We start from the raw sequence: 144,179 nt of genomic DNA on the forward strand, positions 1-144,179 counted from the left end.
GTCAACACTTCAATAAGAGTGAAAAACTGAGTCCGTCTGTCTGACTTTGACGTCACTGAGCAGTCTTTCTTGAATCCCTTTGGGCTTTACAGCCTACACTAATGTAGGGTGTTCTACTTTTGGTGTGGGCTGGTGCTGATGACATCCACAGGCTTTATAGCACCATAAACAACTTCCTCTTCTTACATTTGCTCCACAAAGGATGACAAGGTGTTAATCAGAGAGCTTGAAATGGCATCCAATTAAGTCAACAAGACGTCACAATCTTGAGAACTCACAAGCTATTTCCAGTGAACCTGCTAAAAGTGGTGATAATCAGGAAACTCAAATGCAAAAGTCGTGAAAGCGATCACTTTAATGTGTTTAAAGTATGTTTTTATTTTAATGTCAATCGGCTGAACTGATCTCATTGGAGGATGATGTCGGATGCGTGTTGGTGGATCACAAAGTCACCTAGCTTTTTCCATTGGCCTAGTGATGATAATCTCAGGAAAATATGAATTAGTGATTGTTTTTGTCATGCCAATTATTACAGTAGCATCGCCGAACAAAGAAAGCCTGTTTTGCAGGGTTAGGGTTAGAAAGCAAGGTTTCCATGTCTTTTCATTGTAAAGCAGGTCTAGGTATGTATGTATAAATACTGTGAAAGTATCAAAATGCTCAATTCAAGGAGAAATGCGCACAGCTATATATCAGAAACTGTGTCTTCAAACGAGCCCACAGGACTTCCATAAGTTTGTGATGTCATGACTATACAGTCACCGGCCTCAGTGATGCCCTCGGCATCGTTTTTTGAAGATTAAGGAAGGTACATTTTCTAGTAGACACCAAAAATAATAATAAGTCCAATTTGAAACGGAATACCTGCTTTGTGGTTTTGTTTTATCCTTGATGAAAGCTTGATCATGTATTTATCCTGTCTCTATAGCCAATTTCATGCAGGCTTAACCATTTTTGGAGTGAGGTGCTGTGCATGGGTGGATTTGTTTATGTGAGTGGGTTCATGTGGAGAAATAAGTGGAGAAGGGCCAACTATTTTTGAAAATGATTAAAACACTATATCCTGCCTCTTATCACGATTTAACAGTGCCTGTTGTTTATTACGGCGCAAAACTCTGTTGAAACCTTTTTAAGTTGTCATTTAATTGAATTTCATTTTACTGCGTGTCTTGGCAGAGAGCAGAATTTATTCTCAAGTGGCTCTATATTTGACCATAATACACTTCTTAGATGAGGGCTCTGTACTCAGGAATGGATGGATGGTCAGAGCAGAAGCCAAATGGACACAGAGCCAAATTGTCTCTGGTGCTTTGGAGAGAGAAAGGCGCCATTGTTGTTCATCTCGCCTCCTCCAGTGTTAGGCTCTGGGTCTGTTCCACGGATGGATGCTGTGCTTTTCTCTTCACACCCAGCCATGACTGAGAGCTTAAATAAAGAAATACGAGCAGGAGGTTTGCAGGATAAAAAACAAATCTTTGTTTCTGTGTACATTTTCAACCATGTGCACTCGAAAAAATAAACCATTCAAATGGATTTCGAAAGCCATCCGCCTGTTTAGTAATTTGACAAACATAAATGAGCCTCATCTCTTGTTATGCAGCAAAGACGACCATTTTTTCAGCCCAGTCGCCAGACTAAAATGTGGCCATTGTGCTATTCTGCAAACCACGGATATGCTGAATTTGTACATTTCACACACATCATATCAATACTTGTCATATCACGGCCAGTATACATGTCCGGGGGCCGACGGTATGTGGCGGCGTTACAGCCAGGCGCGACAGCTGCCAGGCTCGAGACTGTTTGAGGACAGTGTTTATAAGTAGGACGGTGCTTATAAGTGTTTCAACATTTATAAGCAAGAAACAACTGGATATTTTAAACAAGATGTCACGACAATTTTCGTCAAATTTTTGTTAGTGGCAACAGAACCGGGGAAGCCAAAACATGGTCTTTTCCGAGCCCTAACCAAGTGCTTTTTGTGCCTAAATCTAACCAGACCAGGCACAGCACTGACCCAAAATGAAATTGAAAATTCAACAAAAAATCAAACACTAAGTTGCAAAGTAATGAAAGAAAGTTTCGACATATCTGGTTTGCAGAAACCTACATTGCCATCACTTATTCTAGCATTTGGGACGGCTTTTGAAAGGGTTGTGTTGAAGCATTCTATCATGCTGCACTTTACTGCCAGCATACAGTTTTGTAAACTCATGACCTTGCGCTGAAATTTCTTTGCAATCTGTGTCTTTTTTGAAACTTAAATAAATGGAAGGGCAATTTTGGCATTCAAAAACAGAGCAAACATAACATTTAAAATACTTTACATAAGGGAAAGAAATGCATTAGAACGGGATATGGAAGAACTTTATATGCATGATAATTAAAGCCAGAAAGCCATCAACTACCATCACACTTATCTACACTTATCTACTCAAAGGCGTTCTTTCTTCTTTCTTTTGTTAACTAGCAGCCCACTACAGCAGCAGATGAATCATTCCCTTAATTGCAGCAACAGTTCAGCTGCAACTGACTGGACGCTAAGGTGATTGCTCCATTTGACTGAAGGGCAGAAAAGGCTAACAGACAAAGAATGAACCATGTGGCGAAACTGCTGTTTCCAAGGTGAAGAATGATTGGGCAACCTCAAGCCAACGTGGACAAGAAATCACGTGTTCAGAAAAGCAGTGGAGATTTGAAAATCTACAATTACATGACAATAAGGGAAATTCCAGCTACTGAGTAGACATGTGGTGAGATTGTTTTGTAAACTGTTCTAGGGCAAAGAATAAACTCTGAGTTTTAACATGTGACATATGGCGTGATGAGAGATGCAAACTGTTTTTACTCATTCTCAATAGAAGAAAAACTGCCTGTATACATTGATTGTTGAAATATGAGTAATTTGTTTTTTATTAAATCCTCAATCATGATTCAGAATCAATTAGAAACTAGTGCTAAGTGGTCATAAAATCAGTCACTGGGCCAAGTGGGTCTACTTGCTGACCACATCGGGTCAGCAGTTGAACACCCTGGGAAAAACTTAAAGGTGCAATATGTAAGAATTTTCCACCTGTCGAATTCATGCTCAAAACAATTAGAGGGCAGCATATCACCAGAGAAACCTCTTACTGCTGCTAACTGTAGCTGCCATTAGCGAGTTAGCATGCTAATGTTTGCTAATCGGCACCAAACACACAGTACAGCTGAGGCTTATGGGAGTATCATTCATTTTGAAGGTAATAGGTCATAAACCAGTGTTTTGGATTAATTAAAATTTGACCTGATGATTGGTTCAACAAAGTTCATCCAGAGGGGACCACGAATGTGGGTAAAAGGTTTCATTGCAATCCATCGAAAGGTTGTTGAGACATTTCACTCAAAACCACAAATATGAACCTCATGGTGGCACCAGAAGAAAGTTAAGGAATCACCTAATAAATTATGATTCATCCCCTGGGGACCTTGAATGCGTGTTCAAAATGTCACTGCAATCCATCGAGTAGTAGTAAAAACTCCTCACCCTGGATCAAGCTGATGGTACGCCAACATTAAGATTATTTGTGTCATCAAGGACCGCTCAGATTATATTTGTGACCATGAGAAACTCCCACTCAACAACGATCGTAAAGGCAGACTCACTCATACAGAAATCGTTCTGTATAATCATGCAAAGAAGCTCTGATAACATCTTGCATAAGGCGTTCTGTGTAAGGTGACAGTTCTTTAAGCTGTGATCCGTGATAGTGATCTAACGGTCTGCGGGTCGGGAGGGAGGGGGCGGGACCTTCTGGGCGCTTTGTGACCTGAACATGTCTCCCTGATAAACTGTCAAGGGGGTCCTGCTGAACTATCTACATTCAGCAGAGGTGAGGGATGCTGGCGGGACGGCCTCGCTATCATCATTCATCACCGACATGCCGGTCTGCAATCCATATTTGTTTATCGCCAAATGCATTTATTCTCGGTGGATTAAATCATATTTTAATCTATTCTGTAGACGCTGTCATCTTAATTTTGGATGATGAAAATAACATATTGGTCACCGCTTAAATATAGCCGACCCAGAAAATAGAGATACAAACAGAATTTGCAGCAGTTTATAAATGCTGTTTTTCGTCCGTTTTGAAAAATTCCCATTAAACATGTTTGTCTCCTGCACAGAGAATAGATCAGTTTAGCAGTACAATTACCTGTTCTCATCTATTTTTCCACCACCATGTTATTTCTAAAGTAGTCCTGACCTTCAGACGTGTACTGCACAAAAAACAGGCATTTCCTTGTCCAAAAGAACATCCCCATACATGAAAGTTGGCATTTGCGTTAACAGAAGTAACAGGGGAACTCACTCTACACTGAATGTTGACATAACGTGACTTAACGTGACTTTAGTGTAAAAAGGAATGGAAAGGCAAGAGAAGTTAATGTGATCCAAAAACGTTCCTTGTGAAGTCACTTAAAAGTGACAAGGAGTCGTTTTCGCTTCATATTTTCTCACCAGCCACCGATGCTCTTTTGCATAAATTTTCATAACAATGTCTAATTTATTTCGACTTGATGTTAAAACAAAGACTTGATAGAAAGGATCACAAAGGAACAAAGTTAAATGTGCCTGAGAAGTAAGAAAGTGGAGAAAAGAACCCAAGTAGATTTTAAGAAAAATAGGTAACATTTTGTTTTACAGGTCCACACATTTCACACTAAGTGGTCGGAAATGTCTTTTAAATCAAATTACCACAATAATTACCTCAAAATGTATTGAATAATAATCTTCTGCTATTTTACAATAAGCATTAATAAATAGCTGGTAATTCTTGGAATACATTTTCAGGAAAATTTCAGTTTTTGCTCAACTTCTGCTGATCATTTCCACATTTGTACTACACTACTTAAAATGTAGTTAGGGAAATTGGAATATGGGTATATATATGCATGTGCATGGATTTGCATTATTTCATTTTTATTTGGATTATTTATTTATTTATTTATTTATTTATTTATTTATTTTAAATAATCCATTTAGGTAACTATTGTGGTCATTTAAGGATCATTTCAAAGAAATTTCTAATATGTTACCTGGTAATTACCATCTAATTACCATGAAAGTTGAGGAACTGTAAAATGAAGTGTTACCGGAAAAATACACTTTATGTTACTCCATTACAATTCAGATGGAAATGTACTCTTTATTTCACTTCATTTATTGGAGAGAGTTATTTTACAAATTAGGATTTTATATAAGACTACTATACTACCTGTATGCGAAGCATTTTAGCATCTTTTAGCTCGTTGTTTTGGATTTGCCTCAACTTTACCGTCTCGATTTACTCCCGTTACTCTCATCCACGGTGCTTTCGGCTGCAGAAGGCAGTTGTTTCCAGCAAACAACTTGAAATAAGCCCTCAGTCTACTATCTGCTTGCACCAGCAAACTGCAGACAGACAAAGTTGGCAACTAGCTGGTGAACACAGTGGAGCATTTGGCTGATAAAAAGTCAGATATTTCTCTGAGGAGTTGCTGGAGACCAAAAACAAACAAAAAAAAAAAACGGAAAGTGAATAATGGATTTACATTCATCGGGTCACCGGAGACGCGACTCAAAATGAATGCTAATGGTGCCCTGCGTGTGCAGGGTGTGTTAAATATGCAACTGTTTGCTAACATGTTGGCCATAACATTGTCATTGATGGTTGAAACAACATTCAGTGGGTGCTTTTACATGTGTTAAAAATCTTGACACTTCCTCGACGGATCCACGTACGTACAGTAATAAAACATTTAAACCCTTTGGTTTCATTTTTAATATACTATATTTTTTTCCTTTGTTGTATTATTTGTTCTTCCTCTCAGTGTTTTCATCTTGTCCACCTGATTTGAACTCACATTAAAGTTTAAGTGTTTACCCTCGATGGCCTTCTCCGCTCTCATTTCACTCCCAGGAAAAATCACCAGCGGTGCCTCCACGGCAAACAGACAGTAAATATACAGATAATAAGACCATGAAATCTAGATGTTTGGTGCCGATCTCTCGGGAGCTGATTACTGGATCTATACGGCTCCACACTGGCACACTCCAGCGTGTGATTGTGTGAAGTAAGAATTTATGCGAATAAGTCGACTGTTTATCTCATACACCTGAAAGCCGCAGGAATCCAGTGGAAACCTGCTGTGAGAGCAGAGGGCGAGTCAACATCAAGCTTACTCACTTTTCAGTTACTTCCATTTATCACACACTGAGTTCCCTTTGCTGTTTATCCTCTGTGTTGAAACAGCAAATGAGTTATAGAACGCTGAAATCACCGAGGGCAGACCCCGAGCGCTGGAGTCTTTTAGGACTAAATAAGCCTGGACAAGGCACTGTTCCAATAATGATGTCCTTGTTTTGTAATTTGTTGTCTCCCTGCACATGGACACAGAACCAGCAGTTTCAAAGGGCTGTTAGCCAGAAGAAAATGATGAATATTGCATGGCAATGTTTTGAGAGGCCTTTTAGAAGGTAATTGTTCCGGCAAAACAACTAATACATCTGCTTAAAACGGAGACATCCTTTTAAGGTATTCAGAGCATGCAAAAGCCCATCACTAATGCATTAATAATTATCTCACTTCACACGGCGCTACTGTCTCAATTTGCTGCGCAACAATGCAGAATTTTCCGACCTCGCTATCTTCTTCGACAAAGCAAACATTCATTTGTATTTTTCTCACTGACGCGGTGGATATGTATGCGGCAGCCGATAAGAAAGCATTAATAAATTATTGGCCTTTTTGAAGTAACTGTTTGAGCAAAATAGCGCTTAAACGTCCAAAACTGTGCTCATTTTTTTCCCACTGAAAATCAATATGTCACTAACTCCGGCAATTATTCACTAATTTATGAACTCGCCATCAATGCGAGTCAGGCTCAGTGAACACGAAGAAACCCAATAATCAAATAACGTCGAAAAGTTCAGCAGATAACGCCGAACTTTTACCGCAACATTTTTCCACCCAGAAGAAACATCGGATCTGTTGATACCGTAATAAACCTGACAGCTCTGCAGCACTGTTACAAAGATGCACGGTATCTCTATGAAGGGCTCTCTTGGTGTCGAGCATAAAAACAAACTGAAGTGGATGTGAGTCACCTATGTTAAGTACAGCACAAATTCCTCCGAAAATGACCCACATGGGTATAAATCAGCGTGACTGTCGCTCTGCATCGGCCTACTCTCGCTTCTCCTCCAGAGCTCCCACTCACCATCACTGCACTGCGGGGGGTCGTTACAGCAGGGTCTTGGTGGGCAATCATCCGCTGCATTACAGTCAAGGGAACCTGCCGCAACGGTGCTCACGTCGAGCTGGTGAACAGCTTGTAACGTATGTATCAACAAAACATTCTGGATCATGATTTAAAAGCACGTACCTGTACAGAAGGTTTTCATATACTTATGAATACTGTTATTACTGAAACAGGATAAATGTAGGTACAAGGGTAGGCAGCAAAAGGTTAGAGATAAGTACAAACTTTGTGTTTAAGTATATTTAGCTATACAGTATAAACGATATATTATAATACATCTAGTTACTAGCTACCTTTATGAATTACAGGACATAATAATAGACTCAAAGGGTAACAAGTTAATGTTAGTCTATAAACAGATGTCAGCAACACTAAGCATCTTTCTACACGATTACCACACACGTTTTCTATAAACTGATCTGTGGCCTGTGAAGACGGACTGGTGAGTAGACGAGCCTCCGCGTTCGGCTTGATGACGTTAAATGTCCCCAGCATCTTCTGAAGTCTCATCTAGCCACTTGTTAGCAACCGCCGTTTTTAAGACACGTAAGCATTTCAATTGTGGGACATAATAATTTTAATTTAATGTCGTAGAACAAAACAAGTAAATAACTTTTGGCATTTAACCGAAAAAACATTCAAAAAACACCACTGGTTTCCAGGTTTTAGGACTCATTACTTACTAGCTTAAGTAGTGATTCGGGCGAACATGTATTTAGAGTTTTTTTTAAATGTATTTATTTATAAATAAATATACATGGACTTGACTTGACATTATTTTTGCTAAAGGGGTTTGTTGTTAATTTGAACAAAATATTGGGGAAATGTAAAAATGTAATGTGGGACATCCTCTTTGTCACTGTAGAAAAAGGGGGGGGTAAATATTATTAGATATTATTATTATTATTAGAGTTATTCACGCTGTAGCAGCAAGCGTAAGAACTAATGTCACTTTTGGCAGTTAAAAAATCTGTATCTGTAACCTTGTAAGAATATTTTGTCAAATTCAAGGTAATGAATGAATGTTAAGTCTGCTAAGGTTTTGCTTTTAATCTAAAATATGTTTTTTAATAACACAAAGAAATCTGGCTTTTTCTCTTGTTTGATTAACATAGATAATATGCATTTTCTGATTTTCTTGCTTTGAGTACATTTTTGTACAAATAAAACTGATAACTGAACTTTTTCTTGTTGGTATTGTTGTTGGTATTGTTGTTGGTATCCTGTTATGCCTCTTTCTGAAGTGGCCCTCGACTGACGAGCAGAGAAACTGAATTTTCGGTCTGTTTTGCTTGAGGAAGTTGACATAAATATGGTAAAACTCTTTGGATTCTCGTAACCCCTCAACAGCAAATGCAGCCAAAAAAGCCCTCTTTGTACAGTCACCTCCAGGTTAATTAACACATGGAAAAGGAGCCATCTCCCCTGACTGCCACTCTCAGAGCCGTCTCCTGCCAAAAGCAGCTGCAGGTGGGCCAACCAATGAGCACAAACAAATCCTGCCTTTGTAGGTCACATTAATTGCATCCCACTCGAACAGAACATATCAACACCAGGTGCTGCAACCGGGAGGGTGTGTGAAAGCATCACACACACATTCGCCCCCAGTCATTATTGTTTGTCACTGTCTTTGTATCAAGAGAAATTTTCGCACGACAGGGTGCCAGGAGAACTTCTGAGGTGAGGCTGCTCAGACAAAAGCGGTTATTCAGGGTTGTGGAATGCATTTGCACTTATTTAACTTCATGAATTCGATGAAAAAGGAACAAAACAGGTTCAATTTGAAATGTTTGAAATGTCCGTATTAGCTTATCCAACAATCCACTGAACCTTCACCGTCTCCTGCGCATTTGACCTCAAGGTCGTGTCTCATTTTTGATGCGGTACCATGAAAGATAGCCCCTCTCCATCGCATACTCCCATGATGACCATCGATGCAGTAAATCTCATGCTCGGGGAGTCCCCATAACAGAGCCGGCCAGTCTGCGGGCGGTGAGGAGGAGGAGGAGGAGGAGCGAACGAAGAGGACTCGCCATGGAAGGTTTCTATCACTACACAGTCAGTTCTTATCGCTTCACCCTTTGATGATAGGAGAGTGGGGGAAGATAATGTCTGAAGGTCAACTCTCAGCACCAAGCAGGAACCTGATAAGGACTGAGCTCACTGAGTGAGAGAAACCTTCCAGTCCAGTCTAGACCGACACTCAGAATGACAGAGAATTGTTTTTTAAAACACAGTTTACACTGTTTCTAACGTTAAGATAAGCGGCTAGTCTATTGTGTGGATAAAGCTATTATGAGCCAGGTGGTTAGCATGCGCTAGCAGCGGTTGAATGACATTTTAGACCTGCTGTTGTGGTGTGCTAGCCTGTGCTAGCACGTTATAGCCCTGTACCCTACAGATGTTGATACAGAGTGTGATGTTTCAGAGTGCACACAACATTAGCTATGTATTCAATTCAATTAACAATTAAAGGACTCACGGTGCTGTTAAGTTTGCGTTCCACTCGAAAAATGCCAGCAAGCTAGGCTAACTAGCTTCCAATCAGACCCCAAAAGCTAGTTAGCCTAGCTTGTTATTTCGTGAATCCCAGTAGCTGTTAGCCTACTTTATACTTCCCAACCCTCCCAACGTCCTGGGAGACTCAAGTTCTTCATTTCCCTGTTTTCTCCTGTACTTCTCCTGATTTCTGACACATTTTCACACCTTTTTCCTCTTTTCGTTATCGCAACCTGTTTCTGCTACTGTACAGCATGTGGTCTACTGTACTTGCGTGTGGTGATGGCAAATATCCAGACTGACAGTGGTCACAAAGTAACGTGGGGCGCTCACATCACGTTAAACCGTGGCTATCAACACATACAGTAGCATTCAGATGATTTTTATCTGTCTTCAGTCCCAAAGAAAACATGTTGTTGCTTCTTACTACTACACCAGCACTACTTATCACACAACACACAATCGAAATGCCTCTCGGGCTCTCCCCTGCAGGTGTTCGCCGCTGCTTAAGCGAGAGTAAACCTGTGGAAACAGCAGACACCACCGCCTTCTGACCAGGAACAGTGACCCCGATCACACAGTAATATTTGGGCAGCTGTTCAGAGTTCCCACAGTCAGGCTGAACTGTGCAAACCTTTGTAATGACACAGTCTATTTTCTTAATCTGTCCGTATATTCATTTGTTAAATTTCCCATTTAAACATTTCTTTATTGCCTTAATGCCTTTGCCATTGTCAATAGTTATGACGGACAAGGCCTATAGAGTTACAGGTACAGCAGTGTATTGTCAGATATGTAATTAAATTCCCCTTTTCTTTAAAACATGCTCAGCCTACGCACAATAGCAAATCCACCAGAACCAATCAGTTGTTATAAAGAAAATAAGCCAGTTATTCGGTACTTATTGTATCCATATTCAAAGATGTGGGCTGTTCTCCAGTGATAACAGATAGCGCTGGAATAATATTATCTCCCCCTTTTGTATTTGAATTTAAATGTATTTGAATCACAATGGAATGTGCGATATGCCATCCCTAAAAGATATAAAGAACATTTCAAAACATTCGGATTTGTGTTTGTTAGCTGCGTCTAATTTATGCGCACGTCTCAATGAATGACTGAACTACTTTCTAAATGGCCGACGCTTCAATCCGTCCGTCACTCACTCTTGTATTTGCAATAACACATTTCTATCAATCACGTCACTTTTCCCTCTCTCTCTCTCTCTCTCTTTAAAGTGCCTCAAATGCTTTCAGGCCAAACAATTGTGAATTTAATTAAGCTCATGTTATCATATTTCTTTTAATGTTGTCTTTTAATCCTCACGCTGTTTCCCTTGCAGCGGCAGCTCTCCGCTGTGGAGACTAATGATCAGTTCCCACAGAGAAAAAAAACTTACAACCCAAGGATTTCTCGCCAGTGTTGATATTAAATTACCAGCAACAATAATAATTATCAGGAGCTGATTTCTAAAAGGTGCTCCAAATGCTACAGTGCAGTTAACAGATTACAGGCTAAATTTGACACCAATTACTGAACACCAACATGGCAACAAGTGGATGGATCATTCTCTTTGGGCTGAGGACGTAAGGGTCACTGGCCCTGTAGCGCCTACAGCAACCGTGCACAGTGTGTGTTTTTATAGAGAGCTTCAAAACACACACTGTACGTCACTCATCACCACCCCCGTGCAGGGCTACGACGAGAAAACAACAGCAGTCCAAAGTCAGCTGCGTGGTCAACACACTCTCACTCTCAACTCGTCAAACACAGAAACATGGTCAGCAGCCTTAAAGGTGCTCTGTGTAACAATTTGAAGCAATTTGCATGTTTTAATCCCTTTTTTTATCTGCCATTTAAAATGTTTGCATTGCCCGGACAAGCCTGTGGATGATTTAAGTTGTTTTTTGTGAAGGACGTGGGTCCATTTTCCGGCACGGTCCACAGGATGTGACTTTGTGTACGTTCCCGAGAGCCTCGCCTCAGTGCCTCTCTCCGCTGCGCTAACAGAGAGCAAGAGTAGCTAACGTTAGAGTTCAGGAAGTCCCACAGAGCCCTTTAAGCTTCACAAACTGAGACGCATTTTCCATTTTCCCAACAACACTAAAACAAGACTACATAAGCAGCTCCAGCTATTGCAATACAGTGTCATTTACTTATTCATATATTTTTGAATTTGACAATGTTTTACGAGAAAGGAAAAGCTTGACATGTCTTTAAGAGCTCAAGGGTATCCACAATCCATGATGGTGAGTAACACTGAATAATAAAAGCTCCACAGGGCCCCTTTAAGACACATTTGATGGTTGTTACCTTGAGCGTTTCTGCAGCTTTGTTGTTTAGTTTTTTTTCTTGCTCCCAAAACAAGATTTCTAACATGACTAAGCAACCGTTCCTCAATACTGATGTGCTTTAAGCTCGGTCTTTGAAGGATCATTATTCAACTAAACATTGCCACAGTATCCACCTGTTAAACACAATCAGTCCGAGGGAAGGACGATTTTAGAGGATGGATTTTGTTTTTTTGTTACATTGAGCCGACCATACAGTCACGATGCAAGTGAGAAGCATCTTCCAACAAATGAGAAGTGTGAAAAAGTAAAAACCTTCAGGTCAGCATCGCAGCAAAGAAAGGCAGTTTTTATTCCATCCAAATAACCGCAAATAAAACCCCTATTGATCGTGTCACACGTGTTCCAAATGTGCACAACGGCGGTCGTAAAAATGTGGAGAAAAAAAAATTAGTTGCGGAGTCGACATTTAACCGACAGTAAAACTTCACAAATAAAATTCTGGGCAGGAAACAGCCGGCTATCTGTGAGGGAGTGAAGACAGCGTCTGCTTTCCAACCAGGTAGCCAGTTTTTTTATGAGCTCAATGCCTGAGTGAAAAATAGGAGAGGAAGGGAGGAGATAGAAAATACCAATACTTGGACGGACTGAAGGAATAAAATGAGAAAGAAGAGCAAAGAGAGGAGGTACAGTGAACAAGAGAGACAGATAATGCCTTATCTCACGGCGGTCAAGGGTACTTGCACCACAAAGTCTGACACTGCAAATAATCCCAGCTGGTAACTCTTTAAAGTTTCAGCTCTTCGCCCCGAAACTGTATTATTCCCCTTCGATCTATTTTCCTTTATTTAAATAGACATTCTTAAAACTGACCTTGCAGTTTTTCGCTGCATGCTGTGTGATGAAATTGGAATTGATTTTATTGATCTGAGGTCCATATGCATCTGACTTTCACTCAGCTGCTGTAACCAAAGACCGAGCTGCAGTTTCTCATTTAAACTGCAGAAGTTTTTGTGGGCAATGATGATAGTATAGATCTACTGATGAGGATGAGGCGTCCGATAATTGGAAAGTCCAACTTTACCATCGCACCAGCCTGATACGTATCACTTTGGTCTCGCCAGAAATCGGTAGCGTCATGTGGGCTGTGCGGTAACTAATGTTGGTGGGATGGAGCATTTAACAACCTGTTCAGACTTTTCACTTTTGTGTATTGTTTTTTTTAAGTTATTGCATCAGTGCGGGAAATTTATCAGAGGAAGAAGAGAGTTGATGGAGTATCTTTACATACATGTTTAGCCCATCCACCACTGACCTGTGACGTCCACAACCTTACTTTCTGCCGTGCTACATTCAGGGCACACAACTTTTTGTTTGCCTCCCAAGGAAATTGACAGCATCAATTGTTTGAACAACTGGCTCCAAACAACATGTTTACGCTCAAATGAAAAAGCCCACTAGTGGCTCCAGTAATTATGGCTCCTATGGCAAAGGAGGAAGGTGGTGTTGTTACCAAGTGACCAAGTCTTCGAAGGGAGGTAGCGGTGGACAGATGGGTCAGCAAAACATCAGACTTTAGCACAGAAGACAGCTGTTGGTGTGACCTCGACTGTCCCCTAACCTTAACCACAAGTTTATTATTGTAACTGTGCAGGAGAAGCATTTACGTTGGCGGACAATGGCATTGAAGGTAAATCTCGAGATTGCTGAATTGTCCAATATGCAAGTAATTGCATATTTAATAGGCAGCACCACTGCCAACAACCCCAGTTTGGCACAGAAAATTAATTGGCAACTCTTTTGATAATTGATTCATTTGTCAGATTAATTAAAAGGCATAATCACAGTATTGTGACAAGGTTGCAACGTAAAGAAACGTTTAACTAAACCGTGGTTTTGGAGAAACATACTTAATTAACATTTATTCTTCTGATTCAGTCGCGCCTAACATACTGTATGACACCAGACATGGATCTCACATTTGAAGGAAGTTTTACACATAAAGACATTAAATGAGGTTCACGTTTGCAATGTTCTATGCACGATGATTTATCCATCTGTAATGGGTCTAAAATTAATCAGGAGTGATGATAATCCCACTTAACCGAGGACTCATTCCTTATCTACTGCAGCACTTGCAGCGTCTTCAGTTCAAATGAATTTGCAGCCCGTGTTCTGCCCAGCTGTTCTTCTACATTATTAAGGAAAACTGAAGGAAAAAGAAAAAAATACTGAATGAAGAACAACTGAGTTTTAGGTCTGTAATTAAACTGCCTTCTGCTCTGAAACCAGGGAGCAGCATGCCACTGATGTTCATAAGATCTGTAGGCACCACGTTTCCCACCGAGGATTCTCTGAGATGACAACCCCTCAGCTCAATCAAGCAAGTGTGTGCTTTGTGTGTGGGTACTGTACCACAGAAGTGATGTAATGTTCTAAAATTAGAAATCCATTTTTTTTTTCTTCTATTAAAGTCAATATTCAAATTGTTATCATGGCCTTCACGCCTCACTACACCTTTGCTTTGCTGTCATCAGGAGTGTTTCACAAATCAATCTGTCTGTTCATCCGCCTGCATGCCCCTTCCCAAATAATTTGCATGTGCTCACACCCACACACTCACTTTTTTTTTCCCATCAGCAATGAGATGCGAAGATCACTCGTAAGAGGCTCTCCGCGCCCCCTCATCCCTAATATCAGCCTGCTCTGTCTCCACTTGATACGAGTAGTTGGTGGCTGGCAGCGAGGAAATTCTCTCGGAGGCTGGGGTGATGCCAGAGAAGCTTCGCGGCGGTTCAATTTTCAAGTTTTACCACATCTGCCCATTAGGTCATACATTTATTGCTCATGACAGGCCAGGGAGGTGAGGAGAGATAAGAAGAGATCAGATTGCCAGAAGTTTGAATTTCTTCTGAGGGTAAAATAGACAGAATATTCCGTAGTAAGGAAAGGAAAACACCAGCATGCTTTCCCTCCTGCCTGATACACTTTCCATGTCTCCCTCTTGGGCTGAGCTGTGTGTGGTTCTAGTAAATCAAAGTCATCAGCCTCATAATCCCATGTTAAACCATTTGGACACGACACAAAAAGGGATGTGGTTCAGGTAAAGGGTAACAACTTAAACAGATAAGCCAGTAGAAGGATTGCGGTCGTGACAAAATCACTGAGGCCTGAGGCTATTTTTTTCAGATTTCTTTGTTCGCCTGACCTTTTTGTGTAGTAACGCTTGTATAACATAAAACCCTGTAAATGCACAATCAAGTTATATACATCATTTTTTCAGGACAGTCTGGGCTATCAGAATAAATGCTGCAATGATGTCACAATAAGCGGATCCAATAAATAGTGCCAAAGTTTGTGAAACATTTCTTAATGATGCAAATTATAGTCATATGCGACTATGTAGCCATCAGAGAGTTTTATAACATACATTCATTGATTTGTTTTGGCCACTTGGGGGCAGTGCAGCAAGCTGTAAACACAAGTCTGACATAAAATCACCTTATAAATGCAATATGGTGAATTTGTTAGCAAGCAGTTACGGAGCAACATCAGCTTTCATTTGGAGTCATGTATCTGTCCATTCACTCTGTTGTTAGCTCTCATTTAAGTAGCTGGTGAAGTGTTAGTTCAAAACATGTTTTTGCTGTTTGCTGTTCTTTCAAAATGTATCAACATGAAATGTGTTGTTTGTCCGAATTGCACTAAATTCGACACTGCACTTGTTTGGGTTCTCAGCAACAAACCTGTCAAGTGTGAAGCAGATCAGACGAACATTTTTCCGGATATGAGAATAACAGACAGACAGATAGAGCTTCCTTGTTTTGTAGTTCATCTTTAATCTTCTACTACGTTCACCTTCTGACCCCTTAGACATTGAAAAATAGTTATATGATCTATTGTTAATTTAGAAATACTGATTAGAGCCGCTTTAAGTTGTTGTTAAGATGTAGTTCTGATGCGTGGCGTTGGTATCTTGCGAGGCTGCAATGAAGGTGATGCACAGAGCTCATTATTTTTAATTAGCCCTAACTTTTACGTCCATCACAACTATCCTGTACCAAATACGCGTGTCAACAACTGTTTGATGCCACGAACACTTCCAGAGTTCAAATAGAAGCCTCTGTGTTTTGATGTAACAGACCATGTGCTCACTGTTCAGTGGAAGATATAATAAATCAAGATGATCAAACTGCAAAGGACCATTAAGAGAGTTCACTTTTGTGCGCAACTGAATTAATAATTCTGGTTTGTCGCTTTTAAATGAACAATGAAGGTGAAAAATCTAGGGTTTGTTCATTTATAATGTCATTATAAAGTAAATCTAACGTCTACGCTGCTGGTTCGACAGTGCAACCTCTGTAAGGAGGACTCTGCTGTTGAATTCAAGCACCATTTTTTTAAAAAGATGATACGGAGTGATTCCCATAGGTTTTTTTCTCCCCCCCTCGCAGCAGAGATGCGCTGAGGCTCGCAGGTCGACTGTGATAAATGTTCAGCATTAGAGATTATAGAGCAGTCACGTTAATGATAAGTTGTGTTGCACCAAAAATTACTTTGGTCTATTTCCTGAGGCTCACCTTATTTATTAGCAAGTACACGGGCAGCGTTAAAAACAGCCAGCTGGTTTCACATCACTGCTTTTGTCCATCGAGTGACCTGTATCACACACACACACTACTGGTACCCTGATCTCAAGGTGGATCATCCTCACGGGTTGCTGGGTCAGGGCAGCAACATCCCATTTATGGCCGGCTCTTGTCTTGACGCGGGTCAAGGACTCAGTTGAAAAGGAACGATTACCACAGAGAGTAGCCTGCGGGAGTATATACAGAAGAGGCTCACATCGATCCGCCTGCAAAGAACCACTGAAGTCCACTTTTTCCTCTTCGTTATATGGAAATTAAGGCTGAGTTTTGTACACCTGACATCAGGATGAATCCAGTTTGGATTTGTGGTTTGACTCTGCCATCTTTATAAAAAAAAAACAATAAAGCTGAAGAACTTCCTTTGTTTTTCGCAGGCATGCAATTTCAAAAGACCTTCTGCAGCACCTCCGAGATTTGATTTATCAACAGGACGCAACACATGGTGAATAACGGCATTTTGATGAGTGTTTTGCCTGTTTGAATTCGTCCTCCATCACGACATATGAAACTGTATTATGGGGGCAGATGGCTTCCAGTGGAGGCAGTTCTTAAATCACCCATTTGATGTGCCAGTTAGGAGCCGCAACAGTCCCGAATGTTATTGGAGGCAGAGGGGAAATGTAAAGGACTCATTAGGTTTAAATCCAGGCAGGCAGCAAGGGAGGGAAGATGAGGAAAAGGAGATGTCGACTTTACAGTTTGCCTATGACGGGGGAAAAAAATGATCCAAGAGGGAGTCTTAGTGGAGAAGGAGGCAGGCAAACTTCCTAGGGGGAGAGCAAAAATGATTATGGTAAATGATAGACAGCTGCAGGGGTTGGATGAGCTGCGATGATAAACGATACATAATCTGAGGCACACGAAAATCATGGCTCCGCTTGATTGACAGATAGGCCAATTGGTGGCCGACGAGTGGGGAAGGCAGGCTACAAGTCAAGACTGAGTCGGAGTCCATCATTCCAGCTCCCGATTTATTTGTCAGAGATAAATCTGTGTGCTCAGTATGACAGACGGAGTGGGCTGTGTGCAGCACTCAGGATGGACAGAGACGGAGTGCACTAACTCTTTAATGTTCACACGGGAGTCTGGTTCAAAGGTCCGACTGGGATGAATTATAACACGGCCATCTTTAGTGGCCTGTGGTTACTTAATCAGTGAGGTGCGTCTCCCAAAGTGCTTTAAGACACACATCGTAAAGTCAGTTCAGAAAGTTCAGAATAAACACAGACCTCTGCTGGCGATGGAGCTCCTCTTTATTACATTTAGTGTGAGTGTGAGTGTTATTACAGAGAATGAAAAACACTAAACATTTTACAGTTTAGCGATTAATGGAAGCACTTCAGGGCTGATGTGCTGGATAAAGCCTTTATTAACAGAGTGGCTCTGAATGTTTTTCATACTAAACCGACTTGCCTCACACAAAGCGTGTGAATGGAGGGGGCTCTTCACGTCCCGGTGTCAGCGGTGTCAGTTTTTCGAGCACTTCTTTTGAATTTTTCCGCTGTACTTAAAAATTTTATCTAATTTGTGATGTACTTGAGTAATCATTGCAGTGCAGCAATATGAGCTACACACTTGCTGTATAAAGGGAACAACCGCTCGGTTAATAGTGGTATTATTGCGAGGCTGTTAGTGTGTCTGCTCACTTTGTGCAGTTGATCTTACTTTGTCACCATGAGAGCTACAGAGAGGGAAACAACAACATAATCTCACTTCATCTATCCCAACTACACTGAATTACTATTTATAGTCAGAAGCAACACTTTACTATTGTGGTATTGATATGATACTGAAATGTGTACTTAAAGGTACTTTAACTTATACATGTTTACAGGTCTTAGCGAGTACAACTGCATATGTGAAAGTAAAGTAAAGTCTTTTGTGGCTCCAAAAGGAAGCTGCATGTAATCTGATAAATCATCTCCAGTGATGTCACTCTGTGGCCAAGTTGCATTGTGGGTAATGTAGGCACCAGGTTTTGACAAGGAAGAAGAATGTGTGGAATAAAAAAGGTGACATCTCTGTTAGGAGTGCAATGCTAAACCGGTGGACTGCTTTTCAAAGCTGTTGCCTACATCACCCACAATGCAACACGGCCACTGTTGGACTCATTATGGACAGTTTAAAAACAAATGATCAAAATTGACACAGCAGAACCGGAGATGTCATCTTTTTTTATTCCACGTATTCTTCCTTATCAAAACATGGTGCCTACAGTACCCACAATGCAACTCAGCCACTGAGTGACATCATTGAAGGCAGTTTATCAGATTATATGCAGCTTCCTCTGAAGCCACAGAAGCCTTTATGGTACTTTTTCACATATGCAGTAATTCTCTCCAAGACCTGTAAACACACTTTAATGTGTAAAATTGGTGGAGTTACCCTTTAAATAGTAAAGCATTACTGCAGACAAGCAAATCCTGTTCGTCTTGCTACAGACACTATTTTACATAGTAAGTAAAACAATTAAAGGAGGTTAAACTATGTAAAGAGTAAATACTATATTATAACTACTTACTTACGCTAAATGTGTTTTTCCACTAGGTTCATGCAATTCATGTATTTGTACACAAACTGTCAGTGTATACCTTTAACCCTCCCTGGGTGTAGAAACAGCTGTGGTCACTGCTGTACAAACAAAACACGTTCATTCAGAGTCATTAATCAAGTGAAACCTGCAGTAGCTCGTATCGTATATCATTCAACATAAACACTTCCTGGTTCGTTACTGAGCAACTTTCACAGGCCAGCAATCAAAGCTCGAATGAACATAATTTGACGTCACCGTCATCACAATATTTGTGGTGTCCGAACATTCAACAGATGTGGACTTTGTGTTGCGTTCGGATGTTCTGTGAGCAACATGTCAAACGGCAAAAGAGTCCATTGTACGGCTGATAAAGGAGAATCGGCTAGGTGAGTAATTGCCTCGCCTCGTCCAAACGTTCCTGCCCGAGAGGTGAGGCCTGATTCTTATCGGAGAAGAGAGGAAACTCTAAAGCTGCACTTACGGCTGACTTGCACCGTTGTTCGATTCCTGTGGAAGGAGTAAATGAGCTGTGAAGGTGAGGCAAGAAAAGAGAGGGATTGACACCTTTCCACCATGGAAATGTGTTTACACTAAACCCTCCCCCGTTACATAAGTCAGCAGCTGGGTAGTATACACACAATACACACAGGAGCACACACACTTACACACACACACCTTCCCAGCAGATGGAGACTTCATTATCGGAGAAGAAATAGGCCCTTTGTTTAGAGCTAAGGCACAGCCGATTCTGACCACGGCGGAGGACTGGCAGTCTATTTCCAGCAGTAAATGAACTCCGTGCGCCACGTGATCTGCCCTTTGTGACAGTCTAGTGTAGTTTATAGATGTGATCAGAGGGATACTGAATTATTATTTCATAGTGTTGTTGTTGTTTCTGTTAGAAGAAAAACAATATGTGGGCCCTTTATAGAGACATCACACAACATTCTCTGCTCGCAGTGGTATTGTTTTTTTTTGTTTTGTTGTGTTTTTTTTATCCCTGTGCTGTTTGAATATGATTTTATGTGTGTGTGTGTTTTCTTATTTCCCTGTCGCTCTGCAGCTCTGTAGTGTACAACTGACAGTCCCTCAGCAGGTGGAACAGCATGCTGCTCTGGGACTCGGCTCGGATGTTGCTAACCACAGATTTGTCCCAACAAGCAAAGAACAGGGAGGAAATAGATTGTTCATTCTGCATACTGGCGTACTGGTGGCTGCCAGCCCGCGACCACAGAGACCACATTTCATTACAGCCATACTGCTTCTTTTTGCGGTGCCTCAGTGGAGCCAAACACAGATACAAATATATGATAGTGTTTTGATGCACAGAAGACATATACCACAATACATTGTAGGAATTATAAAGAGTGTGGCTCAGGAATGCAGTGTAAAACAGATGTTATTAATTAAAGGTCTTGTGCACTTCTGTAAACTGTCAGGAATGAATTAACTGCTGGATAATATCTGAGAGGCTTGTATTGTATCTATGCTAACGGGGGAGCATTGGTGTGATAAAATCTGCGATAAAAATTAACATATGTGAGATTTAATTAGGGCAATTAAGGTACAATATGGAAGAGGCGTGCAAAGTAAGGTTTCATGTTCATTTCCTCTGCCTTCCAATGAGTACTAAAAACGCAGATAAACAAATAACAGAAGGCGCTGGTGAGACTGAGACAACATCTCAGCTCCAAATTCTTCACGTTCATCGAGCATATATCAATATTCCTCACATGCTCCGCAACTGTTCCCACCTTTCCGCCCTTCGCTTGTTCGGATACGTTCCAGCCCCCTCCGTGACCCCGCACAGGAAACATCGGGTGAGGAACATTAACAAGTGAGTAATGTTATTTATGTACATGGTATCACTCAATTACACTCACAGCACGGTCGGGCCAGGTGAGGCAAGTTTATCTATGTCGCAAGAACATTTCATGCAGGCATTTCAAACGATGGATGTGAATTCAACGGATATGAGAAGTTAGGGCTTGTCCTTCTATCTTTTAGAAGTTTGTACCAGCTCTATGGCGCATGCTCCTCTGTGTTTAGTTTGGACTCAGGCAACTGTTAGTATAGCAGACCTGAAATATACGAGACGGCCAGAGAGGGAGGTGAGGAGCCAGTGCAGAGACTTAGCATTAGGTGTGATCTGTTTAGTTTTTTTGTCTTTGTAAGGATCCTTGCAGCAGCTTTCTAAATGAGATGAGTCGCTTCAGGGAGACCTGAGAAAAGACTGTTGAGCCCACTGGAAATAAAAACCTTCCCTGAGTCAGGCCTGGATATAAGTCCTCTGATTCATACTATGTTTTAAAGATGAACGTCAGCCCAGTCGCCAGGACAAAATGTTGGCAGGTAATGTTTCTGCAAACCACTGATTTTTTCACATTTGTATGTGTCGTGGGCTACCACAGCAACATTTCTACAAAACGTGTCATATCACAGTCACATTCAATGTTTATGACCTGACTTTTGTGTCATGAGGTGGAGAGAAGGGAAACCCTGGGACAGTTCTCAGCCGTGTTTGTCGCGACAAAAGCGGACATTTTTGACAGGAAGCCCAGACATCTCCAGCCATTTTTGTGCCGTCAAAACTGGATGTTTTTTTGTGAGACCTCGGGACATCTTCAGCTGTGTCTGTGGCAGCCAAATTGTGCATTTAAAGCCAAAACATGTTTTCCTAACCCTGACCTAGTGTGTTTTTGTGCCGAAACCTAACCGGAACATAAGCACAATGTTGTCACAACATAAAAATGAAAGAAATGTAAAGTTGCAAGATAAATAAATGTAAAGTTTCAATATAACCGTGGTTTGCATGATCGGGTTGCGATGATAGTGCCAAATGTTCATGGCTACATCAAATCAGGTCAGGTTTTCTCCTTTTCTACCAACAGTTATCTCAGTTTTGTCTTGATGTAGCTCAAGAAAGTGTAAACACATTCTGTCAGTAATCTGCTCGATTTGCTTGTGGGAATAATCTGTGGAGATGTAATTTCATGGTACAACGGAAGCATTTGTAAATAGAGGAGGCCTTGGGGAACACTGCAAGCTTTGTTGGTTGCAATAGATACATAGTTTTAAATGAAACTGCTCTTCGATGTAGACATATACTGTACAGATGTGTTCACAAACAACTCATGTAAATGGGTTTGTATGTCTTTTTGAGTGTGAAGTGTTTGTGAGGAGCCAACAGGTCTTTGGGTCAAAATGTTGACCAAAACGTTTCTCTCTCTCTCTCTCTCTCTCTCTCTCTCTTAGATCAGCAGTGGACCACAGGAGAGTGAAATGTTAACGTACCTGTAAAACAGGCTGGAATACAGATGTGACATTTACAGATTACATCTAAAAGACAGTCTTGCCCTTGTGCATTAGAGTGAGGTTAATCAATGACAATGACGTCTGCATTTGTCTGCCGCATTCACTCTTTTCTAGCCCACCATGACAATAACTCTGATCTATTTACCACTGATGTGTTTTAACATCATATTGCCAGAGTAAGAGAGTCTTACGAAAAATAATTCCCCTGTGATAAAATAGAAACCTGAGTTTCACTGTCTGATCAACAGATGGATGGATGGATGGATGGATGGATGGACAGACGGATTAACAAGTGAATGGATGGTTGATGGATGGATGGATGGATGGGTGGGCAAATGGATGGATGGATGATTAATTGATCAACAAAAAGAAACCTGAGTTTCACTGTCTGATCAACAGATGGATGGATGGATGGATGGATAGGTGTATGGATGGATGGATGAACAAATGGATGGATGGATGGATGAGAACTGATATTGTTATCTCATGGAGAGATGGGCATCATTTACAGTGACTTTCTGAAACTGAGTCACGTTGAAAAAAAAATGTAATACCGTTAGTGCGTGTGTATATGTGTGTGTGTGTGTGTGTGTGTGTGTGTGTGTGTGTCCGGTGTGTGTGGGTGTGAGTGTGTGGAAGGCTGTTGCCCCCACGAGTACCACTGTATCTCAACAAACCTCCTTTCTCTTCTTCAGAGGCAAACAAGTGATTATGCAGCTAACTAAGCTTACAGGCCGGATGAAGAGGAGTCTCGGAGGATGTGTGTCTCACCACACGGAGCAAAGCTTTGTGGTTTCAACACAAACACACACCACACAAACGCGAGAGGGCTTTCCGTATATTAAAACAACCTACCAACTACGAGGGAGACGGCCACACACATTTCTCTGATCTCATTATTTTTGAAAAGATACGCTGACACATTTCTTCATAAGATTGAGAGGTTTTTAATCCAACACCTCAACACCTGATACCCACTCGAGCTACATTTTCATTCAACAGTGTTTATGCTTGAGTTGAGCATATCATGGGTGGATATTAAAAAGAAGCTGACTGATACATCTCATCCAAATATTTCCAGAGTGGATCCATGCAGTATTTAGGTGTCGCGGCTTTGAATTTCTTTTGGTGAATACAAGATTACGCCTGTGTGTGTGTGTGTTTTTTGTCTTATGCTTCACACTAACTAGTGCAATGTGGATGCTGTGTGTTTAATGGTCCATTGGAAGTGCAGATGCAGAGAGGTCAGCGGCGATGCCCTCCGATTGTTATTCCCCCTCTTTTGCGTACACATGCGCGACAAGCCACGCCAGCTGCTGTCTGCCACTTTCACGACTGCATGTGTGTGTGTGCGCGATGCATTTGTAGCTCCACATCACAGATCTTTAGCTCAGTATTATAAAATTCATAGATTCACGTCCCCCAGGAGAGTTGTTTGGATCTTGGGTGGGATAAATCTCCTCATCCTAATTGGCCACTTTACAAAAGGAAATGAGGTAGTTTTGAGAATTGCTGGCAGAAGTAGCAGTGTAAACAACTTCAGCAAATCCACTGCTTGTTTATCACACAGCAATATTGACTCTCGCCTCATAGTTTCCTCGTCTTATTTGTTCCCCAGATTTTCAGCTCTAAATATGTAACATTTTATCGTACTAATAATACAAACAACTAATCATTCTGGGTGTTACGAGGCAGCTGGTCCGCTCTAGGATTGGACATCCAGCCACACTTGTGTGTCTCCACACTGTCGACGGCAGCTCGCATGTTCGGACTGTCCTTTGATGTTGTGCCTTACAGCTGTGAGTTATGATCACCGTGGTTCGACTAGCAGCTTCTCGATACCCTGATACTTCCTTCCTGTGAACTTGGAGTGAATATTTTGTACCTTGGGTGAGAAGTTTAACTATTAAGTGTGTATGCCTCCTTTGGAGACAAGATGGAAGAAGACAGTGTCTGGGGTCCCCTCTCTTTAATAAAATAATCCTACTAAAATTGTAGTACTGTCAGCCTCGTCCAGCTTTTAATGCCAAGAATCATCTCCTCATCTTTTATATCAGACTGACAGCTCCGCCAAGGCAGTGTGAGGAATTAAGCTGGCAATATTTCACAGTCTTCTTATTGGCAAAAAATTACATTAAAGGACCAGAGCCAACAATACATTGATCTGACCAACTGGGCTCGTCTGTGAAGCCAAGGCTTGTATATTAGCTCAAAGGCAGCTTATTTCTCTGTTGCCACTGTTGTCCAGAAACTTAAAAACACATCAGTGAACCGCAGTGTTGACTGAGTGAAATGTTCCTAAAGTCCAATAAAAAAGGGAACTGTAGTTTATTTGGACTCAATGAGAGCTTCCTGATTAATTCAATAATAACTAGTTTGTCTTCATCCATGGCTGAATATCGCCCCCCACAAACTTACTATTTCCTCATTTTTCGTTGCACTTACCAACCCAAGAACCCAGAGATATTATTGAAGGAATAGTCCGAGATATGATCCAAATATGATTTGATTTTACACCATCTATCTATCTATCTATCTATCTATCTATCTATCTATCTATGTGGGGTTTATGTCATCCCATATACTGTAGATAGATATAGTAAGTACAGTATGTAAGCTCAGGATATACATCAGAAATGGTCAAAATCTCAGAGATATCCAATTATAATATTTCAGGATTCTGGCTATTTCCATGCGGAGGCTGTCTGAACAGTCAAACTACATAGTTTTTGAAAGTTTTACATCCTCAGTGGCAGCCAATGGGCTTGGGGCTGATTGCCATAGACAGAGCACATAACAGTGTTCTTGCACAAATAACCCATGATGGTCTAAACTATATTTTGTGTGCAAATCTGAACCAGATGTGGATTGAGAACAATTTCTCTTACCACTGTGATGCATTCAGGGGACGGTGCACCCTCGGCAGAGGTTTGCAGTGTTTTCTACCACTGATTTGTGCTCATAGTTTCAAGTGTATGTATTTTATCCCAAAAAGAGACAATGAAGGACTGGCAAAGCTGGATGTTGATTGTGACTTCAAATCCCACAACATCCATTAATCAGACAGGGACTCTTCAGGCATACTTAGCATCAACTTGCGATCAATACTCTGTCCTTGCTCCACACTTGGAAGTTGAATGTTATTCTCGCAGTCGCCACTTCTTTCCACATTTCCCATCATCCTCTGCCACCACCGTCACAAACCTACACTCTGGTTCCCTCCCTTCAGGCATAAAGCACCGGGGCTAATTTGCTCTGTCTGCACGGCGCTTTGAGATCAAACCTATCAGGCTACATTGTGGAAAAAATGGCCCGAGGCGAAATCCAGGTCTGGAATGAGGCAAGAAGCCTGAACGCCTGTGTCGATGATAGTATAACTGTGGGATATACAAGATAACAGTGATCACATACACATGTAGGTGGCCATGAGCAGCGCTCTTACAGCTGTAATCAAGTGCAGTGGGGTGTAACATCACTGCCCTCGCCATACCGTAGTGTAATTCACTTTTTATGTGGGAGTTACCAATGGCCAGTGCTCCATTTTCTGTCATATAGCTTTGAGCGTCTGAATGGTCTGCACACACACACACACACACACACACACACACATACACACACACACACACACACACACGCACACCTATACAAATGAAGACATCACACATACATACTGAACAGCTGTCTTACAGTTTCACACTCCCTCCAGGCTTGTAGATGATGAATGTGAGCAGAATGTAACCTTATTTAGAAAGCACATAACATTCTCTAGATGGGAGAAGCTGACATTTTCACTATCCTAACTCCAATCTTTTAATGTTTTTGAATGTGATGTCAGCCTCGCTTTGAAGGCGCATTACAAACCCTGCAGAAAAACAAAATCTGCGTGTTTTTTTTTTTTACGCGTTTTGTGAGAAGCTCAGCGCTATCTGTCTGTTTGAGGAGTAATCTTCTATCGACCTTCCTCTATCCTTTCATCTCTCACACCCTATTTCACTATGAGTTCTCATTTCCATAACTAAGGAGGATACAATTAAAACCTCATACCATATCGAAGGAAACGCACGCGTTAATGAGATGTTTTATGACTTGCGCACGAGGAGGTTGACAGATGAGACGCCCTGAAATGGTTCTTTCCGAAAGATGAATGATGGCGGATTTTTACTCGTTATGTTTGTCAGTCACACCGAAGCGAAACCCTTCCCTTATTCTCAAAATGACATGTGTGAAGTCAATTTTCATCAGGCTGTACATCAGGCTGTATGTACAGATCACACAGGTAATTGAGTGTTCACTAAGCCTCAGCTCCTCTTAGTAACTGTTTCTATGTCTGTGGTACATAATAGTTTATAATGATATGATGACAGTGCCACATTTACAGTTTATCAGAATTAGCTATGAAGAAAATTCCTTGCACTTTTTGAAGCAGTGGTTCAGGTTTACTCATATCTACCTGGCAGCTGTTCAGCTGTAGCCGGCTTACTATGGTAATGGAGATGGTTGAAACGCTGTCTCCTGCTGACTTGTTTTAAAACAAGAATCCATTAAAAGGGGTCTTAAATGTGCACTCAACAGCCACATACTTGTCATAATGATAATGATAATGATGTCATGCTAAAAAGACCGAGGCTTGAGCTCTGTGTCCATGGCAAACATCAGCATGAACACATGGAAATAAAAGGAGCGGCATTGTTCTTGTGTTGCGGAGTGGATTGGACCAGCGAACACAGTGAATGTGCCAGTCTTAACATGTGAAACTGAGGTTGAAGAGAGATTGAAAAACCCAGCAAGTGTCTTTCCCTTCAGGACTGCCCCGTGGCGCTCGTTGAACAGCAGGGAAATATGCATTAGCGGCTAGCTTGCTAAGTTCCACAAGCTCTCTCATCTGTTTCACTCTGATAAATACACAAATAAACCTCTCTGTTAAATGCTACAGTCATAAAAACACAAGCAAAATAGCTGTCTCGAACATACTTCTGTCCGATAAGGCTACCTGGCAGGACAGTTACTCCTCAATGCTGTAGGTGTGTGTTTTGTGCTTCCTGGTTGGCTAGCTGCTGAACAACAGGCTCAGGTGCTGTGAGCGTAGCACCTCGTTGTCATAGCTAGCCATATCCAATTAGCGTTACCTCATCTCCCAAATGTAATAAAGAAACCTATTGTTAGCACACACCACTGTCGAGCTAGCATGTTAGCACTGGAAAACTTTGACCCCACTTTCTAGTTTACGATTACGAAGCTACGATTGGACGATTGCTGCTCAGGGGAGGGGCTTAGTGAGGCGGCGATTAATGACAGAATATAAAACCTATATTAATGCATGAGTCACATTTTATTTTAGATATTTAAATTATAATTATTTGTGTCACAACTAATAAAGTTGTACTAATAGACTAAGAAGTATTTTTAATACTGCACACTGTTGTTCAGGCAGTGCCTCTCTATATCTAAGGCACATACTTTAATGTTAACTAACGAGCCAAGTGAGTTGGTGTCACTGTATTCTCCGTAGGATAGATTAAAGCGGCTGATCAAGGGATCTGGAGAGCAGAGATCACATTAGAATGAATTGTAAATTAATTAGGTCTATTTGTCATTGCCACGAATGTGCTGCGGGACTGCACAGAATCTGTACTTGTTGATTCTGGTAGCTGCAGCTGTGGGGGTATCGGATTTCCCCGGAGTGTCCGTGAGGCGCAGGCGGGCTGAGAAAAGAGTGAGTGTCTGGCGGCTGAGGTGCAGACAGACACGGCCCGCTGACCTTTGAGCCAGTTGCCGATCCTGCGGGTGGTGGCATGAGAGTAAATAATGGTGACGCGCCTGTCACCTCAGGGTACAACTGCTCGGAAGTTCGCGGGGGGAGGAAGCTGTCATAAAGTCACCAGGGGCCAGGTTGGGTGGTCCTCTGACTCAACTGAGGGGCATTTCCATTTAGCTGTAGAGAAAGCTTAATGGGACTAAATGCACCGGCAGGAAAAGGAGAAATTTCGACATATCTTTCATCAATAAACATAGCTGCTGAGGCATTAGCAAACAGAGTGGCTGTTTAAAGCGCAGCGGACACCAGGGACCGTAAATTACACATGTTCTGGTTCTTGTTTTGGTCATAATTTAAAGCTTAATAAATCAGTATATTCTATATTAACATTGAATCAAATGTGTAATATGAAAGAGGTTACTCATAATGATGAACAGATTAAACATCGCTCAACTTGTTTAAGCTCACAGTGTTCTCATAAAACCTTTTCCAGCAGCAGCAGGCGGGCTCTGATAAAAATGACTCCGACCGGCCAAACCAAGGCGCAGGCAAATGAAAACTGGCAACTAGCTGGTTGAGAAAGCTGAATGTCTGAGCAATCTCATTAGTCTTAGGTACCATTATACAAATATAAAGATTTTATTATTTCTGCATTGCGTGCAGTTCATATCACTGCATCTGCAAGACCACCATAGCTGATAAAGGTGACCACAGAGGAAGACACTAAAAATAGCGGATATTGCACTCTGGCCTACAATAAATGCCTTATTCTAATTCAACAAAATCAATTCGGTTCATTTGTCTCCTTCCACTGGCAGAACGGTCCCAGCACCAACATGCTACTTAGCAACTTCAGTGATCAATAAAAAATAAAAGGTTGACAGAGATTTATGGTGGAAGCACCATCTTAAGAATAAATGAGTTGGAGGGGAAGAGGAAGTATGTGCCTTTTGTTCACAGAGTGTGGTCAATACACGGGAAATGTATAGGTTGCCGGCGACAATATAATTGTATTGTGGCAATTCTCGACTGCGAGCTCACAGCACCAATTTTTCTTGTCTCGGTGGAAATAGAAAGTTGTAATTCCAGATTGTTATCGCCGATACGGTTGAATTGGAGACCCTAATTGTTCGATTTCCATCAGACTCTGTAGATAACGCCCAGACACCATTTAGCTGATGTGATCTTGATAAAACTTGACAAGAAAATACAGTTTTGGAGATAAACAGTTTGTGTTAAAAAAGAAAAAAAAACACATTACAGATCATCAAGATTTAGCATTGCTATTCATTTAGTGGCCGGTGGGCTACTACTGCATATTACTGATGGAGGAGCCGATGACCTCACCTTTACGGGTTACTATTACTTCTGATAATGGGGACCAGCGGACCAGCTGACAGATAAATGGATAGAGATCTAATGGGAAAAATGGTTTCAGGACATTTTCGCATTAGTAGTCTATAAACACTAAAGAAAGCTTTCTGTGATATACTGTTTAATGAATAGGTTGCCTCTTAAATTTGTTGTGTAAGTCATTATTCCTCCCTGCATTTTTGCAGCAATACCCATTAAATGTGTTTACATTCTATAATTACCCTTTTATATGGTAGTTTTAGTTTTAAGTGAATGTGACCCTGAACAGAAGAGTTGTCTCATTACCGAATAAAATGTAAATATAAAACAGATTTTGAGAATTTAAATGTTATGTATGACTAATTTATTTTATATCTATGTTTTACCAAAGTACTTAAAAACAGTTGAAGTGTTTTTTTTCATGAATGATCTGTAAATTATCCTAATGGAACCATGATCTGTGAAAGGTTAATAGCACCATTGCACTAAATATTGAATAAATTGTTGGTAACGAGGTAGAAACAATGTTAATAAGGACGTTTTGACTGACACGCAAACATTTTTGCCGTTCCTGAACATAACAGGATAACAGGAGGGTTCATTGTTGGTAACGTACTTGAATTACCTATCTTTGCACAAGGGATTCACAGGAAAACGTGCAAAGTGTTCAACTGGCGACACAGGGGGTGGCTTTTATTTTGAAGTAGTCACAGGAAACACAATATATTGTCACTGAGATTGGCACTGACAGTGTACGCCAATCAAAAATGTATCTACGAAACAAAACAACAAGGTCATTTTTGGGATTTCTTGACAAGAGATCTGTTTTAACTATTGGCAAAAAAAATAATAAAAATGATTCACTGATCTCTGAAACACTGGCTCCACTATAAAACAGCCACACTCGTTGTATTTCTGAAGAAGTAGCTGCACAATGACCCTTTGCTGTCGTATTAAACCACACGTACTGTCACCACAGATGTCACAACATAAACCAGGACTGAAATCGTAAAGTGGATCTTCAGACATCAAAGTCTGTTTACAGGTCACGGTAGTACTACTGCATATCTGAACACAAATAAATATAAAAAAGCCTCTATAGAGCCTTTAGAGGCTCCAAGGGGAGCTCTGCAAAATCTGATTTTCAAACCACAAGTTTAAAAACAAAAAAATCTGCAGGTGTGGAGCTGCTCCCCATTTTAACAAATACATTTTATTAAGTAGCCATCAAAATGGTCCCTAAAGCACGCTATGGTCAGCATTTGAATGTGTTATTCTCAGAGGGAACCTGAATTAAAGAACATAACAACATATGGCCAAGCATAATGCTGCAGAAGCATCACCCTCCCCTTGACTTGTGGGTCACAACATCAGCATCTGTGATGAGAATAAATGTATAAATATGAATTTGGTTTATGTCTTACCATGAACCCACAAGCCTCGGTCATGTGCTCACGGCCCTTTAATGACATGCCTTGATGCCCGAGCCCCGGCCATTCAAACACTGAAAAAAGACTAAGGGCATAAACATGCCAGAGATTTTAAAAGGCTGAAGATTGGACTGCGTGTCTCACTAGCCAAGGGCAATTTCAGGGTGGAACTAAATGAATGATGATGATAATAACGTCTCAGGTTACCCCTGCAGTTCTGTGAAATATTTCTGTCCTATCTAATGTATTTTTGATTCTCCAGTATAAGTGATGTCCAAAGGCTCTCCAGTCACTGGTGCCCAGTTTGCTGCATATTGTTAGCCGGGGATGAAATAAAAGGATGAAATATTCACTTCAATTTCACCAACTTTGCAAAGGCAATGACATTTTCATGACTTCTTTACTGCTTATGATAAAATAGTTATATTATTCTTTATCAATATTTTAACTTCCATCCTGATGGCTTTCATGCTTCTCGCAAAAAGATACAGATTTACGCACTGCACACATTATTGCAAGGATATTATTCTTTTAAAGTGAGCGCTCGGACATTAGCATACGGTGAACTAATGACCATGTGGATGAAATAAAACCCATTCATTAAATCTGACAATTTCATAACATATAACTGCAATGACTCAGTGCTGCTCTACTTTACATTCTCTACATTATCCCGATTTAAAGACAACTTCTTGTCTCCCCTCCTCATGGTCCGGATCTCTTCAGTTTGTCTTCAATCCCACAGGAGTTGGGAGATAACTCGGTCTGATCAAAGAATTTGAATGAATCATTCTGTAGTCTGTGGGCCTTTAGCCTCGGGGAGAGTCACAGCCTGATTGGATTTTCCACTTTCAGGAGCAATCCTCTGTAATGTCACTGACACCTCACTAAAGCAACACTGTCATAGTCTGTTATCTGGTTCAATATTCTCCTATTGGCATTTTCCTGTCGGTGAAGAGCGGGGGCATACCAAGAAAATGAGACAAGTGAGGGGAATATTCCCTTGTTATTACCAGCCAGCGGGAAACAGAGGGAAAAAATGGTGATTTGTTCCACTGACACAAATACGAAGCGGCCTCTCACTGCGGGGAGTCGACTGTAACAGCATTTTGATACAGGTAGCTTTACAGAGGAGCATATCAAGCTGTTAGATCCACAAGTACAACAGCACTTCATCAATTATGTGCAGAGACTAAACATGCAGGCATATTGAATCTCATGGGAACACTCTGTCTGTTCAGTTAGCTTGTGTGGTTGTATATATATATATCAGGGTATAATAGCACACTGTGTGCATTGTGTTTATTTATGCACGAACTTAACGCATGAAATCTCCAAAGGAAATGTTGACAAAGAGAACTCTTTTAGTGGAAAATGGACTATACTGGCTTTTTGTGACTCAAAAAGAAAGAGGGTATAAAAATTGTCCAATTTTCCCCTCTTGCATTTATTCACCTGAAAATGCTGCAAGCTTAAAATAGTAGATGAAAGCTCTTCTGGAGATTATTCACGGCAGTCTGTCAGTTGTACTTATGTTCATTTTCCCTCTCAGTGGGATTTCTCCCTCATCATAATATATGAAAATCGGATCCCCTCTGAAAATATTGAATTGATGTACCTCCAAATCAAAATCTCACGCCTTTCTTGCCTCTTTTTTTGTCATTTTTGTGTTTCCCTTCTTCTAGTGTGATGTGAGTTTGACATTTCCCCCCATGAACATCACCTAAGTTTGACCAGGAAGCTCAGAACTACGACAGCTTTTACATTTTATACCCCTAATAAAGTAAAACAGTAGAAAAATGGCTAACACAGTGCACTGCACCTAGCATACAGTACCGCCCTAATGTTAGCTACCTTGTGTTAGCAACGTTATCGAGCATTAGCAACATTATTGTTTCCTATCTAGCGTTACCGCTTGAGAGGGAAAATGATTTGAATAACAGCGATGTTGTGACGCTGAAGTCAACAAACAGCACCTACATTAGAGTGCTGTTTGTTGACTTCAGCCCTTATGCAGACGACACCATCATCGTCGGCCGCAATGCAGACAACGACGAGAGTTCATATCCGGAGGAAATCAAGTGGTGCACAGGGACCAATCTACTGCTCAACTTCAGCAAAACCAAGGAGCAAAGACACCCACCTCCGTGTACCTCAGTGGAGCTGAGGTGGAGCAGCTGATTTAAAATTTTACGTTATCGCCCACCGACACGTGCAGCAGAAGAGACGAGACAATGGAGAAAAATTAGCAAACCTGAGTTCACTGAGGGAGGGATGAATACATTTATATCTCTCTTTTTGTTCCATCATTTATTCGGACTGAACCACATTCAAACCGCAAGAGCACAGTTGGATAGATGTAGGTACCATATGTAATAATATATAATATGCTACAAGGCTTGGTGAATTAAAAATGAGATATGAGCCAGGCTGTCTCTGATATGATGGATGTGATGAAGGCCGTCTTAAATTATTATAGTTATTTTGTCAAATGTCGACTTTTTGAATATGAAAGAAAATTATTTATTATCTAGTAATATGCCATTCGTACTTGATTATAGTTTTTCAAGGGATAGGCCCTATACAATGCAGGTATTTATTCTCAGATTCTCAACTAATCCATCTGCTTGCTATTAAACGTCTATATTGCCAAGATATTCAGTTTCAACTAGCTGACTTCTTTTTTTTTCGCCTCCGTCTGTACATCAGCCTCCTGACATCACACAAACCAGCCTCTTTCCTGGCAATTTCACGAAATGAGCACAATTTCGTGAAAAAAAGATAAGCTTCTCTGTGCAAGAAAAATGAGAGAATTATATTTTTGCAGTCCCGTCAGGATTATATGGTAGCAATGCACCTAGAATAAGGCAGTAGATTGACACTGAAATAGAGTGGTGGAAAGGGAAGCTGCAGAGGTCAGGGTGATGGATGGCTTATATAAGCTTGCAGTTCCTTGTGAGTGAAGCTTTTGTTTTTAGAAAAAAAAACCTTTGCATACTGAGTTGCTTCAGCTCATAACACAGGTGGAATATATCATACACTTCATGTGTAGGACATGAGATTCATCTTTGCACGCTCTCACCCACATGACATGTTTTACATTTCAGTGTTTGTGCTCATTTCTCCAACTCGTGTGAGACTGCCTCGTTGTACTGACAGTGCTGCCGGTGGACTCTGGGAAACTGCCACAGCGCGGAACAGCCTGTTCCCAGGTGCAGTCATATCAAGGCTTGCACAGGACAGTGATGTTTGAACACCCTAATCCTCAGCCTTCATTCTTCCCAAACTTCAATCGCCGCCGCTGTTGCCACTTCCCCCCACAACAACTACCTCTGTAATGTTTTGCACACAAACCCAAAGAGGGCCCGGTCTGCAGGAGACATTCGTTAGACCTTCAAAGGGGAGCCGAACCTGCTTGATGATAAAACACTGTTTTGACCCATCTCTTTGAAGAGTGCTACAATACATGAACTGTACCAAAAAGCCGGAGCACACATGCGCTGTACAAACCCTCCTGTCCAAACACACACACACATGGGCATACATACAAAATGACACAGGGAAAAGATGGATAGCGGGAGCGAGTATAGTCTATTTTGCAGCAGCCTTCAGATCAATCCAAAAAGGAAAGGGCAGGGTTCTCGCCCTATCAGTATAACAGAGTCTGTTGACCTTTTTAAATGAGTGAAAGATACGCTAAGGTAAAGCAAACAGTGGTTTGTTTGCAGCATCATGGCAAGCTGTATTGATCCCTGTTCTGGGAAAAGGTCGCGCACTTGAGAGGTGATTGTTATTAGATAAGCAAAAAAACAGACTGTGAACTTTTCAGTTTTGCCGGCGCGAAGGCTGACAATGACATTTAATTGCATTAGCTCAGTATTATTTCAGCACCGGAAGTTTATTTCCATTAAATGCACATCGGAGTGTTACGTACAGCTCGACATCGGCCGGACATCTGCGCTGAGTCAGCAGCGGAGTAGTGTGTGTGTGTGTGTGTGTGTGTGTGTGTGGCAGGTCATTAGCTAACGAGGGCCTGTCTAATGTCTGTTAAATAGCTAATAACTGCAGTCTGAGGGAAGGCAGCCAGAAAAGAGATGAATGGACTTTCAGCCGTCTCACACTGGTGCATTAAAAGAGGAAAATCAGTCGTTCTTGAGCTGGGCCCTATATTTAAGTGTGTAAAAGATTCATACTTACAAAAAGTTTTTGGAATCGGTCCAGTAGATTGCCTCAGCTGGGAGCCGTAACACAGCAAGAGAGTTGCAATTTAATCCTTTGGGGCAACTCCAACGGTCAAAGTTACATCCGCTAACAGTGCTTGTTTTTATGAATCATTTACACATCAAACCATGTAAATAGGGTTTCAAAATAGCGGAATTCCCCTTTAATGTCTACGGCCCTTTGTAGTCCTTTAGGTGACCAGGTAGGGAGATATAAAGTTAATAATTCATTTGTCCGTCTGTCTGTCTGCTTCTCCTTTTCTTTTTGTCTTTTTACTTTTGGATCTGGAGCTCAAACATAAATAATTCAAGACTACCAAATTGTTATTGGCGTATAAACAAACCCCCTGCTCTAATATATTTTCTCTACAGGGGGCACCCCTCAGGTGCTGTTGCTTCTCTGCATAAAAATGTCACGGTGAGCCGATCACAAATTTAATATGCAGCAAATTAACCAATGCAGGACACCAACACATGGAGACACATTTGGATTTAATCTGATTTGGCTATTAATTTCGGCTCCTAATAGCTGATTTAACTTCCAACATGGTGATTATGAAATGTATTGTTTAATAAGGGCATATTAAGGGGAACGAACTGAGGTGTGCTCGCTGTGATTGGCAGGCGTCTCAGGCTGTCACTCTCGACAGCTGCTTGTTGCTTACTCGTCCCCGTTTGCGAATTTACAATCGTCGACTGCCGAGATGACAGCGAGCAAATCAAACTCAACTCCAGACTTCAAAACATCTGTTCACAAAGTCACACGCGACATCACAGATGCAATATTCTCATTTTCCTAACATGTACGACACGAAATGTATTCTGATGCCAGATGTGAACAGCTGTCCCTCTCAACTGGATTTAAACTAAAGGCTGTAATCTGGCCTCGGAAACCTTCATCTGAATCCCAAGACTCCTGCATTCAGTTTAAAGGCGGCTTTGAATGTGTGCATTACACCTTTATAGCCACAGGGTGTGGTTCAGTTTTAAAAAAGCCTCATACAGAATGAAAAATATGAATTATTGATAATAGGTTGACTGACTTGACTGATTTATTTGAGCCTAATATCACAGCGGCTTTACCAGTTCCAACATTCACTACACTAACCAATCCACAAACGTTACAGTTGGATTACTGAGTAAACCTGCCTCAAAGGCGACAAGTCTATTCTGCAACAAGTGTCAAAATGTCAGCAGGCATTGTGTGTGATGTCGTTGTTTGAGGGGCAGAGGGTGGAAAGTGATGTGTTTAAAATAACCCTGAGCACTCCAAGCAGGGAGCATTTTACCCCATTATATTTAATTGAATGACAGACAGTGAAGAAAGGGCTTTCACTCATGGAGCAGCTGACAAGCTCCCGCAGCGACGGGGGGGAACTTGATGAAAATGGAATGAGTTATTCTTTCAGGGACTTTTTAATTCTTCTGAAATGTTTACATATGGAGAATTGATTTAAACAAAACATGATGTGATAATGACCCTCTGCGCCGCGGTTTGGCTGTGAATGTTTGCTCTTACTCATCCCTCCGTGCTGTCCTGAGCTCACCAGAGTGCCACTGAGAAAGAATGAATCCCATCAAACATTGATGAATGCCATTCTCCACCTGCTGCTCCACTGATTTGCATCTCTCTCCCGGCACTGTTTTCCAGCTCTGGGTCTTGCATTCGCACATCTCAAATATGCGAATGCACGTCGATTATAGTCCGCATCTAAAAGCCAGTTCATCTGCATAAAATGTTAGATATTTTAAAAGACACAAGCATGACACGTGCACGCACGCACATGAAAAATATTACAATGACAACGCTGTGGGTGCCACCAGCAGCCCTCTCTGAACACGTCCTGGGGGCAGATCATTTGCCACCGAAGCACTTTGCTGTTTTCCTGCTGCGCGTCTGTGAGGAGAAGAGACAGCGCTGTTATTCACCTCACAATATCAGTTTCTCGCACATGATGAGCACCATGAGATTACATTTTCATGTCCCGTGTTAGTAACAAGCAGTGGCGGTACTGGAAATCTGTACAAGTACGAGTGCAGTTACATTACAGAAATATCATTCGGTTCACACACACTGTTCCTACTGTTGGCTACAAAAAGCAGATTAAAGGTTTGGATATTAATTCAAATTGTACTCAGTCTCAATTATGATTGCAAAAGTAACTAAGTAGATTATATGGTGTAATGCATAATTAGGTATAAGTAAAATTACAGACTTGAAAAAATAAAAGTACCCAAAAAATGACTTAATTTAAGTAATTTAAGTAGTTGTACTTGGTTACTTCAACCCCTGGTAACAAGTAGCAAGAGGCTAGGTTGAAACAATATAACAATACAAATGCTGAGCTCCTTGGTCTTTGGTTAGCCAAACATGCTAACATTTGTAGCATACGTTTAAGCAGAAAAGAACTTACACCAAAGTAACATAATAGCTGACGTGCTAGCAAGACTTTCAATGCTTTAGGAGCGTTAGCTAAGTGGGCTAAGCAATAATAATGCTGTTAGTAGTATTGACTCGATTAAGACACTAACCTAGATTTTCATGAATGAATGACACGCCGTGCCAAAGGCAGATTAGCGCCCTGTTGCCAGGGGAAATTATGGTTCAGATTAAGTGACAGGACGCACCAGAAGTTGCGCCCATAATTCATTCAAGGTGCCATGGGAGTAAAAAAAGACACCGTGCCTTGCAGTTGCTAAACCATGAATGGTCGGTTGCTGCTCGTAGGCTGGGATTTAGCACATTAGCCTAGAAGTGACCCATAATTTGTGGTACCTGTGTCAAAGAGCTGGTGATTCACACATTTCAGCAACAGGAAACCAACAATTACACTAGTTTAATTTGTACCTGCTGTGAGTAGGGATTCAGTCTGAACACGGTGGCCAGTTTGTTTACTGCGGATGTGATTACTCAAAATATTGTCTGTGGGCAAGGACCAAGCTCCAGTCGTCTGATGTGGCTGTGCCAAGGACGTACTCACATTATCTCAGCACTTAGTCACATAAATGTTCCCTGTTTTGTACACAAGACTGAGAGGGGGCGAAAAAAAACAGGAAACTTTGGTCCTTTTAGGTCCTTTTATTCACTCCCAGGAGTGCGATGACATCCCAGAGATCTGAGGATTAGGAAGCAGTGCGAGGGCCTTAGGGCATTCCCTAAGCTGTCTAAATCTGAGACGCGATATGGCTCCTATTAGATAAGCAAATGTGTCTGTAAATACATAATACATGACTGCCAGAGGACTGTGATTGGCTTGTTTTTGTACAAAGAATGCGATTGAAGAGCGGTGTCTTGCGGAGACCCAAATGAATACACTGTGAAGTACTTAATGGTTCCCTTTTATTTGCAATTTTCTGTTTTCTGAGCACCAGTTTGTTGAAGGGAACATGTGGGCTGGGTGAGAGTGAAAGGCAACATCATCCTCGGGGGGTTCAAAGCACCCCCAATCCTCTGTATCACTGTCTTAAAGCCCTGAGCTGTAAGTGAACATACAGCATTAGGGTGTCTGTTGTTTTGAGTGGCTTGTTGACATGTGAAACTCTCCTTGCAAAGCAGAACGTTTCTGACTCGGGCATCTGTTTCTCGCTGATATATACAAATTCACAACTTTTTATGGCAACGAATAATTATCTGTGCTCCCAGGGTGGGAGATGAGTAATGTGTGTTAACATGAAGTGGAGCGCCGCATCATTTTAATGTGCTACAACAAGGAGATGGAGGTTTCTCTACAAACACGAGCCTCCATTACATGGCTTTACTAATCCATCCATGCAAATCCATGTCCAAAATGCGCCTTTTGTGTATAATCCCGACACAATTTCTGTGGGATTAGGATTTAGCAAGGGAAAAAAATGACTGGTGGAATACAGTACATCAAAAATATCAGTCAGTGTTGTGTTCAATTTGTTTTTTTTATCCCCCACAGCCTTTATATATTACATCACATCAAAGAGCTGGCCTCTCAAGAGGCAGACAGCCAGAGGAGGTGTGCTTCAGGAAAGATGTAACTAAAGTCTGTATGTTCACATGCTACTTACGTGTGACAATAACATGTATACTGCAGGAGATATTAGTCTGCATGTTAAAGCAGATTAAATTGCTTTATCCTAAATCATAACAATTTATTCTGCTTCAGTCAAGCTCGTTGCCTGGCACTGACACTGCGCAGATAGACTGCACTGCATATGGTAAGCAGTGATGATATGCTTAGCACACACACACACACACACACACTCTCCAAAGATATTATCTCCCCGAGCCACCTACTCCACCAGCCAGTCAATCAGCACTCCACAGTCCAGAGTCTGCGGGAAAGAGGAGGGAAGGTAATGTGACAATAAGCGACGGCAAATGTGTTTCGGTGCATCTGAGCCACATGATTAAGCCAATTTCAGTACTTCCATGACATTAATGGAATAGTTTGATGGATTGGGAGTTATGCTTGTTGGCGTTTCCTTTTCGGTAGTTAGACATGAAGATTGATACCACTCACTCTAATCAGACTACAGTCAGGCAGAATCTTGCTAGCTTAGCTTAGCATAAATACCGGAAAGAGGGGTACATAGGTAACCCATCTCAACAAAATCTTGCTACCAGGACCTCTAAAACTCACTAATTAATAAGCTTATAATGACCCATATTTATGCTTAGTGTTAGGCAGTGACCTCCGGTGGCTGCAGTAATAATTACAGAAGCAAAGGAGGAAGTCAGGTAACAGAGCATAAAGAGCAACAGAGGAGGTCGTGGTGGGTCAAACAAACACAGGACAGTGATACCAAAAGTCAATGGTAAGTTATTTTAGTAGAGTGCTTACCTCATGTCGCGTACATAACGTAATGTAACCTAGCATAAAGTGACCTTGTGTTGAGTTACGTAACGTTATGTACCGCTGTGTAGAGTAACGTAACATACAAAAGTTACGGTAGCTTAACATAATTATTTGAACCCAAACCACAATCTTAGGGGTTTGTTGCCTAAGCCTTTCCAATTGCCAATGTACAATGAAGGTCCGGTACGCCTGCTGCTGGTACGTTCTGAAAAGGTCATGTCGTATGTGGGATGGGGATTTGTCTTCAACAAATGGTTGTAATTTCTTCATTAGCAGGCCAGCCTAAGCCTTTTGAGATGCTAGTCTGCAGATTTTGTTACCATTGGACGAAGCAGGACTTACTGTTTCCCTTTTTCTAGTCTTTATGCTAAGCTAAGCTAACTTGTTTTAGCCTTATATTTATAAAACAGAGTGTGGTGTCAATATTCTTGTGTGATGCTCAACAAGAAAGTGAAGCATATTTCCTGTATCTTTTTTAAATATTGCTGTCTTATGCAGTTTGAATTTAGAAAAGGAGATGCAGTAAAATATTGAAAAAGGTCAAATCATCGTCAGTGCCATTTCTCTTACATGGACTTCGTTCTCGGGGCTAATAAGGTGAACAGTCTGTTTACCAAAAAATTTGAATGTACTACTGTGATCCACCTGGGGACATCTCCAGGGACAGCCATCCTATTTGGATTATGAACCAGTGAATAACAAAGAGCTTTGAAATGCAACCTCAGTCCAAAGCCAAATTTAGAGTTTATAAGCAGGGAAAAAAACGGTGGGGGGGTTGATTTCCCAGGTGGCACGGTGCAGGTTTTCCATGATGGCCTTGCATGCAGAGAGAAGTGCACTCATCTATTTCACACGTTTCATTCTTCACTTGCATGCTCTTTTAAAGCAACCACACCAAATAAATAATGCAGCAATGTTAACTCTCCAAACAGGTCGCTCCAGATATAGCACAGTGTCTTCTTGTGTCAGTTTTTTAGGTAATTACGGAAGCCTCTGCAACCGAGGGGCTTTGCTCAGATAATCTCCTGCTTTGCTTGAGGCAGCAGAAGACTTTATTTTCAGAGCACAGCAGTTTGTCTCCAGCTGCGGGGGAAATTTCAATTGTTTATTATTATATACCACGCACTCGTTATGTTATTTTTCTAAAAACATGTCAGGTACATTGTGTGACAAAATAAAGCTGCATTTTGAAGCCAACAAAGAAATCAGTTCTTCGGGTAGTAGTTCATTTTGATGATGTATTCCCTTTTCTGCACAGAGGGTCATTGTGAGAAGCGGGGCACCAGCTCTGGGAGGGTCAGGATCTTTACTTGAGGACAGCACAGAGAGGGTAGATATTGAATTATTCTAATCTCTTTTACAGTTAAGCTTCGCCTCCGGATTCAGATTCTACACAGATTGGGTGGTGGGAGAAACAGATACCTGGGTGCTCCATTGCTGCAGGCACACTACAAATCATCTGTATCTTTCCCTGATCTCGATCCAGTTTCAAGTTGCAGGGGGAACCTTCAGCTTAAGACATTAGTCACGGGCAAAGGAGAAGTAACTCACTCGGCACGTCAGTCGGGGCCCGTTCCTAACATCTCTCAACAACATGAGGACAATCTGTACTGGATTAGTATGATTTTAAGAGGAAATTGAGCCTGCAGTGTGTTACATGAGAAACAATATGCAGCATGCCGCAGACTGAGGACGAGAGTGACACACGATGTAGGGACATACCTGACGTGTCATTCATTAAGCTTTCACACTATAAGCAGTCAGAGTGCAGTGGTGGGATTAGTGAGTAGTTAAACTTAAGTACTGTACTTAAAACTACGACAAGAAACTTTCATTTTTTTGCTGATTCTGGCGGCCCCTTTGGATGAAAGACGATGCTGGTGAAACAAAGTAAACTTTGTTTTGCCGCCAGGCGACGCAGCAGCTTCTTCCCTCAGACAGAATACTCAATTCATCCTCAGCAATATCACAAAAAATTAGCTTCAGTTTTATGACTTATCCAACCCGAACAAGTCAGAATCCGACCCGGTGACAGGCATTCAGAATAATTACAATAATTATATGTAGCCAGTCTTATCACTGATGGTATCGTTTGCTTATGTGGGTCATAAAGAGGCATCAGTATATAATTAACACTCTTAAATAACCACTTCAAAGTTCCTTGCAGTATGTTTAAATACAGTGCTACTTTCTACTTCTGCACTTTATTTCATAAAGGAAATACTGGTTTTTTTTACTGCACTATGATTATATGACAACTTATATGACAATTTTTGCAGATAAAATGTGTGAAGAGCTGATAAAATACAATGTTTAGGTTACACTTTAAGACAACCATCATTAATACATGGTTAATTTATAGTAATTTCACTGTTAACAAGCCATGAAATGATTTATGAACCATTTAGTAGTTGTTGTGTAGTTCATCTATAAACATTATCTGGGTGGCCAATATAAAGGTTCAACTGATGTTTTACAATTGATTTATAAATGTGTTATAACTTAAGTTTAATTAACTACAAATGTACCATTATTAATGATGGTTAGTGTAAGTATAACCATGTTTCGTCATAAATTAAACCAACTTACTTTTACTTCAGTAACATTTTCAATGCGGAACTTATTACAACAGTATTTTTCATAAGGTTGTGTAAGCACTTCCACTTGGCTGTGAACACTTCCTCCACCACTGTCAGTCTATGAAGTTGGTTTAACTTGTGATTAAAGGGGCTGGAGATGGTCCCCAATGCAAACACTATACATCCATAAGGTCTATACGGCACTAGGACCTGACCCCCAGCAGCCAGGACTGCAAACACTTGGCGAGATCAAAGCAGTGGAACCAGCCCAGGGCATCACCTGACCTGAATTCAATTAAAGCTTTACAGGCAGATCAGAGGGGAGGCTAAGAGAGGCAGAGGGAGAGAAAAAAGCTGTTTCAGATACCTAACATTGTCTTGAACAAAACTGGGAGCGAGATAGAGGGGCGAGCCAGAGAGAGGAGAGAGATGAAACATTACACACTTGCTCTCTGACACACGCTCAATCTTTCCCTCCCCCCTTCTCTCCCCCCTTCTCTCTCGCACACACACCAAACCCATAGGTCTCGTTCGTTTACTTAGCCTGTAGGCAAATGTGACTTTAATGAGCCGGTGCTGAATGGACATTAGGCAGAGATTCTCACGCTGGACTCAAACAACCAACCCTGTCCCCCCCCCCCCCATCTCTGCTCTGGCATTTTTTGGCAGCCACTTCACAGCACGGTGTCGAGTTTAGCCGTTAACCACATGTTCGAGGAGCTGAATGAAGACATTTGATTCTCCGATGCTCAAGTGCATTCACTGATCACTATCAAAACTACACAGCGGTTTCGCAAAAGAGGGCACGAGAACAGAAGTCATAAATGGAGAGGATTCAGAAAGCGATAAAAAAAATGGAGCGATGGATTGTAGCCAACTGAAGTACAATTTAGAGGTACTTGTACTTCACATGAGTTTATCCATTTTCTGCTACTCCATACTTCCACGCAACTGCATTTTGGAGGCAAATATTGTACTTTTTACTCATTTTTTTTACTGCATCAGAGCCAAAGGAGCACATTTTTACATTTTTAATTATTTTAAGTCAAGTTGGAGGTCAGGGTGTCGCAATATCATGATATTCATGATAATCGTGATTATAAAGTATGGAATAATACACATATCATTTCATGTGAACAAGCCTGTGAAGACGTTTGATGTGTGACGCATCATCTGATTGCCTTTTCACTAGCAACTGAGTGACTCTCCATCTCCCTTCACTTGTATCTTTGGGGCTAATTTATTATAGGTATTTTGAGGTATTGCGATAATATCGTTATCGTGAATGCGTATGGCCACAGTAATGGTGTCGCGACAATCTGATATCATGACAGAAATGGATCAAATGTATTTCTATAGCACATTTACAACAACATGAGTCGACCGAAGCGATTTACAAACAAAGGCAAAAGAACATAAGGTCAACAGAAGAGTCAACCAAAAGTATACATACATGAAAATATATCTTTATTTTACTTGTACTTTCAATACTTAGAATATTACTTTGGTACAAATGGCAGCAAATGTCTAACACGATATCTTTACTTTTACTCAAGCGTGGCTTTAGGGCACTTTTTAAAGCACATGCTGCTGTGAGGTGGTTGCTGTGCAGCTAAACTGCAGGTCAACACACTGAGCTGTGCATGCACGGTATGACGGAGGAATCCGTGACGTCAGAGCTCAAGCTGTCTGCGTCTGATCCTGATATGCACCTACTTTCAAACTGTGGTTTCTCAAACGACTTATTGTATAGAAATGATTAAAGAAAATGTCCCTGCATAACAAAAACAGGTGTTTCGATGGCTGTTGTGTATTTAGGAAATGCATCATATTGGGCTGTGCTGAAGGAGAAAGTATGCACCATGCACAGGCTGCAATTTGAATAAATTTATCAGAACAACTGAGATTCATCAGCAGAGCAACAAAAACATATTGGCTATTTATAGCCAAAGACAACATGACTTTCTCCCTCAGATGTTGGTGTGACTTCCCTTCACTCCGCCCCCTCAGTAGCTCTGTCACTTTTCCGAACGGGACTAATGTAGGCGAGAAAATCACGACTTTGCTCTTTACTCGAGTTGTATTTTTGCCGTTTTGACTTTCTTGCGCGCTTCTGTCAGGAGTTGCGATATTTCCGATATCACCTGAAGGCAGCAACATGCAACTCCACCTGAACCGCTGTGGAGGAGAGGAGCGAGGCAGCCCGTAGCCCACAGCTCTACTGTATCAAGCCACCAAGTGTGATGACGACTCTGAGGCTGCGAGCGGATCGGAACGGAAGGCTCAGAGGTCTGTGAGGGACTGAGGAGGAAGAGGGTGACGGATTCTCGCAAACACAAACCTCGCTCATCTGAAAGAGAGAGAGAGATGCTCGCAACAACAACAAAAAATCGTTTACCCCCAAAAAACTGCCAGGATTTATGTGAAGTGAAGTTTTGAGCGGCAGCCGGCGATCATCCAGCTGGTCTGGTGAGTAGCTCTGAGTGACATTACAAGCGTTGAGCTCACGCTTTAGTTTCTAAAAATGACTCTTGAAACTTTGCGCTCAACTCGGAGCATCTTTGAGAGGGCGGCGAGGGAAAGTGAGTAATTCTGACTGACTTGTGCCAAAACATGCCAAATGCGCAAATACGCACGCTGAGCGCACTCGCACGCACATGCACTCACACACACACACACAGGAGCGGTACAAGTTGACGAGTTTGTCAAGCTGCATGCAGCACGGAGCTTTCTGCAGGCGCACCGGCTCGTATCACTGCAGTCCGGGCAAGAGCAGTGAGACAGCGCCATCAATCGCATAGCAGCCACACTCCTGAGCTCCTGTGGAGGGAATGTGCTGCAGCTTTGGTCTGAGGAGCAGTCAGCATGACTGTGTGAGGAGGGGGGTTGATGGGATCAGTGCCTTCATGGCGAGTGCACCTCCACCATCAGTCACCCTGCTCTAATGCCAAAATGCAAAAAGAAAAAAAAAAAATACCCGGGACGCGCTGCTGGGCACTATATTTTCCGCCTACCCCAGGCCATTAAAAAACAATTACATTAGTAAGAATAACGAGAAGAAGATAATCTCCGGAATTGATGTTAAAACACATCAAAAATGCAGCAACACGCGCGAGGAAGTTTGCATTTGCAAGTATTATGAGTCTATTTATCAACACCAGAGATGCCCGGACCGAGATTTCATTCGCACGAACAGACTTTATCCACCTTTTCAAGCTGGCAGCAAAATTATGATGTGAATTCACGGCTCATTTTTCAACACAGCGAGCATAAATTATTGTCTAGTTAAAACTATCTCTGTGCTGTTTGTTTGCCCACCGCCAGCTCGAGGTCAAACTAAACTCGCCTTTTTTGTTTATTTATTTTTTCCCCCCACAAAACAACCTCGTTACGGCGCGTAAGTGGTTTGGGCTGCAGCTGAGGAGCTGAATATTGGATTAAGGTTAGTCCCATTTGGGCAGGACGAGGCTTTTATGCCCTTTGTGAGGGTATCTCACGTGGAGTGTCCGGTAACCTCAGGAGAACTTTGTTGAAGGCTATTTTAGTTGAGTTTATGAGCAAAGATGGAGATAAAACGGAACTATAAATTAGTCATGTTTGGAGAGAGAAAAAAAAAAGGTTGCTAAATTACATCTCATGTAAAGCCGAATAATCTAAATGGTCGCAACGAGCAATGTGAGCAAAAATCATAACGACAATAAAAAATCTGCATAATCAAAATGCCCCATCAAAGTATAAGTGACGTTTTTTTTAAAGGGAGGCTCGTATTACAGAAAAGGCTGCCCTGGGGCTATAGGTGAAGTGATTATTCCAGATTTAAAAGCTGATCTGATTTTCTTAAACACTGCTTTTTGGACCTTCTCACAACATGTTAGGTAAATATATATAATGCAAGCACAGGGAAATTAAAGTCCCCTGGTCCTGGGTTCACAGCGGAGAGGTTTTATCCCGCTGCCAAGCCGGTAAGTAGATCCGGACGTGCGCAGCGCGGAGAGATACCGGCCAGCGCCAGTGTGGGAGAGAAAGGGAGGCGGTGAGGTGGGAAAGAGAGAGGCTGCCTGCTGCTGGTAGATGGAGTAACGGAGAGGAGGCAAGTCCACGTATTACCATGCCGAGATTTGGACTACATAAACTACATGCAAAACCTCCAAATATACGAGACTTTTAAGAGAAGAGGTATGTGAACCGTTGTTTTTTACACTCGCCGGCGCTTTTAAAGTCATCGGCGTTTGAGCTTCGGCATCTTTTTTGCGTTTGAAAAAGTTGAGCTCGGCTGTTGGGCTATTGTGAGCTGAGAAACCAGCCGCCGCTGCTCTCTCTCTCTGTCGAGAAGTTTAGCCTCAAACTAAACTTATCAGCTCGGCGTGGTTTTTTGACACATTGTGGGGGTTTCGTGTTCATTATTCAATCTGAGAGTAGTTTGCGCGTTGCTTTTTTTTTAGCGCCGTGCTGGAGAAGAAGTGCGAGGAGGGTTTTTTTCGAGCAGATTTGTGCTCTGCGCTCGGCTGCCATCGTCTCACGAAGTGAATGGCTCTTAGTTGGGGGATGGGGGTCAGAAATGAAACAGTCTGGAGGCTCCTAACTTCTTCAAACATTTAGTTTTTTTCTTAAAGAAAGCGGCTCAGCTGCGGAGAAACCCAATACAGCAAATGCTAAATGTGTTTTTTTTAATTGCATGTGTAGTAATAAACTGTAAAGAAGTTTTTCTTGCCGGAATCTTTTTTTGTGTGTGTGTGTGTTTTTACAATGGTCGCCAACAAGCAGATGGTTCTTTTGTACCTGCAGGCGATAGTTTTAGATTTAAGGTGACTTCTGCTCCACTCTGTCACTTATTAACCCCGCATAAAGCTTTAATAACTAAACCCCGCTTGGGTCATTTTGACACACCATAAGTAAATATGGTAGCTTTTTCTTTTTTTTTTTTTATCTTCTTTTTATGAGCGGCTCTCCTGCGCAGACACAGCAACGACCTGCTTTTTATTCGTCTTTGTAGGCTCCGGACTCCCACGCAGCTCCGAGACGTTGTAAAGCGGCTGTAAAAACGAATGAATCTGCAATTTGAAAGCGTTTTCAGAGTCATCTCCTCTGTGGCTTCGGCAGTGATTGCAGTTTGATGAGATGGGAAAGGAGCGATCACGTGCTCGGGTTTTCTGTATTTGGTCCTGCATCTTTTGTAAGTTCGTGTATTACACAGTTGTGTGACTTAAGATATTTTCAGATCCACAGACAGATATTAAATTACATTGCATTTCCATGCACGAGTTAAAAAGAAAGCAGTATTAAATGTGCAGCCTCAAAATCGACAAGGAAATTAAAGATGTACATGTTTTCATAGTGCCGATTCTGTCTCCGAGCTAATTAAACTGATGTTTTTGGATAAATGAGGCTCCTCTGTTGTGAAGTGTGCAGAGTTGGCATCTGGCACTGTGCAGACATGGGAGCAGTGCAGGCTCACATCTCCTCACCTGACTCACTGCTCCGCTTTATCTTATTTCCACATGGAACCTATTTAGCCATTTATCTGCCCAGCCATCACTTGTAATGATATTTAAAGCAGACAGGAAAGTGCTCGGTGAAGAAATGGATATGGTTTGAGGCGATCTTTCCATAGGGGGTGATAGTAGAAACGGATGATTTCAATGTGGTTGGCTATTATCTTAATTTTATTACTTGTTATTCTGTCTACTAAATGAATTTTGCACGATAAAGTATTTAAATGCTAACTGTCCGGTTTTGTGTGTTTCCAGGTGGTTCTGTGAACATCACGGTACGATAATGGGGAAGCACTGGGTTTCACTGCTTGTGCTGCTCCTGCAGCTCCTGTGTGACTGCGCAGGGAACCAGAGGACGGTGAGGGCCGCCTCCATGCAATTCACCCACCCTGTTTACAATGCCACCATATACGAGAACTCTGCTGCTAAGACTTTCTTAGAGAGTCACACCAAGATGGGGATCTATATCTCGGACCCAGCCTGGGAGGTACGGTACAAAATCATCTCTGGAGACAATGAGAACCTGTTCAAGGCAGAGGACTACCTGCTGGGAGATTTCAGTTTTTTGCGAATAAGGACCAAAGGAGGCAGCACTGCCATTCTGAACCGGGAGGTTAAAGACCACTACATGCTGACTGTTAAAGCCTCAGAGAGGAGCACTAATGTGGAGTGTCGCACTCGAGTTAAGGTGCAGGTACTGGACACGAATGATCTGAGGCCCCTCTTCTCTCCGACATCCTACAGCATCTCTCTGCCAGAGAACACGGCAATACGCACCAGTGTGGCCAAGGTCACTGCAACGGATGCAGATATCGGTACGAATGGAGAATACTACTACAGTTTCAGAGAGTGGACGGACATGTTTGCAGTTCATCCAACAAGCGGCGTGGTGACACTGACTGGCAAACTTGACTTCTCTGAGACAAAGCTGTACGAGTTGGAGATCCTTGCGGTGGATAGAGGGATGAAGCTGTACGGCAGCAGTGGCTTCAGTAGCATGGCCAAACTCACAGTGAGGGTGGAGCAGGCCAATGAGCATGCACCTGTTATCACTGCTGTTACTTTGGTCCCCTCTGACGCAGACAATGACCCCACTTATGCTATTGTGACAGTGGAAGACAGTGACCACGGACCAAATGGAGAAATAGCATCGTTGAGTATTGTGGCCGGTGACCCTCTTCAGCAATTCAAGGCTGTGAGAACCAGTCCAGGGAGCAAGGAGTATAAAATAAAGGCAGTCAAAGAGGTAGACTGGGATAGCCAGCCTTTTGGATATAACCTCTCTTTACAGGCGAAGGACAAAGGCAGCCCCCCTCAATTTTCATCCGTTAAATTGGTACATGTCACTTCAGCGCAGTTCAAAGTGGGCCCTCCTATATTTGAAAAGGCAGTTTACAGAGTCAATCTGAGTGAATTTGCCCCTCTTCATACCCCTGTCACTATGGTAACAGCCGTGCCAAAGTATCCACAGCTAAAATACGCTTTTAGACACAAATCTGACAAGAACAGATTTACCATCAATCCAGATACCGGCTTAATCAGTACTACAGGACCAATCAATGCTGATTCCTCCCCCCGATTTGAGCTAGACGTGATCACCACTGACAAAAAAGCGGCAACAAAAGTGATCGTCGACGTGATTGATGTGAATAACAATGCACCTGAGTTCCAGCAGACATCTTACAAGGCCACCGTTGATGAGAACGTACCCACAGGGACCAGTGTGGTTACGGTTAAAGCCACTGATCTCGACAGAGGTGAAAACGGCTACGTGACCTACAGCATCACCAATCTGAGCCCTCAGCCGTTTGTCATCGATTACTTCTCTGGTGTCATCAGCACCTCAGAGGTCCTAGATTATGAGCTCATGCCAAGGATTTACAATCTTAAAGTCCGGGCATCAGATTGGGGATCCCCTTTCCGGAGGGAGGTGGAGGCATCAGTCACCATAACATTAAATAACCTGAATGACAATAAGCCCTTGTTTGAAAATGTAGACTGTGAAGTGACTGTGCCGAGAGATCACGGCGTGGGAGAGCAGATAACTACAGTGTCTGCCATAGATGCTGATGAACTGCAGCTAGTACGGTACAACATTAAAGCTGGGAATGATCTTGATCTGTTTGAGCTGAACCCGAACTCTGGCGTGCTCTCACTGAAGCACACGCTGAGTGAGGGAGAGGCAGCTAAAGTGTCCCTTCATAGTTTACAAATCATTGCGACAGACGGCGAACACGAGACTCAGCCAATGATCATGAACATTACTGTCATCACGGCACGCAAGCCTGTCCAGTTAAAGTGTGTTGAAACTGGTGTCGCTACCATGTTGGCTGAAAAGCTACTTCAAGGCAGCAAAATCCACTCGCAAACTGAGCCGGATGACAACTTAATGGACATTCACTCAGTCAACCGGTACTCTCCGCAGTTTGCAGAGACTTTCCCCAGTGTTATTGAAGTTAAAGAGGACCTCCCTGTCGGGGCTCGGATTGTCCATTTAAGTGCCACAGACTCAGATAGCGGCTTCAATGGGAAACTTGTGTACGTTATATCAGGAGGAGACACAGAAAGCCGCTTCATAGTAGATATGGAAACTGGATGGCTTTTGGTTTATTCTCCTCTTGACAGGGAAACAACTGACTCTTACACCCTCAATATCACAGTTTATGATCTTGGCATACCGCAGAAATCCTCATCCCGCCTCTTGGGTGTTAAGATCTTAGATGCCAATGACAATAGCCCTCAATTTCTGCAAGACTCGTATTCAGTTGAAATAAGTGAGAGCACACCTGTTGGGACAGAAATCATCCAGGTGGATTCGACAGACAAAGATCAAGGAGATCACGGAGTCGTTAAGTATTCAATTTTGGGAGGCACGGATCAATTCGCCATTAATGAGGAGACTGGTGTGGTGACTGTGACTAAGCCATTGGATCGCGAGCTCAATCCAGTTTACATCTTAAAGATTGCGGCACGTGACCAGGCAGTGAACGAGCCTCAGTTAGTGTCCACTGTGCCGCTTAAAATCAGTTTGGAAGACGTGAATGATAATCCACCTAAATTTGTCCCCCCCAATTATCGCGTGAAGGTGAGGGAAGACCTCCCTATCGGTACTGTGATCATGTGGCTGGAGGCTCACGATCCCGACATTGGACCTTCCAGTCAGGTACGATACAGCCTTATTGATAACGGAGATGGGAATTTTGAAGTAGACAAGCTCAGCGGTGCTCTGCGCATCGTGCAGAATCTAGATTACGAGACGCGACAAGTGTACAATCTGACAGCAAAAGCTAAAGACAAAGGGAAGCCCATGTCCTTGTCATCAACCTGTTTCATTGAGGTGGACGTGGTGGACGTGAACGAGAATCTGTACAGGCCTTTGTTCCGATCGTTTGTGGAAAAGGGATTTATAAAAGAGGATGCGCTTATTGGGACTTCTGTGATGACTGTGACAGCCGAAGATGAAGACAGAGGACAAGACGGAGAGATTCGATACTCCATACGAGACGGATCCGGCCTGGGGATATTCACCATCGACGAGGAAACTGGTGAGTCTCAGTCTTTTCTCAGTGCCTCTGTCGAACAATGTGAAGATTGTGCTACTTTCTGAAATAGGCATACATCATCTTGAAATAATTTGCATAAGGAAAGTTTTATGCAGCTCGAGTTTATTCAGTCATATCAGAGTGTGGAAGAGTGCAGTAAAGGAAGTCTTAACAGGAGGCGGGTGAAGTTCCTGATTCCAGTCATTTTTTCTTCTTTGGGAGAGTTGACGGCAGGAACAGATGGACCAGCTGTCTCTCAGACCTGTGTAGACATTCCTCAGTAGTGGCCGCAGTAGTAAGAAGATTCTGAGTGATCTCACCTCCTCTTTCCACACCAATGTTTAATAATTTTTTAAAATATTTTGAGTTTGAAAAAGTGGTCGTAGACACAAGGTTAATATCTTCTAACAAAATGTTAAAAAGAAGTTTCTCATAACCACTAAGTTTCAATATTGTACTGGAGGCAGGTTTTGCTTGCTTATTATTTAGAAGAAAATATGTTAATACTTGCTCAGCTGCCCCGAATGATTTTAACAGCTGACTCAAATTAGCTCAAAATAAGCAGTCTGGAATTCCAGGAGTTCCTGCCCAAAACCTAGCAATCACCTGATTTGGATGTTTTGGACTTGGCCGGCTGCCCTCCTTTTTAAACCTGGTATCCACATTCTCGGGCAGCTTAATGGGATTTTTTTTCCTCCCCTATTTGAAATTAAATTTCTCTCTGCATTATACATATTTAATGTCTAAATGAGGCAGTGAAACTTAATGCATAATACATTGATTTCTCTTGGCACATGTAACCTCAAAGGTTCATATCTACATAAGGACGCTGGGATTGGAATTTATTAGTCTGCTGCTGACTTTTGCTGTTGTAAAAGTACTTTTAATGTGTTTTTTTTTTTACAAATCAGGTATATGTGAATAATTCCATAAGTTGACAGTTCTCTCAGTGAACCTGTTGGGAAATACTGTCTTCTGCAGCATGAGCAGACGAGCTTATATGAAGCATCTGTCCTCCAGAGCTGTGTCAGCTGTGGTGTGTTTGTGATTGTTTCTGTGGTGGTGGGTTGATATTTGATTTGTAATAAGATTTACTTTTATGAACAGCGATGCTGTGATATTTAAAGCTTGGTCTGTCTGTGCTTTTGTGCAAGAATGACAAGTCTATGTTGTATAAGTTCAGTTTCTTTGTATTTCTGTGCTTCATGCTCATTTACGAGGAATAGCATAGATCTCAAATGGACTGCAGTGCTACAGTGTAAGTCTTTGTGGGGCCACATGCAGGCCAGCAGCTAGTAGGTTTTTAACTGAAAATCCTGTGTAGGGTACAGACTCATGGAGCCTGGTCTGATCTTCTACTTAATCCCAGAGGCCTATATTAAGTGATTATCAGGAGGTGCAATGATAGGATTGTCCTGGGTTGGGTCCTGTCATTATGGATTACATCTGAGGTCAGTAGACAACTAAATACAGCCAAGGTGGTAATGCCCCTCCTATGATTTCACTAGATGAAGGGTGCGGTCTTTAAGGCGACCATATGCATTTAGAATATTTTGCTTCTAAAAGAAAAATATAAGCACACCCCACTTTATACTCAGCGCTGCAGCTGCATGTTGTGAATCTTAACCAGAATGTTTTAAAATGGTCTAAAATTGGAAAACAAATGAAAAAGTGGTGTGAGGAAAAATGCCAGGAGCCACACACCTTCAGTTATGGAATTTGTGGGAAGGAGCGAGGGAAGACTGTTCAAGTCTTTTCCTGTTTTAGTTGACGCTTGCAATCCTAAACCCATGCAGTTGTGTTTGTTTTGAGTACACAGCCTATTGCATGGTTTTAGCAATGTTGTAGTGTTTTGTTTGTTCTCTATTACCAAAGTATAAATTACCATTCCTTCAGCTTTTCCTCTTACAGTAGCATCCACAAAAACTACTCTGTGGGTAAAAAAAAAAAAAAAAAGGTGTTGCTGTGCAGTGGACTCAGTGGTGTCTGACGCAAGAAGAGAGAGAGTGATTCTCACAGAGTAGGTGTATCTAAGAATTTTGAACAAAGGTTGTATTTTAGATCGGGCAAACGGGCCGTGCTTCCTACCCACTTGACTGACGTTCCTAAACCACAAGAGGAACAAACAACTTATTTGTTTGTGAGAAATAGCAGTTCTATTTAGGAGTGGTTTTCTTTGTTTGCTGTTTATTGAATGCTGTGCTGCTATAATTTACTAACAATTTGAAGTAAAACACTGGTATGCAAGCCACGTCTTCTCCTTCTCCTGATATGGTTCCTTCCTGTCGGACTGCTCAGGGAGTCCATGGCAACTGTTTGCCCAGACATTCTCCGTGTTATTAAAAGCTCTGTGGTCACTGGCTCGGTGCCATCTTAATTTAAACTTACTCTTATCAAGACTCTTTCTTTTCTGGGCCCCTTCTCATGCTGGTGACCAAATGTACCTTTCCTCGCTTTAATTGGAAAGTTTACCAGTCAAGTCAAGCGATTTTTGACTGATTGTGACCTGAAATACCAGGAGCAACAAATCTGAACTTTGACATACTAAAAGCAGGTTTATGTTTAACTCATTAACCACATGGAGACTCGGCCGAAACAGAGCAAGCTGGTCATTCTGCTCTTGAAAATGAGTCCAGCATTAGACTTAAGCCATGATCTATTCATCTAACTTTATAAAAATATACGTGCATGCCATGGTTTGCTAGAGGTTTTAGTTCCTTCACCAGCCAGTAGTACTTTGTTTTCCACCATTTTGTGCTGGGGAGGAGGCATACTCTGTACTTATGAGGGCTTGTGTGCCAAAAGTGGCTGGCTCCAGCTTTACATATTGGGGCCCGAGAGGTCGACCGATATGGATTTTAAAGGGCTCATGCCAATTTTGTGTGCCAAGTGTGGCAAATGGCCGATGTAATTGCTTTTTTTTTTTTTTTTTCAACATTTCCTCTTTAGTAAGGCTCTGCAGCTGGTGCCCTAAAACCATGGAAAACAATTTTTAAAGATGTTAGCTCCCCCCTGGCCGGACACGCACCCTCAGCTGACAGTATGGCTGTAGAGTAATCCAAAAGAGCACTGTGTACTGTATGTGGGTCAGTACTGAGGAAAGTTGTGAGGATTATAACTCCTTGTACAGAGCCCACAATTTAAATATAGCCAAAGAAGTATGTGCGTTTACGGGGTCAGCTAATCAGCTGAACCCATCTGAGGCCGACTTCCACTGCTAGCCATAACAGACGAGCAATAAAACAATGCTTATCATGAGGAACGCAAGCAAGTCACCACTCCTCTAAGTACACCTGACTCACATTCATCCGGACACACCTCACTTCAGGCATCAACCAGCAGATATAAAAGGCAAGGTTTTTCTTATTGTCAATGAGTAACCGCCTTTTTATTTCCTATCGTCTGGGATGACTAAGGGAGAGGGTGCAAATCAGGAAGCTTAGTCCTTATTGATCACAAGTTCAGGCAGACAATTCCAGGAATATGGGAGGTCAAAGAGGAAGAGACACCCTCTCAAGGCACCTTTTTTTTTTTTTTAGCGCGTTTAAATAGAGCATTGCATGACTTGCTGTTATGTTTGGTGAAAAATGTATTGAGGGTTTGAATTAAAAGCTCTGTGGCTCTGCTTTTGGACAGAACTCCCACACTAGGCAAGAATCTGTAGTCAAGAATGCCTCTAGCCAAACACTGCTACTAAATTAGCCCCAGAGCTGTAAATGCAAATGTGTTGCATCGGCAAGAGGCAGGAAGGGATGATGGGCAGTGCTTCATGGAAAATAAAGGAGGTAAAAGGTATGCTGCTGTTAGACCAAGTATTACACCTAAATTCTCTTCTATCGATCTGTCTTTTATTCAGTCAATATACTCTGATTTCAGTTTTATGCAATATCACCCAATCCTTGAGTAAATATCATTCAGCTTAGGTCAGAGGACAATCAATTTGTGTGTCTGCCTTGCTTGAAAGTGAAGGCCATATTGCACTGGAGGTGATGATATGGAGCTAGACACAACTTACTTTGAAAGTGTGTTCAAAGGAAGTTGTGTCTCAGCATGAAGTGAAATCATCCAGTATACAAGGTGACCATGGCAGAGTGTGTTCAGTCTAGATGAGACGCAGATGCTGTTTGTATAAAATATGCATTGCCCTTTCTCGTTGGATAATATATGCATTGCCCTTTCACTTGAAGCTGTTTGCAGCCTGTGCTGTAAATGCGTCCTTTGTGAAAGCAAATGAAACAGTTTGATGCGTAATGACAAAGTCCTGTTAGTGTGTTTTCCATTTCCACCAAAGAAAAAAAGTCCATCCCTCCTCACTTTTTCCACTGTCCTTACGTTAAAGAAAAGCGGTTCTTGGCGATAATGAAAAGAATGTATGCTTGTATTTGTTTATGGTCTGTGTTTTAACACACGTATAATTTGCTAAAAGTGAAATCTGTCGCCCTCTGTCCCTAATTTACAATTCACCGCCTATATGTTTGAGATGAAAGTGGGACTGCAAAGTGGCACATGATTCCAAATAGTCTTTGCTTGAGTGCTGTTACTGTGGAGACGGGACCAGGAATGTGCAGCGGGACAAAGTTGATTGTAGGTTGCTAAATGAAAAACACACTTTCCCTCGTTAAAAGATGTTGTTCTCTCAGTCCATTAAATCTTTTTAAAGAAACTTAAGGCTGCCTTGTGCAGAGGATGTGCGGAGGATGTACTTCATTGTGCGTTAACCGTTGTCATGCTAAGACTCTCATGAATTAGATTTATACTTTCTATTCCTGTTGATGTAATAATATCGCAGACTTTACATTTTTAAAGCAGTCTCTCTCACAGCGGCACATCCGTAAGTTGATTATGATGTGAAGTCGCTTTGCTTATTAAATTTTAACGCTCAGACAACAGTTTTATTAAACACCTTTAGTTTGTCATTATTTCATACTTCACTGGTGCTAAATAGAACAACTGCCCCGAACAGCTGTGTGTAGTGTTCAGTAGAACAAACAGCAGTGATATTTTAAAAAACATTAGCATTTTCCCCACAGACACATCTGAGCATATTCACCAGGGGCTCTCGCTGCTAAATTATGGCAGAGATATAAGAGATACTGACATCCTTTTATCCTTTTATTCAAATTTCAGTGACTATTTCAAGCATTTATAGCCAATTTCATGCTGTCTGATACTTGACAGCCCTGGCCACAAATACACTCAGGTGAAGTGAAGTGAGTGTAGAAAAATACATTTTCCTGTCTGTCAACCAATAATCGCTTTGGCCATGTTGGCTTTTTAACAAAACTTTTCATCTTTAAATTTTAGTCTTCACAGACACATTTTTGTTGGTTACTTTAAGCATAATGGTTACTATAATACAGTGCTTTTCTAACAGTCATTGAGGGATTTTTGAATTTATTACAAAGTGGACAGAATAATAATAGCAATCCAATTGAAAAATCCCTAAGGCTTTTTGTCGAGGGAACCAGGGGGATGCTTACTTCTGGGCTATTCTGCAAAAATAGTAATTCCTGCAGCACTCTAGTTGTGAATTTTCATCTATCAATCTTCTCATCAAGCTGTGAGCAAAAAAGGGATGAAGCATACTTCCAAAAATACTGAAGCTAACAATGTTTTATTTGGTGTTTTGTTTTCGTAATGCTGCTTTTTCTGACGGTTAAAGAGGTATTGATCTGTAGTCTTGTACTGTGGTGTTTGGCTCAGCTTCATGGACGGGAAGCCCTGAGGCCACTAGGGTGGTACCTGGGGAGATAGCATGAATCTCGTCTCATATTATCCTCTCTTGGGAAAATTGTTTGCTGTCAGCTCAAAGTCAATATGCTCCTTTGGCCACACTGGGGTTGCTGTATGAAAAGGAAATACAGAGGACTACAGTGTAGTAAGGTAGAAAAGGGGTGGGGGTATAGAAATGAATGAAGACGGACTCCTCATTGTTATCAAGGACACAGGCAGAGAGCTCTTCTGAGCTAGGAGGTATAGTAATTGCTCCAAAATAATAGTGTGATATTGAATCAAGAAGTATTGCTCTGAGGCCTGTTCAAAGGCCTTTGAAATAACGCTGTTCCCAGTAACAATGGAAGCTTTGTATCGTCAGCTAAGTCCCAAAAGCTATCTCAACTGGAATTAATAGGCAAATTTTTAAAAATACGAGCAAAGAAAAACCCATTCAGGCATGCATCACAGAGATGTAACAACTGTATCAAAAGATTTTTTCAGTCTTGTTCCAAAGCTCAGTGCACAAATAAATAAATATATTTTTTTCTTTTGACGTGTGTCACAAATACAATATGGCTAAAGAAATTCTGAAGTCATTATCAGTACTGGCTGTGTAACAAACAAACATAAAAACAAAAGGATTACACGGACGTATGCAGTGTCAGTGTTCTGCTTTGTTAGGCTGGTAAAATGATGGAGCTTGTCTTAAGTACCATTTTCCCCTTAAGCCAGCTGTCGACAGCCATTTTTCTGCCAGCACTGACAGTACACAGTACAGCGTGCGCAGTAATGCATGAAGTGGAAAAGTCTCACTGGCTCAATAGGCCGAGATATTGAAAGAGATAAGATAGACATGGTTTCTTTGTGTGTGATACTGTGTCATCGCTATGATTATCTCCGAGACCTATCCTAATTTACTATGAGCCTTTTGTGGCCTTCAAACAAAACAGAGGTATTAATGTGAGTCAGAGAGCCATGGTACTTACCGTAAGCCTGCTCATATAAAACTTGTAAGTGGAACAATAAATGCATAAAAAAGATTAACAAAGAACTCTGACTATGATCACTTGAGATTATTTAAAATCTAATTCCAACACTAAAGTGTTACTCAGCAGAGCACATACCTCCGCCAAGGCCCTACAGTTCCCTTTTGTAATCACACATAGATGCCAGCCAACTAAATACGGCCGATTTATTTCATCAAGATCCTTGCTTTATTCCCTGAGAAACTGACAAAATGTCGAAAAACACACTACTCCACAATGTTAAATAAAGTAACGAAAAAATCCTGGAAATATTCCCTTTATCTGGAGCTGCACCAAAAGTTAATGGGGTCTATTTTGGGCTGAAGCCATCCTCTATCAGAGTTTTGTGTAAGTCAGTTCAGTAGTTTTTTTATTTAATTTTGTCGATGAACCAACCAACAAACAAACTAATGGACACAAGTGAAAATAAAACTTCCTTGGCTGAGATATTTAAAACACAAAAACAAAGGTATTGCTAAAATTAGCATCTCCATGTATGTTTAAACTTAATTTAGTTGTCAGAAGTGGACACTTACTTGTTACTTAATTAAAATGAATTGCGTCAAACATGTAAGTGATTTAATAAATCACTAGTTTGAAACAAACCTGTGCAACCGAGCACATTTTTCTCCAATGGCATGAAAAAAAAGTCTTTAATTGAAGGACCAAAAAAAATCTATTTATATCGACTAAAATCGTCTTTACCAATAACCACTGCATCATATTGCACTGACATGATGAAACCAACGCTTCAGGCAACACTTTTAATACACAACAACAAAACGTATTTCTGCCTTGGACTGTACTTCAGATCTTTGGGTTTTTCAAAGGGTTCAGGCATTAATACCAACAGGCTTAACTTCTTTGAAGCCTGGATTTTGGCTACAGATGTCTGGGAACTATTGGGATGATGTGATATTAAGTTGCTGGGTAACAGAAAGCTTCGTTTAGGACTCTTTCTATTACACCAGGCCATACAACGTGGTAGAGGAATTTGAAGCATTTTGCCAGGGCTGTGGAAAGAGAGGTGGGGAGAGAAAGCACTGAGAAAGTTTATGTAAGCATGTGAGCTAGAGGCCTGAGAGACTGAGGAATGTGGGGTAGGGGTGAGCAGAATTAACTGAGGTAGTTCAAAGCAAGCCCCAACTTTTCAGCTGCAGAGTGAAGGAAGAAGTCCTGGTGTACACTAAGCTGGCTGCAAAGATTTACAACATTTTAGTTGAATTGTTAATGCTTAAAGTTTCCAGTAAGAGTCTGAGCAGAAACTAGAAAATCAGTACATGAGACAATCAGGATTTTGTCTTAATCTTGTATCTACTATATTTAGTAGGTCTATTTTCTTTCACTTGACAACTTGTGACATGCAGTGAACAGTTTCAAGCAGCTTTTCGAAAGCAGATTTCACCCCCTTCAAACTGTGCCCTCCCTGTGACTGTAAAGTTTGTAGAGAATGAACTCATTGTGTATCTGCACAGGACGTTGCTTCAAGTACACTCGCACATAAAATACCTGCTGGCCTTGATAATTCGAAATCCTTTGACTGTCTGAAGACTCCACCGCACAGCCACTGCGCTCAAGTAACTTTGAAGAACAAAGCCAGAGGGAATAGAAAAGAGCAAGAGAAAAAAAGCGGAAAGCAAATCTGGCAGAGGCTGGTGCACGGTCTGTTTTTATTCTCCTTGTGGCCTAAGGGCAGGTTTTGCTTCTGCGTTAGTGGGTAGGTTAGTTATATGGGATGGGTGTGGCAACTAAATTCTTCAGATTCACCTTTCAAGTGCTTTGTTACTGACTATCCTGTCAAAGGCCATTGCAGATAGATTTTCGGATTCCGTGCTATCGTACACATTTATGGTAATTTGTCTGCTTTTGAGCTAATTCTGAGATAAATACGAACAAAAGTTGGCACTGGCATTTAGCTTGAAAAGGCCAAAGTGTGTACAGTAACAGTCCTCTCAGAGCTACAGCTGCACTCAAGTTTTTTAACAACAAAATATGAAGTTATCTCCTGTACGCTGATACGAGACGAAGAGCTGTGAGCAAAAAGCATGACCCTGGTGAAAGTGGAATTGTTCTGCTACGCTGGTGTCTGCCAGTCAAACAGGGGAGCACTCAAGCATGGGCACCTCCTTGGCAGAGGCACAAAAGATGTCTCATACTTCCCCGTTTGCCTCTTCTTCTCTCTTGTACTTTGTCTTATTAACACGTGTGCCTGTGCACACATGACCACCTCTGCTCTGCCGTACCTCTTCCCCCTCACACAAACCTCTCTAAGCATTTTACCTTCCCATTCATTCTCATCTTTGTTTAAAGGGCTCTTTCCTCTAATTCCCTCTCTGCGGGAGTCTGAAACATTTATCCTCCTTCTCATTTGTGTCTCCGCTAAGGACGGCTCACATAAGCATCTGCATTTCTTCTATTTATGTCTAACGTTTGCAATTTTCTATACATGTTTGGTTCCACTGGCGGTCTTTACTTTCCACTGCCTCAGTAATATCATAAATCAGTCATTACATTGTTATCTTTTGGCTAAATTATTGCAATCAAACCATAACGTTGTATCCGTAACTCTTATTTTATGACTTCTCTGAATGTTTAGTTGTGCGTCTGTGTATTGTCAGCTTTAAGCCATCACTTTGATTATACAGAAACATCTAATTTGCATTCTTGGTCGACTGGGTTGATGTTGTTTTTGCTGGGGGACTCTTGGCTTTAGGAAACATTGGGGAGCTACCTATTTTCCTTTGCCTGACTACCCTTCTTATTACATGCCTCAAGCTAAGTTGCAAGAGCTATAATGATGACTAATGACAAGAGAGGATCCCAGCCCCAAAATGAAGGCTACGCTAAAGTAAAGCAAGGCGAGAGAATAAATGAGCTGTACCCTCTCACACCCCCCTGCCGTGTTGAATTTGAGAATTTTGTGACGAGTCATTTGGATTGCTATCTGCTTCCTGAGAGATCTGTCATTACCCAAGGCGAGTTGTTTGGCTGCTCTAAGTTACACCCCTTCATAGGAGTTGATCGAGTTACCGTGTGCGAACAAAGGCAGCAGCAGCAGAGAGATAGTCTACGTAAACTACTTGAACCTTTGAAATGTGTCCTGGTGTTGCAACCCTTATCTGGGCCAGCAGTTACTGCCTCAATGTCGCAAATTGACAACACCCATGCCCAGTAATGATACGGGTGTGCCTATAGCATGATTCACCTTTATTAGTTTCGGATGATAACAAAATCAAATAGAGCTATAAATTTCCATCATAGTCATCCAGGTTATATGGGTATCACAGATAACACAATGAAATGGTTGTTCTTACACTGGTAGTCAGGGTTTCCATTGTTTCGTTTGAATGCAATATGTGTTTTTGTTGTCCTTCACTGCCTTAGAGTTTGTGTTTGTTGATATAATGAGACCTCACATGTTCAAGTCACCCAAATGATATGGTTGTTTCATTATCAGCAGCTCCAGCCTCATTTTTTTGCCCTCAGAGGACCTTGATTTTTGTTTTTGTTACAGCAACAAAAGGAAGTCATATCAAAAGGTTCAATTTAGCATCAGTCAGTTTGTTTATATTCAAACCATAACCTGATTACAGTGAATGGCCAATCAAGATGACTGCTGCGCTATATTAATGTCTGCACTTTTTGTTTTTGTCTGAAGTGAGTCATCTGAAAGATGTGCTTCCTCCATCAGAAACAACATAAGAAAAGAAAAAGAGAAGCACTTTGTTCTTATGTTGATGAAAATTGATGAAAACATATGTAAATGTTCTCATTCATTAGTTGGAACATGAAAGCGTTTATTGTGTCACATCAAAAATGACAGCATAACCACTGTTTGTTTCTAGAAACATGACCATATGTCAACTTCACTTTGAGATGTTTTTCATGCTTTTATAGGATTAAAATAAATTAGTCGTCAGACATTGAAAAGATGTAGGCATGTTTAGATCTGTCAACAAGGTTATGCTTGAACCAGGTAATCTGGTCAAATGTTGAATGACAGCAGCAGAAATTAAGAAATTCCCTAAGTGTGGTAATAATTGGATTAGTCGTGTGCATGTAAACACATTAAGTAACACTTTCCACAAGCAAACTAACACACAGGCTTGTGCACACACCCTCTCCCTTAAAAACACCCCTACACCTATTTGAACACATGCGGAAAAGTACACACACTCACACACATACACGCTTATCCCTCTCCTATAGTCAGTCCAAATGTACCTACTGAGCACCTGGTGAGTGCTTGTAAGTGGGGTCGGGTGGAGATGAAAAGCACTAAAGCAAATTCACTCCTGTGAACTTTGCTGTTAGCTTTTCCCCGGAAAGATCAGAACGTTCACGCTGCTGGCCAGTTTGAGATGTTTTAACATCTAAACTAGTGCTGACAGGTGAAGCATGTATATCTGTGTCCAACAGAGCTGCATTGCTTTAGTCAACCACTTACAAATACATTTAATGACATTAAAATGTACCTGATTTTTGTTTCATACGAATAACATTTTCTGCCGCAGTGCATGGAGGCATACTTACAAGACATCTTTGTGCTATTTAACCTTGTTGCATAGTGCATTTAGACTTTCAACTTTATTTTTAAAGCCAAGTCAAACCCTCCTCCCATTTAACCATTGTCAAACTTTACAACTCACAGACCTTTGAAAGCTCTTTTGTTTGCTCAGCTGAAGGCTACAGCCCCCACATGGCAGTAAAAAAAACCTTCCCTGCCAGTGAATGTAAACAGGAGAGCACTGACTGGTTGTTAATATCCCACCTTGACATGTTTCAGTCGAGGTGCCTTCAGCTAACCTTACCCGTTCTGTGTTGAGGTTTCTGTTCTCTTCATCGCCAGAAATCGATTGCAGAGATCACTGATTGTGCAGGCAGTGGTGTGAGACTAAGGGCACGTGTTGCACATAAAAATGTTCCCTGATTTGATGCAGGCTAAAGCGTTTGTTTATGTTTCTCTCGTCTCTTAGGTATTATCCGAACACAAGAGCTGCTGGATCATGAGACGACACCTCACTACTGGCTCACAGTCTATGCGATGGATCGCGGCGTGGTGCCGCTCTCTGTATTTGTGGAGGTCTACATCGAAGTGCAGGACGTCAATGACAACGCACCACAAACCTCCGAACCTGTCTACTACCCCTCTGTCATGGAGAACTCCCCTAAAGACGTGTCAATCATCCAGATAAATGCAGTTGATCCAGATGCCAAGGCCAGTGATAAACTCACTTACAGGATCACCAGCGGCAATCCCCAGGGTTTCTTTGCCATTAACGCCAGAACAGGTAAGATTGCTGTTACTGTGATGGCAATTCATGTCACTATAAATTGCATCCTCAGAGCAAGAAGTCCCTGATACTGTATCTGAGGACAAATGAATCAGGCTGCAAGCTTGAGAAAGACACTTAACTACGACAGAGAAATCAGCTCCTGCACTTTTAAAAGTAGCCCCATTTTCCAGTGTGCAGTTTATCTAACCGATGGTCCAAATTATTAAATATTAAAAACAATAGCTTGTTGTAAAGCCTCATATCGCAAAGGTCACAATGTATTCTTTTTGTGTAAGTAGGCATCGTTTGGGATATCCTGACTTATTGGTACATATGAACTATCAACTATTCTAAAGGTCATAAACATGAAGCATAAATGAAGAATTGTACTACATATTAAATTATCTCTGAGACTTGGGGAAGGTTCTGAGATGTACTGTAGCGCACGACCGACAAGCTGCTGAGCCTCCATTTCCCCTTTTTTGTGGAAAGGAAGAGCAGTGTGAACACAGTATTTTAACCCAGGACAGGAGTGGGTTGAGCCTACAGGGGTTTTTTCCACTCTAACACTCTAAAGTGTGTTCTCATATGGTACTCTGGAAATGGTGTGATGATTAATATTTCATTGGGTTCTTTTAAAGTTGCAGGAGCAGGCTATGTTTAGTTGAATAGCAGAGAAAATACTTGTAATAGGTGCAAAGTGAAGCTCCGTGTGCGCGCAGAGCCTCTCAGTAAATGTACAGATTTATTCTCGTGATTCAGGACTCAAGTGTGATTCCATTGAAGAATTTGTTCTACGTTCGTATAAACCCATTTGGAGCTATTAAGTTTATCGGGGTCATTATACAAATATAAAATAAACCAAGGACATCAGTTAGTGTTAGATTTAAATGACTTCCATTTTGCCTAACATAAATCACAGTAGCAAAATGAGACGGTTGAATTCTGTATCCGTCTCTGAAAGTGCCAATTACTGAATTTGTTATTCTTTCTTACATAGCTTACACACGTGGCTTATTGCAACGATTGCAAGTGCTCATTAAACTGAAATGAGGAATGCGTAGTGAAGCAGTTGCTCCAGTTTGTCCTTGCTGCCGTGTGTGGTCCTGTTTCCCCGAGGTTGTCACATCAACAAACTGGAGTTATTTTTGCTGGAAGTGGCAATGTGAATTTTCTGACCAAATAAGGGTTGATCATGCAGCGTGGCTCCCAAACAAGCCTCGCAGGGCACTCCTCGATGGACAGGAAAAGAAAAAGAACAAATAAATGATAAAGAAAAAGGGTGAACCTTAGGTATGTGGACACTAAAGGTCGGTGCTTCGTGTACATGCATGACAGGATCAGCTAACATATGCTGATAAGAAGTCTGGGAGGCTGAAAGAAAAGTGGAGTGCAGGGAAATGAAATGTTTATCTTCCAATAAAGCAGTCATACATAAAGCTATTTTAACAACATAGGCAGACTTTCATCCGTGAAGAAAATATCTCTGCCATCATTTAGATCTTCAAGATGAATTTTCTTTTTTTAGCCATTCGATGGATGAGTAACCTGCGACAATATGGTACCAAAGCTGGAAATGCATGTCTACACTGAAGCACCTGATCTTAGACAGAATGGCATTGCTTTTTGGTCTTTAATTTTTCAGAGAGGACTGAACAGTAAAGTTACAGTACATCACATATTCAGCAGGAGTTTTTATGAGGCTTATGGTCAAGTCCGCTGTGGGAAGAACCTCTTTACAGCAGAATTGGCTGTTTATATGTGTCAGAGAGCTCTCTGAAATGAAAAGAACAAACTGGTTATATGCAAGAGACTGAAGCATAAGGATAAAAACCAATTCATGCATATCAAAGCATGTTTAAACTTTTATCACCAGGACACCACGGCCCCCTGCATCAGGTTCAACAAAGAGGAGTTTGCGGGAAGAAAAGTTCATTAAATCACTGCTTTGCTGCATTGATTTTCCTCTTTCTTTTCTTGTTTTTGAAGATTGCAGCAGAGAGTGAAGGTAGAAATGTAGGTGGGTAGAGAAAACAAGCAAAAACAGGGAGCCAAATGTATCTGGTCACTAGAGAAGACTGATTTATGCAAAGTGCCAGTCAAAATGACAGCAGCATGATTATACAGCTTTTTTTGTTTATTTGAGAATTGGATTAAATGTGTAGAGGAATGATTATAAATTCTATTTAATTTTTTTTTATCTGTGGTATTAAATGAGATCAAAATAGGCCTGATATCTGTCCACATTATCAATTCAATATGGCATTCTCGCCGCTTATTACAGGTTTTTGAAAATGTTTAAATTTACAACATGCAAGTCTCTGTAATTACATGTTCTAAAATTGCATTGGAAGCATAGGCCCTGTCTTGGCATATCTACAAAGCTCCACAAAGGGGTGGGAAAAAGGAAAAGACGTTGAGGCCTATGTTTTGTTTGTGGGTTCTGGCACTTTGCAGGCATGTGTTTCCAAGCTAACTAGCTAGCTCTCTATCATGGGCTTCAGCCTTGTGCAGATTTCCAAGCTGCCTGTTAAGCTTCAGACACATATGAAGGCTTCGCTTGACGCCTTGGGTGGCGTTGGTTGCCCTTTTTCCGCAGCAGACCCACAGTGGCTCAGTGAAGTCCAGGATGAAAGGCTTTAGGCTTCCCTTATTTCTGCCAAGTAAACAAGTCCTGCTGTTTTGGCTGTTCTCTGACTTTAGTTTGTCATTAAAGTGCAAGGCCAGCTTTTCTCTCTATAGCAGACACTATTGCAGTCCCAACGTCTGAGAGCTTAGAACTTAACGGTTTGATATACTCTCGCTTTGGAAAGGATTGGAGCAGGGATGAAAAAAAAAAAAAACAGAGGCAGAGAGCCGTGTGGGGTGAAAATTGTGCCAGTCAGCTGGATGTGAATTATGTGTTCTAAATCAGTAAGAGATCAGTGAATTTGAATAATGCTGTTGGGGTGTGAAATTTTAAAAGATGAACCAGTGCTTAGTTGTTCTGGTGGCACGGATCTCATCCCACCCACAGACATGACCATGGTTGTTCCAGCCTCCTAAGCCCTGATTTGGCAGCTGAGGAGAATAGTTTTTTCCTGGATAACGACTCATAGGCTTGCTATCAGAAGATCTCAAGAGGATAAGGGCTGTGGAGATGGAGATGCGTAAAATGTCATCTGGTTGCGTTGTAGAGTAGTCAAAGGTTGTTGTATCATTTGGGTGTAGATTTAGAATAAGGGTGGTTTTTCCTCACACACACAGCACTTGAGACAGACAGCCCACTAGCTGTCTAGTTTTATTTTTCTCTTTATAGAAGAATTGTCAGATCTCTAGGCTAGTTCATCTGAGGTTGTTGACATGAGATGCCCACATTTTCTGTGGGAGAGTGAGCATTGTTCATTACCTGGTGAATCACTATCTCTCTTCCTTGAAATGCTGTTACCGTGCTGTGACGTTGTGGATTTCAGCAGAGCACTTATGCAAGGACACACATGTATTAGAAAAGAGCAGCAAGGCCGACTGTGTAGTCAGGACACACGCACACAAACACGCACAAGACGTTTTTTCATATATCGAAGCTAAGGTGAGAGATGGAGCAAAGATCATTACGATAGTGATCTTATCTTGCTGAATGCTCATTAATCTACTTCCTGTTGTACCTATTCTACCTTTCTGTGTAGTAGTAGTACTTTCTAGAGCGTCTCTAATTGTCCCAGTGTTGTTCACTGACTTTTTAGAGCATATTATCTTTAGTCTATGGTGACCTGATATATGAGATTTGTGCTCAGAGCACCTAAAGCTTCTGTTGAAACTCCACCCTATAATGATGGCGCCTGAATGTATTCGTCACCAGACAATGATGTAGTTAGTGCTGACAAGACCATGCCTTTAATAGGATATGACTGACTATACCTGATTGTGTTAGACCTATAAATACAGTTTTCATCCCAGTGGTTAAACGCAAATGAAGAAAGATACACCCAGGCGAATTCTTTCAGTCGTATTAAACAATTGCGGCCCATCTTTTTTCATCGCCTGCAGCCAGCAACTCATTGTCATCAATCGAAAAGGAATGCCAAGGGTAATGCTTTGGCAAGCTTGGATACCTCCGACAGGTTTTATGTGCATTTGTCATCCTCAGGGCTGAATGAAAAGGTAAGGGAAAACAGCTACTGGGACTGCAACTGAGAATCATCCACTTTCTGTGGCGCTCAACTCATATCAACTTTCAGTGACACCCTCTCTGTTTGATGGAGAAAACACACACACACACACACACACACACACACACACACACACTCACACTCACACTCACACACAAACACACTGGTGTTAGAAACACACTGGTGTTATCAGTGGCTTACCAAAGCCCCAACGACTATCAGGGGAAGTGAGATAGGAAATGGATACTTCCAACAACTTCCTGATGTTTCCGGTGATTAGGAGGCCAAACAATTGTCACAGCTCTCAAAAGAGATTGTGAAAAAGAGAATGTGGAAATGAAAAATGGCTGTTTTTCCTCTTAAAACTTCAAAGAGTGGTCACGGTGGCTTATTTGGCTAAGATTTAGGTAACCATAATGTCTTTAAACAAATCCAACCTGGGATCTTTTTTACATGATATTTTCTTTAAATATGACATTCACCAAAGAATGCCACATCTTGGTGTTGTGGGTGTCTTAAGTTATAATTAAAACTTGACTGATTTCTATGAACATAGGGCTGAAAATTGAATTGAAAAAACAAACATGTATCCACACAGGAGAAGTGTGATTTACTCTGCGCAGAGAAAGGCTGGAAAAATGAATGTACAAGTGCCAGGTCGACTGAGGTAAAACAAAGCTTGTGTACAGTCAAACAGCTGAGTGGATTTAACACTGTTGCTGACATTAAAATATCACTACGCAGTCAGCTTACAGTGCGCTGTGTTTTAGTTTGAATGTTTTATTACTTGAAATGTTCTAGGTCACTTTTATTGCTACACGTCAAAATGGCTCAACTACTCAAATGAACCATACAAGTGAGCACTTTAGATGTGAAAGGTGTAGAATGGAAATACAAACAGTTCAAACTACAAACGGATGAGAAATGGATGTGCATTACAAGACAGCAACACATTTGACTGTATTTGTATTTCTGGACATTCGATGTCTTTAAGATGCCATTCTTATGGGCACATGTGATACCGCGGAAAGGCCTGACCTACCTATAATTTGGCAAAGTTAATTTTATCCAAGGCCTAAGCTTGGTGACGGAGTGGCTTCTAGCAAAGCTAGTTAATGAACAGCTTACCAACCAGGGTCATGCTAGCCTTAGCCTGACACAATAGTTGTCCAAGCTTCTTTATTTTTCTCTACTGAGCTAATTACCCCCCATCATTTCATTCAACAAATTAAGCTGTCTAAGCTAACGAGCTTCCTATCTCTCAGTTAGCAGGCTTTGTTTTTCGAATGGGACGCATCCACAAAGTTAATTATATTGTCATATTGTCTTCCAACCATTTATCTTTTGTAAAGTAGTTTATGCTACAATAGCTGAGGTTAAATAGCAGTGTCCGAGTATTTTCAGCGCCGGGAATTCGAGCCATTTTGGCTTCAAGGTGCAACTGGACAGCTTTTATAAGAATGATTGGGGCTTCGGCCGTCCTTGAGAGCTAGGCATTAATTTATGACCACAGAAGCATTTACTTAAGGACTTAACATACATACATATTTGGTCTCTGTCCACGTTCGTTCTACAGCTCCTTGCTAAGGATTACATCAGCCTTTCCTTGGAACTCGGTAGCTCAACTTCTTCCATTTTTATGTTCAACAGTGAGCAGTTGATTGACAGAAGGTCAGGAGTCTAATTGGCCGTGCAGATTTATTTTTAAGACATACTACAATACAACTAAGGTGGCTTTACATGTAAATTTGACAGATGCCTGATGACCAATGTGAAATCTTACGAGGTTTTGAGGGTGAAAAGGTAAAATCACTAAACAGCACTTCCTCTGAGAATACAGGCCAAGCAATATGTATCAAAACCAATTAATCTGCCTGAGATCTCAACATGCACAACCCTTGCACAGCCCACACAGTCTCATACTGTTACTATCTGTGCTGCCTTTCCTCAGCTGCTCCACTGCTTCCAAGCATCCCATCCACTTACACAACTCCCCATAACATTCACTTTCACAAACACTTGGGAACCCGAACCCCCCACAGCCCCAACTCTTCCATGACGTGCTTGTCTTTTCAGATTACAAATAATCCCTGCAGCTGTGAGGTGCTGATATATCTCAATCCTAACGTAAATAATGCTCCCCCCATTCAATGCCTTCTACTCATTTTCACAAAGACCATAAGTATACATCTATGTGTTTGCATTAGCTTATAGGGGCTCCCTCGCAGCATTTGTCAAATTCTGTGTTTCTGGACATCACATCGTGACTTCAAATCAGGCTAAACTGCCTTCTAAGTGGCGTGCCAAGCATCGCCTTCCCTCTCAATAAAATAGCACTGTCAGTAGCTCTGCAGTATTTTGGACACTTGATTATAAAGCGACAAACAGCTCCTTCTTTGATGTAGCACAGTCCTTTGGATTTTGGTGTCCCATAGTTCTCATTCGAAAGTATAGATGGCATCATGAGCGGTGAAAGCAGATACGTTTCACAGTGTTGTTTTAGGCTCCAGAGGCAGACACTTAACTCATAATGAGGCTGAGAATATTGATATAGTTGTCTGGGGTTGAACGTTGGGTTTCGGAATAAGAGATGTAGCACTCTGTGTTCATTATTTTCCGCACGCAAGAGAGAAATAACAGGAGTTTGAATAATTAATTTTCAGTGCTTAGTGTCAATTCATCAACAACAAACTAAACATCTCAACGACTTTTAAATTACACAATAAGTCTGGCAGCTTCAGACACCCAGCACATTCCCGATTGTCTGGAGTTGCAGCTAAATGCGTGTCGCATAAATATGTGTGTCACTCTCAAGACTGCTAATCACAGCAGCAGTGCCCGGGTATGAACCGGCCCCAACAATGTCCTGGACTCCTTAACTCCCTCCAGGCCTCCATTTTGGAGCAGCGGTTGTAGCGCTCAAGGACATGGTTGAGAGTGCCACTGCTGCTTTGCTGTTGTTTTTCTATCCCTCTGAAAACAGCATGGCTATAATTACTGTCGGCCCAGCTCAGCCCACGCCTGAGGATGGCTTTCGTGTGTGTATATATGTGTGTGTACACGTGTGTGTGTGTGTGTGTGTTGTGACAAAGACTGTGGGTTGGAAGCGCAGACTTCTCTGGTGAGGTCTGGCTTACCAACCAATCATTTTACAGTTCCTTAACGTTTAGGTAGAGATATAGAGGTATGCACCTTTATTGGCTGGACCACTAGTGCCAGCACAGCCTTCCATAAAAGGCCCGTTCCTGGTCAGCATGCAGCTTTTGCATGAGTGATCAAACTTGCGAGATGAGTTTAGCAAGATTTGGATGTGTCAAAGTTCAGAAGTTGTGAATTATTTTCTAAATAATATCAGAGCTTGTGTATTAAAGTGGGCGGCAGATCCTGTGGTTGAGAGATCCGGCAGCATGTCGGACAAAAATGGAACCGAAGCAAACAAAAGCAGTTTAAGCCACAACACAAATAGCTTCACTCATCCACAGTAGATGCCACATATTTTTTGCATTTCAGAAGTGATTCCCCACCCTTCCGACATGCTGAAGTAGATGCTGGTTTCATGCGTCATCAAAATTCTTAAATACTTTAATTTAAAAAATGTGAGTGGGCAGTAAAATTTAGTTTGTGGTTCAAACCGTTTCGCCACGAGGCCCTTCCATGAAACTGCTTAGCTGACTGTTTCTGAGCTAAAACAGTAAGTGAATTATCATTATTGATCAGTGCATTGAAAGAAACATAATCAGCAACTGCTTTGACAGGAGATTGATCATCATTTTACGAGAAAAATGCAATCTATTATCTCCCTTCTTTCATCCAATTAAAAAGTAATCTGCTTGTAGTTGGATAGAAACTGGATATCCTCAGGTTTTGGACGACATCATATTGGGCCTTAAAAATTAGTGGTTGACATTTATAAAAAAAAAATGCTGGCATTTTAGAGACCAAACAATCAGTTACTCTGTAAAATAAATGCTAGATTGGTCTATAAGCCTTAGACTTCTCAGTACACCCATGGAGCCCACTTTATCCCATTGGAAAAGAGGAACGTGGCAGACCATAGGATTAAAGGTAGAAGCTCACGATATTACAGGATTGTCTGTTGCATTTGAGATGTGTATTAAGAAAACACAGTTTGTCAGAAAACGTCACAGCCCTGCTGTGAGAAGGTCAGCCCCCCGCTGTTGCCAAAGGCACAACAGTATCTGGAAGGAGTCCCATATTTATAAAACACGCTTGATATTTATGACACTTTGCCAACTGTATCTCCTCTCTGGACAATAGGCTTTCAGCAGGAAACAGTACATGAAAGCTGAGCGTGCTCTCTCGCTGAGCCTTGTTCAGCAAGTAACCGCAGTGAAATAAGGACCAACTAACTTTTCACTTCCTCTTTAGTTTTGCTTTCTTAATTGCCTGTGCACTCTCTCCAGCTCATTTTTTCGAAACAAATGTCCTATTCTTGTTTCAAGCTGGAGGAGAGAGATTACTCCTGAACCAGAATAATTACGATTGTCGAGCAAGCACGTGCACCAGTCAACAAACAGCGTTCAGTAACATGCTCCCTCGCGTCATTAACTCATGTTCCGGTGTGCCCGCTGCTGCAGCATCAAGGTGTACATTATGTTTATGAAATAGGACTTGCTGTTATCGTGTGTTGACTTTGGATGAAGGCCGCTGGTTTTGTGGTTTCCTTGGGTTTTTTTTAATATTATGTTTGTTGTTTGATTCTGCACTGAGAGTATAGTGTTTACATTACAAGCACGGCGTCTGTTATGACTCCCAGTCAAGCTATGATTAGGCAGCTGATTTGTAGAGGATTTATGAATCAGAAACGTAGACTCCGTGTGGATAATACTGTCATCTGTATTCTGCTCTATAATACATGAACAGAGGAAGGAGTTACCCAACACGGCACACAGGGGAGTTTAAAAACATTATCATCCATCAGCTCCAGCCTTGCTAAAGCACATGAATAATTAGTCAGCATGGTGTGTTTTGATGTGGCACAGCAGAACTATTAGCCCTGATAGTAATAATCTACAGCTCGCTGGCTCATGCAACCCATGCTGATTCTTTGCAAACTTTCTTGCAGACTCCGTGCATGCAAAGACTAATTCCTGCAGGTCAAGTTAATTTCTTGTCGTCAGTTATGAAGCACTGTTTTTTTCACTCAGTGAGGGGGTGTTCTGTATGTAACACTGTTGAGACGGGGAGGCAGAGGCAGGTTTTCTCTTTGTGTTGATTTACATTTGTCGTCTTCTGTATTTGCTCCTGCAGTGGGTGCTATTTTATGTTAATGTGAAATCTAACATCTGAATTTGTTGCCCGTCAATATGTAGCTGTGTTGTGTATGCAGAGAAGAAAAATGGGTTGCACCTACAGGAAATGTTTTTCCTAACAGTATCAGTAGACCTATATCTTTGCAGCTCGCTGTGAAGATTAAATAAAGCCTAAGAAGGAGAGGATAAAAAAGGGGGAGCAGAAGCGCCTCACTCATATGCCTCAATTGCAGTGCTGAGGGAGGGAGGGCTATTTCAGGACCTGTAAGTTGTGGCCTGCTATTCTCGTTGCAGGCATATGTGCCATTGATGGGTTTGGGTTTCGGAAATCCTTTGCTTTATGCTAATCAGGCGCAGTGTGGCAAGCAGACAGCTCTGGTGCGGTTGAAGTTGGCATGTCTACTCTACACTCAGCGTCTCTGCAAAGTTGCAATTACATCGGTAGTGAGAACAGAACACTGCCTATAACGTAGCCATGTAGCGATATCCTTCCCCCCTCATTTCTTATTTTTCTTCCCTTCGTTTGTGAATTTGATTCAAAAGTGGATTGAAGCGGAGGAACTGAAGAATCAGACTTGTGTTTTTTTTAGTTTTTTCAAAGCCTGGCTTAACAAAGCCCCCTCTGTGTGATTGATGTCACACAACATCAGACCCTCCACTTAAAATGAACACTAGCGCTCAAAAAGACCCTTAAAAAACATCAACGAGCAGCAGGATTTTTTTTCCCTGAAGTTTCCCTTTCTCTGTTTCAAAAAGTGCTCAAGACTACGGGTGATGTGTGACTGGCTGTCTATTTATTCAGCTTGTGGAAGAATTAAACACAGGGTGTCAGGGCTATGCTGCTGTTTGGCCACTCTTTGCAGACCTTTGTGATATTTCACATATGTAAGGCGGTGTGGTGGGCTGTCTGGAAACTGGCTTGACAGGGGAGACCTACAGGGAGAGCACTCCTCCAGATGTAAACTCTTAACTCTAGGGTGACTGATGAGATAACCAGCAGGGTTCACATTATGTCACCTGGCAGTGAGTGGGAGGAATTTCTTTTGTTTAATTAATCAAATATTATTTCTGTTCGAGCGTTTTCTGTCTGAGAAGTTTCTCTGTGGTTCTCTGTTTTCAATTTAAAGAGGCGGAGAGGAGCTACAAAATCAATTAGTCCACCTTATAGCCTGGCTTTGTTATGCTGATGCTTTCAAACAGGTACCATAAGCAAGTCGGCTGAGTCGGCCATTTTACAGATGAAAAATAAAATGAGAGAAACTGTGAGAAACTGTGTTTGGGATTTCTTTTCTGTAATCTACACTCACACCGGTATATCTGCAGTGCTCTAATATTCGCTGATAAATCAGCCCAGCCCATTTATCTGTTGGCCCCTTGTCGTTGTACAGTAACATCTATTGCTTTATCATGACAAAAGTGGTTTTGATGTACACAGTTGTTTCTTTATATGATTAATTCTCTTTCTGTGTAATTAATGTTATTATCATTGACTGTCTCCAACAGGTCTGGTTACGACTACTTCAAGAAAGCTGGACAGGGAGCAACAGGATGAGCACATTCTTGAGGTAAGCACTTTATTTTGGCAATTATTCAACTCTGAAGAAAAAGCTGGAGGTCAGTGTTGGCCTCACTTTCATGGGAAAATTAATCAGCATCATATAATCAGAATCCTACGAGGTCAAAACATTTAGCTACCCGGTTAAAAAAATGAGATTTTCTGTCTCTGAGGAAGGGTTGAATGCAAGAAGGGAATCATTCCTTCTTCTTCTGATTTCCGGATGGGGTAGGAGAGCGAGGTGGGAGGAGTGTGGGAGATCCTGGTGACTGTTCCTTTGTTCTTTCCCACTGTTCCGTCTTGTGGATGGAGCAAGCCGGGACAGGAAACTGTTGTCAACCCAACAGGACGATGTCTAAACTTGTGGGTTTTAATTGAGCAGGGCTCTGTTCTCTCCTGATGCTTCCCTCCCTCTTTCTCGCCACAGACCCAAGGTTGATAATAGCCGTTTTAATTTTGCTTCCGGTGCTGACAGGGAGCAGATTGGACGCCTTTTAATTATTGTTAGAAGTTACACAATTCAGTGATCACTGGGCGACAGTTAATGCTTGTGCATCTGGTGCCAGAGCGGTGTTGTATTTCATACTGTGATTGTACATTGCTGCACTGCGCTAATTGCATTACAGGACTGAGAGTAAATGATAGGGATGCGAGAGAGGAACAAGTGAAAACTATTCCATTTTAAGTTTAGCTCACGATTTAGATTAAACAGTAAGGTTAGAATTAAACAAACACGTTAAATTTGTGAAGACTAGAGGGTATTAAGGTCAGAAAAAGGTTCCCATGCAAACCCAAAGCTCCTCCGATCTCGCGGTTTGCTGTAAATGTCACAGTGCTACCTCAAACATGTGGCAGAAAGCTGTTGAATGTTTTGAAACTGGTGGCCGATTCAAAGTCTTTGTGTCTGTTTGAAAAAAAAAAGTAGCTAATTCTCTGCAAAGCCGAGTTCATGAATGTTGTTATTTTTTTTCTTATTTCACAAAATGCCTCCAGACAGACATTTAATAACCACATGAAACACTCAGCTTAGACTCTTGCGGTCTTTAATGTTACGCCAAATTCAACACGCCTATTCTCTTTGTGCTAATATTCTTGCTTTTCTTTGTAATGTTTATTACTAAAGCTTGCAATGATAGATATTCTAATTCCAGTGCTCAAAGAAGCAATATTTTTTCTTAATAGTAGCTAATTTAAAGCTTCTCTTGCACATGTCTGTTTAATTCAAATATGAGCTGCAGGGATAATTTAAAGCAAGTAACTTTTGACCTACATAGGTAGAAAGTGGCTGAGCGAACACAGCCTGGGAAAGGCTGTGTAACCAGGGCAACTTAAGAAGTTTGTTGGTCACTAGGAATTCAGCAGGAAGCTCTTTATTGGGCTAAACATTGGTGGGGCAGCACGGACTCCTAAAGCCTACAATTTGCCCTCCCCACACACACAAACACACACCTTTGGTGTATCCGCAGGGCAGCTAATCGAGGGCTAATCATGACTCAGAAGAATACATGTGTGTGCACATGCCTTTGTGTGCGAACTGGGTGCTGGCACAGCAAATCAAGTCGAAGTCTCAGCTAGTGTTGAAGTTTTTGTACGAGCTTGTTGTAGGAGAAGAGACGAAACATGTGGGGCCGTGTGGAACATGTGGAGCAATTAGGGTGGGGGCTGTGTCAGCATTGTTTGCACCAAATGCCAAGAGGAGGTGGAGGGAGCGCAGGGGGTTTTCAGCTTTTTATGATGAGATGGATGGGGGTTGGTAGGCGGTAGTCGTGTGCCTGTGTGTGAAAGAGAGAAACACAGAGAGAGAGCTAAAGGCAGAAAGGCAGTGAGGGAATTTGAGAAAGAGGCAATGCAGCTCCTCATGGTCTGAGTGTGGGCTCTAGTGGCAGGATGAGAGGCATCCGTCCCAGGAAGGAGGAGGGGTGGGGGGTAAATAGCTAAAGTGGGACATGCCAGGACATGCTTAGGATTCAGGCTGGGACTGTAGAGGGAACATTAGAATGGAAAAGCAAAGGTGAATGGGTTGTTCACATCTGTTGTCTGGACCCTTTCCCAGCATTCAGCTGGCGAGATGCAGGGTACACCCCGGACAGGTTGTTAGTCCGGCCATTTGATGAGGATATTCGATCCTACTTAGTCTGTTTTTTTTTTCTTTAATCTATAAAAATGAAAACACACCAACATATTTAGTCTGCAATGATGTAAAGTAGCAAATCCTCACAGGAGAACCTGAAATCAGTGAATATTTTGTTCATTATCAACCTCAATGATGAGTTATTCATGCTGATTCATTAATGAACCGAGCTCATGCTATAGTAAGTCACAGTTATGACACAAACACAGTTTAGATAGAAGTACTTTGCTTTGATTAAGTTTTGAAAGCTAGTGTACAGCCTTTCTTGACTTAATAGTTCCAGGCACTTTGAAAGCAAAGGGAGTACACTCAGGCCCTATAGGTTCCTGTTCCTTCGGGAAGGCACTTTTTTTTTTTTACAATAACTAAATTGTTTCCTATGGTCGAAATGCTTTTGATTAAACTCCTCACCAGCTTCAGTTCCTCAAACGGTTCTTGGTCCCTTGGGAAAGTTCATGCAGTGGAAACAACCCCGAGAGTAGCAAACTTGCAACAATGAGATATTGTTTTTGCTCTGTTTAATACTGCAGTTATTACAGCAGGCATTCGTGTCTGCTCTGCAATGCACGTTTGATAATTAAAAAAGAATGAGTTGCTTTATTTAAACAACTGGTGTGGAGCGCCAGCGTCAGTAAGTCTCTCCATTACGATAGCCAAGCACAACATACATTTCTATTGTGACTAACTGCACAGTTGAGCCCAGTTCCCAGGTTATTTTAATTAACATAGAATGCATTTTACTTACATATGGACGCTGAGTTAAACCTAAAAGTTTTGCAAAACATCAACAGAACAATATGGGTTGGCTTCACGTCACTTCAGAGCAGTGCTATGCAGATGTAATGAGACACACTCCCTCTGGTGTAACTTCTCTTCGTGTGGTTTTCCTAATTATCACACTAAAGGCTTTTGATGAAAATGTTCCAAAGAGAGGCACACGGTTGATGGACAGCTGGGTAGCTACAGTGTGAATGTATGCGAATGAGGTGCTGTGCTGGGACACTTCAATTCAATACTTTATGTCTCCTTCCAAAGTGCCTCAGGGTGTTATAATATAATTAGGGACATCAGGCGCTATACCTACATATATGAGGCCGAAGAAGCTCATGTGATCAAAATGGAAATGTTCATTACGGAGCGCAGAATGGGCCCCAGCATGTCCTCCCTGTAATAGACACTCACTTTCAGGTTTCTTGTAATCCCATTTAATTAATTCTGCTCATGTGAATAGCACAGACAGCTGCAGACACTGAGAGAAAAACAAAAACACATTACTTTAGTAATTGAAACTATGGTACCAAATGGTGTGTGCATTGCCCTGGACTCCTGACTGGTTTTAGTGAGGCACTTAGCAGATGGTTTTAAATGACTGTGACATTTGTTCTGCCCTTCTACAGTATTTTGCAGCTCGAAGCTAGAAAACGCTCACATCTTTGCCAGCGCTCAGACGCACAAACCTGCGAGTGCATTCTTCTTGGACTACGCTTTGAAAATTGTGTTTGTTTAGGTCAGCCCGTGGCTCTTTGCTTTTGATTAAACTCCTCAAACTGTGCATTCAGACGTCTGAAGACACATAATCATGGCACAAATTACAAAGTGTTAGCTTGTGCCGCCAGTAACACTTGATGTCATGACTTAAATTAAGGGCCCATTAATGATTTAGTTGCGTGACACTGTCTCTTATACCGAGTACTTCTGGGGTTTAAAAAAAAAGCCCCCCCGGCCTTCAGTGAAGGGCAGTAAGTCTTAATGTTTATTAGCAGTACAAAATCTCCGTTTGCAAGTTTGACACACACAGCAGCAGACTCAGTGCAGCTGGTGCTATCAGAATGAAGAGGTGCAGCTAATTAAAAATAATTAGCTCTGGTGCCATATTTGTGCACCAGCCATACAAGCTACTGTTATCATGATCACAGGCAAACACATTAAATGTTATTTCTGATTAGGAAAGTTTTTAGTTCACTGTGGCAACCTCCAGATGAAACTAATTATGTTTACCTGAATACACCAACTCTAGCTTGTAACTAGTAGTTAGAAAATGTCTCTCCTGCTAAATCAAAGTTGCCCTCTCACCTTATTTTGTTTTTTTAAATGATCTGTTAATTAAACTGCCATGTGCATTAGAGCTGATACTGGAAAGTACACTCCCAAATCACCAGATTTGGCTGCTTGTGTAACTTTACGCATAAAATTAGCTTATTTAATGCTTATTAGGGGCTCAAAACTCTGAAAGCCTGTGCTGCTCCTTACATACAACCAGACAAATGTGGTTGGATCGCCGAAAAACCAAAAATTTTGAGTGTTGAAGTCCTGTAGCCTCTCTGAGGCATGGATGAAAATGCATTAAATCTTATTTAATCTATCTTGTATTTTCCTGCTGGATAATTTTGCCTCACAAGACTCAAGATTTCATTTGTAGCTCTGAAAGACTCCCCTGTTTACAAGATCAAGAGATTTTTTGTGAAGAAAATCATCATGCTGTAGAGATGAGATTATTAGGTTAAAAAATAAAGAAAACATCTCATCCAGCAGTGTTTGGGGGCCTGTTACTGAGGTGTATTTGTTTTTGTTTTTTTAAGTAAAGAATATGTATTAGAAAAGACCCCCAGACAGCAAATCTCAGAGGGAACTGCCTTTAAATGTAGCTGCTCGTTGAGTTGCACTGAAAGAAGTGCAGTGGAGACATGAAGGAAAACACACACATCCTTTTTTCCTACTCTTTGATTTAGTGTAGACTTTTGAATGATGAATTTCTATCACAGCTGCCTTGATCTTTTCAAATTTCTGCAATACATGATGTTCAGTGAAATTGCTGACATTATAAACCTTTTATGAATGCCACTGTGTAATTATGGAAGAGATCCAGGTTATTGTGACTTGAAGAGATACAAATGATCAAATGTCATTTAAAGTTCACCACTCAGATAATATTTGCTTTGTTGTGGTTCAGCCTTCTTGATTTGAGGTTTTGTATTCTTTCTCCCCAGATCACGGTCACTGACCATGGTGTTCCTCCCAAATCCACCACTGTCCGCGTCATCGTCCGAGTCCTCGACGAGAACGACAACAGGCCGTTGTTCCTGGAAAAGATCTATAAGATCAAGCTCCCAGAGCGGGAGAGGCCTGAGAGGGAAAGAGCCGCGAAAAGAGACCCTGTGTATCGGGTCATCGCCTCTGATCGTGATGAGGGACCTAATGCAGAGATCTCTTACAGCATCGAGGAGGGAGATGAGAATGGGAAGTTCTTTATCGAGCCCAAGACCGGCCTGGTGTCTGCGAAGAAGTTCTCGTCTGCTGGAGAATATGACATTCTTACAGTGAGTATCTAATCCCAGGGCTTCTTCCTTTCATCGGCCTGATAGTCTCTCAGTGAGCAGTAATTTCTTTTTTTTTACAACGGATGGTTGTTTTTTTTACTGTTTTATTCTTCTCTTCTGTCTTCCTTTTTATCAGTTTCTGTGTTGAAAAATGCAGTAAAATAAGTCTCTGTAAAAGAGGCCAAAAGCTAATTGGTCCACTTATGTTCAGAATATAAGTTTCAAAAACCTGCTTTAAAATTTTGAGGATCATGTACCAAAGCTCACAATATCCCATTAGGATCTAATTGCTACAGCTATGCCTTCTTTATTTCTACAATCTTATTACTGTGCTACCTCAGTCTTCAGGAGCCACATTTGTCAATGTGACACTTCTTTTTGGCTGTTACAGTGCAGCACTTGATAAAAATCATTTTCTGCTCATCATGGCAGCTGTTTTCAGCTGAGTATCTTAGAATTTCTGGGAAATAAATGTGTTATATATACGTGTGAAAATGAATGTAATCTGTCAATCTTCCACCTGTGAGATGATTACCTCAGCAAGAATTTAATTCAAGTTTAGTCATCACAGTTGGCTGTGAAAACCGCCGGGGTGATACTTAACGCTCATCTTTTTTTGGTTTCAACTGATTTCACCCAGATTTAATGTGCACACAAGTTGTGTTTCCTGCTGCAAGAAGACTCTGCACACCACAGTTTAGAGTAATTGAAGTCCACACAAAAGGTTGAATCACAATAGAACAGCACACAAAAGGTGTTTTGTCATTCAGAATATGAGGCTCTGTTTCCGTGTGGACAGCTCAGAGTACGGTAAAGCTTTTAGGATCGAATCTCAACCCATTCTGTGGCTTTGTGCCTGAAATCAGTGGTTCTTCCTAAAGTATGTAGGCACTGTTTACAAAATGAAATATTTTATGCTGGTATGTTTCATCTGTAAGCATTTACAAGCAATCCACATAACCAAACTTTCAGAGTTTCAGGCATAGGATCCACCAGAGAGCTGAATAACATGTACCATAACACTGTTTAACACAGCCCACATTCTGCGCCTCTCTCCCAGATTAAAGCTGTCGACAACGGACGTCCTCAGAAGTCCTCCGCTTGTCGTCTGCATATTGAGTGGATTCTCAAACCAGAATTGCCGGCCGATGCGGCTCCCTTGCTTTTTGAGGAGTCGCCCTTCACTTTTTCTGTCATGGAAAGCGACCCCGTGGCGCACATGGTGGGCGTCGTCGCCACCGAATCCTCCGACGTTCCTGTGTGGTTTGAAATCACAGGTATTGCCTCCTTCACATGAATCTCTGTTGTTGTGTGTGTGCATGCAGACTGTAGAAATGCCTTGTAGGTAGAAAAACTCATACTTAATGACTAACATAGCGTTTGTGTGTGAAAATGCTGGGAAAATATGGAAATATCCTAAAAAACTGTATTTGAGAAGATAATAATAATGTATAGTATACTAGGAGTCCAGGTCTAGGAGAGAAGTCACATTTGAACAGCCATTTTCAAAGTGTCTGGCAGCCATTTTAGCTGCCTTACAAAGCCAAAATACAGTAACTATATATTTTGTAGCAATTTACTTTTTGGCATTTGCTTAACAATATGTAAAAATATCATGATATAGAGATGTATAATGTAAAAAAGACATGAAATTGACGCAGAGAGGAAAAAAATGTTACGGCTAGCCTTAGCTAAAGCTAAGGCTAAATTTACTTACTCATTGTTACATCAGTGGATTATTTTACTTAAGATAGATTTATTTATGTTTAAATATATGAAATTGTAGACTTTTATTGATTTAACTGAAATGTAAATATTTTAATTAGACATTAATCTCTATTATTGAGGACTATAGTCAAAATGAAGTTTAATTTCTAGGAAATTTAGTTTTTATGGCGGTTACTGTATGTAGGTAATCAGTCTAAACATGCATTAAATGAAGGTAGGTTTGATTGTTAAGCACTTTGTCAGCCAGCCTCAGACTTTATTTTGGTTGCTTTCTGCTTTGGTAGACAGTTTAGATAACACGATTGTATCACGATTTCAAAGTTACAAACAATAACTATCGATAGTTTTCAGAGTTTTCCTGTTTGAGCCAATTGAAATATCGTACTTTTCTTGCCAACTCTGTTTTGAAGTGCTAAAACTTAATTTGTAGTTTTCTTGAATGTGTTTCTCTGTTGAGCTTACGATAGTCACTGTATGCATGAGAGGATTTAAATTGACTGCTTTGAGAAATGCTCGTCTCTTCTGCCTTCTTCCCAGCCTGTTCTTCCTCTAATCAATGTCTGACTGACACGTCTCTTCTCTCCTCTCTTTTCTGTGCTCTGCTTCTGCTTTCCTCTTTCCTCTGGAATGTTCTGTTTGGTTGGATTTTTGCAAGACGGCATAGAGGATACTGAGATGTTTTACATCCTTCAGATGGCTTGTGACCACAACTGTACAGCAGAAGGTAGCTGCTGGGATCTCCTAATAGGCTGTGCTGTATTAAGAGATCATCCTACATTGTGTGTTGGTGCTGCCTGTTGGCTGTGGTTGAAGTGTATTGTGCCACTGGATTGATGTTGTGCCACATTTTTCCCCTTAAACCTGTGACCTGATTAGGAATCTCAAGAGAGCCAGGAAATCCCCCTCTCCTTACCTCGTGTGAATTAGAGCTCCATTTTATATCCACCGTTTTATAGTTTATCCATGAGAGTTAAGCTTTCTTTTGTACCATATATCAAAGGATATGTTGTGTTGTTACACATCCATCACTTTGTATTTGTGTACTCATACCCATGTACGCACAGTTTTACAGTTAAAATGCATGAGCAAGCTGTTATGTGGATAATGTTTTTACAAAGAGCAATCTCTATCTTTGTATTATTAAGTCAAACATCAGCACGGCAGTGAATTGATGTTTGTATGTCCATCTCAGCACCTCCCATTTAATGTTTGTGTAACCTTGCTACATGCAGACAACTCAAGCGATGATTCGTCTCTAATCTTTTGTCCTTCCTTGTCGTTTTTACAAAAAAATGATTCCACAGGTGGTAATTACGACAGCCGCTTTGACGTGGGCAAGGCCAGCGGCACCTTGATTGTAGCGCGGCCCCTGGACGCAGAGCAGAAATCAAATTACAACCTGACGGTGGAAGCCACAGATGGGACACGAACTGTCAGCACCCAGGTAATTGAAACACTAATGAAATGGTTGGAAGCTGATGAGGCAGTTGTCATGGTTCTGTTTGTCTCATGTGAGAAATAGAGTGAGCAAAGGGATGGGTAATGAGTGAAGCGGTGGCCAAACTGTCCTGTTTGTTGTGATATGTTTATGTTGTGAGGCTATCATTGCTTTCAGCTCGCCCACGGAAATGACAGTTTATACGTGTGAGTCTCATTACATCCGTACACGACCTGACTTCTAACTGTATAAAGCTGCCTTGAAAAAAAGGTAATACAAAAAATATGGGATATGATGAGGCTGTGCTGTATGAAGAGATCTTCTTATATTGTCTGGTGGTGCCTGGGGGATGTGGCTGAATTGTGTTATACTCCTAGATTTACTGTTGTATTTTAATGTAGCAGCTCACCACAAGAAGACGGGTCTTTTGATAAAAACATAGTTTGACATTTCAGAAATTTACTTATTCACTTTCTTGGCGAGGTTATAGATGAGAAGATTCATTGCACTCTCATATGAATTCAATATCAAGCTTCTATACAACAAGCAGCTGGTTAGTTTTTTTTCTCAGTTGAGATATCCTGTAGACTAGCCAGTCTTGAAATACAGTCTGAATCTGCACCATTAAAACACAAAGTGTGAACAATTGTTCATGCAGTGCGGGTTATGTGGAGTTAGGAAACAGAAGCAAAAGGACATCAAACACGATTTGCGTAAAGCGTAACAATGCCAAATTTTACGATGGTTATGTGTGGGACTATTTCTTGGCTATTTCTTGGCTAAACTAACCGTCTCCGGGCCAGAGATTCATGTTTATCATACACACATGAGGGTGGTATCAATCCTTCATTTAACTAATCTAAGAAAGCAAATAAGCATGATCATCAAAATGTCAAACTTCAGTTGATTTGAATAGAATGATCAGTTATATTTCTATAGAAAGAAAGGAAGAGAGACAGAAAGAAAGTTTATGAAGATTGTTTTTTAGCTGGTTTTTAAACCCCATGATATGGGAAGACAATGCTCCTCCTCCACTGTTCTCTGCTGTCCCAGTTGAGCATTGAAGTTCAGGAATCTTCCATTGTCTCATTCCTGACGTGGGTCTGCTGTGATGATGGTGCCGTCTAGCCAGAGTGTACATTCTTAAGCCCCCTCCTCTCCTCCCCTCTGCTGTGTCTCTCTGAACCTGTGAACCTTCTCTCACTTCTCGCCCAGAGGAACAGATTGCCCTGGCCTTTTCTGAGTGGACTCTAAATGACCAAATATGTTACACTCATGCATTTACAAGTATGCTCATGGCGTCGTCTGGAAACTGCAAAATCAACTGAGAAGATGCTTTTATGAAGAGGAAACCTAAAAAAAATACTGGAAACCATATGACCCCGTGTGAGCCATTTTGTTGAAAGATGAAACTGCCAAAGCAGTTGCATACTTGCATTTTAATTTATTAATATGCTGATTTATTCCTGCTTGCATATAGCTTGCTCCCCAGCTGATACTAAAGCTGAACCGCCATGATAAAAGAGTTTAAGCATGCGAGTTGTCTTTGGTTTTTGTTCGGATGGTCATGCCTTGTCCATGAGATTTTGAACGTTTTTACATGATAGTTTGGGTCATATGGGATGGTGGCATTCAAAATGTTTTGTCCTTTGTCCTCAAAGGGGAGCTTCAGAGAACTGTAGCTGGAAAAGAATCTATTTGTTGTCACTCTGTATGAATAAAGCCTTTCATCATCTGGCTGCTGTGCTCCACTGAGCCTTTGGATGAAGCGCCGCCTTCACTGGCATTTTGCAACTCATCCGAGGAAGCAGCACGTCCTTTAGTTCAGTGCAGAACCTCAAAAACAGCCATAAAGCGCCTATTTTTCTTTTTTTTTCTTTTCTCAGCCATGATTTTCTCTCTCCGTAAAGCACTTTTTAAAAAGTCCTGGCAACAGACACTTATTTAAAAGCCTCTCAGCAAAACTGCATGCAGTGACATTTTAAGTCAAATTAATCACATTCAAAGGTTAACCTATTCAGAAGGTCTTATTCTCAGCGGGCCTCGATTCTCAGTGGAACTGGCTGTACCAGCAACCCTTTCACACTACAGGGAATGGTTTAATTCAGTGTTGATATAAAAATTCAGGGCCACATTATGGACTTCAAAACTTCTTCAGAAAAGCTATGAAATTGTATAAAATGCCACAGTGATGTCATGTGTAGTCGCCACCACATCATGAAATTTGAATTACTCTGAAACATCAGTACTGCATTACACGGCCACGTTTCTCTTCAGCGCTTCAGTGTGTGTAGTCTTAGAAAGCAATCTATTATTATTTTTCAGTCTTAGTCCTGTGTCAAATGTCTTTGTTAGGTTTCATCATATTGAGTCAACCTCATCCTGTTTTAGTTGACCTAAAGACTTTGGCAAAACAGTAATTATTTACATGTTGTTTAAGTCAATAAATCTGTTTAAAGTCCTTTTAATCGAGTTAGTCTTTTTAGTCATCAGATTATATTGAACAGCCAGTCGAGTCTAGCCAAAACCATTCATCTTATCATTATCTGCCAATTCAGTTTTTGCCACTTTATCATTGCCAGCCTGACTTACCAGCTTGTTTACGCTAATGGGCTCTCCTGACTCATTCGGCTTAAACCCAAAATGCCGCCGCTCCGGAGCTTTAAAGCGAGGCAAGTCGTATGTCCTTATTCTTTGAAATCATCCTGGCTGTAATTATGCAGTCATTGGGACAAACACCTATTAGCCTCGAGTAGCACATTATCTTCGCTTCACCTGGCTTCATTTGGCATCGGCACTGCGCCCAAGTCTTGCAGCGGTGGCAAAATTCTGCTATTTATTCTGTGTTGGCTAAAATTTCGGTGACAGTCCTATGAGGATAAACCTGAGTATGAACACAACAGGGGATATTGAGGTCAGCCAAAATAATCTAGGCCATGTACATATGTCGATATATGGATAAGATATGATAAGTTGATAAGCTAGTCGTCACGACAGACCTAATGTTACGTTTTGTTAAAGACTGCTTGATGATCAGCTTTATGAACTCCATCTGTACGAGCCGTCACATCTCAGTTGAACCCTCACACAAGAAAATGGGTCAAAGAATAATCACTTGTACAGTATGTCAGTTGAAGCTTATCGCCTGCAACAGTGCACTCTTTCTTACTGCCTGCACACTTTGAATGTGCACATTTTTTAACACATTATTAATAGAGCTGTGACTAGCTGTCATGCAGATAGTTGCTAGTGTGTAAGATACAGACCTGCATAATCAGCTGACCACTGTAAGTCAGCTGTTTTTCCGTAGAGGGAACGGATTTACTGAATTTGTGTGCTCCATAAACCACACCATGAGATTTAGGACAGCTGCCTGGGATATGCTGAGAGCCAAATAGGTGACTGAAAGAGGCATCCAGTAGCAACAGACACAGTAGTAATTACCCAGATTTTGTGGGCTAGCAAAAATACATCCTTGAAATTAAAAATGTATTGTTATCAATGACTTTTTCCCCTCACAAAAGGGTTGTGAGAGAACCCTATCGTGTGCTGGCCTCCTTGCCTTCAGTAGTCTTTAGCGTTGCCTTCATGTTACCTACATTTTTTATATTTGACTGTTAAATGTCAGCAGCATACTGAGTGCTTCATGTTTCAGTAAAGCCATTGAGTGTTTTGGCTACGAACTTGTTTATCCGACAACATTGTTCAGCAGTAACAGTATTTGATCAGGGGGTTAACAGACACTGTAAATGTACCTTTTGCTGTGGAGTGCTTTCTTTGTAGCAGAGAGTAATCAGTAGGGCCAAGGCTAAACCACAATGAAATGTATCGAGGGCTGCACAATTATTCAAAATATTGTCAAGATTGCTTGATAGTTAAGATTGATAGTCAATGCAAATTTACCATTCACATTAAAAACGTGACTCATGTCACAATTTCAACAGTTCACAATATAATTTTTTTTACAGTTCAGCTCTATTCTTGAGGTAGGTTTCCTCATTACATTTCAAGGAAGACCAGCAATAAAAAAATCTCCACCAGATTGTGCAGTATTACGATTTTCCATTGAACACCAGAAGGAATATTCTAATCTGTAGATTATAAATTCAAATACAGCTGCAGACTAATCAATTTTCTCCGTCTCTGCAACATAAAATGAATCCCAAGAAGAGAGAATATCAGTAGGAAATCATATGCAAAAGAGCTGGTAATTGTTATTGAGTATGAATTTGTTTTCTCTGGGGACCGTCTGTTGTTTACCTTTAAAACAAGTCATACAAAATCTCCCTGCAGATTAGATCTATTAGAATCACACACATACAGTGCACCTCGTGAAAGCTCAAAGTTGGATTTATCTATTCCTCAAATCAAAGTCATGTGGAAGCTGTGCTGCCAGACAGGCTGGCCTATTTTCTCTCTCCTTGGAATTTTTTTCTTTCTTTTTGTTCTCTCTCTCTCTCTCTCTCTCTTTCTGTCTATCTTTCAGATTTTTCTTCTTCTCCGCTTCTCAAAAAGCTCCTCGTTTATTGGCCAGGCATGCAGAGATGATGATTATTCTGTTTGGGTAGAATAAAGCGCAAACAAGGGCTCTGGATCTCGATGGGTAGTGGGCTGTGTTAATCCTGTTTTGGGAACATGTTGGAGTGCCCGGTGCCAGTGCCCTGCCTTTGCCCAGAACCTGCCACCTGGCAGGGGGGCTTCCTCTCCTACGCACTGCACAGGAGGACAATGAGCACAATGAAAGCTCCCCCGTGTCCTGTTCTGGATACACTGCACAAGGTGTTTCGTTATTCAGAGGGCTCCCTTTGTGGTCTCATAATCACGCTTTTGTTTTTGAACGTCTATTTTATTTTCAAATGGCCGTGACAAACTGAGCTAAATTATAAATAATTTTAAATCCAATCTTCTTGTCCAGAGGTGATATCAGCATGAAGCTCTTGGTCTGTGGGAGGTCTGTGGGAAACAGTCGGCCCTTCTGTTGCAAGCTTTCCATTTGACCGTTGCAGCTCTGTGAAGGCGTCTTTGAAGGATCAGCTGATGTAGACAAGGGGTGCTGCATTCTCGCTCGGGCACCTCATAGCCAGGAGCCGCGCCAACAAGGCAGCCTCGGCATGCAGCCCAGCCTCCCTTCCCCCAATCTCCAGCTATATGACATCCTCTCTTGGCCATGCAGAAGTACCTCAAGCTGTTCTGCTCACAATCTGTTCCCGGTCTCCTGTTTCTCATGTTATCTCAGCCCACAAGACTCTCTTTATGTCGAAGGTTCACCCTATTCACTCATACTTGCATGCCTTCTTGCCTTTTGTATCAAAGCTGACTTTTGTTTTTAGGACTCTTTCTCACCGTGACTTTTTTTTTAATAGTATTCTCAGTTTCATCTTTTGTTTGTGTGTTTTTTTCATTCTCACCCACAACCTGTGTTTTCTATATTTGACCATTTCCCTCAGATTTCCTTGGTTTTCCACTACCACTTCTCTTTTTTACTCTTGTCTCACCCTCACAGCACTTTTTTTCTGTAGTATCTCCATCTGTCACGTCTGTGTCTCAGTCCCAATCTTGTTCCTCCCGAGCATTCCCAGAGGAAGCCTTGTACAAAGACTACAGAGTTTTCTTCCACAGCAACATTTCTGCTGCAGTCAGGCTGTATCATGCTGTTTTGTGATGTTTGGGGGGCAAAGTTCCTTTGAAGTGTTGTCGAGCCTCCTTGAAAAGGGAAAGGCAAGTTTGTGTGCATACGGGGGATGGGGGGTTGAATAGCCTTTTGTGTGCTTTCTAAACTGTATGAAATAGTACATTGTGGATAGACGAGGATACTACTGACCAGGTTCCATTCCTTTCTGCTTCTTGGCAGCACTATCTGCTGTCGCCACCTTACTCACTATTCACAAGACGTGCTATCTGACGCTGGCCAGATTGAGACACATTGGACAGCCTCTTTGTGTGGATGTATGTGTGGAAGTGCACGGTGTACGAGCCCGTGTGTGTGGGTGCATGCATGTGCATCTATGTGTGCAAAAGGTGGATTGTGAGACATCAGGGATCTGGTGCTATATGATGTCTGGCATGACATGAGAAGACATGCTTGGAATGAGATAGATTGCCAGCCCGCTGAGGGTGCTACATGCACCAGAGGCCCAATTTCATGCACTTTTTCAGGGTGAACGTCAGATTAGAAAAGTGTATTTATTTAATATTACACGTCCTGATTAGCGGTGTGACATGGGTCGCTCATGACACATGTCTTGTGGCAAACGGCCAGCTTACAGCACTGACAGACAGCATGCAGCCCAGCGCTCCCCCTGCAAGATGACATCTGTGAGCCTCAGCAGCATTGCCAACATCACAGCACACAGCAGATTGTAAATGTTATCAGTGCTGTCAGGTTGAGTCTATATTTGTCTCTGATATAGGCTCACACTGCTCAACAAACAGTATTATGACAAAAAACAACAGTGGACAACAGTGGGACAAATCCTGGTCAGCTAGTGAGCTGTCAACTGGTCAGAGGTTTTTGTGGTTACAGCCCCCTCGACTGTTGCTGCAGCAAACAGCTAGTCCTCGTCTGTTTCCTTATGGGACATCACCCCCTTGTGTTTGGTATGCAGGTGTCTAATCTGGGCTGATCCCTTTGTTCCCCATGTTTGGCAACGGTAGAAGCCCCTCGCTGGTCTGGGAAGCAGAGATGGCATTCCAGCAGCTCTCCATAATCCTCTGTCGGAAGTCCAGTAGACGAGTGGCTGGTGTTGATAAAACATGCTCCCAGTGGAATTTTACAGTTTGGGGATGTTGTCTTTGTTGTGTGCGGGGAGAAAAAAACCACAGTGACTGCACTTTTGGACTGTCCAAAGTGTGCGGCACACATGTGTAGAAATTTGTTTCATGGATTTGAGTCTGAACAATTTGTTTGTGAAAACATGAGCAGAATATTTCAAATGCAAACTTCACTATCCTAAAATTTCTATTTCTTTTCAAGGTGATTTTATATAATTAATGTCCATGGGTAGGCTTCCTCAATTTCCACAGTTGACAGCTCACTGTCATATAGTTTATTACACATATACTCTCAGTTTAATCAGCTGCTCCTGTACCTAGCTCAGACTACATTTAGTTGCAATGTGGTTATTCAGCATCGATTTCTTGTTTTCACCGTTGGCTGCATCAAGTGGTCATTCAGTTAAAATATTGCTTTTGCCATCATGTGTATCGATCTGGTCTCTGTCCACACAAGGGTGCTTATTACTGAAGAGCGTGGGTGAGGATTCGAAAAGTTTGTAGTGTGTGTGTGTGTAAAGTAAAAATGATAATCATATACACATCTTTTGACCTTTTTTGAGTTCTCTGCTTTCTATTTTTTGCAGCATATACTGCAGTTATCTTAGTTTTAGTATTTTCCTGGAGCATTTAATATTTGTTAATCACTATTCTGTTTAAAACCTTTCAGGGAATTTACATTTACACTAGTATTCTGGCTATTATTGGATTTTTGGAGTATGTAGTTGATGCGCTTGTACATAAGTAAGTCAGTCTAACCCTGACTCATACTACAAAAACATAACTCACTGCTTTAAAACGGCCATCTTCATGTTTTTTTCTATCAAATACATGATTAATCTATTTTCTTTTCAACTATCCAATTATCTTCTGACAGATGACAGTCCCTTAGATAGATAAGATAATCGTTATTTCACACACATGATTTATAAAAAATAAATAAATAAATATTCCCTGTGATGTACTTTGTCTCCTATAGGTGCTTATCCGTGTCATTGACACCAATAACCACCGGCCAGAGTTCTCTCAGAATTGGTATGCGGTAAATGTCTCCGAAGACCAACCAGCAGGGACCGAGGTCCTGCAGATCAGCGCCGTGGACAGAGACGAGAAGAACAAACTGACCTTTACACTCCTGAGCAGCACTGATCCCTTCAGCCTGAGGAAGTTTAGATTAGACCCAGGAACGGGCACTCTGTACACCGCTGAGCCACTGGATCATGAGACTATGCATCGCCACGTCCTCACCGTCATGGTATGACTCAATGACAGCTGACAATCAACAATAGTCTGATGAATTATATTATATTAAGTTACTACAAGTTTATTTTTGGAATTGTTTGCTTCATTGTAAAATGAAACATCCATGAAATTAAGATTAGCTTGTTTGTTTCTGTGCTTTTCAAACTATGAATAATTTGCTGTTTTATTATGTTAGTGTTCAGGAATTAATTGTCCCTTGAGGGCTCTCACGCTCTTGTCTGTCTCTGTTTTTCCTCCTCCCTCCTCTGTCTGCCGGGAACAACATTTTTCTTCTTTAGGTTCGAGACCAGGACATCCCAGTGAAAAGGAACCTTGTGCGTGTGATTGTCAATGTGGATGACACCAATGACAATGCACCCTGGTTTATAGGCACGCCTTACTCTGGCCGTGTGTTTGAATCTGCAGCAGTAGGCTCAGCTGTGCTCCAGGTCACAGCTCTTGACAAAGATAAGGGCCCTAATGCAGAGATCAGCTACAGCATTGAATCAGGTAAAAGGCACAAAAAAGTTGCAGAAATGTCCTTGGTTTTTTTCTCATTGCAGAAAGCTTTTGCCGTAAAGTAATGCAAATGTAATCGGCTCTTAAAAATGTATGAGTCATCTTGAGTGCTGCTACCCACTGGATCTTGATCATGAATGGAATACTTTACAAAGAGTAGGAGACTGTTGAAGACTTTGTGTTGAGGGTCTTCAAGTACGTGGGAGATGAGCAGATCCCCCCCTCAGAATTTCCCACGATGGCTTTCTCCGACAATAAGCTGTTATATGAGAACAAGAAGCATGCGGCTATTAGCTTTTTGCTTGAGTACATGCATATTTGAAATAGCTGAGATGACTTAATGTAATTGAATTGTGGCTTGCTTTGTTTTGACTCAAACTGAGAGCTGACGATGACTAGCTTTGGGAAGGACACGAACATTTGTAATGTTGAAAATGAAAAAGAATGACATTACATATGCTTAACGATCACAGCTTCATGACACAAAATGTAGTAAAATGATGTATGTTTTCATTTTTGTTGTTTTTTTTTACTTTTCTTTTGCCGCATATTACAAGTCAGAATGAAAAACAGGCAAATGAATACATAATTCTTCTTTCTTCTCTATCTTACAGGAAATTTTGCAAACTCATTTGCCATCAACCCTGTTCTTGGGACAATTACAGTAGCCAAAGAGCTCGATCGAAGCAGCAAGACCCTGTACGAGCTCACTGTCAAGGCATCTGATAACGGAGTTTCTCCACTGTCAACTACAGCCACTGTGCACATTATGGTAACAGTTTCTGACAACGCAGCACCCAGATACAGTGAAAAGGAGTTCTCTGCTGAAATCAGTGAATCAGCCCATCCTGGGAGTTTTGTCAGCTTGGTCACAGCTGTCAGCCAGTCCTCTATTTTCTATCAAATCAAAGGTGGCAACATCAACAATGCATTTGATATAAACCCAAACTCAGGAGTGGTTGTGACCCAGAAAGTTTTAGATTACGAGACCGCCCCTCAATACACGCTCATCATACAGGGCACCAACATGGCAGGACTTGCCAGCAACACGACACTTCTGATTCATGTAAAGGATGAAAATGACAATGCTCCAATCTTTCTCCAGAGGGAATTCAAAGGAGTAATCAGCGAGTCGGCCCCCATCAACAGTGTTGTTCTGACTCATGAAAACACCCCTTTTGTCATTCGTGCCTCTGATGCTGATTGTGACCAGAATGCCATGCTCATCTATCAAATTGTCGAACCTTTTGCGCATAATTATTTCGCCATTGACTCAAGCACAGGAGCCATCAGAATCACAACAGCTTTGGATTATGAACAGAGGAGTGTTTTCCGCTTCACGGTCCAGGTCCATGATCTAGGAATGCCACGCCTGTTTGCGGAGACGGCAGCCAATGTGACCATTGAAGTAATTGATGTTAATGACTGTTCCCCAGTTTTTAGCCAAGAACTGTACGAGACAAACGTCATAGTGCCAACATACAAAGGAGTGCAAGTTATTAAGGTCAACGCTACAGACGCAGACTCTGGGCCTAACTCCAAACTTCTCTTCTCCATATCTGAGGGAAATATCGGTGATAAATTTAAAATGGATCCAATCACAGGCATAATCTCTATTCAGAACGTCACACAGCTTAGGAGCAGATATGAATTGAAGGTGAGGGTTTCTGATGGTAGATTTGCTGCTGTTGCTACAGTAAAGATAAATGTGAAGGAAAACAAGGAGAATAAGCTGAAGTTTACCAAGGAGTCCTACAAAGCCTCCGTCCAAGAAAACTCCTCTGAGAAGAAAACACTAGCAATCATTGCTGCTGTTGGGAACCAAGTGAATGAGCCATTGTTTTATGAAATTTTGAACCCTGACAGCAAGTTTGAAATCAGCCGCACATCTGGAGTAGTCTCAACCACTGGGATACCATTCGATCGTGAAGCACAGGACCGATTTGATATAGTTGTTGAGGTCACCAGAGAGGACAAATCTGAAGATGGGGCTCATGTACTTGTAACCGTGACAGTGGAAGATGTGAATGACAACAAGCCTATGTTTGTTAACCTGCCCTATCATGCCCTGGTCCAGATGGATGCAGAGGAAGGCCAGATCATCCGACAAGTCACAGCAGTGGACAAAGATGTGGGCCAGAATGCAGATATCCGTTATGAGCTTAAGGAACAAGCGCACTTTGAAATTAGCCGCCCCGGTGAAATCTTCCTCAAAAAGAAATTTGAGAAGGAGTCGCTTAACACAGACTTTGTCATTGTTGTTATTGCAAAGGATAATGGAGAGCCAGCACTCTCAGCAGAAATCGAAGTGCCAGTAACAGTTGTGAACAAAGCAATGCCTGTGTTTGAGAAGGCCTTTTACAGCATTGAAATCCCTGAAAACATTCAGCTACACACACCTGTGCTTCATGTACAAGCCAATGATTCTGAAGGCCCTCGTATTGTGTACACAATCTCTGAGGGCGATCCTTTCAAGCAATTCTCAATTGATTTCAACACGGGTGTAATTCATGTTATTCAGCCGTTGGACTTTGAGACACATCCAGCCTACAAGTTAAACGTTAGAGCCACAGATTCTCTGACTGGAGCACACTCTGAAGTGTTCGTTGATATCATACTGGAAGACGTAAATGACAACACCCCAGTGTTCCTGTCAAAGACCTACTATGCCAATATTTCAGAGGCTTCTGTCATTGGTACATCCATTTTGCAAGTTGATGCCAAAGACTCTGATACTGGCAATAACCAAGAAGTGTTCTTTCAGTTGGTTGAGGAAAAGGGGAAGAGTTCTGATTATTTCACTATCGACCGTGACACAGGAATAATCTCCACAGCTCAAGTTCTTGATCATGAGGAGATCCAGCAACACAAGTTGAGAGTCCGCGTTGTGGACGGAGGAGTCCCAGCCCTCTCTAGTGACGTCATTGTGACGATAGATGTTACTGACCTGAATGACAACGCTCCGATATTTACTGAGCATACTTACACAGCTACTGTAAGTGAATTGGCCCCACGTGGACACTTCATCACCCAAGTCCAGGCATCGGATGCTGATAGCTCAGACCAAGATAACTTGGAGTTCTCCATTAAATCTGGCAATGAGGAGATGAACTTTTCCATTGACAAACATACAGGCGCCATTGTCATTTCCAACCACCGCAGGCCACATATGCAACCTCTTTACAACCTCAATGTGTCAGTATCCGACGGTGTATTCAGAAGCTCAGCTCTCGTCACGGTAACAGTTATTGGTGCCAATTTCCACAACCCCACCTTCTCTCAGGTGGACTATGTGGTCGAACTTGTTGAAAACTCACCTGTTGGTACGTTGGTGGCAGAAGCAAAGGCGACGGATGATGATGAAGGCATTTATGGGCACATAACGTACCAGATCGTCAATGACTTTGCAAAAGACAAGTTCTCTGTCAATGAAAACGGAGAGATTTTCACTCTAGAGAGCCTTGATCGTGAGAATAACGCAGAAAAGGTTATTCCTATTTCTCTCGTAGCTAAAGATGGCGGTGGAAAAGTAGGCTTTTGTGTTGTCAATGTCATTCTCACAGATGTCAATGACAATGCCCCACAATTCAGGGCAGCTGAGTACAAAGCCACTATTGCATCAGATGTCCCAAGGGGAACCTCTGTGGTGAAAATTGCTGCTTCAGACATGGATGAGGGAAGCAATGCTGACATTGAATATTCAATTGAAGCAGATGTTGAAAACGTGGAGGAGAACTTTGAAATCCACCCAACCTCTGGGGTAATTGTAACCAAAGAGAGTCTCATTGGACTTGAAAATGAGCTCTATGCATTCTTTGTCAGGGCGAAGGATACTGGGAATCCACCCAAACATTCTGTTGTACAGGTTTACATCAGGATTGTTGCACCAGAGACCCCAATTCCCAAATTCACTGAAGCACATTACCGCTACACAATTGCTGAAGACCTTCCCATTGGCACAGAAATCGATGTAATTCAGGCTGAGAGTGAGCAACCAGTGCTTTACAGCCTTGTGAAGGGCAACACTCCCGAGAGCAATGAAGATGAGGTGTTTGTTCTAGACAGAGACAGTGGAGCCTTAAAGCTTCAGAAAAGCCTCGACCATGAGACGACCAAATGGTACCAACTCACTTTGCTTTGCCAAACCAAATATGAGAGCTATGACATAGTTTCGTCCGTCAATGTAAACATCCAAGTGAAAGATCTTAATGACAACAAACCTGTCTTTGAGTCCGACCCTTATGAGGCTGTCATCGTGGAAAACCTTCCCAGTGGGACTCAAGTGATCCAAGTCAAAGCCAACGACCAAGACTCTGGAACCAACGGCCATGTCATCTACAGCCTCGACCCCAAGCAGAACTCCCGGGAGATCTCTGAGCTGTTTGCTGTTAATAGTGAAACTGGATGGGTGACAACCTTAAAAGAGCTTGATCGCGAAAAGATGGAAAAATACACAATCGCTGTCCTAGCAACAGACCAAGGTGACAAAGTACAACACGTTACTGGCACCAGAGTGGAGGTAACAGTCGCTGATGTGAACGACAACCCGCCACGCTTCACTGCAGAGATCTACAAAGGCACAGTCAGTGAAGATGACCCTCCTCCCAGCGGGGTGATCGCTATCCTCAGCACCACAGATGATGATTCTGAGGACATCAATAAACAAGTGAACTACTTCATCACAGGTGGGCGTTTATTATTTTGTAAAATAGATAATTAGTAAGCCCAGAGTTTACTCTCTACTCCTTTGTGTAACAGTTTTTCATAAACAGAGCTTAGGGGGGATTATCCATTTATGCCACTTAATATGATGATAATATCTCATCTTTGAAACATTACACAGTCCTATTATCTGTTAGGAGTCTAAGTTATCGCCTAATCTGCTGAAGCTCAAGGCAAATATTTAGGTCATCAAAATACAGAAATGTATAATTAGCTGAATAATGCTTTGAAATAGACTGGGGAAAAAATACTTCCTCTGGTGCTAATTAGCGAGTGTGAATAACTTCTCCTAGTCTGGAAATATGATGAGGAATCAGAAACCAGCACGATCATTGTTTCATGTACATTTTTGCAAGATCTGCAAGATTGCTTATGTACTAAACATATTTGATTTCGTAGTGAAGATTTGCTTTGTGAACTAGTGATGAACAGTAATTAATAATTACTGATTAATATGTAGTTGAATGTAGTTTAATATTCAGGACAGATCCTCGTGTCTTTTTAATGACTCAGGCTCTTTCCTGCTCTCCTGCTTCTGAGTTGTTGTTCTGAAGTGGTATATTTCTTTTTCACACCAAACAGGAGGGGACCCACTTGGCCAATTTGCCATCGAACACATTCAGAATGAATGGAAGGTCTCTGTCAGAAAGCCTCTGGACCGTGAAGAGAGGGACAATTATCTCCTTAACATTACTGCCAGTGATGGCATCTTCACTGCCAAAGCCACTGTGGAGGTCAAGGTGCTGGATGCCAATGACAACAGCCCTGTATGCGAAAAGGTAAAGCCGTTTTTTTTTTCTCTTGGCTTGTTGTAATTTCAGCACAGCATTCAGTTTGATGTGCTCTTTTCTTCCTGGTTTTCTATTATATGTCTTTCCCACTTTTAATCTTCCTCTTACTCCATCCCTCCCCAGTCCCTGTACAGCGAGAGCGTCCCGGAGGACTCCCCTGCTGGCAGGCTCATCTTGCAGGTCTCTGCTACGGATGCTGACATCCGCTCAAACGCCCAAATCTCTTATGAGCTCCAGGGAGTTGGATCTGAAATGTTCATCATTGACTCTGATACAGGTGTGTATCTGCATATACTGTTATCTGTGTGATTATTTTTTGTCAGTGTTGTTGTCAGTGGAAAAAAGCAATATATGAACATATGTGTGTCTGTATCTATTTTTGTCCACAGTTATTGAGTCAGATTATGTTCCAGTTGTGTTGCAGGTTATTCTAGATATGGGGGAGCAGGAGTATGTGGAAAAGTCTCCCACGAATCACTCTTGGTCTTCTGCTTCAAGCCACAAAATCAAAAAAGCAGCTCAGCATGGCAGCAGTCTTACACTCTGCACTCTAAGATTTGAGAGTTGTTATCCCTCGCCGCAGTGTTACTGACTTTTTTATTAGTGGTCCTATGTGTGTGTCTGAATCATTATCGGCAATGGCAGAGTCGAACATGTTTTCTTGTGCCCGGTTGTTATTTACTTATTCATTTTTAAAAGAGCCAAGAACATTTCCCTGCAGGGCGGCTGAAAGACACACAGTGGCACTAAAATACAGAGCCACACACTTGAATTTACGACTGCGATACTTCTTGCCGGCAAATCATTTCTTTTGGGGAGACCCCTCTTAAATCAGACATTACATCTGGCTGCCAGGATGGGAAAAAAGAAGAAAGAAAAGGATGAAAAGACAGTTCATCATCATCCAAATGATTTTAAAATAAATTCAAAATAAAAGCACAAAACAAGTAGATCTGAACAGCTATACCAGACATCTGCAGCTGTGTAGCATCCAGGGGAAGATAATAAGACAACAATACCATCCAGCTGTCTTTTGGCAAGCCTCAATTTTGAGTTTCCAGCAGCAGCGCTACTGTTACGGGGTGGGAATGTTTTTTTTTTCTTCAGTGCAGACAAGTGGGGTTATTGCAGATGAGGGTTGCCAAGAGGCTCTGGAGTTTTCCAGAGAGGTTGTGGTAACGCTGGCTGCCTCACATCCCAGGACTCTTCCAAGCTGCTCTTAGTCGCCAACTCTGATGGGTTCCTTTATCAGGCCGCTCTCTTTGCCATTTTCTCGCCCCTGCTGGGCTTCAGTTACTTATTTATCCGCCTCTTGTTTCTCTTGAAAGCCATTAGATGTTTGGATGCTTTGTACTTGGTTAGCAGACATCAAACAAGGGGGTTAAAGTGCTTTAAAGTAAACAAAGTGTGTCCTCTCAAACGAAATGTTTTGCTTATACTGATTTTATGACTTGTCCGTAAATTCAGTGTTTTTATGCTGTTCTTTTAATGACATGAGTGTGTGTTCTGTCTCACCATTAGGGGAGTTAAGGACCTTACAGCTCCTGGACCGAGAGGAAAAGGACGAGTACGTGTTCAAAATGCGAGCAGTGGACGGAGGAGGGCGGTACTGTGAGGCTGACATCCACATCACCGTTGAGGACGTCAACGACAACCTGCCACAGTTCTCGTCTGATCCTTACACCATCACAGTCTTCGAGAACACAGAGACGGGCACATTCGTGGCAAAACTGTTGGCAAATGATGTTGATATTGGTAAGAAACATTTTTTCCATGACTGCATTAAAAAAAAAAACAATCAGATAATGTACATTAAGGAAGCTGAATCTATTATCTACTGTTCTGGATTCACTATCCCTTATTCCAGAGTCTGTAAATGGGAAATCTTGGTTTTCCATTTTCAGTAAATTTTGCATGAGAAGAGAACAAGACTTCAAACCCTGTACTGCTCATTATGGCTGCCAGTAAAACCATGTTAGTTAAGACGTGCAATTTCTAAAATAATGTCTCCCTAATAAATTGAGCTGTTAAAAGTGAGTTGACCCTCAGACTAGCATGCATCATATAGTTAATAATTCACATTTTTACCTTGTGAGTACTTCCCTCCCTCAGAGCTGTAACATCATTGCCACAGTGCAGTGAAGAAATAATGAAATATTAAAAACTATGTTTAAAATAAACAGAGCTCTTGCTGAGGCATTATAAAATTAATTGCGAGTACAGTACACTCACAATTGCCTGAACTGTATGCTTAAAATGCAATTAATGGCTAATAAACAAAGCAAACAAAGGCATAACTTAAGGTCATAAAAGAAGCAGCACAAGATACATTTTCTGGCATTAGTGTGCATGTGCATCTTTGCTTATGCAGAGGTTATTATCTTTACTTTATGCAGCTGCATTACGCTAAATGGCAAGAGGGAGGGATAACAAATGTGGATTTTCATGAATGATCAAGCCCTCAAATTAAAAGCTCCATTACACTCTAATGAAATTCTTCTCTCTTCAAGCTGAATTCTCAAAAGGGCTGATTGCAATTTTCCATTTGCCTAGCGCAAACCCACAGGGCCACATATTTATCTGAGGCGTCTTCACCTTTCAGCAAGCACTGCAAACCCCTGAGAGGCTGGCATGTGGATAAGAATGAGAACTTAAACCAAGCAGTTAAACAGTCATTTAAGCTCCTTGAGACTTTATCCAGGAAGCCATCAGACCTGCTGCCGCTGATTACACCTTTAGTTAAGCCGGGCAGGACATTCTTGCTTGAAGAACCGTTTCAGCCTGTTCCCCCGTCAAAGAATCGACGCCCTCTCTTTCTATTCCCCTTTTACGGTCCCTCGTTTTGGCTGGACTGACAGCTTGACAGAATGAAAGGGATGGTAGAATTGGGTCGCTCGGAGTATAACGCTAAACGGTGAAAGGAAAGAGCTGGTATTAAGACATTTCTTCCCTGAGGCTTTGCTGGCACAAAATTTGCTTCAAATCTTAAATATCAAGGATAAGGGTACTTGAAGGAGAGGTGGAGAAAAAAGGTGCTCCCTGCAGTTTAGCCAGCGGCGATAATTATTTAGAGTTACACTGAGTGAAAGCAGAGGGGCATTTGATTAGTATTTCTCTCACCTGTGCCCATATCGTACGCATTGAGAGGTTCTTTTTTTGTATCTTGTATTTTTTGATTTGGATGCAACCTTACACCACAGTTGGCAAGTCCCAAGCAACATATACAGTACAAGAAAATATAGGCGGTGTAGCTTTGACCCAGTTCTCTATGACTGCAGTTAAATGTCTTTGCAGCCAACCATCAAAATCTCCAGCCTACTGTAACCCTGCTCCTAAGAGAAAACAGTTGCCTTATCCTCCATCGATATCTGACTTCATACCTCTGTGAGGACTCTTGGAGAATCTTGGCACTGGCCGTTGTATGCCACAGCCTCTATGATCTGCCTGCCCATTTAGATCGAAATATGTCTGATACTTGCCCACATTGCTGCTCTTTGGTTCAGCCTGCTGTTACAATCTCTGAAAGGCAGCACTTATCAGTGTGGAATGGTTATGAACCAGACAGACACAACAGACCCAAACTGTTGCCCTTGATCTCTGATAAACTGAAGTTATGCGAGTACACATTCCTTCTCTGATTCTGCTTTGTCCTTTATCACTCTGCCTGGACCCGAGTGTCGTCTCTTTGCCCTCTGCCCTGCGTCGCTGTGTTATTTTTTTTCCCTTAGATTTCTCATGTTACTTCAGTGTGGAGGAATTTAATCATGGTCCTGTGCCAGGTTCATACAAGTTCTCATCAAAGTTGCCTCCAATAATGTAGAGATGTCTTAATGTACAAGCTGTCTTCAAAATGAAGTCTGTGTGTGGATCAGTGTGGAGTTAGCATGTTTGCTTTTAGCATATAAAGAGATTTACATGAATAAAGGTGCTGTAGAATATGTCTTCGATATAGGGCTGTTTGATTTATCAATCTGCTGATTATTTCCTTGAGTAATTACCTCTGCCAAGGAGGTTACGTTGTCACGCGTGTCTGATTGATGGTTTGATTGTTGGTTTGTCAGCAGGGCTACAAAAAATCCACTGAATGGATTTCCACAAAACTTGGATGTAGGATGTGTGTCGGCCCTTTTTTTTCTCGGTTTGTGAGATACGGTGTATTTCAACATTTTCGTAAAATTCTCAGGGAATAATGCATTGAAAAAAATCAGCCGTGTTTCAATGTCTGGTATCTATGAGTGAGTACCATCTTCAATCTGGTGAGCTTAAATGATGGTTAAGCAGTTATGGGTAGTTTAATGTTAATTTTCTTTATTGTTTTGTCCATTAAAGTAGCAAAAAAATTCGCACTATAATTTTTGACAGCCCAAAAACTGAATACAGTGTTCTTGTTTTGTTCAATCGTCTGTCCAAAGCCCAAAGAGATTCAATTTTCCATCATTTGTGGCAACGAAGTTGCTAATTAGTTTCCTATTTACTTTGATATTGAACATTCCAGCCTTGGCAGTGAGACGACCATGTAATCATAAACATATGGGCATGAGGCAATGTAGCCAATCGAGATTCTGCACAATTCACTTAACCACCATTAAGCAATTGTCTCAAGGATGATGAGATCAGATAAAAGTGATGGGAAACCATATAAGCAGGGCTCCCTGTGGTAGTCTCTCCAGAATGATAATGAGATCCACGGAGGACGGGGGCACTTACCTGATAAATGGGAATATAATAGCGTATTCCAAATGGGGGCCACCTGCAGAAAGGCTTTATGATTATTATTGTGATCCGTCTCTGTCTTGTTGCTGGGAGCGTCTTGCTAGTGGGAGGACATGAGTTATGAGGACGGCATGGATTGGACGTTTACAGCTCCTGTTTATCAGTGGCTGCGTGAAAGATGGATGTTTTGAAATGAGAATAGAAGGTGACGACTTCAATCATTCAAGAATCAATACATCAATATAAGAATCAATATGCTTGTTCACGCCCTGTGCTTAAAGGGGTATTTCTGTTTATGTGGCTATTAATCTTATTGGTGAGGACAACATTGTTTTCACCAGCGTAATTGCTCAGATGTGGGTAGTAGGACATCAACAGACTGACGGTCTGAAAGGTACCACATCATAACCAAGAGGAATGATCATCAAAATAACAAAGATTATGTTGCCAAAACACCTGAATTGTTCTTTGTCCATCATTCCAGGTCTCAACAGCGACATCCTCTACTCATTGCTTGATTCTGCTGATGGATTTTTCTCAATTGACGAGCACACCGGTGTCATCAGCCTGGAGCGTCCCCTGGACCGCGAGGTGCAGGCCGCATACGAGCTGAAGGCCCGCGCCAGTGACCAGGGCTCCCCACGTCTCTCCGCAGTGTGCCAGGTGGTGATCTCCGTCCTGGACATCAACGATAATCCGCCAGTGTTTGAGCACCGCGAATACACAGCTACCGTGTCTGAGGACGTGACGGTGGGCACACAGTTGCTTAGAGTGCAGGCAGCCAGCCGGGACACTGAGGCTAACGGAGAGATCTCTTACAGCATCATCAGCGGGAATGAGCATGGCATGTTCAGCGTGGACCCACGCACTGGTATGTGGTCTTTTAGCTTTGCTTTCCCTGTGCTAATTGCTTTTCTTGTACTACTTCTAATCCAATTATATGTGATATTGAGTTCTTATAAAAGATAATTTTACCAAATCAAATTAAACTTAATCTGTCACTAATGGGAACCCATGGAGTTTTTGACCACTGGGTCTCAGCTTTGTTTATATCTTGTACACACACAAGGATGTAGACTTGCCCATATTTGGCTGGTAAAGAAGTATAGCAATGTGCCAACAAAGGCTAGACAAGAAGGCTGCTAGCAGGCAAACGTGGATGTGTACAGTGCACAGCCTAATATTTTCAAAAAGTGTTTCATGAGGAACAAAATACCTTCATTGGGTTTGTTATTATTCAAGGATTAACAAGGCACACATTCTTGTGTTTCCAAAAGAAACGTCATGAAGTAATCCCAGACATCTAAAACTCACTGCAGACTGTTCAACCATCACTGAATTTAATTTGAGTTTGAAAACTGCACACTAATTTGTCTCAACAAACAAATAGGATACTGTTCTGTTGTTTAGCTGCAAGCAGCAATGCAAGTTAGAGGAGCTGAGCTAAGCATAAAAACTTTTAATTTCAAATGAGAGCAAATGACGGATGACGATATGAGAGTATCAGTTGCATGTTTGGTTTACAACTCTAGCTATAAACCACTTAAGTTATAGCAGGAACTGATCAGGGATGAGTTACAGCATTTAACCCATCTTCAACAAAGGGTGCATATACAACAGGTAGCTGTCACATTGAGTTTAATATAGATGAAATAATGGTACTAAACTGTCCACTGCTGTAACATGACACCAGCTCTCTGTACCTCGCTTGACTTTCTGCTGTCTTTTTGTCCTCAGGCGACATCTTTGTGATTGAGCCGTTGGACTATGAGGTCTCCCATGAATACTACATCACCATCGAGGCTACAGATGGTGGCTCACCACCGCTCAGCGACATGGCCACTGTGAACATCAACCTGACTGATGTCAATGACAACGGACCTGCCTTCAGCCAGGACGTCTACACAGCCGTCGTCAGCGAGGACACCGAGCTGGGAAAGACTGTGATGACGGTGAGAATACGCATCCCGTCTTTGGGGTCATGTTTACTTACAGTAGGTGTTTGTTGGGTGATAATAACAGATTGTCACTATAAATCCGCGCGCAGGGTGAACGACAGTTTTCATCACTTTCTCTTAATCATCCTTCAATCATTCACCTTCTCACTCAGTCGTTCATTTACTCCCTCACAGCTTCTCCTCTCTGCCCATTACTCACTTCATACACTATCGAATATCTGCACCTGTGGCAAATCACCATCTGGTGGCACAGCTAAATTAGGACCAGTGCTCTTCATGCTCACTGCACCCCTGTTCTCGTGCATTATCTGACACACATGCTCAAACTGTTTAATTGAAAGGCATTTGACTCATTAAGCCCCCATCCAAGATTAGGCATTTTGCATATAACATTTTCACACCATCTATATATCTCTCTCCCCCCTCCCCTCATAAAAGATCCCTGCTTTTGGCCATTTATCTCAGTGTCTAATGTACCTGAATGTAAATTATCCGTCAGAAAATTAGATTTTAATACCTGCCATTGTCTCATACTTGTAAATCTTCTCTGTCTGCTGATTTCCCCTGGGATCCCTTTCAATATGTGATGGTTGGTTGGTTTTAAGACGTGTGCGTGTGCGTTTCGTGTGCCTGTGTATCTGTGTGTATTGATGGATGGTGCTCAGGAGAAGGAAAAGGTTGTGTGCATCTGTATGATGTTGCGATATTAGGGTCGCAAGTAATGATTATTAATCATGATAAATCTGTTGTTGTATCCATACAGAGTCAGAAAATAACCAATTCCAGTTTCTCAACCAACACCATCTGATGTCTTCTTTTGTCCAAAACCCAAAGATATAGTTTACTATCATAGTAAAAAAAACAATGAGACTATGGAGAAACTAAAACAAGAAAATGTTTGACATTTTCCTTGAAAAAAGAAATTGAATTTTCTGTCGATTGCTTAATGTTCGGCGTTGCAATAGCGCTCCTGAAAACTTAAAGTGTTTGTCTTTAACAATAAATATTCTAAAATGAAAAATAATCACAGATGAATGTAATAACATCCTTGTTATTTAGTAAGAGTCTAACTCTCATAAACCTGGTTGATTTGTCTTAAGGGAGTGTTTTTAACAGTCCACCAGCACTGAAATCCTGATGGTGCATGAAAAATCATGATTGATTTTGACTCACCCACCAACTTTAACTAGCGAAGAGCTCAGACAAAAAAAAAAAAAATGTCGAAATCACTAATTCCTTCTCCATCGATCACAGCAAGAGGCTGATTAAGAACTAGGTTTTCTGACCTTTTACACATACATTAACATTGACACTAGAAGCCACCTTTAAGGATTGTTGATTGATCTTTTGTTTTTGATTTTTGTATTGATTCAAAGGTCTTTGCTGAGGATGTGGACGGGCCCTCTTACGATCACGTCCGGTACTCCATCGTAGACGGTAACCAAGGCAGTCCATTCGTCATCGATGCGGTCAGAGGAGAGCTGAAAGTTGCTCGCCAGCTGGACAGAGAGAGAGTAAGAGAAACAGCAGACACAATGCTGACTATACAGATAGAGTTTAATCCACCGAGCAACTAATTGCCCTCAATGCAAAATCCAATCGGAGTCATGTCATGCCTAATAGGGAAGCTTGTTTACTGATCTCCTCAGCATTATTGCTTACAAAAGCAGCTTTGCTATGTATGGTAATTCTCTCTCTCTCTCTCTCTCTCTCTCTCTCTCTCTCTCTCTCTCTCTTTGTCAGACTTCAGGATACACTCTGGCGGTGGTGGCCTCAGACAATGGGGTGCCCCCTCTTTCCAGCAGCGCCATGATCAACATCGACATCTCGGACGTCAACGACAACCCACCGCTTTTCTCCCAGGCCAACTACAGCCTCATCATCCAGGTGAGGCAGGGGAGGGTCAGTGGAAACGGCTGATTAGAGGAGAGGATGAGAATGAGGTGTATGGGAAGGGAGAAAGAGAGGGGGAGGTGCAGGGGGGATTGCAGTGGACACAGAGAGAGGGATTAACAGGGAGGAATAATGGGAGACTGTGCGACTAGAATGTCAAGAAGCAAGTCGGAGGATGGAGCAAGTACAGAGGTAAGGACAAGGAAGAGAGAAGGGAGGGTGAGGGAATTGCAAGACAGAGGCTGAATCTTAAGTACAAGAATGCAGATAGGGATGGAAGCTAAAGTCTTAAAGGCAGGAGTGGTGAAGAGAGGGAATGTGCAAGATACTAAGCTGATAATGGATGGTTGACGGGGAAAGGAAAGTGTGTAACAATGAGAAGAAGATGCACCTGTATTTATGAGAGATCAAAAAAGGAAACAAATAATGATTCCAAAGGGAAGACGGAGGATGACTCACTTCCAGTTTTCCTTTTCTGAGGCAGCACTGTACACACACGCTGCACGCAGCTCAAGCGCTTTCGGATGAAACATTGTTTTCCCCCTGTAAAAAATCCTGACTGGCTTTTTTTTACTCACTGTGGAGCCTTGATCAAAGTGAGGCACAAATTCACACTCAAACAGAACACGAAACAAAAAAGAAACGGTACACATACTATGCACGCCACCAGGATTATCAGGAGTTTTTTTTTCCAACACCGGAGAACAGAAAGTGAGTTCTGAGTCAGGACTTGAAAGAGTCAACAGAAGGGACAGATCTGAAGCTCATTCAGGGACACTAAAGACAAAGTGACATGTTGCCTTTTGCTGGGACTCATCAGAAGCCGAGCCACATTCTGGACCTGCACAACTGACAAATACCGGCAGCAGATTAAGAACAGAAGAAGAAGACATCGGTCATAGCTTTGCCCAAATCTTCAAAGCGACTATAATCAGTTTTTTTTATCAGGGCTGTCACAGTATCAGATTTTCACTATATGATTATCACGGCCTTAAGAATTCACAATAATGATCATAATCAATGATAGTTTGAAGGGGACAAAAAGCTCAGTCATATTCATCTTTAACTTTGTTTATTTTGATTCTTTTTATCTATAAATTACACTTAAACTACAAGTGTAGTGAAGTGGAGAGGAAGTCTGTAACCATAACTGTACAACAAGAAAAATTATACTCTTTGGATTTACGTTCTGGTGCTTCATAGCCACATACTCTGACAAACTAAAAAAAATGATTTAAGAGGAGATGTATTATTTACACAATATTATCATGTTTAATTTCAACACAGTATCCATACTCACTTGTAAACATCGATCATCAATATTGTCATATCACAAAACCCCTTATTTTTTTAAACAAAGGATCAAATTGCTATGTGTGATGTGATGGCCGTCGATCACAGTGAAGAACCCTCAGATGATTATTACCTGTCTTTCAGCTAATTGTTTTGGTATCCTGTTCCTCAACTTTACTGTTTTTTTTGTTCACTCCTACTGCTCTCACAAAGTCATTTTAAGCCACAGCAGGTGGCTGTTTCCAGCGAAAAACCGTCTTTACACTACCAGCCAAGCAACAAACAGCAGAGAGTTAGCAACTAGATAGAGGAGTATTAAGCTACTAAAGACATATTTCCCTCAGAAGTTGGTGGAGACCAAAAATTAAGTTAAACGGAGAGTGAATAATGGACTTACATTTATCAGATTGGCAAAAACGTGACCTCAAATGAAGGAGTAACTGGTAAATGTATGCTGCAATCAAAACCATGTTTGTACCGGACTGAAACATGTAGATTTCTGCTGTAATGTCAAGTGGCCATATAAGGAACTGCAGTTTTTTTTGGCATGTCTGCCCTTGAGGTTGCCCCTTTGGTTTATTTTTAATAAGAAATGTAAGTTAAGATATCGGTGATCCGTGTTAACAAGTTTAAATAGCTTCAGTAGAAAATGTTGTCCTCTCAGTAGCCGTTGCATTCTCTCCCCTGATGTGGGTGCATGTGAACTTGTGAAAAACATTACTATGTCAAACATCATAAAACTGAAGAGCTTCAAACATCATTGAAGTTAAGAGCATCAGGAGAGCCACCTCCTCTCACCACAAATATTAAACACGCCTCTCTCGTATCCCACAGGAGAACCGACCAAAAGGCACAAGTGTTCTTCAACTCACCGTAACCGACCGGGACGCTTCCCACAATGGCCCACCTTTCACCTTCGCCATCGTGGATGGGAACGAGGGCGATGCTTTCCACATCAATCAGCAGGGAGCTCTAGTGGCTGTGGGGGCGCTGAATAGGAAAAGTAAAGAACACTACCTACTTCAAGCACAGGTGAGTCACAGCACCGAGGAGAACCAGAGTTGAGAGGTTGTATTGATTGAACCGTCAAGCCACAGCAACCTGATCTATTTGTCTTCCCTCTGTTCTCCCTCTGTACCCTTTCTCTCTCATGCTCACTAGTTCCCATCTGCTTTTTTTTCCCTCAACTAGTCAATGTTCGTGTCTGCGTATATGTAATCTAAAAAAAGCTTCCCACCCTCTAAAAAACTGTATGTGAGATGCTGAATTGAAATAAGCATCAGAGTGCATCTCACAGGAGAATCAGAAATCAAAGACATTTGCTTTGAGTTGGCGTGATCACGTGTGTGTTGCTGGGTGTTGATGTGTCACAACAGAGGAAAGAACAGAGGAAAAAAAAAACGAGTGGGCAGATGGGATATGAAATGTAAGTGTGATGTCTTGTTACACACGAGATGCGCACTCAGATTTGAGTCAGAGTTGGGGCTTTTTTCGTGCAGAGCTGATGACCATCTGTGTGAAAGTGTGAATGTTAAAAAGCATGATCTGTAGATGAATCTGTTGGCTTTGGTATCAAATGCACCTACAGTGTGTAGATGCAGTCAACCCAGGGTTATCAGGGAAAGCGCTTGATTGCCCTCTGCTGTTGGAAAAATCATGCTCGCAGTTGAAATTTTACAGTGCACACTAACTCCTTAATGCATGTGTCTCCTTCTCTCCTTCATCACGTTTAGGTGTCGGACAGTGGCAAACCTCAGCTCATTTCCAGCACCTTCATCAGCGTACGCATAATTGAGGAGAGCGTCTTCCCTCCTGCAATCCTTCCTTTGGACATCTTCGTGACCACCACCGGTGATGAATACCCCGGCGGCGTCCTGGGTAAGATCCACGCCACTGACCAAGACATCTACGACACTCTCACCTACAGCCTCGCCCCCTCTTCTTCCTCCTCCTCGGACGAGAGCGATGCGGTGTTCTCAGTTTCCGCCTCCGATGGTAAAGTCATCGCCCTACGACCACTCGATGTGGGCCACTACCCTCTCAACGTGACGGTGACTGACGGGCGCTTCACCACAGCTGCTGATGTCACCGTGCATGTCAGACAGGCAGCTCGTCAGGCTCTGGACAACTCTATTTCAGTGCGCTTTGCAAATATCGCCCCTGAGGAGTTTATCGGGGACTACTGGCGAAACTTCCAGCGGGCACTGAGGAACATCGCTGGAGTTCGGAGGAGTGAAGTGCAGTTAGTGAGCCTGCAGCCTTCAGAGCAAGGAGATCTGGATGTGCTGTTGACTCTGGAGAGATCAGGCAGCCCCTACCAATCTCAGGAGGTAAGAGCAGCCATGATTAAACTTTCAAGATGTTCATTTATAGCTGTTATTTTGTTGTTGAGGCCAAAGATGTCATGATTCTCTCTTTTGGCTGCAACTAACGATCCTTTAGACAGTTTTCACAGTTTCCACAATGGAGTTTGCCGTCATATACCTCAAAGATAAACATAGAAAATTCATGTTTGTGAAGCTGCAACCAGAAAATGTGTGAACTTTATTTCACAACATTTCAGTCCTCAGATCTTTATCAGGTAGAATTAAAAAATAAAAAAAATCGAGGAGGTGGACAACAAGATATTTTGGTTCTTTTACAGAGAAGTCGTTTTAGCTCTGCCCATGAATGTTAGGCATATTTTCCTGATAAATGACTTCCACCATTTGTCAAGATCGTTGCCGATTGATTTTCTGTCATTTGACTAATGGACTAATTTCAGCAGTAAAATCCCCTTTATTGAGCCTTTCTGCGTTCATGTTTCAATCTTCTCCAGGTCGTCTTCCGTAAGCTGAACTCCTCCGCAGCTGTGATCGAGGAGATGACGGGGGTTCGGATCGTGCGGGTGGTGCAGAAGCTGTGCGCGGGTCTGGACTGCCCGTTGCGCTTCTGCGACGAGGTCGTCTCCCTGGACAAGACCGTCATGTCCACTCACAGCACGGCTCGCCTCAGCTTCGTCACCCCGCGGCACCTGAGGACCGCGACCTGCCAGTGTGAAGGTAGAGTAATTACACCTCATGTACACGCAGACGATGCACATTAACACATTTAATGTCTGTTAGAAAGTCCCGTTCTGAGTAGAAATGTGTTTGTATTTAGGAGGCAGATGTCCTGTAGTGAACAACCTGTGTGAGAGCAGCCCCTGTCCTGAGGGTATGGAGTGTGTGGCTGATCCCAGAGAGACTATCTACAGTTGTGTGTGTCCAGAGGGCAAGAAGGGCAAATGCTCTGGTAAGACCACCCACCTCTCAGTCTGTGTTCCCTCCATCCAGCCTTCTTCTACATGGAGTGATGAAAAAAAGCTATGTAAAGATCAAGTCAATGTTTGTTTTTTTATTTAAAGGGATAGTTCACCCTAAAATCAAAAATACATATCTCTCCTCTTATCTGTAGTGCTATTTATCAAAAAACAAAACAATCTAGTTTGGTGTGAGTTGCTCTGTTTTGGAGACATTGGCCGAAAAGATGTCTGCCTACTCTCAAATATAATGGATGGCACTAGATAGCGTAGATTGCTGTTGAGTTTCCACAAGCTGAGTGCCATCTAGTTACATTATATTTGAGAATGGGCTGATATGGGCAGAAACTCACACCAAAACAATCTAAATTGTAGTATCACTACAGGTAATGAAAGAAGTGGACTGTCCCTTTATTAAGCTTTTCTTAATGCTTGTCTGTTACTTCATGTCAGACGGCCACTCACTGACGTTCAGCGGCAGCGGCTACGTGAAATACCATCTGATGGAGAACGAGAACAAGGAGTTGATGAAACTGTCTCTGAGGCTGAGGACCTTCTCCAGCCACGCTACTGTCATGTACGCTAAAGGAACCGACTACAGCATCCTCGAGGTGTGTGTGTAAACATATTTCTCTGGCCTTATCACTCAGCTATAACAATACATTTCACTTCTATTCCTTCCGCCTCTTTATAAACTGAAATTTCGTATATCATAAACCACATGTATTATATTCGAGACAGACTCTGTGTTTCTTTGCTATTTTCCATATCAGAAGGGCTTAATAAACACATAACTGACCCTGGGGGCCATGTGTACTATGACGCTATGCTGAAGGGTTCAAAAAGCCAGTTTTAAAACCCGGTTCACATGAGGGACTATGGGAATGTGGTAGTGCCTTGAAAAAAATCACACACAAGAGCTATTTTAGTGCTGGGAGGGAAACAGAAAGCAGTTTTCCACACATTCCTTTCAGAGTCTGTCTGGTGTATCGCTCTGCACACCAGACTTTAGACTCGAACCTGGCTGGCTAAAAGGCAGCTATTGTTTATCAGACTGCCATGCAAGGCTTTTAATATCTCCAAACTGTTACATGTTTTATTTGGAGCGAAGAACAGAAGTTGTCACGTTTTCCTGTTAAGCTAGGACTGTGCGATATTATCGAGAGGAATTTGTTTGCCCCTTATCAAGATAAATGATTTCATTGTGTGGTAATAAATTGATGCACTCTGTTTTCTGATAGGGAGTGATTCATGACAGTGTCAGATGTTGATTTATAACAGTGACTTGATGATTTTATCACAGTTTCTCCGCCCCAAGTTTTAATCTTGTGCAGTGTTAATCAAAAAGGGAAACAAAGAGCAGAAGTGATGAGATGAATAACCTCCTGAAGTATGATATATGCTGAGTGTTGATCATGTTCCAACTCTGTGTTTTCTCACTCTGAAATAGATTGTGAACGGACGCCTGCAGTACAAGTTCGACTGCGGCAGTGGCCCCGGCCTCGTGTCAGTCCACAGCGCTCAGGTTAACGACGGGGAGTGGCACACCGTCTCACTGGAGGTGGACGGTAATTACGCCAAGCTCGTGCTGGACCGGGTGCACGCTGCCTCAGGCACCGCACCAGGCACCCTGCGAACCCTTAACCTTGACAACAGCATTTACTTTGGTGGTCACGTACGCCAGCACGCCGCGGCCCGCCACGGACGCAGCCTGCCGGTCACCAACGGGCTCCGCGGCTGCATCGAGGCCATCGCCCTGAATGGCCAGGAGCTGCCTCTCAACACCAAAGCTCAACGCGCCCACGCTGTGCTGGAGGACATCGTGGATGTGGCTCCGGGCTGTGCACTCGCACCTGCTGAGAGTTGTTCCAGCAACCCCTGCACCAACGGAGGGAGCTGCACCTCGCTCCCTAATGGAGGTACGTAATGTCGCACTCAGCTCATTGCACTCACTCATTTTCACTGGAGCTGTTGAAGTTAAATTTGATGTTATCTTTATTTGTATGCTATGCTTGTACTTGAGTACCTGCACATTTCCATAGATCCAGGTGAGATAAAGGAGAACTTTCTGCCCTAAATTCTTTCCCTGATCATGTGTTGCCATCTTAACTGCTAATCAAACAAGGCTTGCTTCCAGCTCAAGAGCCCATCTTTTATTCAGGACAGGCTATTAGAGACAGGGACCTTTTATCATAGTTTTGTAAGAACAGTGTTGCTGCTCTGTGTTAATTTGCAGTTAATAATCTTTTGCTAATAATGCACACTCAACACTTCTGCATCTGTTTCACATTAAAAACCTGTCAGAGGTTCAGAGGGCGTAATCCCTCACCATCCCTGGAAGGCTTTTTTGTAAAACATCTGCAGGACGTGTTGAGTTTCAGTTACATCAGCTCAATTTAAGGCAAGAAGAAACAGTTTGGTAAGCATATTGTGACTCTGTCATTGTACTGCTGGAATTAATGTAAATTATGCACAATTTATCAAGCGAGCAATTAAAAGTAAAAGTCCCAGTAATTTGTTTTTTTATCCCCCTGGCCTTTATGCCTGGCTGACCTGTTTACCCCAGCCGCCCCCCCGCAACCCCCTGCTGTTGTTTCCAAACTGACTTTGGTTTAAGACTGTAAAATAGTTTAAAGGTGGCCATTTGCTCAGAGTCTTCGTCTTCTTAAGATTTTCTTCTGAATTCCTCAGGCTACTTCTGCAAGTGTCCTGCATCTTTCATGGGGACGCACTGTGAGATTGGTATCAGCCCTTGTGCCTCCAACCCCTGCCTGTACGGAGGCACCTGTGTACCTCGTGCAGATGACTTCTACTGCCAGTGCAGAGGGCAGTACTCAGGACAAAGGTATCACAACTTTTTCTTCTCAGGCTTGATTATGAATAGAAAAACATGTCGGCAAGCACTGATGCCGCGTGTTGTGGTAGAAATATTTTACATGTTTGAGGCAAAATGATCACTTTTCTTAGTACCCATCATTTTACTTCTGATATTGAAATAATACTTGATACTACTAACAATAAATGTTGAGTTGTAATATTCATAGTCTGAGTCTGAACCTGCATTTCACAAGTCTGCAGGAATTTGTAGAGCGGTAATCTGCATTCATGAATTATGTCTTACACATTACTTCACACCGTAGAAAATCCTGCAGCAACATAAAACTGACGTTTGTAATTTTCAATTCACTACGGAACATTAAATCTTTCACACTGCAAAATCACGTCTCTAGTAAACTTGTTTTAAATTCAGATGCCAGTTGGGGCCGTACTGCAGAGACAACCCCTGCAAGAACAGTGGAAAGTGTATCGACAGTCTGGATGGGCCAGTGTGTGAGTGTGAAGCAGGCTTCCAGGGAGACAGGTAAGCCACGTTCGAGTTTAATCCATGAGGTGAACTGTCTGAATTATTAAATATCTGATTTCTTGCATCAGCAGTTAATAACATGCAACATTTCACCTTCAACCACCCCTCATTAAATTCCAATATATTTGTTCAGGTGCCTGAGTGATGTCGATGAGTGCATCAAGAACCCCTGTGCTAACGGAGGCCAGTGCCAGAACACGTACGGCTCCTACAAGTGTAACTGCTCGCTGGGTTTCAGCGGGCAGATGTGCGAACTCCGCGCCGAGGTCCGCAACGAATTCGTGTCCACCTCCTGGAACATCGGCCTGGAGGAGGTGATCGGCATTGTGGTCTTTGTTTCGAGCATCTTCATCCTGGTCCTCCTCTTCATCATCATCCGCAAGAGGGCCTGTCGCAGCAGGTCAAAGAACGACGACGACAAACAGCTCGGAGGCTCGAACGTGCCTCACTCCTTTCTCCAGAGACCTTACTTTGACGCCAAACTCAACAAGAACATCTACTCCGACATCCCGCCGCAGGTCCCTGTGAGGCCCATCTCCTACACTCCCAGTATTCCAAGCGACTCCAGAAACAACCTGGACAGGAATTCATTCGAGGGCTCAGCCATCCCGGAGCATCCAGAGTTCAGCACCTTCAACCCAGACTCTGTGCACGGACACCGCAAGACCGTGGCTGTTTGTAGCGTAGCACCCAATCTCCCCCCTCCCCCTCCCTCCAACTCAGTCTCAGACAGCGACTCCATCCAGAAGCCGAACTGGGACTATGACTATGACGGTAAGTTTGTTCCTACGTGGCAGCATTAGTTACCTGTTCCTAGGCCGGAGGTGCATTTAGTTCCAAATAACTTCTGTCAAGATATTTCCTGCATTTAAATCATTTAACGTTATCCACAGCATGTTCTTTGTGCTGCAGGAGCCCGTTAGCGTGGGTGGCCTTAGAGCCAAGTAATCCTGAACATGAACGTACACAGGAGACTGGATAAATTAATTATCATTGGCTTACAGTGGAATCCAATCATAATGATATTTTGTGAAATTCTGGGTAGCACTATTTTTACGGGTCTATAATTTCCTGATTATTTCCTGGAGGTTTTCGTGGAAAGGATGTAATTTGGTCCTAATTATATGGCAAACAGAGGCAGTGTTTAATCAGTAAACTTCCAGTTCAGTCACTCCAATTACTTGCTAGTTTAACCTGTAAATGTTTGTACAGGCAATTTAAAATACATGCACAAATAAAGTTTCCAGAAATAGAACAAATAATGAATTAATATTCAAGGGTTTAAATAGAGCAGGTTTTTTCCCTCTGGAAATCAACAACTGCTTAAAAAAGTGAACATTACCAGCTAAATTTTACCTAAAATAGCCGAACTTTGTCTCTTTTTTCTTGATAATTGGGACTAAATTATGTAGTTCTTTCCAGGAAACTTGCCAGGAAGTTGTTAGGAAATAATGGACCCTTAAAATAAAGTTAACTCAAAAATAAATTCCATGTAAATTGTTGTGGTTTTACATCAGCGAAGAGTTTTGCCTCAAGCATACAAGTGGAGCACAGTTCACTGAACATGAATTTCACTGTATTATGTGTGATTTTGCAGACATTGTTACACAAAAATGTTTGAAATGGATTATCAACCATTTCAAATGTAGAAAACCCCATAAAAAGTACTTTTTTATACCTCATCCATGTTGTGTAGGTTAACGCTAAAATCAAACTGTGCCTTCTCTTCCAGCTAAAGTGGTGGACTTGGACCCGTGCCTGACCAAGAAGCCTGTGGAGGACAGTGCCTGTCACCCCTACAACACCAGGGGCAGCATGTCTGAGGTCCAGTCCCTCAGCTCCTTCCAGTCAGAGTCGTGCGACGATAACGGTATGCTGCCCTTCATCACGTTCAGTCGTTCTCTCGTAGTCACTGGAGACAAACTAACAAGTCAGCATAGTTTGAAAAAATGCCATATTTTATAACATTTTGCACCTGTGATGAGCTTCTTTTCTTTTGTGTGATCAGCCTGCAGGTTTTTGCAACAGTTACCTTTGCCTTGTTGATTTCTCTGCTAACACTGTTTCTCTGCATGCTCAGAGTGGATGGGCCCAAATGGCGACTGTTGGGTCACGTGTTCTTTTCTCTTTCTTTTTGCTGCGGGGGCTTCAGCTCCCATATGGATCAAATCAGTCCACAGGTCCAGAACAAGGTTTTAAATAGGGGGTCCAGCCTGTAAGTCCTCAATCACTACCGGTACAGACGGAAGCAATCACAACAACTTGTGCTGTGTAATTCTCCCGGGATTATATATACTTGAGGGGGAAAAAAAGCATTCTGACCCTGTTTTCTATTCAGCTGGCTCTCAGTTTATCTGTGTTCAAAAGGAGTTTGATGACTTCCCCAGAAAGCAGTTATGTTCTGTTTAAAAATCACTCACAAGGTCTTTGACTTTGACAGATGTCTGCATTTTCATTTTGTTTATTTACAAGCATGCTTTTTCTTCTTTTTCTTCTTTTTCTTCTTTTCCTTTTTTTTGTTTCTCCATTTTTTTCCCTAAATGTAGCTACAAACGGATGTTTAAAGCAAACATCGAGGATCATATCACAAGGGTATACACGCGTTTTATTTTACGTTCTGCCTTTTCCTCTTCACATCGTACTTATTACCCCCGTGTCATTACGGTCATCTTGATGGGGATTACGCTGCTTATAAGTCATCAAAACCTTCATCTTCTACCTTGAAAATGAGAAGGAATCCTAAATTGAATCACAAATTGAATATTTCCTAAACAAGTTGTTTGTATTGCCTCGGTTTGTTGTCTAAAAGCACACAGGCTTCTCTGTGTGTTGGGGTTGGAATAGCGTTCATCTCCGGGGAATTTCACTGATTCTTCCATCTGTACTGTCGATGGCACCCCGTAGCATCTCAGTATGTTGTTGTTGTGTGTTATCTTTCACAAACAAAACCCTCCCCCTCCCAACACTGTCGCCTTCCACCATTGTCTTGTGCCAGCCATGAACCGCCCTGCCATACCAAATGAAAAAAAAAAGTCCAACACTACGACAGAAATATTTGTGGGAAGTGTCGATTGTGTTGGCATCACCCCCACTACCATGAACTCCGTGTGTGTGTTTTTTTTTTTTTCCATTTTCAAATTTTCAGAGCATTTGTGCTAATGCTAGCTCTCTCCCACCCACTCTCCTCTGCCCTGCCTCTCACAAGCCTCCATAGTGACAGTAATCCACCTTGTCAACTCTGCTGTTGACACTGTGGAAGGAGAAGGTACTCTTTTATTGCTTCCATCTGCCAGTAGTCTTGTCCTTGGTGTTGGGATGTGAAGTGCAGGTTATAGAGCTGCCATTATCTTACACTGACAAACCTCAGCCAAACCTGACATGCTCCTTTCTAGATTGAGCTGCCAATTAAACAGATAAGCAAATAATAAATTAAAACAGGCACAGAAGTGTTGCCTTCAAGTCTCGGTATTGATCTTTGCCCACTTTTGATTACACACCTCAAGAAGTCTGTGTAAGAAAATGGCAAAGCTGTTGTGCATTAATTAACCTGTCACTCTCTTTTATCATTATTTCAGTGTTTCATTGTCCTCATTTCATTCGTGTTCTCAGCCGATTGTTCTCTCCTCTCAGGTTTTAACTTGACTTGTTCTTTTCTCCTTTTCTCCTCCTTCTCGCCTCATATAAAGAGTCTTTTTTGGCTCATGATCTCAAGAACCCAAGAGGTGACTTTTTACATCTTTGTTTGCCTGTTGTTCACTGGTGTCCCCCGCCCCCCCCACCCTCTTAACTCTTAACCACTAACCCCGGGGTTTAATGAGGAGGAGAGGGTTAAAGCTCCTATGTAAGGCCAAGCCGGTGTGACACTGAGCGCTTTCTGCCTCAGTGGCTTCGTAAGGTGTTCTGTCGGCCTTTCTCAGATATTTTTAATCCCAAAAACATTCCCATGCATGTCTTTGATGCTGTGACAACATTAAAAAAATGTTAATCCGACTGTTACGTGATTAAATTCTGCTCAGTAACTAACTGGAAATGTGACTTGACTGGATGGAAGTTTGTGTTTGAGTGTCTGTGCTACCACTGTCAAAGGGACAGTTCACCCAGAAATTTAAATTCAGTCATTATCTACTCAATCGCATGCCGATGGAAAGTCGGGTGAAAGTTTTGTAGTCCACAAAACAAATCTGGAGCTTCACAACAAACAGCGTAGAAGAAGACGGGGACTGAAAACTGAAAAAAGAAACATAAAATGGCTCCAGCTCGTCTGGTATAATTCAAGTGTCCCCAAGATACCAAATTGATTTGGAAAGACGTTATTTACGCCCTTTTTTCAGCCGAAAGCTTCACTGTAGCTGCTGAGCTAAAAGACTTAGCACGCACCAGGTTTGAAGTAGGTGCATTAGCTTGATGAAGAGTACATGATGACTGAATTTTAATTTTTAAGAGTGTGTGCAGGATTTACAGTGGCTGTTTTCAAAACACTTGAAACCCTGAAATGTACTGCGTGTTGAAGTGGTTTGGTGAACCTGATCTTTAAAAAAATATGATTTGTATGGTGATGTGGTGCAGGTAAGGAAAAGTCTGCCTTTAAGTCACACTGAAACAGAAGTTAGAGTTTCTACATTTTCTAATTTGACACATTTACATGTGAAACATAATATATAGGTGAAGTATAATTACTAGAGGGACTTAAATCAGAATCTATAGATTTATTTGGATCGCTTAAAGGAGCTCTGTGGACTAAATGAACGTTAGCTACTGATGCTCTCTGTTCTGATCAGCTAGTTGCCTCAAATCTTATTTGAGTGGAGTTCCAGATAATTATTAAAACATATTTTAATGTTTCAGAGAAAAAAGGAGAGATTTTGCAGTAAAAGATATAAAAAAAAACTATTCTTTTTTCAGTTTTCACAATTTTTTGGCAAGAAAACTGAACAAAAGACACAAGGAGACATTTTCATTTGTTGTCTTAAAGTCTGTGAATGTGTCTGCAGTGTGTTAAACAGTTGACCTCACTCAGTGGTGTGAATTTCAGTGTTTATTAATGAACAACTCATTGTGTTGGTGTAACGTTGTATTGTGCTCCTGTTGCATGGTGTGGCCTTTTAATATTAACATGATGGTGAATGTTGTGATGTCTTGAGCTTTGGGGCAGCACACTAATGATCGTGTTTGTGCTTTTCCCTCTTAAACAGGATATCACTGGGACACATCTGATTGGATGCCAAGTGTTCAACTTCCTGGAATCCAGGAGTTTCCACAGTATGAGGTTGTGGAGTCGCCCGCCCCTCTGTACAGTGACCCTAGTGCCATCGACACCGACTACTATCCCGGCGGCTTCGACATCGAAAGCGACTTCCCTCCGCCGCCGGAGGATTTCCATGCAAACGACGACCTGCCGCCGCCACCTTTGCCAGAGTACGACACACTGCGGCACCCAGGCAAAGATCTGGACCCGGCTGCAGCCGGTCCGGGCTCTCCTGGGGTCCGCCAGCGCCCGGCCCTGCCCCAGCTCTACAGCCTTAACCAGTACCTGCCACAGCACTCCTACTCAAGCGACGCAGGTGACACCGAGGGGCAGGGCGCTGCTTCCACCTCAGCCACGACCACCCCGGCTTCCACCCTGGGCACCAGTGGCTACAGAGGGGGCTACCCTTTAGGTTGTAGTCGGGACTTTGACTCCTCAGCACTGGACAACATGTCCATGTCTCTGTACACGTCCACAGCCTCTTGCTCGGACATGTCGGCGTGCTGCGAGGAGTCCGAGGTGATGATAAGCGACTACGAGAGCGGTGATGAGGGCCACTTCGAGCGTCTGGTCATACCGGGGCTGGACTCCCAACAGCACACTGAAGTCTGACACTGGATCCAAACAAAAGTGCCTGAACCCACAGCTACACCTAATGTTAGCCCGTCACACACCAACCACACTAAACACGCACAGTATGTGTACACAGAAAACACACACAAACACACACACACATACATACATTGACACACATGATTGAATTGAGTCAAAACAGCGGGGTTGTTGAGACTGGTTATGAAGGCCAATCGGCTGAGAAGATCTCCTGAAGCTATAGCTGAGACTCTGTAGCATCGTAACATCTGCTCGGTCCAACTCCCGCCCCTTTGAGTTGGCGGTGCCATTGCTTTAAGTCGCTGTCATCATACACAAGAAGTGGATCGTCTGAAGGAACAACATTTTAACGTACAACAGGAAACGCATCATGAAAAAAAAATAAAGAATAAATTTCACCACAATATCTTCGTTTCTATAAATAAAACCAAGCAAAATGTTTTTATACAAGTCCTCATTTTCAATGTAAATTTAAATGTACAGTTTTGATTTCAAAGTTTACTAGGTTTTGTAGATATTCTATGCTTTTATTTTCAACAAAAAAAGAGTTAAATGGTGTGACATTATCAGCCTTACTGTGCTTACATTCACGAAAAAAGAAACATGAAAAAAAAAGAGAAGAAAAGTGCGTGGCTCTTCTTCACACAGTGTACTCGTAAAAGTTTATTGTCTCCTGCTCATTTCAAAAAGGGTCTTCAATGAACGACTGCATATTCTTGTGTTGTTTTTTTATTTGTTTGTTTGTAAATTTTGACTTTGAAACCTCTTTATTTTTCCACCAAGAAAATGGGACCCAATATATTTATAGTGCAGAGTTATCCATGGACACGTGACTTTTTCAGGTGTCTATGTGTGTGTGAGCAATGCTATGGTCTTGTTAAGGTTTTTATTGAATACTGCCACAAGCTCACGCTTTCCTACTGGCAATAAATTATTCCTAAAAAATATCTCGACTGTCTGTGTGCAATTATTTCCTCACAAGATTTATGAATAGAAACAAGTTGTTGTTGTGAGGAGTAATTTGGTCACTGTAATTACTGTTTGTGCAGAAAGAAGCTGATAAATGTCTGGAAGGCTTAAATATTAATCTAAACTTTAAAGAAGTCACTCTTACTTTAGTTGTCTTAACGCTGGATTGTTTCCAAACTTATTTCTTCATTTATTTCTGTTTCAATACTCAGACAGTAATCAAGTGGAGCTGATATGATTAGTCAAACAGTAAATTAATCTGAAACTATGAGGCAATTTTTTATGCAAAAATGGCACAAATTCACTGGTTTGGGTTCATAAATGTGAAATTTCACTTGTTTTCTTCATCTCATAGCGAACAAGACTTTTGGGTTTTGAAGTGTTGGTCGTATGTGATTTGATTAAAATATCTGATGTTTTAATGAGAACGCAGTTAATTGATTTTTTTAGCACTAACCAATAATGAAAATATCCTTCAGTTGCAGCCCGACAGTCACATATAACATGATAAATTACATCATTTTTTTGGTTTAACCAGAAAGACGCAAGGTGATCTTATACAGCTACATAAATACTTAAAGCAAACAAGAACAGATATGTTGTAACTTTTTCTTGGTTTCACTTCAGGTTCGATTTTTAATTTTATCTCGAGACAACACTGTGGTTAGAGTGAGGAAAACCTGATTTCTTTGTTTGTTTTGGTCGCCACAAACACAGCTGGAGATTATCTGAGGTCTGGTTAAAAACACCTGGTTTTGTCGTCAGAAACAGCTGGACATTTTCCCAGTTGTCTTTAAAAATATCCTTTGGCGTCACGGTTGTAAATGTTGAAACACAGTGGCTCATTGACAAAAACATCCAGTGGTTTCAAACGCAGTCTTAAACTGGGATCACTGGCTTGGCAGCCTCCTCGCCTGTAACCGCACCACCATCCCCTCCACTCGATATGAAAGTCAGGTGATAAGATTACACTGTGAACATGATATGACACATTTTGTAGAAATCCTGTCCAATCCTGCAAAAAATAAAATTCACTGTCTTGGTTTATAATATTTCACTCAGTGTAATTATCAAGCCTCAGTGAAGAGAGGCCGACCATGTGGAAATTGATTTTAACGAAGCTTCAGTACATCGGGGGGGGAAACTGTGTCGGAGTTTAAAACCATGAACTCTCCATCACATCTTGCCTCTCCTCTGTCTGACAGCTTCGTGTCACCTCCCTCCTCTGACTCCCCGTGGCTGCTTGCATCAATAAACCCTGGTTGTCTCACACAGGGCCGATAAACTAACATGACCCTGTCACCTCCAGGCCCGGCCCACCAGAACAGTCGCTCCTGTGTGTGTTTTGGCCCGGTGCACTGCGCTGAGTTGATCACGGCTCCACACAGGACCGACTGCTGCTTCCTGCTGGGCTCTGTGGTGGACTGACGGTGACCTTTTGACCCTCAGTCACAACAGCAGACTCACTCCACGTCTGACGACCGATGTTAAGACTCCTCAGTCTCTCTAATGATTCACATCATGTCACCAACATGTCTGACTGCATGACGGTGATGAACACAGCACCACAGGGCAGCAGAGTTTGTCCGTGCTGGGGTGCACACTAATATTTCAGTGCAGCATTATAATGAGACATAGATGATAAAGGGTTTCAGGCTTTTATAGCAGTGTAACAAATGTATTTAAGCTTAAATTAGAGGATTTCCTTAACTCGCTGTTAAACATTTCTGGAGCTTCACAGCAACACAGCGTAGCAGCATTCTCCTAAACAACTGATGAAGACGGGCACTGAAAAAACAAACAAACATTAATTGATGAAACTTATCCTTTAATAAAGGCTTAATGGATTCCTCAGTTTCTAGTAATCTGTCGAGCCTGCAGTTATTTATTTAAAGGAATAATTCAACATTTTGGCAAATATGCGTATTGTCTTTCTTGGCAAGAAACCAGTGGATACTCCAGAAGCAACCGGTCCACGGCAAGACATAGTTTGGCTCACAACCCCTGTTGAATTAGCTTCAGAGGTGCCAGCAGGGGGTTTTTGTTACATTTGGACAGAGCTAGTGAGAGCAGAGCCCCCTGTTTCCAATCTGTTAGAAATTAAACTGAGGGTTTTCCTGGATCCAGCTGCATGTTTACCATGAGACTGGAATAAATCTTCTCCTCTCACTCTTCATAATACATTTGGATCTTACAGACAACAGATTGTTCCAAGCTTGTCAACTGTAAAGTTGTCTTTGTTAAGTCCTCACTGATCCATGAAGCTTCAGTAAATGATTTATTAACCAAAAACAAAAGTCACTGGCTCCTTTACAAGACATGCATAGCAAGAAAGTGGAATTAAGACGAACGGGTGTCGTGCTCTTGGGATTCAGTTTTAGTTTTCCTGTTTTATTTTGATAGGTTCATCCTCATGTGTCATGTTGTGTTACTTCCTGTCTTGTTTGCCCTCCCCTATGATTGTCCTGATTATCCTATGTATTTAGTCCATGTGTTGTCAGTTTGTCTGTTTGTTCCTCGTGTTTCCTCTGCGTTCTCTGAGCTTTATTCAGTTTGATCTGGGTTTAGTTGTTGAACGGTTTGTATTTTCTTGTTTTTTTGGTTTTTCCCTCTGCCTGTGTTCTTAGTTTTTTGTGACCTGTCTGTGTTGGATCAGCTTTTCATTAAAGCTCGCTTTTTATTCCACCATTTGCCTGCCTGGAGTCTGCGTTCAGGTCCTTTTTTGCTACAGCGAAGTGTCAAACTGTAATTATACTGCGTTCCAGTGCAAGTTGGAACTCAGTATTTCTGAGTTTGTATGCCCAACTTCTAATCTGAAAGTGTCCCAGCTTTTCCGCTCAGAAATAAATGGATCGCTCGTTGCAAACGGGTGTTTGAATGGCAATTCTGGGACTTGGGATACTCTGAAATACTTTTATTTAGCACAAATCAACTGAATAAAAGTAAAAAAAGACAGCTACTAAGTTGTATTTACTGCACGTTTCACAAAACAAACATTATATAAAGTAAAAAGTGATGAAGAGTTAAGTATTTAGTATTTGTTCGCTATGCTGCGATGTCCTGTGTGTTTATGTCGATGAACCCGGGTCACACAGATCTGACTTGGATGAGTGTAACAGAACGCACCATTAAACTCCTCATTTATCTCCTGTCTGCGTTCTGCTTTTAAAACTTTGTTTAGCTTTAAATTGAGAACCCTCGCAGCTTCTGTTTTTTGCCCAATTTTCACAGATGCAACTTAGCAACACCACGGCTGCTCATTAATTTAGCCTATATTTAGATGTCACTGAGAAAGTAGTCATGAGCAAAGCATCAGTATGTCTGAAGAGTAAAGACAATGTGTTTCCACACTTGGGTCTCTGCATTTTTCCACCCTCAAAGGAGACTCTCCTTCTCAGGAAATGGACAATTACTTGCAGATTAAAAACCTTTTCATAAACACGCTCAGGTGTCTCGTGCGGAGTGAAACAGCTCCTCGGTCTCGGTAGAAATGAGGAGAAACGTATAATCCAAACTCCACTCATGTGCTGCTTAATCTCATGCTTGGTGGATCCAATTAACTCTGGGAAATGGCACCAGGTGTTTTTCCATTAAATAAATTAAGATTTCTTATACCTGTTAATGCATTATTCATATTATGGAATTATGAATGCAGTTGTGTGGAGCAAGGAGGCGTTCTGCTTCAGGGGTTGTGGTTATATCGACGCGTGCTTGGGAGGCTGCGCTGTAATACTGTGCGACAACCACAAGATGGCGGCACACGACTACATGAACAAGCTGAAGGAGGACAATCCAGGAACAGAGGAACAGGAGCAGCCTCATCAAATGAGATCACTCAGGGGATCCTTCTGTCTGAATGAAGGAACACAAATAAGCACATTTATGGATCATCTGGTATAAAAACCCTCACAGTCATTATGTGATGTAAACTCTTCATTATTGCCCCAACACTGCTCATTTTACCGGTGCAAGCACGCCCTCTTCTGCCCCCAAAAAGCCTCATGTAGGATATAAAAAAGGCTCATATACCTTCTGTATATGCCATCCACGCACTTCATCAGAAGTGTTCCCACAGAAAGTGATGGCAGTCAGTGTAATCCAGAATTTCTGACAGCAGGATTAGTTTCTCATCAATCACGACTCCGGCTATGATTCGCTGTTTGCACAGAATGTGTGCGCAGGACTGCTAATAAATGCAAGTTGAGGTTCCCACGTACAATATGCAAATATCATATACCTCAAATATCAAGTCGAATCAATCAGGAGTGTCTGAGAGAGAGGCAGAGGGCGGAGGGGTGTGATTAACAAGCGGCTATCGTGCTGTTTAAACATGTCGACGGACACAGTGTCGACTGTCTGCACAGTCATTCATGAGAGTTACACCGAGAGCCCCTCTGAGATCCACAAGTAGGAGGAAGATGAAGCAACATGTAAAAGAAAGAACAAAAGGTATCAGGAATTTATTAAAGGAGCACTTTTTTTTTAAATGAAGATCAGTTCATCATGAGGAAACCCTTGGCTGAGAAAAGGAGATGATGATGGCATTGTGATATCATGACTGTTGTCAATTTACACATTTCAGATTTGGCAAAGTTGTAGCACCCCTTTTGTATTTTTTTAACTCCTAGTTTTGAGCTCTAGTTGCCAATATTTCCTCATGAACTGACTCTGTTCAGTGACTTGGAGAGAGCAGCATCGCATTAATCAATAAATCATCAGATGGACTGCTGTGAATGTGTCTACAGAGCTCCAGATGACCATATGCTTACACCCAATGTTAGCTTGAGAAACTCCTTTCCAACTATCTAACTTTTATTTATTTTTCCAAATAAAGTGAATAATTATTCTACAGATTAATATCTCACATCTTAAGTTAGTTAAACCACTTTGAAGCACTCGGATAAGCTCAAAAAATGTCAGACTTGAAAACAGGGTTAGTCTAATGAAAAGCTTTTTGGAAATTGATGATCCAAAAATATATATTTATTAATTTAATCTCCATCACAACCAGAGGTCTAAACTGTGATCTAAAATACCCTGTAGACTATGGCCAACTTGAAATAGCTGTCTTTCTAGGTTGTTACAAGCAGCAATACAAAAGGAGCACATGGCATCGTTTAACAGCATTTGGGGCTGGCTTGGCTGCTTACCAATGAACATTGTTAGCAACACACATTTTTAATAGAAAACCTGTGTGACAAACAGGAGGTGTAGAGTTTGAAAGATCAATAACAATAGCATTACCGGGAGATCTAGGACTGACTATTTTTGGAGAAAAGTCAGGATATCTAAGCCACTGCTGCTTCAGTTTGTATCGTTTATTGTTTGACATGTCTCGTGCAAGTCCCAAAACTTTATCTAAATGAAATAGCAGATCACTGGAGTAGTAAAAAAATGTAAAATGTAAAAATTGTGCAGTGACATGAAATAGACGACAAAAGAAACAAATAAAAAAGTATCCTCGACAGAATACAGTTTCTCAAGGGGCCGAGACTCCCGATTAAACAAACCAAAACAAAAGAAAAAAGGCATTGTCTGGCGCTGTTCATCTCGCAGTCATCGGTGACTGTATCGTTGTGTGTTTGTGCATAAATCACGTGCTGCGAGAAAACATGTGTATGTGCGTGAGACAGACAGACGCACACACGCAGAGACCACTGACCCCAATAATCCTCTTTTTCTACCACCGTACACATCTCTTTTCCTGGGTGGAGCTCCGCCGCTGTTGTCATGGCAATGGGCCAAGAGGAAGAGGAGGAGGAGGAGGATGGCGGTGGTGGATGGGGAGGGGGGAGGGGGGGGGGGGGCAACAGCAGATAAAAGCAAACACTCTTGTTTCTCTGTGGGATGTAGTGATGACCAGTGAAGCAGCAGAGACATGCCGGGGCTGTGTCGAGACCGCGCTCATTACATTACTTCTGTCTCCCCTCCTTCATTTTGCTGACAGCTCCCTCAAATGAGACAGGAATGTGTGTGTGTGTGTGTGTGTGTGTGTGTGTGTGTGTGTGTGTGGGGCGGGGGTCCTCTCGGCACCCTCCTGTCCTCATCACGTGTGAATCTGCCCTTTCCCTCCCCCACACGCTGCACTTCTCTCCCACTCTCCTTTTCCCGCTCTCACCCTTCCCCTTTCTCATCCCCCTCCTCCTCCGCCACCCTCCCCACAAAACTCATAACGGCTCTCAGGAACCTGTTTCTCTGATTGGCGTGATGAAAACAGACGAAAACGACCCCGCGTCTCCCCCCCTCCATCTCCCTCTCCTTTCAATTCTCTCTCTTTTACTTAGCTCCTGAAGTGAAGGAGCTTCTCAGGAGGTATTTTAAAGAAGATAACGTGCCGTCGTTTCTCTTTTTTCGCTCCTCCGTCGGTCCGACTCACTTCGAATCCTGAAGGTGCTTAATTGGCACGAAACACGAAAAAGTGAGTCCGTCTCATCGCTCGCCTCTGAGTTCGTCTAAACACCGAAGAAGAAAAATGACAATGTGGCACAAAGCAGGCGTTCTTTTGCCACAGTATTATCCTGTTTGCTCTTTAAAAGCATTTTAGTAAATATGAACCCTTGTAGCAGCAGGATGCTTTCCTAAAAGCATGCGAGTCAAAACAAAACACAGTATCCCCTGCAGATACGTCTCCCTCCCTCTCAGAAGCCTGTTCGTATCTTGTCTCGGGCTGAGCTACATGTTTCTATGCTTGCTCCTCTACCGTGGAAATTACTGATTTATAAACAGGCTTCAATTATCCATTAGATAAAAGCCTCATTGCTCTGGATGCTTATAAAGGCACGGCAGGGAAAACAGTGAATCATGGGCTCCGACGAGGGATACGGGAACTCTCAGCTACTGGTTTTACGAGAAGAAATAGTTTGACGTGCATGAAGTCAGCATTGTTAGTTGTTTGTTTGATTGAATCATTTATCAAAATGGACTTAAAGGAAGAATTGTAAGTGTGTAAGCGATAGCATCCTTGCATCTTCCCCAGCAGACGTGACATTTGCGGTGCTGGCTGACGGGGTCGGTGCTGTAATTTGATTGATGTAATATCTGTGTGGGCGGGGAACCGACTATAGTTCATAATATCACTTCAATTCCAACAGAGACACAAGCAGCGAACCAGCTGGATGCTTTGCACCATCTGTGATTTGAGCTCTCCCGACGTTCCTTCTTTGACTCGACACGTTGCTGTCGTGATTAAGAGTCAGAGTAGCGTACGAGCGCTCAAGGTACGAGGTCACAGGACTGCTCGACAGTCTGGCCATTTTGCGGGGGGAAGGAATGTGGGAAGATGCTCGCCGCTGACAGACAGATAATTAAGAAAAATGGAAAATGCATGCAACCATTTTCTTCACGGCCACACTCGTGTATTCAGCACCTGATTCACAAAGGCAGCAGCTCATTAGGCAGAAGCACTCTGCGAGTGAAGGAGAGCTCATGAGCTACAGTTCAGGGGTGGAATTTCTCTGAGATCACTCAGAAATAAAAAGGCGTCTGATGTTGATGCAAAATATTAACTTTTACACATAAAATGATGATACTGATGAATCTCTAGGCGGCAGTGCGGCGATGCAGCTGTTAGTGCTGTCACCTCACAGCAAGAGGCTCTCTGTGTGGGCTTCCTCCGTCCAAACACATGCAGGTTAGGTCACTTGGCAACTCTGAAATTGCTTGTAGGTGTGAATGTGAGCGTGAACGGTTGTCTGTCACTGTGTGTCAGCTCTGTGATTGACCGGCGACTTGTCCGGGGTGGACCCCCCGCCGCTCCGCTCCAGCTAGATGGCTAATGGGATGGAAATGTTTAGCTTATATCTGAGAGAGAGCAGGTGGAGTTGGAGATGGAGGCCATGTGGATGTGGACGCTGAGGTAAATGCAGCCTTAATGTCTTAAAACAAGCACAAGATAAGTTGCAGCTTGTTACTTTTGAGTTCATTGCTGGTTTGTGTTCATTAATAATAGTCTATTTTTGTTTCTAGTTGTAGTTATACACCAGCCTATATTTAATGTTTCTTCTCCCACTACGTTCTCGCTTGTGGCTGCTGTGATTACGCCTCCTTTTCAGAGGCGGAGAAAACTCCCTGTAAAACTGACAGTCGCTCATAACGTGACCTCAACGGGAAACACAATCAACCTCTGTTAACATGTCGCCCCTGCACAGCACATGTGTTTAGTATTGGGAATTGTTAAGAGTCTATTGATAACTACGCCGTTATCGATTCTGCTTATCGGTCCGATTCTTTATTGATTTCAGATCAATTTATGTTGAGCTGGCTGTAGCAAAGGCTTGTCATCATCTAAAGTTGATTGTTCATTCAGCATTCATGAGGTTTTCTTAGTCAAAGATAAAATCATTCCTGGAATTTAAGCCAATTTTGCGTAATGACTTGTTTGTCACTTAAAAATATCATTTTACAGACATTACCAACTAGCACTGTCAGAGCATTTGACACATTTGTATGTGTCAAATCCTACACACCATACTGACATTTCTACAAATAGCAGAAGGGAATGTTAGTGGAATAACAGGCAAAAGGCTGTCGAGCCAGATACCGCAGTTCAAGGCGGGGTTTCAGCATTTGTAAGCGTCATACCAGCCGTGATTGTGGTGACAAAATCTGATTTTTTAAACGATAACTCAGGACAACTGCAGTTGTTTTAAGCCAAAACATGATCTTTTCCTAACTCTAACCAGACTGTAAGCACAGCACTGTCACACCTTAAAATAGTGAATTGAATCTATGGAAAAGTAGAGTTGCAACATAAAGAAATGTAGAGATTCAACATATCCATGGTTTGCACACTGCCAACATTTATTCTGAGACTGGGTCGGTGGTCAAAGCCATTTTCGGGCAGACGTATGAGTTTGATGTCATTGTTCTGCAATGGACAACCGTCAGAAGAACTTGCTAACATTGATAAAAAGAACTGAAAAGCTCAGAGGGATAAAATGCTGATGGATCGGACCATTTGGAACCAGCTCTCAACGGATCGAGTTGTGTCTGGGGCACTAACACTAATGGAAAGTAATGCCTGGCGGGAATCGGCGCTAACATTAGCAAGCTGGGTTAACTCTGACAAACTCGACATCACGATGACTTCTCCCAAATGTTGTAAACCGTGATAAATGCTATGTGGGCTTGTTGTAAAAACACATCTCATATCAAAGTTTGCAGGGCCACAGGGCTGCGATGTGCTCCAGTTAGTAGTGCACCACGTAGGTTGTGAGCTGTCATGACTCAGCAAGTGTCGAAATAACATGAATCAAAAGTGCCTAATGGGAATCAACGCCGAGCCTACAGGCCTTAAAATATCAGTCAACTGCCGCCACGAGAGCGGAAAGCCCGAGGCTCGGATGCTGTTTTTGAAAATATGTCCAAAAAAGTTAATATCGGAAAAAAAAAAAACAACTGCAGTGTCATTATAGATTCTTTACAAAATAATAGAGAAGAGAAAATAATTGCATGAAGCTGAAAAAACAGAAACTGCTAGATGTCACTTCACAGTATTCATGACTCAAGCCTGGGTAGACTCGCACAATCCCAGACTTCAATGGGTGAAACAGGATCTAATTTCAACTAATAACATTTCACAGTTATCGAAGCCTTATTTTTTTTTAAATACCGTAATTTTCTGTCATTTACAGTATGACAAAGATGTTGAGTCACAGGCAATTTCTACGTTTATACAGCTCTAATGAAGTAGCTCAAAATGTTCCACTCGTTCTACCGATGCTGTCAAAGCTTCTTTTATCATCAGACCAAATGGAAATACGGCCATTAACCGAGGAAATAACGTCTGAAAATTTGCTTTCCTCGTCCACTGTTTGCCGTACTGTCTCACTAACTGCTATAATTATTCAAAATGAGTCCCTGCACTTTATTTTGATAAACAGCCGAGCTCTCTGTAATGTGTTTTTAAAAGCACCACAGATGACTGTGGGTGCTGATCAATGTTTGCTCACAGAGCAGCTCAGTGCGAGGAACAGGCTGACCTAAAATGTAATATCGAGAGACGGACGGGGCGGGATAATGATCGCATGAATGCAATTCACAAATTATTTATAATAATGAGCTGTTTGTATCTTAAATTAGATGACATAAGGCAATGAGGGGGTGGATAAAGGAAGAGCTCAGAGGGCAGCTCAGGATTATTATGGCGAGTAATTTGGTGATGTTACTGGGTAGTAACATAATAATGTTGTGAGGGACCGAAACAGATACTTTGAAAGCAAAGTCGGGGCTTGATCACTGTGTTATACGACACTTGGAAATCAGGGAAACATGCACAAACAAAAGAGAGAACTCAATAACTTGGAAAGGAAACAAGAGTTCGGTATATTTAAACGACGTGTTTTACTCCGAAGTCGCACGTCTAACTACATAGAAGAGTCAACTTTGTGACGGTAGCAAGATTCAAAAACTCATATTAAATTTTAGACCATTTATTTATAGATTTGGCCAGGAAAGCCAAATAGGTCGTAGCTTTTCAGAAGCTATGTTTTTGGCTCTCAACAAGTCGAGTTTAGCACTGACAGCTGCCGACGTCTTGGTGGGTAACTTAACGAGGCCAACTGACGGACGAGGAGACGGACAAAGCACACACACACAGTCTGTAAATGAGCATCTTTAATAATGTAAGAAGAAGACGAAGTTTACAATGGGTCCATTTACTATCTTTTCTCAAAACACAGAGTTGGTGATTAATTGATCACAACACATATCGACAGTCTTATTTGTTGTGGGGCCAGTGAAATGTAATGATTATTGTTGACTGGCCGATCAGCAATCTGTAACTTTGAATCTATAACTTGTCTGTCAATAAGTCACTATAGCGCAAACAAACTTGAACAAAATTTGCATCACATTTTCTCAAAATACACAAATATGCAAGTAAATTAGAGCAGTAGCGGGTCAGGGAGGAGTGGTGAGGGCTCTGCCACACGGGCTGGATAGATAAATAGATAGAAATGAAGGCAGAGAGACCGTATTGTTTGTAGTCTTTCTCAAACGTGACATTTTTTACAGGATCCTTATAGGAAATGTGCAGATGAAAATAAACCGTCAGATGAGAGTTTTCACCTTTTATTATGACAACGTGTCATTTCATCAGAAAGCTCAACGGCCTGCAGAACTGTATGTGTGTGTGTTTGTGTGTGTGTGCGTGGGGGTGGATGGGTGACCCATTTATTGTGAACATCATTAACTAACAATAGCATAATCACCATTCTTTGTATAGAAATCCCACCCATTCTCAGGGATGCTCGAGCACAACTGTTTTATTTTCTGTGATAACAAGTCTGCACAGTGGGAGGGCGAGTGGTTTCACTGACCCCTTAATTACACACATCATAATGCACTCTTTGTTTAAATAGTGACAATAACAACAACAAAAAAAAAGGAATATGAAACGGAAATGTGTGGTGGGAAGTTGATAAAACACAAGTGTGGATTCAATTTAGACGATTGAAAATGTGAAATTTAAATCTAGATCACTGAAACACTGAATATCCTTCAGTCAGCAGCGTGCACGGGCTCAAATAAGACAGCTTCCTGTATTTAAAAAAAAAAACATGAATGATCCGTCGTAATAATAATGAATGGGCTGCTGAAATAAAGCAAAGCGAGCGACCGCAGAGCCATGAATGAACGCGCGTCTGGTAAACGAGGCGAGAAGCGAGGACTTGTTCCCGAGCTGCGGTTCCGCCTCTCGGCCACCAGGCGTCAGTGTTTCTCTCCTCGGAGATGAGAAAGCCGCTCCTCTCGCGGACTGTTTGATCACATGCTGGGAAGGTCTGAAGTTGCGGCTTCATGTCACACATGCGTACCGACAAAGTGAATGGCACACGGGCGCAGAAGTGACACAGAGGCGAGCAGAGAGCGGGGACGACTACCAGAGCTGATACAAAGCAGCTGGGTGAAGTCCAGAAGAAGAAGAAGGAGAAGAACGGGGAGGAGGAGGAGGAGGAGGAGGAGAAGCGCGCCTGGAAGAGGATGAAGATGAAAGCCGCGGGAGGCTGTGGTAGTATCCCACCACCGGCGTCTCCGAAGCCCGGGCTCTGAGTGGGGGTTGAATTTGGGCTGCGTCGGGGAAAGTTCAGCGACTGTATACAATGGTTATAAATGGGTCTCACCTGAACAGCTCCTCGCCAGACCCCAGCGACAGCGTCCTGAACCGCCCGCCGTGGGTGACCACAACTTTGGGCTGCTTCCTCATCTTCACCATCGTCGTCGACATCCTGGGGAACCTCCTGGTCATCTTCTCCGTGTATCGGAACAAGAAGCTCAGGAACGCAGGTGAGCTCAGAGGGAGGCGTGCGTGCGTGGAGGGGGGAGCGCGTGGCTGAAAGTCAAGCGACGTTTAAAAACAAAAACAAAAACTCTGTTGTGAGATTTTTTTTTTTTTTGTGTGTGTTAAAGTGGCGACAGTCTCACGGAGGTTGACACAGTTAGTTTATGAATCAACACAATGGCTTTTTATTTCATTCATTTTTAATTTCGACGCTGTTTTTGATGGACACATTCATTTTTTTGGGGTCATTTTTAAGCGGTTGTCCATCTTGACCGACGAGTTGGTTCTCAGAAATCCGAGCCTCAACGAAGCTGTCCTTGCTCCCCATGTCATGGTTGTCCTTTTTATCTATTTTCCCGTGGTGCATCACTTTAAAATCCACCGCAAACACTTAATAATACTTATAAATTCGCCGTTAAAATGGACAGTTCAGCTCGACCTCCACTTGCCACAGCCTGCACTTTCGTTTCGCTGACCTACACCGAGAGAAACACTATAGCAATTATTGACACAGTCTGAAGCCACGGGGAAAGCCCAGCGCTCATCCCACCGCCGCTCACACTAATGCTGCCCAGGCTCTCTCCACTATTGATGCTCATCCAGCCGGGAGATTTGATTTAATAACGATAATGACAAGAGAGTTTTTTCTTTTTTTTTTATGTATTACCAGGTCGATGATGACACTCGCGCACATGTGTGTGTGTGTGTATCTGTGTGTAGGTGTGTGTGTGTTTAAACATACACACCACTTCAACGTGAATTTAATTATGATATGGGCTTGAGGATTAAAAAATTGTCCCCGAGTTTGGACAACATTGGCACAGCAGTGTTTGTCTTGCTCGGTGAAGGTGGTAAAACGCTCATAATTTAATAGTCAGAGAGGACAGAGGAGGGAAAAAAACACACACACACACAAAAAAAAAAAAACCCAAGAGGCTCCTGTCGTGCTGAGGTACACACACACACTTTAACTGGCAGCTACACGTATCATGGCTGTCATCATTTGGAGGCTGGAGTAGGGTGATTTGCTAAATACACTCCTGACATTACCATTTCACTCAGCGCAGAAATGTTAGGGTCAGAATGGATTTCCATCATGTGGATAGAGAGCCGAGAGCCCCTGCGAGGAATATTAAGCGTTATCTAGGCTGCACAAGGATATGATTGACTCTCGCTGAGATTCCTCCAAGCTCTCGTTGCTTCACGATGATCATCACGCGTGCAACTCTGCAGTAGCTCGAAACATCTGCAGCCGAGAGTTTGTCTGTGAGGCTGGGATTTTGTAAGGGCGTTAAAAATCGTGCAACAACACAAGTGCGAGACAAGGGGGGAGATAAATTTAGGAAGGCGCGTCTTTTGAAGTTGTTCCCTTAATTACGGATAATCACATGTAAGGAGGTCAGCAGCAGGAATTTAATCAGGCGTGTAGTTAACGTATATTATCTGCCCGTGCGACGCTCGAATGTTGCATGTGGTTCAAGCATTACCGGCTGGAAATACCATTTATTTATTCAGATCATTGGACAATTCAATTTTCCCGAGCACCCTGAGGAAAAGTCCGACGTTTGAGGATCAAAAAAGGAGCTGATGAAAAAATCCCTCAGCTTAATTGGGTTTTTGTAAAACTGTCCGTGAATGACAACGAGTCCCGCGTCGACGGATGACGTGGTCGCTCAAGTTCATGCCTTTCAAGCGTATTTGCTACTTTCCATTCAACTTCTGAAGACGTGCATGCCTAACTTAAGGCCATTACAATCTTCTCGTCAAAAAGCAGGCTGGCGAATTTGTGTGCAAATTGTCAGACATATTGATTGATGCAAAAACTTTTCCATTCATGCTTTAATCAGTGTTGGAATGTTTTGACGAAGGGTCGGCTGTCACCGTTTGTTTTACAGGCCCTTATCTGTGGGAGTCTGATGCCACAGACGATTGTTTGAAACTACAAATTTGTCTTGGATCAGCCTGAACTTTCAGTAGTGGCTGTTTTTTTTGACTGCCACACTTTCTGTCAACAAAGAACTCAAGTTCCTGTCGTCGAACTGATTGAATCTCCTCCGTGAAAAAAAAACAAGTGGGCATGAAATTTCTTGGCACGAACTTAACGCTGCTGGAGATTTCGCAGCAGTCCATCAACAAGGGGATGAATTAAATAATGAGTAATGAAATATACTCAGTGGAGAACCTGGCAGGCACTGTGGCCACATATTGCAGGCAGCAGCAGCAGCACTGCTGTCTCTGCATGGCCAAACCCTCCGTCAGTGCATGAAATGGCCAGTGAGTGAGTGAGCATGAAGCCAACAACACATGGTGAGCGGTTTGAGCTGCGTGGCTGGATACAGAGTCAGTGCTGTGAGCTCAGCTCAATGCCAATAAATCATCTTAAATGTACCTGTTCTGTTGTAGATAAGGATTTTTTCAAATCATGCTGAAGCAAAAACAAAAGGTGCCAGGAAAGAATTGTCACAACTGACTATTTCCTCGCTAGCTGCTATTGCAGGACATTAGCTCACGGGATATAACGTGAAATGGGCTTATGTTTTTATGACAAAAGGAGAAAACAGCAAACCTGGTAGCCCTGTGTGAATGCATGCTCACACAATCCCTCTTCATCCTGATTGTGTCCATTTCTTTTTCCATACGACACTCACAGCTCCTCCGTTATGCGTAAACCAGATCCATTTATATCTTGTATGTCAAAAAAGACAATGCGCTGATTTGACATGGCGTGACAAAAAGGGGTTTACGTTTTGAATTTTTAAGCACGGCGGCAGATGGAAAGTCTGAGCAGTCCTTGTTGGCCGGCAACAATGGCATCATGCTCTTTTCCACTGGTGTGTTGTCAGCCTGAGTTAGTGAATGAGGACATCAGTAGTCTGTAGAAAATCAGAAAAGTCTTCTCGCTTCACACCATCTGTTTTTTTTTTGTTTTGTTTTGTTTTGTTTTCGTGCTGCAGAAAACTCAACATTCAACAGCGCAGGTGGTTTAAACAGCGACTCACCCACTGTACCATTCACAGTCTGGAGTGACACGCTGACGCCTCGGTGCGCTGAGCTCTGCTGCTGCAAAATAAACCACAGAGTGCCACATCGGAGCGCGGCTGTCTGTTTTTGACTGTGACACACAGAGTTTATCCTTTTCCAGCCTTGCGTGACTTGGCCATGTGCCGGCGGAGTGTTATTTTCCGATCGTTCATTACACCTCAAGTATCCGTTACAGTATTATTGCTCTCTGCGTAATGAATATTTTGAGGCATTAATGCAGAATTAAGCGGTATTTGCATGTGTCTCCAATTAAAAATGAACGTTTTGGGTTTTCTAAATATCCATTGGCTTTGTTTGGAGATACTAAACGGAAATTGGCTCAGCAGTGCGGGGCTTAATAAAGAGCTGACTGTGAAAAGAAAACAAATCCTCCTCTGTAGATGTCGTACAGTAGCTGTTGATTTCGAAGCATCCTGTTGTACTTTCATCATGAGGGGAAGCTGTTTGAAAGACTTGTTTTGTGAGAAACTCTAATCCTTTAGACTGGGGTTTATCGGCACCGCACATATCAGTATCAAGAGTGCACGAGCGTGATTAAACTGGGGAACAGGGAGTTTCTAAGGTTAAAGAAGGGTTACACCAGAACAGAGCTTAGGAAGAGAATGTACTCAAGTCTCTTAAAAATAAATACTCTTATTCATTATAATGTGTCACTTCCGTCTGATGTACCTGGCCACGTGAATCCATCCTCTAAAGCTTTAAGTGTCTCCATTCATGCCGTGCTCAGGAACCATCTGCCTCACAGCACGCTGAGTGCCTGTGTTTACCGCTTATTCTGTCTGAAACTGTGTTCAAAAAAACCTATTATTGTAAAGTCTAGATGGAGAAGTTCAGCAGCACGGAGAGGACACGTGTCTTTAGGAAGGTGGCGGGGGCTGTCCGGCGACGCTGCATAATGCATCCTCTGACAGCGGTATCAATTTCGGGCGGCTGTATCATGTGTTCCCACCTCTGATGACATGGCTGCCTCTTTGTGAACCCTGCTGTGCCCCCTTTGGCTCATACCGCTACAGTTTCACCCACAGCGTCTGAGGGACGGGAGTGTTGAGCGCATTCCAACGGTGTCAAAGAAGTTCAGCTGTTTCCTGAGAGCTTCATTAATTTGCCATTACAGGTTCCTTGCCGCATCGCGATCAAAGCCTTTGTAGTAGTCGTGTCGAACTATATGATATGATTATATTTTACTTGCCTTCCTCCATTCAAACACGTGTTTTGCTTATTGTTACTACACTTGGATGTTTGAGCTCCATTGTGTGAAGTAATGTAGGTGCAGCGTTGAGCCCCACGAAGGCTGTTTTTACATTCTTGTGTAGGAGGAACATTTCTCTGTGCTCGAGTCTTTAGTTTTTTACCGGGGAAATCTGTTGGAGTCTGATGCATTTGAATCTCGCTGGTCGTAATGTCTGCCTCAAGTAAATTTTCCTTTTAAGCACATATTGACATGTATACAAGGTGGAGTAAGCAATTCTGGAGAAAGATTGTTGAGTCTCATTCTCTCTTAGGTCGGTGATGCACAACATCAGTGGTCTCCATGTATTGTTTTCAAGTGCAATAAACACAGATGATATTTGACCGGAAATTCTCCGATTTATCCGGAACATATAAATCTTCCAGGACACATGGACCTGCACCAACGGAAATCCTGGCTTAGGCTGTAATCCTTGAGATTTCAGTCCTGGTTGATTCGGTGTCAGTCGAAGGCTTTAATCTGAAGTGGCTGCAATCGGATGTTGTGTTTACATTAGCGGTAACTCATATTACAGCTGTGACACGCTGACAAGTGCAAGGAGAGCGAACTATAAAAAATGGATGCTGAAGGTCAATAAAACAGGATTAGAAACAGTAACGATTATGTAAATGCATCACTTCCTGTGAATCCCTCACCCGGTCGGAAATGGCGGACTCCGCCACCAACAATTAAAACTAACACATTAAAGTGGAAATCACTGACTGATGTTATAGGTGTAGAAATAGCCATTTAATGACTTCACAAACACTGATTTCGATTTCATGAAAATCACAAGGATTACTTTAAATCTAACTTTAAATCAGATTTAAAGTCAAAACTTGAGACCTTCACTGTGCAAACAAAGTATTTTTTCAATGAAAAATGGGAAGACTCTTAGCTTCTCTCTTGATTTTTCAATGAGAGAGAAGAAATAAACGTAATTTTGTAAAAAGATTGCTATATTTATATATTTTTGTGGGAAAGCTATTCAAGACTTAAATTTCAAAGCGGGCTATCTTTATACACACTTTTTACACTTCAAAGTTCCTCCTTTGTCTGTACCGCAGATTCAGCTTTTCCATAAAGTTTTGCAGTGTTTTGCAGGAGTTCAAGTGGGCCTCAGAGCTTTAGTTTTGACAGGGGCCCTCAATACCGGAAAAGGCCAAAGGTTAGAAAGTACGCCTGTCTGCTGAAGTTGACATAAGAGGTGCTGTACTGTATCTACTGTATGTTTTTAGCCAAGACATTATCAGATTATGCTCCTGATAAAATAAACACAATGTCTGAGCAGTCGCATACTTTGCGCTTTTCATCATGACTGAAGTATTGGTTTCGGATATGATACCATCCACGGTGTTTATCCCAGAGTTCATTGTGATTTGGGGGAAAACACAAGGTAACGCAAACCTTAATGCAATAAGACAACTTTATTTAATCAAAGCCCGTATCTTTGCTGACGGCATCCTACCATTCCTACTGTTCCCCAAAAGATATGCGAGGGCGTGGAAGTCATAGCTGCTCACTGCGTGTGTCAGTTTCTGTGGTGATCGCTGTGATAAGCATCGCAGCGGCACAGTATGGTGGAGCGGCTTAACAGTATCAGAACTGAGAGAAAAGGGCTCAGTGGGTGAAAAACACCGACTAATTGGGGACCCACAACAGCCAGCAGGTCACGACTTTGCAATTAATTTATAGTTTGCCCAAGCTGAATAAATGAACATTGAGTGGGAGAGGATAAGGATCTCCTTATTTTACTCATGAGGCACTTAACTCCCAGCTATAGATTAGTTAATGCCCCTGCTGTCAGCCAGGACACGAAAAAACAGAGCACATGCTAACGTCCCCCAAGGCTGCTTTGCACCTGATAACTTGCAGTCAGCATTAACTGTTTCTCTCAGTGCTCCTCTGTGTCCTGAAACATGTGAAAGACTTTTTTACGTTTTCATTAATTACACCCGACTTGCATATCCTTTGTGCACTGATTTCCTGTCAGAGGGCTTTTTTGGCTCTCACAAGGATTAAAACACAAACATTAGATCACTCATAGATCTAATTAGGCAGGAGATATATGCACGGCTGTGGTTCCGCTGCCGGGACTGTGTGCATGATGTTATCATTGTTTGTGTTGCCAACCTTGTCCAGCTTGTTTGCTGCCGCCTCTTGCTCCTGGACGCATCAAGGGAGAGAGATAGAAAGGTTTACAATAGTGCATGATAGTGGAGATAAAGAGCAGCAGATTGGTGCGAGCCTGTCATACAAGGCAGACGCACAGTGGGAGAGAGCGAGGAGGCTTATATTTTTATTTTCAATGACTCGCCATTTCACACGTATTAGTTTGTTGCTTCCGCCGTGGGCGACCGGGGTTCATGTTTTTGTAATATTAATAGCAAGAATCATGGGAAAATTCCACTGCAAAAAAAACAAAAGAAAAAGAAAAAAAACGTCTGTTTTTTTGCTATTTGACCGCAGTATTTCAGTGTTGGCAGGTGCCACTGTGTCCTGCTGGGCCAAGGCCTGGTTCCAGGGTCATCTGAGAAAGAAAAATTGACCCAGCAAGTGCCCATTTGACTTTGTCTACTCTTTACAAGGTGCCTCGGCCTCTAGGTAATTTTTCTAATATTTGCAGGATTATCTATACACACAAAGCCTGCCTGCAGTAATCCACTCTGTATATATGATTTGCATCTGCCGCAGGATAAGAATGTAGGCTGTGTTACTCCAGGTTTCTCCTCGGAGAAAACACCTTTCTGTTTCTTTTTCTGGTTTACATTCTCCGTTGCGTTCCCCTCGCCAAGTTTTGCCCCTCATCTCAGTCTCAGTCTCCAACCTTCTTTGTACTTCTCCTCCTCCTCGGCTTACTCAGCCTCACACACTAAAATTTCTTTTTTTTGTTGTGTATTTTCACTTAAATTTGACCTTCCAGGCTTCATATTCCATGACACCCTGTCTGTTTGCATCACTCTGATCCAACACCCCCACCGCTCTCTAAGGATGTTATGTTGTCAGACCGCATACCTGTAGAGGAATTCTGCCAATAGCGCTTTGCGTCAAGCCAGTCAAGCAATAAGACGGTTATCACACAAACTCTGCGGATTCCAGATTATATAATGGCCAAGTGGGCAAAATGAATTAAGCTTGTTATTTTGATAAGTGTTAAACAATGACCAGCCTGACATGGTCGAATTTAACAAGAACAGGCGCCTGGCATCTGGTCTTGTCCGTCGCCACCCCACTGCGCATGTTTCCTCCCTCTTGTTCTCATTCTGTCTCTGTCCGTCTCTCTGTCTTACAGAGGAGAGTGGGTTTTCACTTCAAAAGAAAGACATAATGAGTCTATAAATACTTATACATACAAGAGAGCATTTTTGCAGCCATTTAAGATTCCACCCCCCCGCTCCAGCTTCCCTTTTCCATGCTTCCCCGTGCTATTTTTAATCATTTACAATATTATACAGTGAAAACTTCTTTCTGCTTGATAGGAGCTTGGGATGACGCACATGGGAAGCTTAAGGCAGTGAGATCAAGTAAAACCTAATGCTCATCCGAGGGGAACTGTGCATAACACATGCATACTGTAGAGTGCTTACTGTAGAGCAGCAACTATTTGATTACACACACACAGGAGAGGCGGCGGGAGCTCAGAGGTTAGAGATGCTGGCTGGTGATGAGAGCGGTGCCAGTTTGAATCCCAGTTGAGAGAATCAGATCAGGGAAGCGAGGAACGCTCTCCTCTGCGTTCAAGGTGCCCTTGAATGAAGCACTTAGTCCACCATTGCTAACACAGTGGCCAACAGTGGAAGACTGTGGTCGGACTCAGCAGCTTCCAGCTGCGAATGCGTCAGATTGTATGATGTTAAAAAACTGTGCTGGGTCAGTCAGTCCTCCTCCTTAAATCTTCCCCCTTATCTCTGTCCACTTATGTTATTTAATCATTAATGGGTCTAAAAACAGGGCACGGCTCACACAGCGCACTAACAAGCAAACAGCTCAATCAGAGAGCCTCGTCACTCTCTCTGGGAGCCGACGGGGAGATTCAGTCGAATGGCACGTTATGATGATTATTATGGCAGACACATGAATGCCATTTGATGTAACCCTATGAACCCTGCCCCCGATCAGCTTTGGCAGACCGGTGCATCCGGGCTCAGACACAACACTTCCTACACGCTCCAGATGACAGTTTTAGTAACTACAAAGCAAAGCATTCTAATAATAATCACGAGGTTGTAGAGACGCACGTTGTCTTCCTAAATTTAGTAACAAAGTTCAAACAAAGCCAAGTCAAAAATAGGAAAACAACAGGTCTTTTGTTTGATAGTAACTCCTAAATTTGGAACTGAGGTGTCAGAATTTGGAGAACACGAGAGGACGTGGAAAGAACAGAACAGCGTCTGACCACTTAAATCTGTATTTCCTGAGACATTCGTGGAGACACGTATTTGTTCCTTCAGTCTGCACAGGGCAAGATTCATCCAGAATTTTCCTCTGAAAAAGTCTGAAATTTTGCATTACGTAATAACCAGATGCAGGAAAAGTTTTCTGTTGGATTCACTGTGGAACGCACTCAAACGACGTATCAAAGCTTATCACAAAGGGACTCTGTAATCAGTCCACAAAAAGCACAGTACGCACGATGTTACTCATTTTAAAGTCAGAAGACCATTAAGCAGTCGTCAGTAAAATCTTGCAAATCTTTGCAATTTAATATAAACTATTAAATCACAGAAGAATGTCTTTTCATTTTCATTTTCTTGATTGTACTCCCAGTTTTTAATTGCTTGAGCCTTTTGAAATGAGGTAAACTGAATAGAGTACAGTCCAAAAACTGATAATAAACATTGATTTTTGTTTCTTTTTTATAATGACCTTGTAAATGAGGTTACTAAAGCTGCTCTAATAGATATTTTTACATCACTAATGGATTAAATGACTGTGTGAATGTGAAAGGGGTCACCAGCAGTGGCAAACCCACAGGGAATTACCTTAGACGCTGCAGTTCCCTTTAGCTCAAAGCAGCTTTATAAAGACATTGAACTTATTGTGTTGGCTTTCACGGCCTGCAACTTTACTGACTTGGTTCACTCTCACTGCTCTCATCAGTGTTTCCAGCAGCTATTTCCAATGAAAAGGAGCTGATAAACCTGCTGTATGCTATCTGTCCAGCACCAAACAACAGACGGACAAAGTTAGCGACTACCTGGCAAACATAGTGGAGCATCTAGCTGCTAAAGAGATAGGAGAGGAGTAAATATTGGACTTACATTCATGTGGGGTGGACACAAATGAATACTAATGCTATTTCGTGTTATCTGGATGTTTATACAAGCAGTCGTGTGCTAAAACGTTTGCCATATCAACCCTTTAAAAGTGAGAATATACGAGTTGTGTCACAGCATGTTTTGCCGCCCCAAGTGGCCAAAAAATCTGTTAATAGGTTGAAAGAATTCCATTACTCAATTAGTTGTGAACTATTAAACTAATTCCCAACTGTTTTGATCATCGATTGATTAGTTTGAGTAATTTTTAAGAAATACAAGTCAAAATTCTCTGATTCAGGCCTCTTAAATGTGAATATTTTCTGGTTTCTTTACTCCTCTATGACAGCAAACTGATTATCGTTAGGTTGTGGACAAAACAAGACATCTGACGACGTCATCTTGGGCTTTAGGAAATACTGATTAACATTTTACATTATTTTATTTGTCATTTTATATACCAAGCAACTGATCAATTAATCGACAATGAAAATAAATGTTAGTTGCAGCCTTACTCATCAGTGCTTTCTGGTGAACACACCAATAGTGACTAAAGCTGCACTGACTGATTGATCGATTAGTTGATCAAAAGAAAATAATTTGCCTAATATTTTGATAATTGATTAATTGTTTCACTCATTTTTCTAGCAATAATGTCAAACATTTGCTTGTTCCAGCTTGTTAAACGTAAGGATCTGCTGTTTTTCTTTGTCAATTACTGCACTTGGAAGTAAAAATAATCAAGTAGTGATATTTATGTTCTGCCGTTAGTGGTTACATCTACACTGAGAGAGATATAAATATGAGGATAAGCTAAAAATGGTCAACAATATGCTGGTGTGTATATATATATATACACTAGTCAGGCTCTAAAGAGATGCTTGTGTCAGTGCTCTCACTCTACATATTCAATACTTACGGTTGTGTAATGATTTGTTGTTATCCAACAGCCAATCCTATCATTAACTGCTGGTTTGAGAAAACAGTCACTCAACCATTTAATTCTGTCTAATCACTGATGAATATTTCCATTATTAGATCTCTATTATGCAGCCAGAGTCCAATTTAGTTTCTCTTTGTCTCTGTTTTGCATCGCTAAAGATCACTTAACTCAATATCCACTTTATATAACTGACTCCATTGTAAAGACTTGTGTTGTTGAGGGCTCTTGTTGTGGACACATAAGTGTCAGTGACTCCTGCACTTGGTTTTACCCACAGAGTGAAGCGAGAACAGTGATTTTTTTTTTTAAATACCTTTTCAACAGCCGTTTCCTGCTAATACAAGTAACAGTTGGCAGTGCAGAGGTGCGCTCTAATTCTCAAGAGGCAGATTATGACACATTCTTCGTGTCCTGTCATGTTTGTAAAGTAATTAGTTGAGTCCTACGAGTCGCTCTAATGAGCAGGAGCTTAGTGTGTGAGATTTCCTTATCACAGTATGCTTTTGTTTAATGACCCATAAACATGCTCCCTGCGATTATTGTCTAAATGAGTGTATTTTGTCACACTTTCAGACACATTCACTTGGGTTCACTTCAGCGTTCCTTGGGCGCCGTCCAAAAGTAATAGGAAATTATGCAGTAGGAAGTTAGATGCTCATGCTGTTCACTGCTCGGTGGACTAGTCTAC

At 41.9% G+C, this 144,179-nt stretch overlaps 2 protein-coding genes across 8 annotated transcripts in view; both read left to right on the forward strand.

The window, feature by feature from the left end:
* The first annotated feature begins 44,828 nt into the window (after nt 1-44,828).
* On the forward strand, nt 44,829-120,724 carry fat1a (FAT atypical cadherin 1a). Of its 7 annotated transcripts, none has more exons than XR_014624407.1 (31): nt 46,781-46,910; nt 48,482-51,771; nt 63,485-63,799; nt 74,709-74,770; nt 79,879-80,208; nt 81,269-81,485; nt 82,592-82,660; nt 83,241-83,380; nt 91,125-91,400; nt 91,687-91,897; nt 92,521-96,591; nt 97,211-97,407; nt 97,543-97,696; nt 98,941-99,174; nt 102,617-103,003; nt 103,870-104,084; nt 105,467-105,604; nt 105,834-105,977; nt 108,111-108,308; nt 109,010-109,606; nt 110,095-110,317; nt 110,418-110,549; nt 111,010-111,167; nt 112,007-112,475; nt 113,248-113,401; nt 113,807-113,917; nt 114,054-114,694; nt 115,653-115,790; nt 116,073-116,135; nt 117,607-117,642; nt 119,113-119,168. XR_014624407.1 is itself a non-coding variant. In XM_084377013.1 (30 exons), the coding sequence occupies exons 2-30, from the start codon at nt 48,510-48,512 to the stop codon at nt 119,775-119,777; spliced, it is 13,944 nt and encodes a 4,647-aa protein (XP_084233139.1). In that variant the 5' UTR covers nt 44,829-45,203; nt 48,482-48,509; the 3' UTR covers nt 119,778-120,724. The 7 variants fall into 7 exon arrangements, 5 of the variants coding, with proteins under 5 accessions (XP_084233139.1, XP_084233138.1, XP_084233140.1 ...); XR_014624408.1 differs by lacking the exon at nt 119,113-119,168 and adding an exon at nt 117,126-117,185 and having other exon boundaries at nt 117,607-117,637; XM_084377013.1 differs by lacking the exons at nt 46,781-46,910; nt 116,073-116,135 and adding an exon at nt 44,829-45,203 and having other exon boundaries at nt 119,113-120,724.
* An 11,816-nt stretch (nt 120,725-132,540) lies between these two features.
* Nucleotides 132,541-144,179, forward strand: part of mtnr1aa (melatonin receptor 1A a) — a 31,165-nt gene continuing 19,526 nt past the window's right edge. Inside the window, exon 1 of the mRNA XM_084377057.1 lies at nt 132,541-133,028. Within this exon, the coding sequence (XP_084233183.1) occupies nt 132,845-133,028 (184 nt within the window). The 5' untranslated portion in view covers nt 132,541-132,844. The remainder of the gene's footprint in view (nt 133,029-144,179) is intronic.

Source organism: Pagrus pagrus, assembly GCF_965226575.1.
Source record: "Pagrus pagrus genome assembly, chromosome: 2".
NCBI classification, from domain to species: Eukaryota; Metazoa; Chordata; class Actinopteri; order Spariformes; family Sparidae; genus Pagrus; species Pagrus pagrus.

Coding starts and splice junctions, on each gene's coding strand:
- fat1a (XM_084377013.1), top strand. CDS start 48,510: ATGGGGAAGCACTGGGTTTCACTGCTTGTGCTGCTCCTGCAGCTCCTG. Junction 82,661..83,240: donor CCACAACTGTACAGCAGAAG/GTAGCTGCTGGG, acceptor ATGATTCCACAG/GTGGTAATTACGACAGCCGC. Junction 91,898..92,520: donor CAGCTACAGCATTGAATCAG/GTAAAAGGCACA, acceptor TCTATCTTACAG/GAAATTTTGCAAACTCATTT.